A 114,179-nucleotide genomic window follows, 5' to 3' on the forward strand; every position below is an offset into this window, starting at 1 on the left:
TTATGAGAATATGAAATGGAAGTTTCCGAAGACATTAATTGTAGTGATTTCTTTCCATGTATGAGCATCAATCGGGAGTTGGGGGCTGGGGACGTGCTGTCAGCGGATCTGGCTGCTCTCACTCTCTTTCTAACATGATAATTGGACATGGCCTGGGAACGGGTAAGTCAGCTACCTTATGGCTACCAACTACCTTGGCGACATCTTTGGCAGCCCTATGTCTCCTTAATTGCCTGTCGCCTGTCCGCTGAAAGTGAAATTGATATATGATATGGGTGGGAGATATGCCAGCTTACTTACGAGTAAATATATACGTATAAACGAGCGTTCATCACGAATTCTTCGCTAATTTGCCGCTCACAATGGATAATTTCGTAATTCGGGGGCTAATCAAAAATTCGAGCAGTGTGCGAGTGCGTTGACCAAATGGAATTGGGTACCCGATTCGGTCACACCTTGTTGTAAACTTCAATCTGAAAATATCAATAAGTTGTGCAAACTTTCTTTTTGTGCGTGTCAATGTTTTCGAGGAGGGCGTTCTCTCATGTTTACTCTTTATAAGATCAGTTTGGTGACGCAGGCCCAGCCCTTACACTCAAATAGCATTAGTTTGCGAATTGTCCAAATCAATTATGGACACAACCTAAGTTAACAGATAAAAAACTTTCATTTTTCATTTGCTCGACAGGTGAAGAAACGTGTCTTTTCTCAACCAGAATTTATCAATGATGCAACTGTTTTTTAGTTTGCCTAAACTTGCTTTATTTGCTTAACCAATTGTTGATGCAATACTGCGAGGTGCTAACGAATTTCGTTAGGAAAGAGGTAAAAGCGATGAATGTGTATGTTGAAGATCTATTTATTATTTCACTTATGTGGAAGAAAATGTAGTTTCTACTGGGAGGAAAATCTTCATGGAAAAACCTTTTGACCCAATAGAGGATTTGCATCTGCCATACAAGCATTTCGCCACAGGATTAGCATTTCACGAACGACTTTCGAATGATATCCAGGAGTTCATGTGTCACACTTGGCAGTGAAAAGAGGAGTTCGACTTGCGGGTTATTCATGGCATTCATTGATGATCGATGCAGATTATTTAGTACTCTGCCAGAAAAACTTTGGTTTTTGATAGGTTAAATAAAGATTTAGCTAGCATCGGTGTAGTTTTAGTGTTTGTTTATTTTATTTAATAAATTGGGTTGGCTTCTTAAAAGTTTTTTAATTTTTTGGCGAAATAAAAAAACTTTTTTGCCTAAAAATTAATTAAAGTGATAAACGATAAAATTATTTATTTAAATTTATTTAAGTATTGAAGATCAATATAAAGTTAAACAAAAACCTTTTTAGTCAAAGCAAAGCTTAGCTCTCAAGTTAATAGGATTTAAATGGGCTAACTAGTGGATTTATTATTAAATAATACAAATACAAAGAAAGCCGAAGCTGGCTTAAATATGTCTTCTTTGTTAGGGCTAAGCAGAAAACGCCTTTTGTTTACAAAGAAATTTTGCTAACACAATACCTGCGACACCGTGAAGGTCAAGTCAAAGTTCGATGGTTCACATACGAGTATGTTTTGAACCCCATCCCCGAGAGAATTCCCGAGGTATCGCATTCAGTGTGACACTGAAAATGCGCATAGCGGACAGCTTAATTGATCCGTTTGTTCAGTGCATGCCGCACATTTGCTTAAATCCACACCGGCCAGCCACAAGTCAATAGCCAGGTGGGTAGCCAAGTTACCAATGTACCAACTACCCAGGCGGTTAGAAGAGAGCCGCTTTTGGCCACCACGGCTGCCAACTTTCCAAAGAGCCGCGCCATGAGCGCTTTCACATCGCACTCTCTTAAGTCGCGCTTTGGTATAAAACTTCTTACGTATGCGCGTCATGGCTTAATCTTACCTTGAACTTGGTCGTGAGCAGATCGCCGAGGAGCTAGTGCATCCACATAACCACATAACCATCTATCCATAACAACAAACAATATATTCGTGCGGGGTTTTCGATTCGGGTTTTTTTGGAAAATAGAATTTGAAAATGGAACAAAGCGCCGTTGTTCTTGTGCGTGCCGATAAACGTATATAAATCACGTGTGTGTGCTGCTGACTTTGGTTTCACCAGATTTCTGATTTCATCTAACGGTGCTAGTGAACATACATATATTATAAACCCACATCGAAGACCAGCGGAGAGCGGAGAGGGGGCTATACTAACTACACAAAATGGACTGGCAGCCGACAGTTATAGCAGGCCTGATCTGCCTGCTCCTGCCAACGCAGATTTCTTTGGCCAATGCCTGGAGTTTGCCAGCCCGCCAAGCAGATCGTTCAGATCTGGCTTTAACACCAGCTCGCCAGCAGGTTGGACGACGATTAAATGGTAAGACAGCGCTCCAATCAAATCTGCTGAGTGTCTCTCGCAGCTCCCAAATTTCTCTGTATTTTAATTTCGTATTTTTTCGTGGTGCAATATAACGAGTAGTAGTGAGCAGACAGACAAAGAAACAAAACATAAACAAAAGCCCTAAGTAAAATGCTTTTATTGAAGTGAAATTTTAGTTCATTAAGCTGGCTGTGAGAGTGGCGATTTTAGCGTTCGGCAATTATATAATCGGCCAGTCGCCAAACGAAAGTCGCCACTGTCACTGCCACCGAAGCCATAGAATCCAGAGATTTATGAGCCACCAGAGTGGCCACAGATCCATCAGAGCTGTCACTCTAGGCCAGGCATCAATCTTGGCCAGCACACTCTTTTCCACCTGAAGAAAAAATCGTAAAGAAGTTCATTTAAAAGTTCATACAAAAATAAATAGCACAACCCGTTTTAGTACTAAATAATTTAATTTTATGGCATTTTTAATGGCTTATTAATTGAAATACTCATTTGCCTTAAGTTTTAAAGCACATAAACTTGCGACATTTTATAGGCTGCCAATCAGGTGACTTCCATGGGCAATGCAGCATAACAAACTAGCTTGCATGCGACTAGCTTCTTACCAATTTGGTTCTGTTACGTTATGGAGCGTACGACACTTTTTTCTTGGCCGCTGCTGTGTTGCTTTTGCTTCCAAGCCGCTAAAGCGAGCTTCAAGTGCATGGCGAACAATTAGCAAAGCCAAGGCAACAAGTGCAATGAAGACACTATGAAGACCAAGCAAAAAGCATACACCTCGTTATCGTTTAGGGCACTTGGCGTCTCGATCTGCTTCTGAGCATGTAATATGGGTCATAACCAACTAAACCAGAACCAAAAGAAGGGCGGCTGGTTGGGTGTTACGATAGACATGTCGAGTCATTAAAGAACGGGCAGCAAAACACAAATTAACGTTTTGCCCGCCGATTAAACGAATATCAGATACACTTGAACCTGAGCACCTGAGATATGTAAATTTAATTAGGAAAGTCACGAAGTGGAAATAAACGAAGGGTTGGGGGAATGTGAATATGGTGTGGGTGATGTGTTTTCCCAAATATTTTTGCACATTCATTTAGAAAGTGGAATGTGTAGCATTTAATCATAATTATCTTACAATGTAAGACAAGAAAATACACGAAAATTTAAACTTTGAGTTTAATATTACTTAGTTTTGTTACATGCTAATTTAATAAATTACTTTTTTGTTAGGTAATTTTTAGAAATCTGTTAGACAAGTATATATTCAAAGACTTATCTTGTGGAACCCACAAAGTATTGGATACAAAATTAAGATGTTCTTGATTTTAAGACCTTACTTGTTCCTTACAAAACACATATAAGACCCAACCAAGCCCCCAACTTTACCAAAAACCCCAAAGCTCCCGAAGAGCAGCACCTGTAAAAGGCGCAATAACAACGGCAACGCAAACAATAAGAATGGATAAACAGCCGTGCAGTACAAACAAGTTGATTTCATAGTCGCGATACTGTCAGATTCGGATGGTGATGGTGACTACACCAACTTGGTGTTGAGCCAACCCAGACTTGAAGGGAGTTATCCCGAGGAGGAGGAGGAGGAGGGAGAAGCACTAGCGTCTCCATTCCGGGGGCTTGTACAAATTGCGCCGACACCAAAAGCCAAGCGAGGCGCACAAAAACAAGAGAAAAACTTGAAAAACACTCGTAATTGGGTTATAACCGTCATATTTGTATGTGAGAGTGTACGAGCCAAGTCACCTACTATTTAAATAAGCCCGGTCCGAACGGGTCTGGCCAAAAGGCAAACAATGCCGCACTGGAAACCATGGCTAAGCAAACTCCTAAACGGAGCAACATTGGCGACATTTATGGTCGTCGCGCACAAAAATGAAAAGTGCTGCGCTTCACCGGAATGAAATATAATTTCATTTTTTAATTGTCGCTTTTGCTGGCATCGGCATTGGCATCGGCATTGGCATCTCGCCCAGTTTGAAAAGATGGTCAAACTGGAGCCACATGAAGCTGTAACTAACTGCGTCTCCATCTGTCAAGTTTGACTCGCCACTTGGGCCACTTGCTTCTGCTTTCTGCGTGGCAGCAATTGGGATTTGGAGCAACTATTTCAGTTGCAGCCAGATGCCACACAGGAAAACGCGTGGAACTATTTCCATAATTGCTCGGCGGACACTTCTCACTTAATAAACAAAACCTGATCCTGCTGAGTATCAACACTCTTACTTGAGATGCTTGAAATAGCATTGCATTTGAACCAAAAACATGTCAATCATAAAAGCCAAACAAACTTGTTGCAAATCAAAATCTTACTAATAAGAACCACTGCTAGTTTAAAACTCCTAACTTTGTTTACTGTGTTTATGAAAGAGTTCTGTGATCATTTACATAAGAATATGGAGTGTGGATTATGGATTACACTGTATCAATATAAGATTATTGCTTTTAGAGAAGTTTCTAAGGATCTAGAGCAGATTTCCCCCAGTGCACCCATTGATTTGCCTAGTCAAAGTGGAGCTCCAATCAATATACAACATGTGCGGCGATGTTGCTCAAGTTGTAGCTGCCGGCCATGTCTTGTTTGGGTTTTGAGTTTGCATTTAACTTGCGGTTGACTTCGTCGTCGTCGGCGGTGTCTTCAATTCAAATTCTGCGCCAGATCGAAACCAGTGAAAGTTTATTAAAGTTTCAAGCTCGGCAGAGCTCTTCATGCTCACATGTCCATATGACCGACCATAGGTATGTCTATATGTCTGATGGGTCGCACGCTAACGGTTCAGAGTGCCATATTGTTCCGTCCGATTTCTATAATGGCCATAAAATTCTTTTGTAACGCAGTCTGAGATGCTTTAAATGCCGAAACCACTAGATCATTGTATTTAATTCAGCTACACAAAAAGGTTTGGCGGGGAATTATATGGAGAGTGCTTCAAGCTCAGACAGAAAGAATCAATTTAAAGACTGTTTGAAAATTAATTTAATGGTTTTGTAAAGCAATCTTGTTAATTATTTAAATTGCAAAGAGATATTTGTAGGCTTAGATTTCAAAAGTAAGCCCACTTAACCTTCACTTTTAAATAATTCACTTATTGACTATTGCATTAAGTGCCTAACAAATCTTAAAAAAATCTGCAGTAAATTTTATTATTTTAAGACTCCAGTACAACGATTCACTTTCAAATGCCGCACACGATGCTCCGCAGCCGCATTTCATGTTTACAACTTAATCTGATCTGGCCAGGAAAAATAAATCAGAATTTCCAGTGATTATGCTAATATTTTACGAGCTACTGTTATGGCCGCTCCTCAGGCAAGGTGAATTAGCCAAATGGCCGGCAACTTGGCCCACATGCCCAGCAGTCCAGCAGCAGTTTACAGTTGGCCAGCTGGAAAAGTTAGGGTCTACCACATTACCATAGCCAAATGCGTCACCCATCATCAAGCCGAGGCTTAGCAATTTCAGTGACTACCTATAGTAAATATATAACTACAAGTAAGCCACGCATAAACCTCCACTGTAGTGAAAGTTCATTTGATACTGGATATTAGCGGGCACAGGGATTATTGGCATTGCCATCGAATTACCATACGCCCTATGCTACCAGCGAAATGTTAAAGAAAAGTGAAAAGCCCAGAGGCCAAGGCGAAATCATTGGACCAAATGGCAAATGCCAAATGGCAACTTGTGTAGGATTTTTGGCCAGAATGGCTGCTAAGCAGCTGGAAATAATGTGCCACATTTGTCGGCCAAAGAGGACAGCTGCCAAATATCGAAGATGCTCGCCAGGGGAGTACACTGCAAGAAATACTGCTCGCTCAAGATTAGTCAAGCTTTTATTTCATATTTTCATTTAATAATATTTTAATATGCATTAAGTGTTGTTAGAAGTATAACAAAGTATTACAAAGTTGTTTCATTATGTTTTTAAGTATTGAATATAGTTTTTCATCATACTTGCTTAACTAAAAATCATAAATAATCACCCAAAAATATTCCTTTGAGTGCATCACGAAGTGGCTTTCTTCGACTTCCCCAGAGTCGTCGATTTCCCTTCCTGGCACTCCTTGGCTCCCTAACTCTGTGCATTCTGGCACAGGTTTTCCTTGTTGCTATTCGGTTTTCAAGCGGCGTGGGTTGAATTTAGCAGGATGTTATCTATGGGATGTCACCACGAGTTGCAGGTAAACAATTTCTCACAGCCGGGTACTTGTGGCGACTCCTCGCGGCTTTCACTCGGCATTGAATTTGGAAATATTAGCGAAGCCTTGGGTCAAAGTACGCGCTGTGTCGCTGTCGGTGCCATTGAAAGTGAAATGAGCCAAATAAATTGTGACAAACAGACAACTAACGACATGAGAAAATCCACACAAAGTAGCAATACATTTTCACTTATCACGACCTATTGCATGTACCTACCTACCAGCATGGCAATTAAATGAACAAAAGGCCTAAGCAAATGCTAATGAAGTTAAGTAGCAAACAAATTGCTCAATTTGTGCGAAAATCTGGGAATTGTGTATCATCAGAGAGAGAGGAAAATTATTAATGTCTGCAAGCTAACAAATTTTTGGCGCCAGGTGATATAGGAATATTGCTACTTACTATATTATATGTGATTGCATGTTTTGTGTAAATTAAATAAGCATTTTAATAGTGCCATTGTCGCTGCGTCAAAATAATTTATTCCCGATTAAATGGTCTCAAATTAAGATGCGATCAATCTGGACATGCAGCAATAATTTTAATTGACGGCAATCGCTGAGCTTTTCACTCCATCGCTGATTGATGGCAATCTGCGATGTTAACTAAAACATGGCTCGCGCCGCGAACATCTAAACATCGAGTCTTGTGTACTGGGATAATGGATATCCAAAGGGGGGAGTAAGATGCATCTGCACGCACCGCACATCGGTGGTCAGGAAAACCGCACAAGGTGTTGAAATGATTGCCCAGTGGTACCAGTGGTCAGTGGTCAGTGGTCACACATACTTTCACTCAAATATTTGCAGTGGCTGAAGATCGCCAAGTTAGAGCCATATAGCCATGACCATGTTGGCCAAATCAGACCACAAATCCCCACTGAGCTTGCCCAGACAGAAAGTCAGTCGAGCTGTCAATCGCCCGTTTGCCCAATTCGTTGGCAGTTTTCCATTTAATATTTGACTAGTTTTGCTATATTTATTTACGCTGATCTCTTTCTGTCTTTTTGCAGAGGTATCACCGTATCTGGACCTGGCCTTGTGTCCCATCAGAGCGGAACCCTGGACTTGTGCCCGCCAACAATCCGGTCGGATACTGGATGTTTGGGATGGAGAACTGAATGTCCAATGGCAGAAACTTAAGGGTGAGCTTATGTCAATATAACCAATTATTAAAATAAATCGTTGATTGCCAAAACATTGTTCAGTTAATAAAAGATCAGTTAATAAAAGATTGTCCAGTTCAGAAATAAAAAAAACTGCAATGTTTATGTTTCATTATTATGGTACATTCTGTAAAGTATGTCACTGGAACATTAAATTAAATATAAAGTGCCTTAAGCCAAGCACCATCTTCCTTTGTTAGTGGAAAATATTTTTCCCACACATGTGCGCATATAAAAATCTCAGCAATGAAAAGCTGGCATTTTCACCAACCTCCCAGCTAAACTCCAAGTTCAAACAACTATTTGTGGGTGAGACTCTAAGAAAAAGTCAAGGAAACCCCCAGGGTTTTGTGATCACTAAGTGTGATAATCAATGAGTTTGGAGGAGTTGGTTGCAAATTTTACACGCAACACAAAAAAAAAGCAGGAAACGTGCTAGGCATTTACATGGAAAAGCAATTAAAATCGAAAGCATTTTCTTTCTTCGCCAAATAATTTCCATTTATTTCTTATTTTTGGGACAGTCGAGGCCGATCGGCAGATGAACGCCACGATCGAGAGAAGAGGCTACAGCACCTCGGAGTTGCCCGTGAAAGAGAAGCCATCGACGATACTGAAGAAAATTGAGATCGGCACGAATTACATGAAGAAATACCTGGCCGAATCCATGGACGGGTGAGTGTGGACAAACGGGTTGAATGTAGATTTTCACCAGAGTGTTCATCTTCCTGTTTTTCTCTTTTTTTTTTTTGTATTTTACTATTTGGCCATCACCTGCAGCTTCCTAGGTCGCGAATACGAGTATCTGCAGACACCGAAAGCGGCGGAGGATGATAGTGAAACTGACCAGAGTGGCAATAGTGCCGAAGATGACGATGAGGCGGATGCGGATGATGCCAGCAATGCCGCGGAGGAGGAGGAGGAGAATGCAGATGATGAGGATGCGGAGGCGGATGCCAATAATGAGGAGGATGACGATGAGGAGGAGGATGATGATCGGGATGAGGAGGACGACGACTCGGACAGCACGGCGGAACAGGATCAGGATAAGGACAAGGACCAGGAGCCAGGGGCGGAAGCTGACAACGAAGACGAGGACGTGGATGAGGCGGTCTCAGCACCAGAGAGTGATACCGAAAAGGAGAATACCCCAAGTGTCTTCAGTGGAGCGCCAGCAGCGCAAACCCAAGGTGATGGGAAAAATCCCGTCTTAGCCGAGGACAACACTTCAACAGGTAAGGATTAGGAATATTTCTTAGGCATTTTTTCTATGCAACTAACTTGATATTCCCTTATTCAGGTGTGGAATTTATCGAGCTGCAGGATGGCGATGAAACTGCGGCGGGTGCGCTAAAAAAGCCAGGAGGCGGTAAGCGCAAGAAGAACAAAAAGGGCGACAAACGCAAGAAGAACCAGAAGAACAAGCGGAAGGGTCAAGGGTCGGACACACAGCCCTCGACCTTGGTGGTGGTGCAGGCGGCACCGGAGCACCATGAGGTGGACTCGGGACATGAGCACGGCTCCTCGGTGATTAGTCATGGGAGTGCCGATGACACCGAATCCGTGGGCAAACCGATGAGGAAACGGAAGCAGAAGCGCCGCATGAAGGGCAAGCGGAAGCGCAAGGGTCAACACGGGTCAGCCGTGGTGGAGCACGAGCAGAGCGACCTGAGCTTGGGATTGGGCCTGCTCGACGAACTGGCGGACGCGGATGATGTGCTGTCGGGAGTCGGCGGGGGAAAACGCAAGCACAGGAACCCACTTAATTATGGTAGAAGTAACGGAGGTGTGTGTTGTTTGCTGCGTGTGGTTTTACATGACTTTTGCGCACCGTTTTCTCAAGCACAACTTAGTGCCCTTCTATGTCTAAGTTTCCAGTTTTGTCTATGATATAGAGTTTTTTCGGTGCACATATGCTTAAAACGCATTTGGGAATCTTACAAAAATAACTTTTTATTTTAAGTATATAATATTTTAAGCAATTTACCGAAAATATTCTATATTGTTCCATTGGTCTGGTCTAATTTGACTGGTTTATAAATTTGTTTTTAGATCTGGTGGAGGGGTAAAGCTTGCCAGGATTATATATAATAATTACTAGTATTATTTATTATTTAAATTATGTAGGTACATTATTTGTTTACGTAAAGGCATTTATCATTCTTTTTTTTTCCAAGTCTGAAAAGCTTACTTCAAAAAAATGTTGTGGCGCCATCTACATAACATAGGCTGAAACTTAAGCTTATTCATTTAGCCGTGTAGGTGGCGCTGCTCTGTGCTTCAGTACCAAATCATTGGTATACTGAAGATTACTTACAAAAGAAACTTAAGTTATTTTAGTTATTATAAGTTTTTGGTTTAAACTAAGTTAAGTTAATTGCCTGCTTTTTGCTTGTGTTTTTGAATGCCGTTTCGTTATCGTTAACGCACCAAACGCGCACTGCAGTTCATACTAACAAACACCACCCTCCCAAGCGAAGAATTTAAATGTTATTTGCGTTTCTTGTTCCATCTAGCCAAGTAAGTGTGATCACTCCATAGCAAAACGATACTAATGCATCCTCATTCCCTCTGATTATCCTTCATCGTAATTTATACAGTGACCCGAGGCAAGAAGAAGAAGAAGAAGAAGGCCATTGCCAAGTTCATCATGATTGGCAGCTTCCTGAAGGCCAAAATCGAACTGCTGCTGAAGATCCTGGGCGCCCATCTGCAGGTCAAGTTCTTTGCCATAGCCCTGATCGGTCTGCTGATCAATATAGCCCGATTCTGGATCGATGTGAAGCGCGGCAGTCCGCCATCTAAGGTGAGTTGAGCTTGGGTCCCAGATCCTGTGAGTTTTGTTCCGGTTTTACTGTACCGACACACACGAACATCATGTTCAGGTTGATAGACCAAGGTTGATAGACCCGACTTTAATGGATTTTCTGCACTCTTTCAGTTCTGATAAGAATGTCCTTACACTAGTCATAAGTGAACAACCAATTTTGTGGGCCAAGGTTTGTTTTCGATGCTGTTTGTTGTGCAGCAAAAATTAAGGGTTCTCACCTCAAAATGTACAAAGAAAATTCAATTTGATTTAATGGTTGATCCTAAAAACATAAATTAAGAGTCTAAATATATTTTAAATAAGAGCAAAAACTGTAATCCTAATTTAAAGTTTTAGATTCATACTTTTATATTCATATTATATTCAAAATTCATAAAAATGTATTATTTATTTATTAACCTAATTTAAATTCTATTTAATCAAATACTCTTTTTGTTAAAAATTTACGTTTTTATGATCACCAGTTTTTCTGTGTACCTCTGCTAATCTTTTTCCAACTGCCCCTGCCTCTCGACTCTCTATCTCTTCAACAAATGATGTATATAAAATGTGTAAAATGCGTTGATACCTTCCAAAACACCCGAGCGCTCTAACTTCCCTAACTGTTTGGGGACTCCAGCTCCAGAACCTCTTCAAGCTTCAATCACCAGAGTTCCAACAACCTAACGACTCCAAAATGTGCCGTATGCTAACAAATTCAGACCTCTTTGGTTTCAGATATGGTAAAATTTTGGACAGCTCACAAACGTTCTCGGAACGTACAACTCTAAAAACAAAACAAAAAAATAATACAAGAAACAGAAAAAACCCAATCAATGTGTTCTCTAATAACAGTATACACTTTAAGACCCAAAAACCTCAAACAGTTCTCAGAGTTCGTTTCCAAAGTCTTTCCCTTCACACTGTGTAAGTACGAGTTTTGGGCGGATGAAGCGAAATGATTGCTCCTGTAAGACAGACAGATACATGAAACTCAGATACACCCAGATACCCAGTTACCCAGATAACCAGATAACCAGTTACAGATACAGTCACAAAACACGAATATGACAAATATGAAACAGAACCACTCACACTCTTGGGCCTCTTTGGTACTTCCTCTGGTGTTTCTCACTTCACGGAACACGTTTTGCATATTTTCTAACTAGGTTGTATACGTTGAACATGCCCACCATCAGCACCACTACGAGGATCACGGCGACGACTGGAGCGAGCCGGGTAGCTACTGGAAGCGCTCCCTGCAAACGGATCCCTCGATCGAGGACACCGACTCCTCCACGGACAGCTACCAGGTGCGACAGCCGCAGCAGCAGTCACAGATCCAGGATCCCCACTACCTGGCCTATCGCAATCAGTACGGCCAGTGGCATTAGATGAACTCTGACCTCCAATGGAGACATTATTTATACATGTATTTATTTAATTCACATTCAAGTGGTACGACGCTGATTATTAAATAATCCCTAAGGCCCTAGAGCAAAATTAATTTTAGCACAATGAACGAAATGCCAGTAAACCAATTTTAGTTGTAACCCTTAGCCCCCTTAGTGCAATGCCTTAAATGTATGACTAAATTTTACAAATTTACCTTTAATGAGAAATCGAAGAACTGTTTTGGATACATTCGCAGCGAGCAAACAAACTAGACATAAGTTATTTATGCCAATTATTTATTGTATTCGTATGTTATATGATGCTTATTAAAGAAAACTAAATTGGATGCATGCTGTTTTATGGGCTCACTTTGATATATGAATATTGAGTTATTTGATAAGTTAAAGCATTTATTCCCAACATTTTGCCATCATAAGTGCCCCATCATTTCCTGCTTCCATTTTGGGGTGTGTGAGCAGCAGACTTGGGTTCCTCCAATCAGAATGCGGTCAATAATGGCTGGAATTCCGAAAGAAGTTTCACCTGCTGATTCGAAATTCTTTGGCCCAATTCTGGGCTCTACTGCTCTTGGTAATACCAAATGGGTAAGAAGTGCGCCCAAAATAGTCGCGTCTGAGGAGCCCATTAATTTTGTTGGGTGTCGCTGTGGGCCAAAACAATTTGCGCATGCGCAGATTGTGCGCGGAATGCCAAATGATATGCCCAAAAATTTGTTTGTAATAAGCCATTAAATTTGTGTTTGACAAACGTCTGACAAGTCGAGCGGCAAATTTATGGCTAATAAATCTGAACGGATTGTCTGGCAAAACTGAAAAGGTTGCCGAGTAAAACTGTGCGCAGGAATATGGAAAATTTTGTGTGATTTCGAGTTAATTTATAAAGTTCAGAGGAAGGCGAAAAGAAAGTCAAATTACACCTAATCAGCTTTACACGCATTCTGACACGTTTGGCTTTTACATTTTGATATTGACCTTGTTTAAATTAATTGAAAGAAAACCTGGGGCCATTAAAATGCAGCGTGAGGAAAAGCAAATTGACATGCCGCAACGCGCTCGTTATCAAGCGGTAGCTTCGTGCAAAGAAATGCTTATCATTAGCAAAATTAAAATCAATGAAATTGGCCATAAAAATTCAATTGACTTGGCCCAATGCGTGGGAGCAAGTCCAAGTTCCAGCTCGACTTGGTTGGGAGCGGAATGAATTGGAACTGGAACCGAAGGTGTCTGCAAACGTGTGCCACATAATTGATCGTAAGAGAAACAGAAATAGTTTAGTTTTCAGCACTTTCTAAACAACGCCTTTGCACCGAAAGAAATGGAGCTAGTATGAATCTTGGATATGTAAAGCATTCTTGGAACTATCCATCAAATATAACATTTATTTAAGAAATAACGAAAGCCCATTTCTATTGGAACTCAATAGAAGTAAGCATTTCAAAATGGTATTTTAATGTTTGATAAATTAATAAACAACTTTTAATTCATTAGTGTTGCATTTTCAATAGTTTCAGTTGCTTGCAGTGCACTTTGGACTTTGTTTTATGTCTATGGTGGGCGGTGGTGTCGATCTGGATGTCTGGTGGGTGTGGCTCCTGGCCATCAATCATGCAGATACGATCTGTTCTCGATAAGTTGCCAAAAAAAGAGCGAAGCAAAAATCACTAAAACAATCAATTGAAATTCTCGCGGCGCGAATGTTTGCTCAATGGGGGATTGCGTTTGGGTGGAATAACGGTGACCAACGTGCAGTGTTTGCGAAAAATCATAAATAGTATCAATGGATTTTGGCCAAAAGGAAGTGTCAGTGGAAGTGTGGGCGTGGGCGTGGATATGGGCGTGGGCGTGGGTCAAATGATATGGCAAATAAGTTTTTGGATAATTTCTATGCGCGTTCCGAGGAATGCTCCACTAAGTGACAGGTGGCGACGTGCCGCTGTCAGTTGAACTGTCAACTTGGGCATTTGATGGAAACTTAATTAATTTAAGTGCCGCTAGAAAGTGGGCCTGCATCGCCCATCGCCATATCGACATATCACGTATACGCAGCGTGCACGCGACTCAGTGATCAGTGGCAGAAAATGAAGGGCCGATATCACATTTCAATTCCAACGCCCACGTGTTTAAATTCGGATGCTTCTGAAATTGAAAAGCACTCATGATTTTCCATTGCAGTGCCATTTGCATTTTAGAAAGTTACATGTGTTTTTTCGCTGCATTATAATCGAGACAGAAAACCCCAAAAGTCCGAAAAGAAAAAGTACAAGTCCAAGTCCGAGAAGCATATTCGCTGCTGCATTTTTTCCACTTGATTTTAAAATAATACCCGTTTAAGCAAACCGCCCACCTTCCACCACCACCACCTCCTTCTATTAATAATTATATTTTTCATAATTCCAGTCATGATTCTGCTTTTTGCTTGGACGTAGAATTTCAGACTCAACCTCAACACGTCGACTTGTTGTCAACTGGCTTATCTTTTCACGATTCGCTCTTGGTTTGGGCCCTTTATGCTTTTTTTACTGGCAAACATTTCATGCAAATTGCACTTCGAGTTACTTTGTTGCCAAGTGCAATAAAGTGCATGAAGGCATGTTAATGATCGTGCTAAAGGAGTTTGACTTAAAGAAGTCAGCTGTGACTTATTCGCAGAATTAGTCACTAATCGTTTATAGAGAAAATAATTGACAAAATAGATAAATAAGTACATTTCATATTCAGTAACTTTTTAATGCCTTAAAGGACAACGAACTATTCAAGAAGGTTAATTGTTTATGAATAAAAAGTAAAAAGATTAAATACCATAAGTTTAGTTTAATGGTAAATGAAACAAATGTTACTATTATATGTTTGGGAAAAAGGAAGTTTACTTTTATCTACAAGATGTGGAAAGATGAAGTAGAAGTAGTGAAACATGGTAGTTTAATCTTTCAGAACCACAATCCCTACTATGTCTCATTACTATGCCAGGAGCTCTCAGTTGGGTTACAAGATGAACAACTTGAGATAGTCATAATCAGATAGTCCAAATAAGCGGCTTTGATCAGCCGCCTTTGGATTGTGCGAGTGAGTACAGCCATGACAACTAACTAGCGCCAGTCGATAAATAATTAATAAGAAGTGCCATAAATATTGGCCGTTTAAATAGCCATTTCCGATGCCATTGGCCTCTGTAGCTTTCGCTTTTTTTCAGCTGTGGGTGTACGTGATTTTGATAGAACACAGGGGAGGGTGGAGAGGGGAAACATGAAATTAGAAATTCATAATTGTCGCGTAATACGGCACCACAAAATACGTGGACTTCGATGACGACCCCCGTTCGCATGCGAAATGGTAGCAAACCATTCTAAATTGCTAATGCGCCTTAATAGGCTTCGCTTGTTTTGGGAGTTTCGAATGGGGTTTATTTTGGTTTTTCGAACTCTATTTTTTTAGTTTTTTTTTTAGTTTTGGGTGTGTGAAAGCCACTGCATGATGATATTTCGTTTGTTGCATAATCCTTCCACGCAAATCGCCCAGGGCCAAGCCAATGAACCCTGTCGAATTTTGGTTTGCCCATCTCTAGAAGAATCATATAGCATGATACCACAGCAACACACTATAAAATTGCAATCTCACGTCGTCGCCGTGGTAATCTTTCGAGTGTAATCTGCTCTGCGGACTCGTGTCTTCGTCACCCAACTGCCATTCTGGATGCCTGCTAATGGATAAACAATTTCTCGGTAATAAAAGTTTGTCACCCAACTAACTGGCTTCTTTGGAAATACTTTGCAGCCGGAACTTCGGGATTCTCAAATGTCTATGAAGATATGGGTTTTAATAAAGGATTTCATTTTAATTAGAGGGGAACCACTTCAAAAAGTTTCCTACCTTTTGGAAGTAAACATTTCATTAGTAGTAATTTATTAAGATGTTACAAGATCATGGTCATTACCATCATATTTCGTGGCGCTCTTCAGCTGGCTCTCCGCTCAGGTTCCACACACAATTGCGTTCCACATGCGGCGGCACACTTTAAGCGCATGCGCGCCAAACTTACCGCCACGCACACCATTACAACAGCACACGGTGCGTATGCGCAATGTCACGTCTGCGGAGAAGAGCAGAGGGTTTCAGCTGTAAAGGTAATGGTGTGGTGTGCGATGGTGCTTGTAATTGAGTTGTTACTGTACCCACATAGTACGTAGTGCCCACCTTTCTTCGGGCTTCTCTGTGTGTGCGTGACTCTTTGGTTTCTCTGCCTTTTTGCATTCTTAATAAATCAACGCGAAGAATATATAAATTGGGCAGCTCGATGGTCGGTGGCAGTTAGTATTTTCCAGCCAACGGTGCCTCACAGGTGTGCAAAGAGCCCGCAGTGCGAGTGCAAGCCCTGGTCTTACCCCAATTACATAGCCTGGATATCGAATTGGATTAAACGCAGCCCACACACCTATTTAACACTACCAACAGAAGAAAAAAAGAGTCGAAAGCGCAGAAAACGGATTATCGCATGTGTTTTTAGACAAAGTGTAACGAGCTGAGTGATATACAATATAGAGTGATCAAAACTGAACAATCTGTGTGTGAAAATGTGGAAAACGTTGTGCATGCTGCTTCTTTTGACGGCCACCTGCAGCGCAGGACCGCTGTCCGTCCACCAGGTGAGTGTGTTGGAGTCCAGTGGTCGGATATCCAAACAGCAGACAGCTTGACCACCGCAGACCACTTCCGTTCGCCTTAACGGAAATGGGAAACTGTTAGTGAGTTGCTTGCGTTTGCCGGCCCGCCGAGCCATACGATGAAATCTTAATGGGACATGGCCTGGACTCACTCGCTTTTGCATACCTGTCTGACTGACGATGAATGCCTCCTCCACTTTTGCTACTTCTTTGGCCTGGCTTATTTGGTATGCCGGGCGTTTAGCCTTTTTTAACGGCCAAGACTCCAAGACAATTCGGTTCTATGGTATTTATAGGCACTGCAGGTGGCTTAATGACAGGTAGAAGCCGGCACAAAATTCACCAGAGAAATCACTGCAAAAGCTTCCAAGAATTTTCAGTACCATAATCTTTAAGTTTGCATTACTCATTGCGGGGGAAGATCCTTTTTCGGAAAAGGTCTACGTACAACTGAAAGTTAATGTTTTTTTTGGCACCAACTCATTGAAATGCAAGGCCCAAAATAATAAGTTAATAACAAATCCATATGGCTAACATATTATGTGATAATATGTGAGCGTTCCATTCGAAAGTGACTTCAATTGCAGCGCGACCCATAAAAGGGCTGCAACAGGTGCGAACTGCACAGTGGGCTGGGCTTTAACTCACCTTTTTGATTGAAAACCATTCGTTTCGTTTCGTTTCGTTTCGATTCAATTTAATTTTCACTGACCGCCTCGTAGACGAAAACTAGAACACAAGTGAAATTTTTCGGGTGCCTAGTTGATCGCAGAGTCACGTGCTCTATCACGCGATTATCCATGCTCATCACGTAGCTCGTTAGCCGAATGAATCGTACAGCTGGCTTGAAGATAGGATACGAAATCAGAATAGGATGCAAGCCAGCTTAGATTTCAGAAACTAGATCGCACTATCCTCTATAAATGGATATAATGAATATTAACATAGTGAATCTAATATTAAATGTTTATTTTTTCTTTTTTCCTAAATCGAACAGAAACGAAAAGCGCCCGTAACGCGCGAGGAACCTGTGCCAGCTGAGGTGGAAATGCCGGAACAAACCGAAACGGAGGATGAGTCGGCTCCAGCGGAAGCAGCTTCCCTGGGCACACTCACCCTGCCCAGCAACGCCACCTCCATACGGTCGGACATCACGGATAACTTCTCGTGCGCCAACAAGACCTATGGCTACTATGCCGATGTCGAGAACGACTGCCAGATCTTCCACGTGTGCCTGCCGGTTACCTATGCTGATGGCAGGGAAAATACTTTCCGCTGGAGCTTCATCTGCCCCGAGGAGACCATCTTCAGTCAGGTGGGTGTTCTCTGAAAGCATCCATTGATTTACTTAAAATATATTAAACTTTCCTTACAGGAATCGTTCACCTGCATGCGACGCGAGGACATGACCATTGATTGCGAGGATAGCTCCAGATACTACGAACTAAATGGCAACTTTGGTGGTGCTGCGGAGGAGGAAAGCAAGCCCACTCCCGTTGAGAGTGAGGAGCCGGAGAAGGAGGAATCGGAGCCCGAAGCCGAACCCGTTGAGTCAGAGCCAGAGGTGCCGGCGGAACCAGAAGTCCAGACAGCCAAGCCCATGAAGCCAGTCAAGACCCAAAAGCCCAAGCCCAACCGAAGGAAGCCCCAGCCGCAGCGAAAGGTTCCAGTGGCGGTTACTGCTGCACCGGAGGTGCAAGCTGCTCCCGAGCCAGTTGCACCCGTCGAAGTGGAGTCCAAGCCCATGAAGCCACAGAGGTTCACCAGCAGACCCAACCAGGAGAGGCCGCAGGTGAAAAGACCTGCAATTGCTGCTCCACCCATGCGAAATGAGCTCTTCAATGGCATCCGAAAGCGTCCAGCCATCTTCAATAAGCCACCAACTACTGTGAAACCAGTGGAGGAAGTGGTGGAGAATGAACCGGCGGTCACAGAGGCAGTGGTTCAACTCAGTGAGCCCCAACCCACACTGAAACTGCAGACCATGTTTGCGGAACCGGAAGTTATTCCTGTGGCAGTCCAGGAGCCAGAAGTTCAGGCTTCCGAGCCAGCTGTGACTTTCGTTCAGCCAGAGCCCGTTGCTGAAGAAGTCGTACCTTCGGAGATGGCGATTGATACCAGGATCGAGGATGTCAAGCCCATTGAAGCCATCGAGGAAATTCCGGCAGTCATAGTGGAAAGTCTAGATCAAACAATGCCCCAGGAAATTCAGAAAGCACCCGAAGCCCAGGAGGAAGCTAAGATAACTGAAGAGGCCAAGCCAGAAGAAGAACCCAAGCAGGAAGAAGCTTCCAAGGCAGAAGAAGAACCCAAGCCAGAAGAAGAGCCCAAGCCAGAAGAAGAAATTAAAGTGGAAGAAGAGCTCAAGCCAGAAGAAGCAGCTAAGCCTGAGGTTGAGCTCAAACCCCAGGATATCCAAGCCGAAGAAGAGCCGGAAGTGCCAGCCAAGGTGGAGGAGATCATTGAAGCTAAACCCGAGGTAATAAAATCGGAGCCAGCTATTATGGAGGCCAGCACCTCCAATGAGGAACCCTTGGTCAATCTGGAAGCTCTGGAGGCAGCTAAGCCAGCAGATGCACCCGAGAGCATGGCAGCCACCCCTGAAATGGAACAGCACAGTCCGCTTGTGGAAGAAATCCTGGACAACACTCACGATGGAGAGGCGCAGGAGTCCCTGGGAGGCTTCAAGCCAGTGGATCCCGTGATGGCCGCCGAAGCGGAACAGTTGATCACCGACTTTCTGAACACCCTGAAACAGAACGAAGAGAAACCAGAGACTGATTTGGCTGAGAGTATATTGCCAGCGGATAGTGCAGATATGGCTGAGAGTATATTGCCAGCGGATAATGCAGATGTGTCTATTGAGGAGGCCAAACTTCCGGAACCCGAGGTCGTGGACAAGACTGCCTCAGTTGAGGAGCAGTTGTTGGAGGAAACCGAAGACAAGAAGACCCAGAAGACCGAGATGATGCAGGACTCTGCGATCATCAACATTATGCAGGTGCAGCATATGCCCATGGACTACAGAATCCCAGTCCGGATAATTCCCGCGGAAATCCAGCCTGTTCCCGCCATCTCTGAGGCATCAGAGGTCGCTAAGGAAAGCGTTCCAGAGGTGCTATCCGAATCTGCTTTTGAGAAGGTCGAGGAAAGTGCTCCAGAAGAAGCTAAAGAAACCGTTCCCGAAGAACTTGTCGATACATCTCCTGAGGAAGTCAAACAAATTCCTAGTGCAGAAATCCAGGAATCCCCTGTAGAGGAGCCCAAAGAAACTGCTCCTGAAGAAATTAAGGAAAGCACTCCCGAGGAAATCAAAGAGACTGCTCCAGAGTCGGAGGCTGAGCTGGTGGCCACGCCCGAGCAGACTGCTTCCCACGACGATGACGCCCAGGAGAGTCTAGTCACGGCCGCCTACATGCCCTCCATTGAGGACATCGTGGAGCTGGTGAAGGAGCGTCTGGATCAGACGCCCAAGAAGGATCAGCTGGCTCCCATGGAGCTGATACTCACGCCCGGTGGTGATGAGCCCATGTCCTTGGTTCAGAGCAATCCAGATCAGTTGGAGCCGGAATCTCAGCCCACAAAGGAGGCGGCGTCCACTGCCGAGCAGAAAGAGGAGGTCATCCTGCCCATTTACAAGCGCGTCTCCGCCGCCGAACCCGCCATGTCCAAGGTGCAAACGCTGCCCGTAACGGTGAGCAAAGTGGATACGGATGCTCTGCCGGAAACTGAATCCCAGCCTGAAGTGCGGGAACCCAAGATGGACGCCCGCAAGCGACGTTTCCTGTTCCGCGCCGATGCCAGCTAAAAAGGAATATGGGGAGATATAGCGAGGAATAGATACCAATCCTGGCAAGGATTATTCTCCCACTTAGCCCGAACCGGAACCCCGTTCACCTCCTAGTTCCCAATACGCTATCCCACTCGTTTGCACCTAGGCAAGTTGTATTTAATAATTTTTTGATTTCCTAGTTTTATGGCCATTTCTCAAAGGATAATTGCGGACGAGCGTTGAAATTTAAGTTTAGAATTGTTGTTCCGATCAGTTAGAGAAACAAACTACAAAAAAAAATTGCAAAAAATCTTAAAATAAAAATATTAAAAATTAAATATTACAGTTGTTTGCTATAGGCGGGTAAAATAAGTAAAGTAAACAGCTAATCAACTCCATCGTGCAGAAGTTTGAGTGTCCTGTGTGTTGCCTAATCGCATTCAATTTCTGAACGGTAGAGATGGTACGCTTAGAAACAACCTAAAATGAGTATATATAAACTATGGTCAAATTATAGTAATTCCAAATTCCTAAATAATTTTTTGAAGCATTTTTATATATGTGCTTAAAAACAAAAGACTTAGGAAACGAACTGCGAAGGGTATTGCAACAGATTCAATAGTCAAACATACAATATTCGTAATTTATTATAGAAAATCGTTTACAAATCGCATTAACACTTAGGCTTTGGGTAATTAGCTGTATGAGGCAACTACCAGGTGAGAGAACCACAATTTACAGATACAGTGAACACTGGACGTTAAGTAACTAACACATCACAACACATTGACGGAGCCAACGCAGGATCACCAGAATAACTACGCCTCCGTTTCCTGCTCCAGTTCACCAGCCTGGATTTCCTCCGGCGTTCGCAGATCAATAGCGAACTTTTGTCGCGTGGGCGTAATAGTGTCGCTGGGCGTGGCATCGCCCTCCTCCTCGCCAGCCGCCTCCTTCACCCGTCGCGAGTAATCCTGAAAGGCGGCGGCCAGGGCAAAGGTCAACCTGCGCGCCATCGCACGACTGTCGCAAACGAAGGCGTGTACCTCAAAGGGATGCGGACTTGACTCGTCCTTCACCACGATCATGGCAAAGACCCTTGTGTAGACCAGGTCCTGAACGCCATACGAGATCGTGTCGATCGGATAGCTCCAGTGATTGATGCTCGCCTTGGGCGAAATGATCTCTAGCTGCACACCGTCGGTGGACACCTTCAATTCGCAGTTGGGCAGCACCTTGTTGGGTGGCAGGTTCTTGGCCACGCCCACCATTATGTCCACCGGACGACGCGTGTACTTAATGCCCCACAAGCCACGTGCCACTTCGGAGCCAATGTATTTCACCTGCAGAAAGAAAATGTGTGCCTCATATTAATACGAGTTAAAAATAAACCAGAAATATTGCTATAGTAGAGTATCTCGCCAGATCGACTCGGATATTGATCTCGATCAAGAACATATATACTTAATATGGTTGGAAAGGCCGATTCTAACAGTGCAACATCTAGTGTAATGACATTTATTCAAAAAATTCACCATTCACTGCATAACCAAATATTATTCCTATTTTACGTGAGTAAGATAATATGTTTTCATGGATGATGTGGGATTATTCATCGGTGGCATTGGTTTCCGCTGGGCATGCGTTGCCGTTAGAGTCGCCTCATTTGCATCCGACCTGCGACCGGATGTCCACAGCCAAGCCAGAAAGCTGTTGCTGTTGCTGTTGCTCATGTGGTGCCACTGCCACGCCCCTTTCCCCTCACCGCCCTCAACTGAAGTTCAGCAGGGCGTGACGCATGCGTGTCTGGCTCTTTTTTTGGCCATGTCTCTTGTGCGGGAGGTATTATGTTCATTTGTCTGCTTTTGTTCGCTTATGCACTCAGAAAAATAGTTAAACAAAAAATTAGGAGTCATATTTGAACTGTGAGTATAGCCAAATTAATAGGTTTTAAGTAATGAGATTTATTTAAAGTATGTATATGAGTTTTCATAATAACAATTTATGTAACCATTCGACCAAAGATATATACTGTTTAATTTAAGCACACTGGATGCATCGAGTTAAAATCATTTATATTTTATAATCGAGTTAATATCATATTTATCATATTTGTACCTAATACCACTTCATTTTTCTTCGTGTACTTTCGGTCACACACGTAAGAGGTATTTATGCGGATTGGTACCTGAACTTGCGCCACATATTTCACAGCATTTAAAATTTGAAAACGCATTTCGCAATGTGGACACTCACCTTGAACGTAATGGGCAAATCCTCCACATTGACCTGGCTGTCCAGATCGGTGGTGCTGCTGTTGTTGGAGGCCATTCTGTATTTGTATCTGTATCTGTATCCGTATACGTATCTCGTCTATCGCCAAAGGTGCAAGCGAAGATCCACCGTTGAACGCATTCACCGCATTTACAGCCAACTGAAAGGGCGCAAAAAACACGAGCTTGAGTAATGTTCCCATTAAATGTATCTGGGCGATATTTCAAGCGGTATCTTACGGAGTTCACGTCCACCGTTGCATTACCATATCTCTACCGTAATCGCTGAACTTTACATGGTGCACTTTTCTAAACCTATATATGTGAATATATGTTTATAGTCCGCTGAATATCGTTGGGTTCGAGTAATGGTTCTGTTTGGGCTTGTTGTTGCTGTCGCCGGTTACCGATTGCTACTGAACTCGCGATCGGCGGCAAAAGGTGTCGCAAGTTGTGCCCCAGGTAGCTGCACTCCCCCTCTCACTCGCTCCCAATGCCACCTGGCCGCCCCTGCCCCTGCCCCTGCCCCTCCCACTCCAGCGGAGGTAAGCGGAAAAGAGCGCAGGCAAAACAAATGGGCCAAACAAAAGCAGTGCTCACATAACTTTTTTCTCTCACGCGCTGTCGCTGCCTAAGCACACAAGCAACTGATATTAGAAGCCACAGTCGAGCACTGAGAGAAATAAGTAGTGAAAAGAAATAATTATTGCTTAAGGAGCCTTTTAAATAGTTACCTATCCTAAGCATGAGTAAGTATTAAAAGTAGTCATCTATCTTAAGGATGAGTAAGTTATATTATTATCATAAGTATGGCGACATTTTTTTCAGTGGATCGACGGAAATACCCGCCAGTGGTCAAGCTTTTAAAATCTAATCATAAAATAATTTAAGACATGTATCTTGTATGTTGCAACTGATAACCCAGTCAACGCCACTCAAGCAGGGTATTCGATCACCAGCTTGTTGAATCACTTTTTCCACACGCACTCTTTGCTGCACACTATTTATTAGAAATGCATTATTAATATTTCCCGTTGACCACTTCAAATGCCCATCGAATATAGGAGCTCTATACCGGATATATGTACTATACATATATACATATGTACATACGTATGTAATACAATGGCCATGCTGCAATAGTTGCATGTCTGCCAATTAATGACCGACGAGGGAAAACCGAATTAAAACCAAAACTGAAACGAATGGAAATAAATTCATTGCAATGCATTTCACCTGAGTGACGTCATTTGAGAGAGGGAGAGAGAGAGGCAGAGAGACAGAGGGGAACTCTTTGTGCAACAATCATTTTTAAGCCTCTGTTCTATGGTAACTACAATTTTAATGCCAATGACCCAAGCGAATAACTAGTGACAATAGCCTGTAGTAGACACAAAACCCACGACTAATTGTGCGCTCTTCTGATCTTTTGTTCTAACGCCATTTACAAGATCCCTGATCCAGATTTTCACGAAAATCACGTTCATGGCTTTGCATTTGATATATTACCACATTTGAAGCCCGCTGTTTTAGCCATTACAACGTTCGCCACGCTTTTCCAATTTATAGCAATATAAGTTTCAGCCTTACGCTCACTTTTGTAGTCTCCTTATCGATGTTTACTTTTGGGTTATGACCGAATGTTTAGTTTTAAAACTTGTTTGAAAGGGGTAGTTTATACGGCTTACTATATATGTAAATATAAATATTAGTTCTATATTTTCTCCCCATCTTCGATAGTATCATTATACAACAAGCATAACAATAACAATAACAATATCAGCGACAGGTTCAATAGCACTCGCAGTCCAATTTAGATAATTTTCCACTGGACATTTCAGTTTAAGCGGTACGAGAGCCGGAAGCTGCTCATATGAGCATATCTCCTCTGTCCATATAATAGGTTTATCTTTTTTATCATAATTTGTTTACGGGCAACGCTGATGACTGTCATTTGTCGCACATATGTATAGATTTGCGTATGTGGAGCTCGCACTAATTCCTTTCAATTCACAATGACTAATTCACCAAGTTTGGTTTCTTTTATTTACACATTATTCACTTTAATTTTATTTCAAGTTCCAATTGCCTGTTATCACACGGAGGAACATTTACCCATGTGTCTAATCTTATCACTCACTACTTCACGCACGCGGGGAATTCAGCGCAGGTAAAATAAGTAAAAGTCTTATTCGGTTTTTGGCCAAAAATGGTTATAAGGTCTCGTGTTGAACTAAATATGTAAACGGCCTCAAAATAACTCCACTGATTTCCGAATTGATTATGGGGGTAGTCGCTTTGGAATTACCTATTTTATGGTGGCTTTGTTTTCTTGTACACCTGTTTCGTCGGCCGGCAAACGCGCTACTAACGAAATACCCAACGATCGCGTTCAGTGATGCCGCTTTAGCCATTATCACAATCTCGAAAAAGTTTTTAACTTTGCAAAGCTTGTTTTAACTACTTACTCATATTTGCTTTGATAATATACTTATCAAAATATTTTATTTTTGCCTCATTCCTATTTATTTAAAACATTTGTTTTTGTTAAGTCATGACATCACTAGCAAGACCTTTATTTCTCCCATCCAATACATAAACCACATTTGAGCTTCATTGCCATCGAGCTTTTTGTTCGATATAAAAAGGGTTAAGCGCCTAAAGAGTTTAAGCTATATAATATTAAAATAGGTTTATTAAGGAGTTTAAGCTATATAATATTTAAAGAGGTTTATTATCATAAACTTAAATATTGTACTAAATAAATGGATCTATTTAAAAGTAGCGCCTCAAAAATTTCTTGTAGTAAAACTGTCAAAATCCCAAGTTGTATCAAAAAGCATGCCAGCATTTTTATTTTAACTACAATTCTGGCTTCTTATTTTTCGTCTCTTTATATTTTTAAACCGAGAAAATAATGAATTGCGATAGTATCCCGTGTTCTCCGCTGAAAACAAATTCGGTGGTCCAACGCAGCCTCGATACTCGACTTCATAGAGCACAGGCAACGAAATGCCTTCAAATATTTGGCGTTCAAGTGGTGATGATTTGGATACTCATTCTGGATATCTGGCATGGAAACCCCTGTACTCGAAAGTACTGGTATTCTCTGGTGGAACGTATTGTTTTAGCCGTGTTTGCCTTGAGTGCACTGCTGCATTTCGGAAAGTACGTATGGTTAAGTTTTAGTGAAGATCAGGTGATCGGAACAGAGAGCCAAAAGCGCCTGCTGGATGGAATAGAAGGTAGGGTTTCCTAAGGGTTAGCAGTACCATCTTATAGCTAAGATTAAATTGTTCCTTAGACACCCCTTTGGGAACAATGTACGCACATACGGATCTAAAATCAGAAATCACTTTAAAGAACGATGGCTGGCACGTATTATTCTATCATTGCGGGTATTCGGCAAAAAAGAAACCGCCAATGCTGAAACAGAAAAGGGATGAACAGTTTTGTGATTATGAATACATTACTGATGTTCGGAAGTTACCCAAAATAAATGAGTTAAAACAAAAAGAGATGTGTCGAATAATGGAAAACTATCAAAGAAAACTGATTAACGATTTTTTTCCACTTTCGGCAGAATGGTACAATCAAAATGCAAAGGTCGTTGAATCACACTGTCCGAGTCAATTATATGATTGTGTGACCAACTTAAGGTACTGGATATCCACGACCATATTGCATAGATTGGTCAAGGAGTTTAAGCATGTGGATAAGACATTTCAAGAACTGGGGTTCAGAAATCTTAAGATCGGAGAGTCAAGTCTGGAGATGCTACGATTGTTGGCCGAAGAAGAAAAGCGCTTGGTGGAGACCTGTATTCCCACGTTGTCCACGGTTTTGGCTTTTCTAAGCATCTCTGCCAACCAAAATAACCTGGTTAAGCGCATTAAGGAGCTAGCGAAGGGCGCCTACATGACTACCTACCAATGGATGTTTGTCCAAGGGCAGCACTTGCCAACAGATGCGGCCATTGTGTTCCACCTGTTTTGCGTCTACATGGATAGCCAATTGATGCCAACTCCGCTGGAAGGTGGACGAAGGCCTTTCTACTCCCGCTATGTGGTAAACAGGGATACAAACCATCCATCCATCGAGGACATCGTGTCACGTGTGAACAACAGGGCCAACTGCGCCATCCTGGCCACTGGAAATCTAGAATCCAATCCCATGTTTAACTTTATCAGCGGAAATGAGGTGCAGGATTGCCTATACGACAGAAACAATCTGTTCCACGTGATCCTCCAGTTTTTGATCTATTTGCGAGAACATCGGGGCTCCAATCTGGAAGGCGTGAGTCTGGGCAGGAATGGCATCAACATTTTGAATGTTATTGGACACAAATCAATTATTATGAAAACTTCTATGAAAACTAATATCACTTAGTATACACTGTAAATGACAATTATGTTTATATTTAATTATATTTCATGTCTTTCTCTTGTAATTTTTTTTACTAGTTTTCAAAAAGTCTCCCTATAACAGTCGATAGATAGTCTGTATTGTCAAACCGATAGAGCGACATAAACATTATCGATATGTAATTGGTATTTTCTAACTGGCCGGGTGGTATTTTCGATCGCTGCGTCTGCAGTCACACTGACTCGGGAAAATAATTATTTATTAAAAATTCGTGGACCCGCGCTGTACATCTGTGTCTGTGCTGTGCCCTCCGCTTCGAGTGCGGCAAAAAGCAACCAAGAAGGCAGCCAATCGGTAATTTACGGCGGTGTAGTGAGGATATATACGGAAATCGCGACCAGTGCACGTGCAATTGTGAATCGTTCTCGGTTTTCCCGACCCGCACCCTTTCTTCTCTCGTCCATTGTGACTGTGCACAATTAACTTGCATACATACGTATATGTATGTACACACTCTGTTCGTATGTATGCGTGCCACCCCCAATTGAGGCGGAAGCAGGGAAAAGCGAAGGAATTTCTGCAAAATCCAAGATAACTGTGCTATTTTCACTATTTTATTTTGCCAACTTTTCACTCGTCACTTTGCGCTTGCAGCAACGAAACCAACAACGGCGAAAATCGGAAGTTATTTTCTTTTCTCTCTCCACTCTTTTATCGCAAAACAACAGCAACACTGCCCGTGCACCGCCCTCCCTTCCCTTCCTCGCGTCCTTGTAAATACAGTGAATATCGGCTAGCCAGGAACAGAGAAAATACAAAGAGCCTTTGCATTTGAGTTGTTGATAAAAAGTAAAATAGTCTTATCAAAACAAAGTTTAAAATACGGCAACCGCATTAGTACACGATATGAATACACATTTTTAAGTGGTTGAGTGTCGTCTTTATTTTTATCAACGTCTAAGAACTAGGGTTATTAAGTCAAATTATTTATATTTAATTAATTTCCATAAATGTGTGTTTTAAATTTTGCCTCTTCAATAGGAGTCGCGTTTTTGCTTAGGCACATCAACAACCAAAGAACCAACTTCCAGACTTTAAGCTACGGTAAGTAAAATGCACCTCTTATCATTTATCCACCACCAATAAAATTCCAACAAATAGATTGTAAGGCAAGGAGAGTCCTATTTTACTAGTATTGTTTTAACGTAATCTTAAAACTATCTAACGTAGGGAATCTCCCTGCAGGAGACGTGTACAAGCACGTCTGTTATTGTCGCACGTGGGTCACCGAACTGGGCGGGTGGGCGTGGTCAGGTAGTGAAGCATATCTGCATTTCAACAATCGATCTTAAACTACGCTTCCCTTTGAGTTCCTTTCGTCTAGGACTTGTTATACTTGATTTATGGCCCCTTCCCGTGATTTCCCATCCTCGAAAACCGGTTGTTTCGACTTAATCATCGGTTCTCGCTGGTTATTTTATCAGAAATTCTTTCTGACTCACTGCAGTTGTTTAACTTACTGGCGTGGCAATCCCCGTTTTTTGTTTTTCTTTTTCCAGCAAAATAAATCGATTTGCTATATTTTGTTTATTTATTTTATTTATATTTCGTTTTAAAAACAAAGTAAACATACAGTATAGCTGAGGTGTTTATTTGTTGAAGCGTATTATTCTAAATTTCATTTTCCACAACTTGTATAGATTTTCACATCCCATTTAGCGATCACGCATTCATTTGCGGCCTCCTCTAGTTTTGCATATGTTTTTCAATTTTCTGTATAAATTAAAAATTTTATGCGAGATTGTGAGTTGCAGCGATTTTCACTGTTGCATAAAGCCCGTGTATTTCTGGCCCTAATTAAATCACATTAAAAGCCTGCTCGGTGTGGCTGAAATAATTTGATTTAAAGGTCAGAGCCCAGCACTCACCCAAGTGACTTTCCAACTCTTTTTGTTCTCGGTTCCCAGTTCATCAGCGAAAATTGAGTGAAATCGTGGAGGAGTGGAGTGGAGGAGGGGAAAATCAATATGTGCTAATATAATTTTGTGGCAAACAAATTAAAGCATACAAAACAGCACGTCGCTCTGCTCTGATTTATTTAGCTATATATACCCATATACCCATATTTATTCACTTGATTTGGTTCGGTTCACTTTCAGTGGCGAATATTTGAGCAGCTGCATTTAATATTTGATACTGGCCAATTTGATTTGTGGGTACTTACTACCTCCTGAACTGAAAATGGGGCCAAAAGTGGGCTATGTTTGCCCCGACCACCATATAAACCACCATATAAATAACTGGCGTTGATTTACGACTGCAACTAAAGTAGGTTACCCTAGGTCCAGATAACTGCTACGTTTTACATCTCCAGCGATAGCGAATTCTAATCCCAAAGTTGGCTGTGTAACTGGCTTTCCAAGAGAAGCATCATGCACATGCGACCTTGACATGGTTTTCACTTGTTCTGCTGGAAAAAGGGTTTCCCATTTGTACTGCCGTATCCATTGAAATTTGATTTCGCTATTTGTTTATCGACGCCACTTCATGCAAATTGCAGAAATTCAGTTGGATATATTTTTAGCTGACACATCCATGCAATGTTTGCAAATGCCTCTAGTGCATATATAGTATTCACCTCTCTGGCAGCCTGATGAAATTCTTTTGTATATTTTTCCCTCTGTTTGCCAAACACAACCAGGTTGAACCACCCACCACCCACCGCCCATTCCGGCTCTTACTTCGCCTTTCTCTGGGCCACGCCCCCTTTTTGCAGAGCACCTCCGTCCGCCTTCCGTTCCCGTAGGTCTGGAATAAGAACCGGGTTAATCGTCGCCACGTTGTCGTCGTGGAGAACAAATGACTCTTTTTCGTTAGTGGGTCAACTGCCATTTTTGCCATTAAAATAATTATTTGATTGCCATTTTGCTTTTAAATGCAGTAACTTTGAGTTAGTGGAACGCATCGAAATGAAATGTTTATTAATGTACATGGGAAATACATACATAATTAAATTGATATACTCACCTCAGAAAGCTCTCAAACACTCATAATATAATAATGCTAAAATTCTTTTCAGTGCCGCACTTCAGCACTTATGTAGTAAAAGATTTGGCCAATCTTGAAATTACTTTAATTCCTGCTTAATAAATCTTTCCACAAATTGCTGATCAATAAATCAACAGTGCGTACAATTTGCGTTATCGCAGTGACTACTATTGAGTACTTTGTACAACATTCAGTGCCTAAGCGATCGATTTCCGCTTATCTCCAGTCGAATTATTTCTTATCACTGGGCCACAATAAACTCTATGCTCCATTGTTGCAAAGTAAGCAAAGCCAAACTGGCTTAGTAACCCACATAAACACCACCGAATCCGAGTCCCAGTTGTCCGGGGGCAATTGGGCGGAGAATACCCGTTCGGTGCAACTGGAGCTGGAGAGGGCAATTAAAGCACCTGACCTAGAATATTTGTAGCCCAGTTTCGCCCGCCGAGAGTGCACATGTTTTACATGCCACCTCACACTCACATTCGGATGCTTAGATCTGGCAAACTCGTACTTTGAATCAATCGACTGTGAGCTGCATGTTAAATGGTTTGAATTAATTGCGTAGGCCACGCATGTCACGTGCACCTCACATAGGACTATATCTATATATATGTATATACTCGTATATATACATTCTCCCCTTTCCACCCACAAAGTCCTTGAGCAAAGCCAAGCCCAGCCAAGCCGGAAATTTAAAGTAAACATTCGAAATATCCCTGTTCATATACGTTTATATGTTATTGTAGAGCGCATCACGTTCGTTTGGAGCCGAGGCCAAAATGCAAGGCCTTAAAGTCAAGTTTTACTTCAACTGTCTTTAAAGGGAATTATTAAAGGTAGCTAAAAATAGTGATTAGGTGTCGTTAAATGAAATTGACGAGACAGTCTAAGTATTTGTTATAAATCAAATGATATTAATGGGATATTCCATTTGACGGTTTTTTGTAAGTAAGTTAAAGAGACGTGAGATTTCTAGGTATGGATGGATAAGAAATAAATTATAGTATTTTGAATAATAAATATTCTTCAGAAAACTCAGAAAGTAGTAGAACCTAAAGAAGGCGGAGATAAACTGCAAACTTTACAATACCCTTTAGTTTTTGACCAAGGGCTTTAAAATCAGTTACGTACAAGCCACGTTATAAACGTTTACTTGATGGCCTGTGACAACACAAGTCGCCGTAGATGGCCAAATATTTGGTCAGCCAACAGCCGCGAAAGAGACTTTGATATTTCATCAATGATTTGGCCACAGCCAGTTGGTATTTGGCTTTGGGAACCTGTCCATCCATCCGTCCGTCCGTTCGTCATAATTATGCGGAGCACGTTCGCTTATCGCGGACTGCCTGGCGGGGATTAAGAGCTCTCCGGGGCGAAGGTGGCTATCGCATCGTTTGGGTATTGGGTATCCACTCCACTATCAGCGGCAAGTGACACATTTTAAGCCAACGCCAGTTGACCACTTTGTTGGCCGGGCCAAAAACGCCTATCTGCCATTTGGTGCCAGTACCTGTGTGTTCAACAAAAGCCCGTGGAAACGGGTAAAGGCCAGGTAGGGCCATTTGGCCCAGGCATTTGAACAGTGACCATTCGTGTGTGAACGGACGAGGTTTTCCGCACGCTCCTCCGCGATATATACAACCATATATACATATATATATTAAGATTTTCTTCGGATCGCATTCGCCACATGTAAGTTGTGATTCAGCTCATTTCCTTTCATTGCTCTTTGTTGATTCTAGATTAATTCGCTTGCTGCGCACTGCACTTGTTCAATTGTAGTTTTGCTTGCAGATCTTTGTATATCAATAATACACTCGGAAATATTCGATTTCATTCGCATTATTATGTTGAAGCTAAGTTATGTTTACCATGTTAAACAATGCTTAATATATATAATTTAATTTAGTATTGAGTGAGTTCATCTATAGCACAAATGTCTAGTGTTCTCGAAAGGTGTTTTTGTGTTCCGATTGAGTTATTAGTGTATATTTTTCCAAGCAGAACCGTCTAGACCGTGAAGGATACCCGATAATATTGTGTTTCTAATTCCCATTCAATCGTGCAATTAAGCCACGAATTTCATCCAAGTATCAAGTTAAGTGCACCTGAGGGAAACCCTTTGTAATATCTGAGTATTTTCCTTTCTCGCTCGTTTAAATATTTGGCTGGCTTACTTAGTAGGCACATTGTATGCAGCGATGACTCCTGGTCTCGGCTGCTCATCCCGTCTATCCAAACCCACTCCCTCTGCCCATCCGGCTCCCAGTTCATCCGATAAGCGGCGGATTGTTTGCTTTTTGCGCACAGGCTGCCAAATAAAACCGCCCGCCGGCGGCTTATCGGCCATGTTTATCTAGTTCGGTGATATACATATGTACATATATGTAGATATGGCATTTCGCATATGGAGAAGATGTAAGAACGTGGGCCCAAAAGATCGAGTTGTGAGTACGTGAATGGGGTACCCATTTACCCATTTATTGGCATTACTGCGCACGGTACCATGCGATAGAATCGTTTGTGGCGTAGATAAAAATCAAAATGCAAAAAGCGCCTTTGTTTTTGGCGTCTCGTGTGCCGAGTATTCTAAAAGTCGGCGGATGGGGAGGGGCAGTTCGAGATAACAGCAACACGAGGAGATTGTGTAATCGCTTTGGCGATTGTTGGGATTGCTGGGGCGGGAAAATGCTGGTCGTGATGCGGTTTTCTATACAGTGGAGTCTATCCAATCGCACAGTTTAGTGCATCATAGCTTCCTGTAAGGATCACCATCGTATAAGCAATTAAGTCATTATTACAATTTATTAAGTCATAAAAAGCAAATGTTGTAAATACAAGCAGGCAATGCAAGCTTTATTCATAGCAAACTGAATGTTTATATATTTAAAATATTACTTTTAAGCAGTGAGTCAGTGAGTCTAAATAATCTGGACTGGGAAGTACTATCTACTATTTAGTATAGCATTGTTTCGAGTGGATGTCAGTTTCCTTATATATTTTGGTTGCCTGGCAATATTTGTTGGGTTCTTGGCCGAAAATGCAAATTGTTTTCTTGCACGTCCCGTCGCCACAGTAGCTGAATTAAAGAAAGCAACGTCACCCTTTTGTGTTTACCAACCTGTAAACCCAGCCATAGATACACCATATATATTCCCCGATTTCGCCTGGCAACCGGTCGACTTCTCGACCAATGCCGATACACTGTCGATTCAGTTGAAAATGTTTTCTATTTTTGATTACACAACGCGCTCGTTGGCTTGCAAGCCGTTCTCGATCTGAAATAAAGCCAGCCATAAAAGTTATTGCATCGCTGGAGGAGCCACAGTCCTCCAGAGTCTTCCAAGCCGAAATGGAGTTATTTGCGTGAGTGTCGGATATGGAAATCCCAGCTCTACTGAACCGAGACACAAATCAAACATCGACAAGCCCCTTTTTCAAAACCCTATTCTTCTTATAGCCGCTTTCAATTAAATCCCTCCCCGATGGGGCACTAAAACTTTTGCCTAAACAAAGGGCTCAATGAAACTAAATGGAAAACTGAAGCGAGCAGCACAGCAACCATAGAAAACAATTGAAAAACTCAATTTGTTGGTAATTTGTTTGGGCGTGCGTGTCTCAGTATCTTTTTTTGTGCAATAACAATTTCCGAGCTTGGCACATTGCAGGCTATTTGTTGACTGCATAAAGAGGCAGTTGAATGAACTGAGAACGAACTTTGATTGATATTTCGAAAGGCATATTGAGGGAATATTGGAATATTGGGGGAATAACAGGCAAACTTCTACAAGTCTAATAATGGTTTTCTTTGGCAAATAAATTGTTTGTATGACTCCAATTTTTCAGTGTGAGTGTTTTAACTAATCTGCGACGTTCTTATCTCTTGCAGTTTCTCCAAAATGGCCAAGTACTCGGGCAAGAAATGCCGGCTGCTATCGATGATGTGGCTTACGGCGTTCTTCTTCTTCGTGGAGATCATTGTGGGCTATGTGACCAATTCGATGGCTCTGGTGGCGGATAGTTTCCACATGCTGGGCGACATCGCGGCCCTGGTCATATCATTCCTGTCTGTGAAGGTAAAATCCCTGTCTTACCAGAAAAATACAACTTGTATCACTCACCTCATCACTTTATCTCGACAGATGTCACCGAAAAAGTGGTCAAAGAACACATTTGGCTGGGCAAGGGCAGAAGTCTTGGGAGCTTTGGTCAACGCCGTGTTCCTGGTGGCCCTCTGCTTCAGCATCACCATCGAGGCTTGCAAAAGGTGAGTGCGAGGTGGTAGTCAGTTAAAACTGTTTGACAGAATTTACAAAAGACAAGCATTACTAAGACAAGCTTCAATGGAATCAGTTTTGAATCAAGCTAAAATCTCAACTTAACTAGCTTTGTAGATAAAATACTTCAAGATTGTTCCCCATCTAGAATAATTAACATAGTTTTATTCGGCCGTTTTGCATTTTGTTCAAATGGATTTGTTGTTGGTACCAATTGCTTATTAAATATGGCTTTGAAACTAATTAACTCGGATTATAGTTCGCTCTCTTTTAACTTCGTAACTCCCCAAACGCAAATGGCTTTAATATTTCCACTCATTACGGCTCGTTGATCCGTGCTCAAAACCCACTTATTTGATGATCTGACAGCAGTAAGCCGTATTATAAGCAAAAGGCTTGCCTTGGCATCGACATGTGTTAACGTGATTTGTTTAAATTTTCTTGAATTACTCGACTCCGTCTGTGAGTTAATTTGTTGTGATACATTCACATTATATCGTCACCTTTCAGTCTGTATTTGTGCATTGGGTTATGTGAATTATACGCTTTGTTCATTTACATTCTGGTCACATTTTGTGCATATTTATCGAAAGCTTTACCAGGTGATTATTTTGCCAATAGCTATAGATTCCCTGCAGAAGCCAGCTACACTGCCAAAAATAATAAACTAACATGGAATTGTATGAGTGTTTTCGTTATGCTATTTTAATACAATTTAAATAAAATAATACATTTTCATTTATCACAGATTCATTGAGGAAGAACCGATTCACGAGCCGGAACTGCTCGTTATCGTGGGAGCCTTGGGCCTTCTGGTGAATGTGATTGGACTTTGTCTGCTTTACGGTAAGACCAACAGATACAAATGAGAGTAAGCCGTCCTAAAACTTAATTTACATTGCAGAGCACGGCGGTCATCATGGACACTCACATGGCGGCGGACTCACCCGTAACCACAGCCGCCTCACTGAGTTGGCCAACATGGACGAGGGCGAGGATGAGCAGAACGACTTTGCCTACGAGAAGCAGAAGGAAAAGCCACCTGTCAAGAAATCCAGCCATGGACACAGCCACGATCCCGGCCAGATGAACATGCGCGGCGCCTTCCTGCACGTTTTGAGCGATGCCCTCGGCAGCATTATTGTTGTAATCAGTGCTGTGGTGGTGTGGAAGACGGAGTGGAAGTACCGATTCTATATGGATCCCGCTCTGTCCATCGTTCTGGTTGTCCTAATCCTCCACTCCGTGTGGCCGCTGCTGCGCGAGTCCGCTTTGATTCTGCTGCAAACGGTACCCACCCACATCCAGGTGGACGCCATTCAGAAGAGACTTCTGGAGAAAGTTGATGGCGTGCTGGCTGTGCACGAGTTCCATGTGTGGCAACTGGCCGGCGACCGCATCATCGCCTCTGCCCACATTAGGTGAGATTTACTTATTAAAAGAGTTACTACCTGCTTAAAAAGGGAAATGAAAGCAACCATATAGAAATAATTTTGAATGCAATCTGATCCATCTTTTCTAACCATTGTAGGTGTCGCAACCTTTCAGAGTACATGAAGATTGCCGAAAAGGTTAAGGAGTTCTTCCACAACGAGGGCATCCACTCCACCACCATCCAGCCGGAGTTCAGCGAGATTGAAGGCTGCAACATGTCCGATGGAACCTCCAGCATCAACATGAGCGGCTCCGACTGCTGCGCGTTGGATTGTCCCACTACGGATGAAGGATGTGTCAAGGCCACGTGCTGCCAAAACAACAACAAATTGGTGAGTTTTCCTAGTCTATATGGAACATGTAGAATTGTGTAATGAATTTTAAATTTAAATTGCAGAATCAACTGCCCTCACCCACCAACTCGCCGTATCTGTGCCGCCAGCGAAATGCCGCCCGACAAGCCGGCGATGTGGAGGCGGGTTCCCTGCTGGAGGCCACGTCCAGTGGCAATCAGGGAACCTCAGGCGGCTCCACCGCAGGAGTGCCCGCGACTGCGATAGGGGTCACGTCAACGCCGAAGAGCGATTTGGTTTGACGACAGCCACAGCAGGCGCAACAACATGTACACTTTGCCACGACCAAAACGGAAACCGCAACCGCAACAACAAAGGCCGCCACAACAGCAGCAGCAGCAACATCAATACGTGATATAATGTACGAACCAAGCGCCAACAACCAAGTGGTCGTCAGCGCACAGGTGGACGTCAATCTCGGCCTGACGGTGACCGCCCAGCGGCGACGGGAGCTCCAGTTGCAGGCCGAGCAACAGTATCAGGAGCAGGTGTCACCACTGAGTACCAGGAATGGCGATGAGGTGGCACTCTAATTAGGAGCCTAGTTTAAAGTTAATTGTGCAAACCGCTGCAATGGAGACTGGTCTGCCATGGTGCAGCTTTCGTGTTTTTAGTGTTTGTATCATTATTTGTTCTTAGTGGAATTTAGGCGTAAATGAGAGTGGGACAAGTACGGTCGACTGACCGTTGAGCTAGTTTAATTAAAGTAAAATCAAAAATGAAAATTGAAGAACACGATTATCTATTAGTGCAGAAAACACAAAGTTTAATGAAACATGCAGTTAAGGATGTCATTCATATACTATATAGTATGTTAAACCTATTCGATTGTAGTTAATTGCATTAGTTTAGATCGATAAGTGAGCCCAACCAGCAGAGAATACATATGTACTACGTTTTTTACATTTTGAGAAAGTTTATACATACGTGAAATAAATTATTGTATTCAATAGTTAACTACGGATTAGCAAATGACTAAAGACAGTTTAAAAAATACATAGGTCCACGCACATGTGTGTTTTTGTGTATGGTTAGGCATAGTCCCTAAATCTTAGTAGTTGTAATGCTATCTGTAAATGTTTTTACCACAACCGAGAACCTAGTTTCTATTTAATTTTAATCGTATCGAACTTTATATTGACTATATACATATAATGCAAACATCATGTATTATTTTATGATCTGCATTACCTTTCACATGTATATGTTTGTAAATAAACGCCAAACATAATCAAACCAAGCGAATATAATGCAGTTTTGATCAAAATTCCCACTTGAACAGTCCTAAAACAAGCGGTGAAGTACCTTCGATTGTTTGCCTTCAAAGTTCAACAGTATCTCATTCCTTGACTCATTTTATGGATTGCTCCAACACGCAAGATTGCGAGCTCTGTCTGAATTTCCTTGGAAGCTTATCGAATTCGGCAATGCCAAGGGGTGTAGTCCTATATAAGCGTTCCCATAAGCAGTCGATACCAAAAGTTTTCAAGAACTCAAGCTAAACACCAGACTCATTGAGCACAGCAGTTGCAATGGTGCAGATCAAATTCCTTTTCGTGTTCCTGGCTGTGATGACGATTGTTGTCCTGGCGGCCAACATGGCTGATGCCGATTGCCTTTCCGGAAAATACAAGGGTCCTTGTCCCGTCTGGGAAAATCTGATGTGCCGTCGTATCTGCAAGGAGGAGGGACACATCAGTGGCCACTGCCGTCCCAGTCTGAAGTGCTGGTGCGAAGGATGCTGAATGCCCTAAAATACACAAAAGTTTATACAGTTTATATTATATCAAGCAAATATAGTTTCAGTTTATCACTCATACGTACCGTTGTCTCATTTTTTGAGTAAGTATACGAATGTATAAAAAACCAAAAAGTGCATCGCGAATAAGAAAATATAGCAATTCTAGCTCAATGACACTGATCTTCCCATAATAACGCCGATTATTAAACAGAATTAAAACCAGTAGGTGAAGTTCAATATCTTATTCAGTTTTCCTCGCGTGAAAAGCCCAAAAGTATGCCCTTAAAAAAATATTGCAGTTATTTGCATTTTCACCTTTATGATAATCGGTTGACACGCAGATTCTGGGCCTATATAAGCGCGCACTCCGGTTCAAGAAACTCAAAAGTAAAGATTGTTACCAAGACTTAATAGTAAAACATGGCTCAGATGAAAGGCTTGTTCGCTGTGCTCGCTGTGGTGGCCATTGTCCTTTTGGCCGCCGACTCGTCTTCGGCCGTGGATTGCCTATCTGGAACATTCAGTGGTCCTTGCTGGGCCTGGGATGGAGAGCAGTGCCGTCGCCTCTGCAGGGAGGAAGGACATGTCAGTGGACACTGCAGTGCCAGCCTGAAGTGCTGGTGCGAAAACTGCTGAGGTCCCTCAGCTCTCAAAGTGTTCATATTCTGGAATATCCACACATGTTTCAAGCATTTTTTATTGTTTTAAAAAAGGAAATAAAGAATATACATAACGACAAATAATGCAGATTTTTTCAACTCGTCCTAAATTACAATTTTATAATTTATCTCTTTTAACTTCTAAAAAATCAAAATTCGAAAGAATCACTATTTAATCTGGGGCTTTTGAAATAACATTTAAAAAAAGAATGAAATGAATAATTAAACAGTTAATGAGCATTTAAGAAAAGAACAGCCAAAGAATATTTCATTCATAGCACGAGAGCGAAAATCGATTTTCTTTTCTGAACTCAAAACTTTGTCACCAGCTGCAGAATATCTGAAACTGGTTGTTCAAGCTGTAGTTTACTGTATGGGAAATAAACACCATCTTAACGTGTTAATATTTCAATAATAATAATAAATCAAACATGTTACAGCGGCAAGTGCAAGTTTGGTGTTTGAATCTGGTTCTGGGTTTTCCTTGGCTTCTCGTCAGTTGTACACTGTATGCATAAATTTTACTATTCCAACTGGTTTAATTAGTTTCCTAGAAGTCTCGTGATAAATAACACATAGCATAAAATCGATGTCGGCAGATAATAAATACGTCTTTTGCCGGAATTGAATAAATAGAATAAATTAAAACAACTAAGCATTCTAACAGAAGAAACTTTTAATACACAATACTAACTTTGTGATTCAGTAGTTTCCTTAGGACCTTTTCCAAAATGATCGTTATTTCAAAACGAATACTGTTTTGAGTCAGTTTTCGTTAGTCAGTTTGATTCAGTTATCAGCCCTAAAGTATGCCCTCTGAAGAAAAACAATTCCATAATTATCTCAAATTATCTGCTAATCAATTCCATAAGTACGCCGAAGCTGGCAGAGTCCAGATCACCAGGCAGAGAGATCCCGATCCCTATATAAAGCGATCGCTGGGGGTTTGGACTCATAAATCAAGTCCGAATTGTTCCGACAGCAGTACTCTGATTCAAAACTGACAAGATGCAGATCAAGTTCCTGTACTTCTTCCTGGCTGTGATGGCCATCTTCATCCTGGGCGCCAAGGAAGCCGATGCCGACTGCCTCTCTGGCAGATACGGAGGACCCTGCGCCGTCTGGGACAACGACACCTGCCGTCGTGTGTGCAAGGAGGAAGGACGCTCCAGTGGCCACTGCAGTCCCAGTCTGAAGTGCTGGTGCGAGGGATGCTAAGCCATTCTCCAATCCATCTTCGTTGCTCTAAATTGCTAGAAAAACTACTAAATATTATAGTTCGTATATTGGTTGATAACTATAAATAAACATATTATTGCAACGTAACTGAACGCTATTATTCTGGGTATTTCTTTTTTTCCTAAATACAACATCACATTTTGTGTTTAAGTGAATCTCAATGATACAAGAGACTTGATTGATGGGACCTGGTCTGGTTTTTCCTAGTTCGATCGACTGTGTTACTTTTGTGGTCAGATAAAATCCAAGATTCTAATCTATAACTTTTTAATCTAATATGTAGTTATCATGTTTACCTTAAATTCAAAACCTTCTTTAAGATGTGTAATTAAAAAATCGTTCCCTTTTATTTAAACAAATAAAAACGGCTTAGGTCATTCTATGTATACAGCGAATAATTGCAGAAAATAGTGCGCTGCGTAAAGCGACATCTTATCAGTCATATGATATGATGTAATCAGGAAGCTTTATCTTTGAAGAATGCAAACTGAAACTGCGGAATAAGCTTAAAAGACACCACGTTTACATCAACAATTAAACGCATAATATAACAATAATTCTATTTCTGGTTAAACAAGTAGCATCTGTCACTCATCCATATTCCGTAGTCTATGATTAAAGCAATTGACTCAATTTATTTGCTTTAGATAGGGTCAAATATTTACAATGTATGTACATGCGAATGTTTAATTGTTATCTTTTAAACGAGTTTAAACCGCAAACGGTAAGCAAGCCTCGACTTAAAGCATTTTTAACCTGAGTTAACCCCTCTTAATAAATTCCTTAGAAGGAATTAACTACCGCATTTAAAATTTAATTTATTAATGGCTAAAATCTTTTTTGTTGGGGTAGGGAATGCCTTTTGCAAATGCTTAAAACCCTTTCACATGAATTACACGAGACTTACAGACTTTTGAAAAGTATAATTTATTAAAAGGCTACTTACAAACTAACAGACATAACATGATAAAAAAGATAAACATCAACAATGGTTTGGAATGAGTTTACAAAGTTATACAAATAAGCGTGCAAAGGGTTAGTGATCAGTGAAGTGCTCCCCGACGTCGCCGTCACCCAGTCGTGGCGGCAACTGTTCTGAGAAGCGGAGCTGCCGCTATAAGTTATCATCCAGATTCTCATCGGTGTTCTCCTCCACGATGGCCTCATCCCAGGGTCCGTGGATGTTGAACTTGTACTGCTGCTGCCACACGAATATGAACGGGCAGACAAAGTTGATGAAAATGGTGGTGAAGGCGTACAGATAGAGTACCGGACGCGATATACAGTACAGCGCCATACAGCATATTGCAAATATAGGCACCATGAATCCAGCATGCCAATTCGCTTCCGTCATTATGGGATACAGGACGAAGAAGACGGCGGCCTCAACGAGGAGCACAAAGGCGTGATACGAAGTTGGCAGGCGGGAGGCCAGACAAATGGCTCCAAATATGGCGGCATTCAGGGAGATGGCCTGCGCTAAACATGGAATATTAAGTATTTGTTTTATATTGGAATCTAAGGTGTTTATAGTCCCTACCTTAGAAACCATGGCCACATCCAATCCATAGTGCCCAAATATCAGGTTGCCCAAAAGGACAAAGAAGGTCATCGTGTATATGGTGTCCGTGCTGATGGCCTGCGTTAGGGTGTGCAGCATCGGAGAGAACAGGTAGCCAAAGAGGACCACCGTGACAAGGGTTTTGGAGTCCTCGCCGAGCAGGGCCCAGCTGAGACTCCTTCCTCGGTAGCACAGGTATCCGATGCCCGTGATCCCGCAACTGGGCACCAGGATCGTGGTGGGCGACACGCTGTCGCTGAGCATAAGTTGGTAGAGTATCAGGAAGCCGGTGATGCAGGATATCTGATTATTGAGTAATGTAATGCCGGCAATCGCTTCGGTGAAGGTGTATATTCTACAATGTAGATTCGTCCGCAGATCCTTCAGGAAGCTGGCATCCGTGTAGTTGTCCGGATATTCGCGGTTGGAGTAAAGGTTCTTTACCCATGGCTGCCGTTTCGTTTGACCCTTTTTTACCATTTTTAAGACATTTAAAATTTGTTTATTTACACAGTCAGTATCTTTTACGCTTAACGTAATTTGCTGTTCAGTATATACCAATAAGTTAGGACATTTGCGGTATTTTTAGATTTAAAGTTACTGCTCACACTGTGTTAGTGATGCAAGTTTCGGTATAAATATCGATGTCACATACAGGCAGTTTAATTGAAATACTAATCAAAGGTTCTCATTATTAAGTTGCTTTACCGTAAAAGCTATGCTGATACCTTAAATTAAAAACTGTACCTCATAAGTGGGACTACCAACACGTACTATCGCCATAAAAGTCCGCTGATGTCGCGCAAAAAAATTACTGGACCTATCGATACTTTCTCGAGTGGTTAAACCACCACTATCTTGAATTTGGAAATTTTTTGACGCACTTGTTTGTTTTGTTTACAATTACACCACGGAAGTGAATCCGGGAGCTGGGAAATATTAGGGATTCGTGCGACGGGACAAGGATTAGTGGACAGTGGAGCAGTCCGTCCGGGGAGAACGACCCATGAGAAGTTTTATGCACAAATCGCCGGTCGCGTGTTCCCTCGCCCGAGAAACCCCAGAATTTCTGAGAATAGCTATTTATGGCTTCGAATGCGCAACTCGGGAAAATCATTTTGATAGCCGCAATCGCCGTGTTCTTCTACTACTTCTTTTGGGTGGCCGTCCTCCCGTTTATGCTCATCGATGAAGGTGAGTTCTCCACTCTTTCCGTTTCCCCATCCCCCCTACATACATAAGTTTTATTGAATAATCTCGCGCTTTTATGCAGTAATTAAAGTGACGCCGCGACGTAAATTGGCCACGATATTCCAGTATGTATATATGTATAGCGTTTATAGTCGGCGGTGTACGAGGGTGAACCCGTGCGTTTCACAGAGGTGGTCATCCTAACACGGGGGTACCTGGAATCCGGCTGTACGATGCTCTAAGCTCGGGTCAAGGTCACCGACGACTAGTGATAATACGAGTACAGTAGTCACCTGATAAGTGCGCACTCAAACCGACTTTCTTTATTAATTAGGTTTAGATTCGGCAGTAAAAACGAAAAGGTTTTTATAATTGTTGCTAACTGTATTCATTTGAACCAAATCTGGGTGTGTATTTGGTTAATTATTTTCGGTAGTTTGTTTTTCCTAGCTAATGACTATTCACTTTACATTTAGCGATTGAACGTTTGCCATTCCGTGACAATTCCAATTTGTTCCTATTAAGCGTAATCGTAAAAAACAATCTATTAACATTTTACAAAGATAATATCTATAAAACTGACTGAGTTTATTTTACTAACTTTTACAGGCAATCCCATTCGGCAGTTCTTTCCACCGCTGAAGTACGCTTTCATAGTGCCCACCGTGTTCGGGGTGATCTTCATCGGCGGCATCGCCGCGTTCTCCTTTTACCACATCTGGAGCCTGAGAGTGAAACGCGATTAGGGGGTTATCCGGAGGTTATCTTGCGCGGTGCGAACGTACGATTCCACTGAAAAACAAGGAAGAGCGATAGTCAGTTCAGGACAAGATGCCGCAGTGGCTGGTCATTGGAATCTCGGGCGTCACCTGTGGTGGCAAGACAACGCTAGCCCACAGCCTGCACGACTATTTCAAAGGTCTGAGTGGAGCTCCGCTGTGGAACTCTCCGTACACCATTGGCGAGGTGCGTCTGATCTCGCAGGATGACTACTTTCTGCCCGTGGAGGACAAGCGTCATCAGCGGAATGAGGCGCTCAACGCCATCAACTTCGAGCTCATCACCTCGCTGGACATGGCCAAGATGCTGAACGACATAGCGCAAATTATCAAGGGGCGCCATGTGGCCCCCGAGCCACCGGAGCAGCTTGTAACCTATGCCAACTTTGAGCACTACGCCCTGCAGTTCCAGCAGCAGTACCAGTACAATGCGAACTACTACAAACAGGCCAATGGTGGTGTCTATCAATATGCACCACAGCAGCACCCGAGGCATCATCACCATCACCAGCAGCACCACCATCAACAGCAAATCCAGCAGCAGCAACAGCACATAATGCGCATCAATGCCCAGATTGCCGCCCAGCTGAGGGACAAGAAGATAAACTTCCTACTGGTCGAGGGTTTCATGATCTTCAACCAGCCGGAGCTGCTGGCCCTGTGCAACCTCAAGTACCACTTCCATCTGCCCTATGAGAAGTGCTTCGAGCGACGCAGTAAGCGCACCTACGATCCACCCGATGTCACGGGTTACTTTGAGCTCTGTGTGTGGCCGCATTACGAAAAGAACTTTAGCGAGTATCGCGACTGCAAGGACATCACATTCCTCAATGGCGAGATCGCCAAAGAGAAGATCTTCAAGTTCGTCCTCCAGCGCATTGTCCACTATTTCGAGGAGCGCTGCGAGGTCCCAGCTCCTGTTCCCGTCGTCTGTCCGCCGCAGCAGAAGCGTTTCGGCATGCTCTACATGGGTCCGAGCAATAACAACGTCATGCCGACAGCGTGTCCCATGGAGCAATAGATTCTCCGTGGATGCAGCGTACAATAAATGAAAATTGTATAGTAGTAGGATCTTAAACGGTTCTAAGTTGTTTGGATTATTACTCCGGATCGTGACTAAAATCCCCATATTACGGCGTAGTTGTAAGCTACTATTAGGGTGGTTCGATTTTAAATTGTTAAAAATTTCATCTACAACCAATTATTATTGAATTCAAATTAAAAACGTGTATTTTGGAACTCGGGCAAATTTAACCTCCGCAAAGTCCAAAGAAAAGTGCAGTATTGTTTAGAAAATATTTTGATTGTTTTTGCCCAACCTAAAACTTCCAAGGCCAATTTGCTTACAGTTTCTAGCTTCTTTTCACAAATTAAAAGAAATCGACCCGCCCTAGAATACAACTATTATTAGTTAGTCTTTATTTCGTATTAAGATAGTTATTATGGGTGACATGGTCTCTCTTGTGGAGAATGCTCTTGTAACCAGATTGTGAAATGAAGAAACTCGGTTCAGGAATTCATATTTAGCTGTGCTAACTATTATATTGTATTGTTTACTATTACGTCATGGAATTTTGCAAAACCCCAACGAGGCATTTGGTGTCGGGGCGTGTTTTAATGAAGTCGAAAAGTTATTGTACTATATAATGGATATTTATATATGCACCTTGTAAATACCGTCGTGTATATTTACCAAAATAAACCTAGCTTTAAGACTATGACCTAAATGAATTATATTTTTTTCTTGTGCGAAACAAAACACACATACGAATAAACAGACATTTAACCTCAAGCCAAGTATCGTTTTCGAACTAGCAAATTTGTTTATTCCGCTACAGAAGCCAATTGCCGCGATCCGTTTGAAGGGCTCGTGGAACAGGTAAAATAATAAATATATAAATTAAAAAATACAATCATTACATATACGCCCTTGTCATCGCTATGGGGTATTCGCGTATGCTAGTTATTTAGTTAGTGAAGAGGAGCGCAGCAGAGACGCGTGGCTTGCCAAATTATTGCCAATTCAGTGAGTAGTTGGTGTTCCAATCGTGGTCGGGCTACATGGATTATATCAATGTACTTCTTAGTGCTTACAATTACGTTAATAACTTTTCGCTTATATGACGCATATGTGGATCCTACAGGACAGCTGCAATTCAAAAAGGAGTCATGTAAATACAAGTGTGGAAAGGCAGAAGCGGAATGCAGTTGCTCACCGACAGCAGCCCTGCCCTAGAGGGCGTCCCAGTCGGTCTGGCTGTTGTAGACCTCCTCCTCCAGCCAGACCGCGTAGTTGGCCTTGAAGTAATCCGTCAGCTCGACCTTGCGATCCCACCAGCCCGAGTGTCCGAAGAAGGCAAAGTCCGAGTGGGTTAGGATCTCGTCGCTGGGGAAGCCACCCTCCACACCATAATCGTTGAGCTGCTGCTGCTGATTGTGACCGCCATTGGCTCCGCCACCGTTGTTGCCGTAGCCATTTGCGTCGCCATTATTGCCGCATCCATTGTTGCCCGCCATCATGTTGGATTGCTGGGCGTTCTCCGCATTCTGAGCTGCCGTGCCGTTGTTTCCACACTTCTGGGTGGCTTCCGGATAGCGTCGCAGATTGAATCGATCCACGCAGGCCCGCAGCGTGCACTCCTCCGCCTGGAAATCCCAGGGACGCGACTCCAGGTCGTTGCCGAAGGCCCAGTCGTCGTTAAGACGATGCCGCACCTTGGCGTAAATTGCACTCATGGTCTTCATATTGGACTTGCGCCACTGGCGACCCAAGTACTTGGTCTGCATCTTGAGCAGCTTCAGCACGTACAGCTGCATCATGGCATGGCGTACCTTAAGCGTCTTCTTTAGGATCGGTGCCGACTTGAACACCACCAGCATCATCACTCGTGAGTGCTTCCACTTGATCAGCTTGTTGAGGATGCGCAGCAGGTTAATGCAGGAGAACACGTTTCGCCAGGAGTAGGATTTATCGGACATCTCGCCGCCGTACACAAAGCTTTCGCCACTTAAATCCGGTTGCTCACCAATCACACACGACGGGAAATCAAGCAGGGGAATGGAGTTTCTGGTGTTCACGTACTCGGTGATTGTCTGATTGAAGAACTTCAAAACCAGTGGGATGCAGTTGGCAAAAACCAGATGCTGGGACATGAACTCAAACTGGTAAACATGGTTTATCTTGAAATGCTTTAAATATAGCAGGATGATGGCCGAGACAGCCTTCACAATGATCTCTTTGTGCCGACCAATGTCGACAGTTAGCTTTGTTGATTGGGTTGCTGTCAGCGGCATCTTCCTAGGCAGCACATCGGCCATTATGTTGATGCTCTCCGTCTTGGACTTGGATGTTGGCGATGCCGCCAGCAGGACCTTGAGCAGAGCGATCATATACTGCGGCAGGTTTGGCAGAATCGCTTGGTACAGCACCTCCGCCGGGGTCAGTTTAATTTCGTCCTCGTGCGTGGAAATGGGGTTTCTAGCTATGTCCTCTTCCTTCTTGATTTGCACATCGGCCAGACTCATATACATGTGCCGCTGCAGCGTCTTAAAGCCCTCGTGAATGGGTTGCGGCAGTCCAGCCAAACTCTCGTGGTCACCAATGAGCGAATAACCGATGAACTTATTCCGCGAAATGTCCAGAAACTGGTCAATGTCCTTTTGTCGCACCTTTGGCGTCCAGGGCAGGCGTGCCGTGATCTGTACAGGAGGCACAGCAACGGGTGGCTGTGTTAGGCTTGGCTGGTTGTTCGGATTTGCCGTCGAGGTGGTGGATGCTGATGAAGAGGGATCATCGTAGGGTCTGTAGTACTGAGAGAGCTCTTCCTCTCCGTTCCCGCCATTGCCGCTGCCATTGTTGGCATTAGTTTGACCCTCGTTGCCGCCCATCTCCATGTCTATCTGCTCCGGCTCGTCTAGGAAGCGCTGCTTCATCAGGGAGCGTCTGTGTGGTGAATAAAATGAATTAGTGAATCCACATAAGTGATTTAAGATCCCACTTACTTGAAATTCCTCTTGGGATACTGGTTCTCCAGTATATCAGTGGCTGTGGCCGGCGGAGAGCTCGCTCGCATGCACTTAGTTACCTCCAGCGTGTCCTCGGTGATGGGTTCCAAGCCCACCTTTAATCGATACTCGTTCTTGAGATTCTTGAGCACATCCATGCCGCCCAGTCCCAGCAGGGAGACTTTCCACAGCAGCAGGACAACCTTCTTCATGGGAAACTGCGGTGCTGCGCCACTGCAAAACCTTGTAATCATGCCCAGAAGCTTAACGGCCAAGAGTTCGCCATCTGGTAGTGGCGAGTTGATCTCCTGCACAAAGGAGTCGGCCAGCTCCCTGTAGTCCTCGCTGCCCCTTTCCCGTTCATCGCGAATTGTCTCCGTGATGATGTAGAGCACAGAGAGGATCACCCGTATGTCCGTGGAGTCTACAAGCGTGACATTGGTTATCTTTACGGCCACAATGTCTGGGGAGCAGGCGCTTTCGATCTCCATGTTGAGCAGGTCGATGAAGGAGGCGAACACACCGAGTTGGTAGAGCACTAGCACATTGTCCCTGGTGATCTGGTGCTGCTCCTCGTCCGACTGCACCTCCGCCCAGCAGCCCTGAGCCAGGTACAGGATGCATCGGGCGGCCTGCATGCGAAACGATCGATCGGAGACCTCCAGCTGGTCCACCAGCTTCATCACTATGCCGCGCTGGGAGGCGGAGTCCTGCTTCTGCCAGTTGGGCGGCAGGTCGTACAGCTCCATCTGGTCCTCGAAGGCCTTCACGTTCATCTGGAACTCGCTGAACTCCGTGTAGCTATACAGCTCGGCGATCTCGTTCTGGTAGCCATCCACGTCGGAGTACACGAAGTCCAGGTCGGGCCCATCGCAGTTGGCGTCCGCATCGTGGGTGTCCTGCTCGAAGGAGTTGTTTATGGATGTGAGCATCATTCCGGAAATCCTTTTTCGCCACCCAGGGATCTCTTTTGTGTGTGTGCGAGCGTATGTGTGTGTAGGTGCGTAAGTGTGGGCTACGCGTGTATGTGTATCCTGCGGCGGTGGGCGGTGCGCCTGGCGTGGGCGTGGCTGCTCCTGCTCGCTGGCTTTCTCTCTGCCAATGTCTTAGTAACCCATGGACATACCAAGCAATTCGCACTGCATTTCACTGGGAAATTTCGTCTACAATTTGTTTCTCGCCAATAACAAAAACGCACAATGGAAAAAGAAGAAAATTCGTACGACCGTTTGCGGTGTGGGTGGAAAATACTAAACACCAAAATGGCATTGGTCGTCTGGCAACGCTGTAGAGGCGGGTGTGGCAGCGCTGACAGGATTGCGTCAATTTTGCCGCTATTTTAAATTTGAAATAGTGGTTTTGCTTACTCTAAGCTTATGTCCAAAATGCGAGCTAAATATATTAATATATATTATAATTAATAATATCAATGATGACTAATGGCAGTAATGATTTATTATGATTTCATAACCTTGTTATGATGAATGCCCACACAAATAAAGAGTTATATCGAAACATATTATACCGCTTATAATGTTATTTTTATATATATATGAGAATGTAGGGCTTTTCCCGCCACACTTGGCTACTCTGGAAAAGTTGCATGCCTAGTGTGACCATATGCGAATAAGCTGATTATATTATCAAGTGCTTTCACCCACACATATAAATAAGGCTTTTCGCAAGTCGCCGGTTTCAGTTTTATTTACGCTTCGAAAGTAAGAAAGTGCCCAGTGCTATTAGTCATTGCAATTACGACATAAGTAAGCCCAAACAATAATACCCAGCGAGATAAAGCGCACTTTAATCAAGCGAAAAACACAGCTGGTCGATCAGACAAGAATATACATATATATACATATATGTACATAAATAAAGAAGGGAATCTGTACTTTGCTCCCGATATCCGCACAACTCAGCGTGAGCTTGCAGAATCGCAGCATTTCCATTCTATATTTGTATATCCCTGCATCCGAAACTCGGCGCAGATCGTTGTGAAATCAAACAAATCACATCACATAGTTGATATACAGTAGATCAATGGCCGGTCGTTCCATCGCGCACTTTTTTCTGGGATCCGTGGCTATCGCCCTGGGATCGTACATCTACTTCACCATGCAAGTAATTACCCACGACACTAACTATCCCTTCAAATTGCTATCCAATCAACTCAAGTCCACTCGAACCGCCTCGAATCATCGTATCGATTCGCATCGAAACTCGGATAATCGCTTGCATGTGCAATGAGCGGTGGCACACCCGATAACGTGGCCCAATCCTGGCCAGATTGAAGGTCATAGTGCGTGGCCAGTGGATGGCGTGACTCATGGCGATTAATGTACACATAGTTCTTGACTTTGACCCCGTTGAATTATGCAGTGTCACTGTGACCAGAAGTCACAAGTTGTAAACTGTGATGTAGTATTGGGCGCTGATAGCAGCCACATATCTAGGGAATAACAATCCATTATCACAATGCGAAATATTCTGGAATGCTTATCGTTGGCTCGTCGAATGCCATCTATACACCCACCACATAGTCCACAGACTTTGGAGCACCTTCTTAATCGGCTTTGAATTACTAAAGATTAACTTCAACCTACTATAATCATTATCACTTTGTTAACTATCCGTAAATGAGTAGCAATGTTTTGATTTTTATGGATTTTTATGTCTGCCTATTGAATTGTTTTAAATCGAATGTTGTTGAATCTCTTGTTCCACTTTATAAGTACACTTCCACACCAGTAATTTCCTTGCCTAATTTGTCACTTAATTTGTTAATTCTGCCGGTTATTTGCAGCGTTTAAAGAATGAGTCTCAGGCAGTTTCAGAACATTTCCCGCCAGGCCCTCAGGTGCTACTCGATGAGGCGGACCATGGGCCACGTCCTCGAGCTGAGCCGGGGTCAGAGGCAGTGCCTCCGCCTCTGCACCGTTCTGCTTCCCGTGAGCTGTGCGGCCACGCCCTCCGCCGCCGCCTCCTCAGCCGCCCGGCACTCCACAGCAGCTGCCGTGAGTAGTGCTGATTGCTAGTTTCCCTAGTTGACTAGATCCCAACCCGTTGACTAACTCAGTTGCTTGTCTCTGCGCCAAACTAAACTATGTTGCCTTTGCCTTTATCTTTGCCACTGCCTGTGTTCTCTGTTCTCTGTTTCCTGTTCACTGTTCACCAATGAACCATGGGGAATGGTTCACACCCATTAATAAGAATCCAGTGCTAACTGCCACTCTCCATTGCTTCCAGATCGACATGTCTGCTAACGGAGATTACAAGAACGCCGCCTCGATCTACGAGTTCACCGTGAAGGACACCCATGGCAACGATATTTCGCTGGAAAAGTACAAGGGCAAGGTCGTCCTGGTGGTGAACATCGCCTCCAAGTGCGGCCTGACCAAGAACAACTACCAGAAGCTGACGGATCTGAAGGAGAAGTACGGCGAGCGCGGCCTGGTGATCCTCAACTTCCCGTGCAATCAGTTCGGTTCCCAGATGCCGGAGGCCGATGGCGAGGCCATGGTGTGCCATCTGCGCGACTCCAAGGCCGACATCGGCGAGGTGTTCGCCAAGGTAAGGCTATTCAAGCTGATGGTTAATTGCTCGAGAGCGATGTAATAACTTGCCCTGCCTGCAGGTGGATGTGAATGGAGACGATGCTGCGCCGCTGTACAAGTACCTGAAGGCCAAGCAGACCGGCACTTTGGGCAGCGGAATCAAGTGGAACTTCACCAAGTTCCTGGTGAACAAGGAGGGCATTCCCATCAACCGATATGCGCCCACCACCGATCCCATGGACATCGCCAAGGACATTGAGAAGCTGCTGTAGATGTGCCCTAGTCGTTAGCTGCCCCTTTGGACTGTGTTTTCGCGTAGCTTTAGCTTGTTAACCGCCTGGCCACAGATAGTCTTGTGGCTGGCCGCATGCACCGCATGGTATATATATTGTCTACTCCCTAATGGGTTTTTGATTCCCACCCGCAAACCTAATAAACGCCATTCGTGGTTACCACACTATCACCTGGTTGTTTGGCGACGCTGGGCACGTACTTGGCTCGAGATTTGGAATGGTATCAGTGCGCACTTACCGTGTCAAGAGAAGCGCGCTCAAGTCGCCTACTCGAAGCAGCAATGCTGTTGAGCACATTGATCCCCGATTGGATGGACTGGATCTTCGAGGATCTGGCGGTGTTCTTGCGGTCGAAGTTTTCTTGCATAGCGCCACAGCTTTCACGGGTCCTTACAAATGTCGCAGAGGGATTAGCTTTTCTGTTTCCAAGGTAGATATATGTTTTTTAGGTGACTGTAAAATTTGGAGATGTCATATTGAGGCGAGAAATGAAGTTGACAAAACTAAGGCGCTTACCTTATAACATAAATGTAATGATGTTTTCAATGGTAAAGTTTAAAGCAATTTATAAATTCAACTTTATGACCAAGTTGACAGTGTTTTTGAACTAATTAAACATTGAAAGGACCTCGATCAATTAGTGTGAGTTTCAGATTTTTAAGCCCATATTTGACTTTGCCCATACTCATATTATGATGTGCAAAACAAGGTAGCTATAAAGAATATTCCTTAAAATCTTGCTTTTTTAATAAGTAGTAGTAAGGAGATCTTTGATTTACAGTACTCCCTCTCTTTTCTGATTTGTCCTTACTGGTAAATTGGAGTGCTGAAAAAACAAGAGTACTTCACATTAACCTTTACCTTCTTTCCGAATTCGAGTGCCTCGAGTATTCGCCAAATGCTCAACAAACTTCGATTGCGCAACTTTGCCTGACCAGCACCCCCAAAACCGAAACTGCGAATCCATCAACCCATTGGGGCGCCAAACTCGAGCTGCTCCTCCTCCAGTGGAGCAGTTCAGCGTCTCGGCCGGATTTCAAGTTCAAACCAGTTGCCAACGGAGCGGCGATTCCGACCTTCCGACAATTACATGAAAATGCAGCACTCACCATCTACGGATGCCATCGAAATTCGCTGTCGAGATCAGGCGGAGAAAAACCATGTTTGAAATCAAATGATATATATGAGCTATAAGTGCTTCCATCAACTGTTTCGCCCAGTTTCTCTCAGTGTTGGTGCGTGCCACACAAGTGTGAAGCGATGACAGCAATTTGTTGAATGCATCATCGATCAAATGCGATCGCTCGAATGCCTTTAATTGTAGAACTGGGTTAAGCATCTGAGACTCATCCCTAAACAGTTTGGCCCAGGTCAGTATCGAAGCTATTGGAGCTGGTGGAGCTATCATAGCCATAGCCTTTGCATTGCTATTCCCAGTGCTGCAGTTGACTTTGACACTGATCGCGATCGCGATTGCGAATGCGATCGCTCCCCCAATTTCGAATCCGAATCCACCCGAAATCCGTATAAATATGCGGAGCACACTCCACGATCGATCAGACAGCGGTCAGCGGTCAGCTTTGGTGGTGGTCAGCAGTGATTGGACTGGCAATTAGGTTTTGTGGAGCTAGGTGCTTGGACTTTGGTGCAGGAAACAGGATCAGAACAGGATGTTTCGAGGAGTGCTGGTGCTCCTGCTGCTGCTGGTGGTGGTGGTGGCCTGGTGCCAGGTGGATGCGGCCACCCATGTCAACATCTCGATTGCCCAGCAACCGGCCACGAATCCGGCGGATGTGAAGTACGTGGATGGCATGGCGCCGGCGGAACTGAGGGCGGGTCCACAGCGGGATGAGGATCAGCAGTTCCAGCGCATCCAGGAGCGACAGCAGCAGGTGCTAGCCCAGTCTCAATCTCAGGCGCAACAGCAGCAGCAGCAACAGGTGTCTCAAACCCAGCAGCAGCAACAGCAGCCCCAGCAGCTGTCTCCTCGCCAAGGATTGGGACTGCAGCCGCCGGCTCAGGGTCAGCCACCCATGTCCAAGAACGGACGATTGCCCCGTCGCCGCAATCACAGCAGACGTCCCGCCATCCACCAGCAGCCACCGCTTAGTGCTCATAGCGGCCAGTTCCGACAGCGCAACCAGCAGCTGCGCCAGAACCAGGAGTTCGAGCGCTACATCCAGTCCTACCACAGCCATGGACCCACCGTGGAGACGGTAAGTGGTACCGAGGTAACACTGTAAACTGTAACTCACCTAACCGGCTTTCCAGGTCTACGAGTCATCGAATCCGTCCCCGCAGCGCTATACACAAACCAGCTCCGGAGTAAGTTCGTCCGCATCAGTGGAGGATGCGGCTCCCCAGAAACTGGTCACGATTGGAGGACATCGGTCGCAGCAGCTGCGCATGTTCGAGCGCCAGGTGGCTGCACCCGTCTCCACCCAGGGACAGAGCGCCAATGTGGAGGCGGCCCAGGACAGCAAGCCCATCTACGAGCCCCAGCAGGCGCCCATTCAAACGGCCAACATCGCGCCGCCGGTGAGCTCCAGTTCGTCCTCCGCCTCCAGCTCCTCCTCGTCCGCCCCAGCATCAAGTCAACCTGCTCCCGCTGCGCCCGCCCTGCCATCTGATTCGTCATCCGGCTACGACTCCGCTACCAGCTACAATCGCCCCAGCTACGATCCCAATGGCTTCAGCTACGAGGATGGCCAGGACGTGGAGTACCAGGATCAGTATCCGCCGGAGGTGGATGATGGCCAGGGATACGAGGACTATGCCGATCAGTCGGGCTACCAAGGCGGCTCGGGCTACCTGCCACCAGCTCCACCCAGGAGCTACGCACCGCCACAGCGTCCCCTGGTCACCAAAACCATTCAGATCGTGCAGCCAGCACTGAAGGCCAAGAAGTACGAGGTGCGTCATCCGGCCATCCAAAAGGAGTTCTACGACATCGAGGAGCGCGTGGTGATCAAGCCGGCGGGAACACTGGTCGTCGAGCTGGAGCATCCGGTTGCTAAGATACCCAAGGGCGAAACCCTGCTGCCCCTGGGACATCCTCATCCCGCAGTGGCGTCCGCCTACAGCAACAGCAACACTGGTCAAATCCAATCCCAGACATATAACAGCAATGTGCCCGAGTACAGGCCATCCTATGATGCAGCTCCAGCTGCCAAGGATCAGCAGACTACCACCATCGGTTCCAGTGTGACCACGATGCCCTCCTACGATCAGCAGCCCAAGGATGACTTCGTAGAGTCTCGCCTGCAACAGCAGCAGCCTCTGGGCGATGTCACCGATGGTGGCAAGAGCTCACCTTCCTTCATTTCCGGTGTGGATGCCAGTGGAAACGGGGTGAAGATCAACGCCAAGCATCTCTCACCCAAGATGATCCAGCGCGCGGAACCGGAGCAGGATTACGCCCGATCCGGCCAGCGGGTCTATCAGCAGAGGAATAACTTCAACCGCCAGCCATACAACCAGGACGACGACTACTTCTCGGGGGAATATCTGCCCAATGTGAGTGCCGGCAGTGTGGACGCCAAGCCAGCGCGCCTGGAACTGGCGGAGGAGAAGGAGGACGAGCGACCCACGCAGATCATCAAGCACGAGCACAAGATTCATCTGCCGCCCTCGCAGCACAACATTTATCTGGGACGCACTAGCCAGACTCCTCTCAAGGAGCGAAGGATTCAGGAGGTGCCCGCCCAGGTGACCGAGATAAAGCCCTACCTCCGCAACCACGTGGGACCCACCGTGCTGTATGCCAAGTCTCAAACTCCGAGGACCTACTACAACCAGCCATCCCGGCAGCGCGTTGCCGAGGAGCTGGACTACAGTGCGCCCTACTCCCAGATGCGATTCAGCCCGGATAACCACTCCGCCAGACTCGTTCAGTCTTCCCGGCTGGAGGAGGCACCCAAACGAGAGAGAGAGCAGGAGCCCAAGAAGGAGCAGCAAAACACCCACATCCAAATCCAGATAGCCAGTGACCAGGAGAAATCCGCAGTGGTGGCCACCACAATTGCGCCCGACTGCGACAGGGGACAGCAGAGAGCCGAGCTGAGGCAGCAGAAGTCCCAACGCTTGATGGAAGCACCCAGTGCCGAGGTGTCCGCCACCCAGGCTACTCCGTCTCAATCGAAGCCGCAGCCCGATGTGGATGTGTCGCTCAATGGAGCCGCTGGCCATCTGAAGCCCAACGAGCGGGTGATCGCAGCCACTGCGGCGCCAACCGATGCCTCGGCCACCAGCGAGACCTTCCACAAGCGTCGCATCGTTGTCAACCATCCGTTCCAGACGGTGCGCGAAGTGGTCGAGCACGAACCCTTCACCAACTACCATCAGATTCAGGTGAACGAGCCGGCTCCGCCCTCGCACTACCACCAGGCCTACTACCAACCGCCGCTGCAGACCCACGGGAGTTTGGTCCACTACCAGACCTCGTCCGCACATGGCAATCTATATGGATAAATTAGGATTAGGAAAGAATCCGAAGGCGACCAACGAACGTACACGGCCAATGCACTTCCTTTGTTAATCGTTATCTTAGTGTTAGGTTAGTTCCTTAAGCTAGTACGCAAATCCGGTGGAAGGGCCCTTTCCATGATGACATGACCCTGATCTTCTTTCGCCTTAATTCGATTTAAACGCCTAGGCTTACGTGCAGTTTTACTTGCCAACAATAAAGCGCATACAAAATGCTAAAAATAAACTTTTCGACTTTCCACTTTCTAATGCATCTAGTGTTCATTTGAACATTTTGCTTGAACAGCAATGACTTTAATAAAAATATGATATCACAATGCATATGGCTATACATTTGCTTTATAAAAGTGTATTATATTTGGTTAGGCACAAGGCGGAGATAATTTTCCGAAATATATGGTAATAGAGGGCATATCAGAAGCACAAAAGCTATTCGCACAATTATTAGGTAATATAATAAAAAATGCAATAAATGCTTACAGCTTTGCTGCCCTAGGATCCTCTAATTTATAAATATCCTTACGCTGATATCGGAGGTTCCCTTATGGACACTCTACCTGGTTTTGTTACGCTCGTTTGGTCTTCGCAAGCGGCTCATCGTCACTGGAGTAGTCGGATTCGTTACTCCTAGGAACTTTTTTTCTAAGAGGCGGTTCTTCATCACTCGATTCGTCCAGCAGGTGAGTACCCGCTCCACTCAATACATTGGCGATTTTTTCCGTTCGGGCGGAGATGACAGCAGGATCTTCTACTGGAGTGGACAGCACGGCAGCCGTGATTAGTGTCGACGTGGAGGGCGCGTCCAGTTCAGGTTCTAAAATGCCTATAATAAGTTAATGAATTCTAAGCAATGATGATGTTTCGTACCCTGCTCATTAAGCAAACCATGATTGGCTTCCCGTCGCTTGGTCACTACGATTGCCGTGATATAGAAGGTTAGTATGGGGAGCAGGACAACTACGCCCACGGCGATGAGGAAGTTGGTCAGCTTTACCTCGCGTTGACAACATTTCAGCGTTTTCGACCAGTTGAGACGAGTGCGGTTCATCTGAATAGGAAAAGATGATAATATTCAATTATGCATACAGCTGTGCAATATGAATAACTAAAGTATAACAATTAAGTCTCTACAAGTGGAGCCCAAAAGTGAAATAACAGGCACATGCAATGATAAGGCCTGACTTACATTGTCCTGCAGATCAAAGCACACCTTTCCGCCGACTTTCGTTTCCATGCTGAGGTAGAAATCATTCAGACCCACGTAATCGCTTTTGCAGTTGTAGCAAACCAGCTCCGGCCTAGTAGAGTCCAAGCATTCCTGCAACTTTGTTGCGTTGTCATCGTATATATTCCAAAAATTATCCCTGAAGCAATCTGAAAGGTTGAAATAGATGAGTGACTGCCAAAAGTGTTAAGTACTGATGCACACTTTCGCAGTTGGCCTTCTGCCACAGGCTGGTGAGGATTCCTTGGGTGGTGGCCACTATATTGATCCTGTCCGAGTTCAGATACCGCTTGGAACAGTTGGCGTCCTCAATTAGGTTTCCGTAATCGTGGCTAAGAGCCCGGTAGAGATCAACGCATCCCTCACACAGATTCACGGGCACCGACTTTGTGGTGGCGCAGTAGATGAACTTGCTCTGCGCATCGGCAAGTTCGCGAAGCAGAATCTCGCAGGTTTTGTTCTTCACGGCCAGCACCGCGTTAAACTGTCCACTCAGGGTTAGGATAAGGCCCAAGATTGCAATATATCTCCGCATCTTTGGCTGTGCTTTGTTGGAGACCAAGTGGAAAACCGGAAGAATTGAAAGCCGGGGAATCCCCTGGTGCTTCGGTTTGTTGATTCGGGTGCTCCCTACTCGTCCAAGCCAGTTCTTCCGTGTAATGATACGCCTACCTGGAGGGGATTGTCGGGTGATTAGCTATTGGCATTACTAGCAAAACTCACATTCTTACCTTCTGCACACTAAAAAAGTTTGTTAAGAATGCAACAAACTTATCTGTCAACTTAAAAAATGCGTTGTTTGTGTTGCACTTGGCTTTCGAGTGGAGGCAGCAAAGTATAAACGTTTTCTGCTGATATGCAGTTACTTGCAAACTAAATAATTGACTTCTTGCAATGGTAATAATTATTTTGTGTAATTTATAAACAAAACAATAGCAATAGGTTGCACTCCTTCAAAACTATCGGGCCTTTGGTACTTCGATTCTTTTCTAGTGAGGAACCGCCATGAAGGCTTGGAACATCTGGCAACGCTAGAAATATGGCGCGACTTTTAAATTTCTTTGCAGTCTATTGGGCAGTTTTCTATCCTAAATTGTAAATTTATATTAAAACTGCGCTCGTTTTTTTTAATTCCCTAATCATATTCCCATTTCCCTCCTAGTGATTGTAAATTGCTTAGTAGGTCATTACAAAAATAGATCGCAATGTTTACTTTTAGGCAACTGCTGATCGATCTTAACTGCTGATCAAACTCTGAGCATTGTTCATCGTTTATTTGTGCAAAATCTGTATGCAGCCTTGCACAATGAGATTATTTCAATGAAGGAAAGCTAAGTGTAACACATAAGTAGATGCATAAATGCGGGGAAGTTGTAATGCTTAAATACATATTTTTAGATATAAATGACCCAAAACAACAGAGTTAATCGATTACCGTAGAGTAAGTAAAACTTGGGGTTTTTCCGCTACTAATCCAGTTCCCATGATGAAAATAACATTTAAAAATAGGTCAGGAAAGTTCAAGTATTTATTAGTCAATGCACATTGGTATACTTGTCCAACTTTATTGCGTTTATATGAACATCTTCTTCAGCATCCTTCGCACCAACATTTGAGACTGGGGCTGCAGTGACCACCGGTTCGTCCTTCCCTCTGGCAAATCTCCCTACACTTCTTCTTGTGCCACACGTAACAGGAACCCCGAAATTTTCCGGAAAGGCAGTCGGCAAAGGATTCATCCGCTCCCAGGACAACCAGCATCAAGACAGCACACAGTGCAAATAGGAACTTGATTTGCATCATTTTGGTAGCAGTTCTGGTGACTTTTGGCAATTAACGAATTGAAACCCACAAGAAACTGATAGCTCTTCACTTTGATTAAGAGCTTATATACCCTTCAATCTAAAAGTTTAACGACGCTGTGGTGAAATAAATCTCGGGGAGATAAATATATATTCACCCAGACTTTAGGGCTGAATTTACAATGCCAACACGAGGCGAATATAACAATACATTCAGCGGAACAATAAGTATTGGATCTTGACTTGATTTTATTTTAAACAGTTGCGATTATTAAGGGAATTGGATTATGTGATTGATACTTGATACGTATTCATGCAGAGAAGCGCTCATAGAAGTTGTCCAGTTTCGGGGAAATAATATCGGATCTTGCATTCAACATCCTTCGCACCAGCATTGCAGCCTGGAGCTGCAGTGTCCACTGACGCGTCCTCTTCCCTCCTCGCGGCAAACCCTCCTGCAGGTCTCATTGTCCCAGACGGCACACGGTCCTCGGTATCTGCCGGAAAGGCAGTCGGCATCGGCTTCCTTGGCTCCCAGGACGACCAGCATCAGCAGGGCGAAGAAGGTGAACAGGAACCTGATCTGCATCATTTTTGAGTACTTTTGAGGCTGTTATAATCAATTGAAATTCGAATCAATTTGGTTTTCAAGTGCCTTTCGATGAGCTTTTATAGGGCTAAACTAGTCGATATCGCTGCCAGCGTCGTTCGATTTCTATTGTATTATTATTTCATTTATTTATTGAGTCTGGATCAATTATACAATAAAAACAGAATCCACAATAAACGTGTCAATACGTGTCCCATTTCAGATGACTTGAATGGTTCAAGGAAAGACAAATAGTAAATGGTTTAATGGATATAATAAACACGACCAAAATATTCGCCATCAGAGATCTTTGCAATTCAAATTTTAACGGCAGGCGCCAAATTCGATATAAACATCGATAACTTTACGATGTCGTGATGGTGTGCCCATGTTGGCATTAGCCCGAAATACCATGAATTCAAAGTTCGAATTCAACTGAGAACCGGATCGGCTATTTGCAATAGCCAGTTTTTCTCTGATCGGCGATTTGACAAGACGTGCGCGCGGACTAAAAAGTTGGATGCCAAAACCGCTAACTCAAAAATAAATAAAGCCGTGCAAAAAAAAAGTAAAGAAACAACAAGCGGGCCAATAAGTAAAACGTAATCAGCGTTTCAATTCTCTCTTTCATTTGCGCTCTCGCTCTCTTAAGCCGCTCACACTGCTTTTGTTGTTCTTTTCGTTGTAGTTTTTGTGCTAATTAGAAAATTCCATAGTTGTTGCTGTTGCACCGGTGTTTAAAACGCGGCTATTTCTAATTACTGCCCCAAAATAGAAAAGAAAACGAAAAAGAAAAAACAATAGAAAAAACCCACTAATCTGGTTTTTGCGTGTGAAAGCAACTGGTGTGCATTGGAATTTGTTATTAAGGTCGAAAAGCAGCAACAAGTGACAAAAATTCTATGGCATAAATTAAAAAAAAGAGAATCCCCAAAAAGCGCTGAAAAACGTTAAGATTTCTTTGGTTTTAACACTTTTTCGGCTTGTTTTTGTAACCGAAAACCAAAGAACGCCGCTTATGGTCGAACAACAAAAACAACTTTCCGGTTTTTCTCCCACTTCTGCTCCCCATCCTCCTTCATTCCGTTTCCTCCTCCTGTTCGCGTTCTCTGGTTTTTTTTTATAACCATCTTCGTCTGCATCTTTCGATTTTTCACTGTGTGCGTGCGTGTGTGTGTGCGTGAATAAGAAAAGTGGGAAGAGTGGCGAAAGGAGGAGAAAGATCGTAGTGAAAACAGTCGGCGAAAAACAAATAAATACGGGAATTTATGTTAATTGCAGCGGCTAAGAACGAGAACGGGAACGCAAAGAAGAAGCTGAGAAGCAGGAGGCATCGAGAAATCCAGAAATCCAGAAATCTGGCGAATAAATATAATTTCTTGTGCGCCAGGATACTAACGTAAATCATTCACGCTGGATTTGGGATACTACGAGGCTGTCAAAGGTAAGCACAGTACTAAAACCGGAATGGCAAAGAGAAGATCGTTAAAAACAATATGGGATGTTTTACGGTCCGATGCTCCACTTTATAAGCCAATAAACCCGACGCAAGGTGTTGCATAACAACGCTGCGGCTCCCAAACTGTAAACGGTAAAGGGCATTCCCGATCCCGATCCCGCCCGATCTTCCATCTGCTGCCACCAATCCACCATCCAATCCACTGTGGTCAAGTTGCGTGCGAACTGGTCGTAAAAACTGCCTGGCTGTCATATACAGACATACAGTCTAGCCTGGCTGGGAGGACCTCATTTAGAACGTGGGAATTACTAAGCACTTCCAATCTATAAATATCTTACGTTATAAAACCTAGTAACTTCTATAAGCACAACTTTAAATTGTTGCCACTTTAGAAGAGACTTCCGAAAGAGTCTTAGTTGTGGAGGCTTGCCTGTAGTTCTGCTGTGAATTAGCATAACGAGGGTGTGGGGTTATGGGGATTCCCTTCCCCCTTTTCCACCCAGCCAAGCACAGGTGTCGCTCAAGCAGGCTCTCTTTCTTTCTGGGCTGTGCTGGCTTGGCCAGTCGTAAACTGGGCTAAATAGGGTCTAAGACGAAGCACGTTTTGGCCCCCCCGCCTGCTCGCTGGCCCCCGTCTCCCGCTTGGGCCGTCTCGCTTTGGGCTTGGTTTATTTTTAAACCGCATTCCTCCCATTCAGAGGTGGTCTCGCTCTGACTTGCAGCCTTCTCGCTCGTTCATTAGCCATGCTGCAGCACCGTTAGGCGTGAACGTTTGAGAGCCACTGGCTCGGCAGCGTGATTTGCAAAGTGCATTCGCAAGACAATTGCCGCTTAAATTCAATTATACTCAACGGGTCAGCCAAGAGGCCAACGACTATCAACAAGGCCAAGGCATCGCGTCGCGGGAGGGGGAAGGGGATGGTGTGGGCATCACAGAAGGGGGGAAAAGCCAACGCCCCCAATGCAGCAGCCCATTTGCATACAGTTGCGGCCAACTCGATAGGCACACTATTAGCCGCATTAAATGTGGTCTGTTAGATGGTATTGATTTTGTAATGATTTAATTGCTTAAATGGGTTGTTGATTAAGTGGTGTTATAATAATACCACAGCGTTTCACCTCTTTACGAAGGCAACTTGCATTACAACAAAGAGTTTAATTATTAAAGTGGGTTTAGTTTAATTGGTGATATGCTATAACTATTTTTCAAACCATTGACTCCATTGGAACCAAAGTAGTGTATAAAGTAAATAAAATGGGCAACTGAGGATCCTATAATTAGCACCCCGAGTGTTGCTGTTTGTAAACAGACGCCGATCTCTGCAGGAAAAGTGCAAGACCAGCAATAGGCAGCAGTAGTCCAGTGGCTGCCAAACTGCGAGCGATACAAGTAGAATTCCTATTGGAGACCCAGTTGGTCCATTTTTCAATTCTTTTTACATTCCCCTCGAAAAAAGACACCAACACAAACAAATAACTGCACATGGACTTGTTTATATCTTTGCTCTTTGTTGTTGCTTTTTCCAATTAGATGTCTGCACTGCAGCTGGGCGGTGTTGTTCTCGTTGCTGTGGCCATAATCTTATTGGAGTTTTTAATGCGGCATTCTTTGGCATTTTGCGCAATTTGCGCGCTGTACTTTTCGTTTCGATCGATTCCCTTTCAAGTGACTCCTTTCCCCTTTTTTGACCAGTGTAAAGTATGCATAATCCCATTCAAAATCAGCCAAAGAGTCAATCAATCAATCACCGCTTTATTTCGGACCAACGCCGCCCACCCATCAATCAAAGGCCATAAAGCGAATTTAGAACGAACTTTTGTGATTTTACGAAATGGGTCTTATCGCTATGTCAGCATTTATGAGGCGTGTACAGTCAAAACTGGTAAAAGGAAACTCTGTTTTAGCTGTAAGCTGTATTGTTGCATTTTGAAATATGTTTCTTTGTATTCAACTATGCAATCAAATGCTTCAGAATTCGAAAAATAAAATATTTCTAACGTCATGCATTAGGCAATACCATCTGTAGTTTGGAACTGCGGTCAGTTTTGAGTGGTTATAAAATCAAAGGGACTGAATCATGGAGATAAAACAATTGCTCAAGTGCAAGTGATTGGGGGAGTTGTAATTGTAATTACCCCTAAATTAAATGAAAGGCCGCCGGAGTTAATGGCAATTGACTTGTTGAACTCGTTTCTCGATGCAGGAGCACTGCCTTCTCCGATTTGATTCAGTTGACAATGTCACTCACATGCATTCAATATTATTTAACCTATTTGCGCTTATCTCTGGGTGCAAGTCCAACATCATCGATTGTCAGTAATCTATTCGGAAAACATTAAAAATAACTAATGTCACTTGCCAAATTGATAAGGCAAGGAGAGCCCCTTTGGCAACAGATCCTATCTGGCACGATCGGTGTGAATGATGTTATTATGATGTATGATTCGAAAAGTTGTTCTAGAGAGCAAAGTACCCGGAAAGGCTTTCCCTATGAATCGGTTCAGTTTCTAAGAACTGACTAATTGCTTTAATTATTGGTGATATCTTACACTGTGAATAATGAATACGTCTGAAATTCTGAAACTTAAAGTATTGTACTGTTCTATAAGAACTAAATCCACTAGGTACATAATAGGTATCTGTACGATTTGAAGCCAATTTCTTGGAAGTAACAAATAGCTTCATTTTGAAATCTTCGTCTTTTTTCTGTTTATGCAAATTACTTGGGAAGTAATTAGAAAATAACCGTAAGTCGTGTGCAAAAATTAACCGCTACAGACTGGAGAAGTTCTCGCTCTCTTTGGCTGCTCATTTCACTTGTCTATCAATTGTGCGGTTTTCTTAGTTTTGGAGGCTTGGGAAAACTTGGCCAACTCCGACTTCAACCAGTTTTTTATGTTTTCCTGAGCGCGCGCCAAAAACCAAAAACTGAAAACCGAAAACCAGCAACAACGTGAAATGCACATTCAAGGCTATAAGCCAGTAACAACAACTAAAAGTAAACTTGCTCCGGAACTGGTTTTCTTCTTGGCTTGTATTTTATATTTTGTATTTTGTACTCGCACTCGCGACTTGCTTTCTTTTTCTCATTTTGGGTCTTGTAAGTCGAAGACTCAGTCAGTCGACTGAGTTGGCCAAAAAAAAAATCTGCTTATCACCAGGGTCCCTCGCACAACAATAAATAACGCAGGAAATGTGCCCACACAAAACGCTTCAGAGGGAAATTATTTATTTTCTTGGGAACGTCGAGGCTTGGCGGAATTTTAGTCGTTACTCTGTGGCTAGGCGATTACTGAGATCGGTTCCCATTCAAAGTTCAAAGTGCAAGATCGTTAATTCTGGCCTCATATGTGTAAAAATGCATTGTAGATTATCTAGTAAATTATTTAAACTATATTGTACTTGTTCACATTAAACCGATTTTATGATTAGATAAATGGTTATAGCCAGGATTTTCTGTACTCGTGCCAAATTATAAAGTTGTGTTGTGAACTTACTGACATTTTGAAGTGTGCTTTGGTATTCCAAGAATTCAATTTCAAGGTGGCAGCTTTTTGGAGCTCTTTCGCTTCAGATAAATATCAATTAAATTGGCAGATCAGCAAGGTTTCTGCTCGCTACATTTACCTTAAAACTTCAAATCATTTATTCGCAAAGTTATGATTGTTGGGTTCCATTGTGCTTGATGCCGATGCCAAAGCGAATTGCTCCCACCTGGATGCCATTAATTCGCTTCGTGGAGGCGACAGGAGGGGATCGCTGGCAACCTTGAAACCTGCTCTTGCCTTCTTTTCTGCCAGGTGAAATTTCGCGGCCAAAGAGGTGGCTCTCTTTCACTCCACTGCCAGCAAAAGAGGCCCCAAAGATTTGGTCTTTGTTTTGGCCTGGCTTTCGAGTTTTCGGACCTGGGCCATAAACAATTGCCAGCCAGCAGGTTGTTCGCATTTAAGCTTATTTATTATGAAGCTGTCTAGTTTTTTTTTTGCCTGCTTTATTGGAGTTTTTTGGCGTGTCTTTGGAATTTGGCTAATCGAGTCAAGTGTTTGGCGCAGAGAGTGGCTTCGCTTTCGGTGCTCGAAGTCAATGGAACTCGACTTATCCAGCGGAAGTGGTCGAAATTCCGGTTAGCCAATAGCGTAGTTTTTCGCTTTTTGCTTGGCACCACCAGTAGCGTAGGAATAGAAATCTTATCAGCAGAAAACAAAATTAGAAAGACATATTAAATATAGCCTTGACTGGGGTCTTAAATTTCAGCAATTTGCCAATCATTCGAGAGAGTCCGAAATCAGGGAAACTTCTCCTTACCCCTCGAAAACGGAAAGACAATGCCATTTTAATCATGTCTCTGCCAGCGAGTGAGATTCGCGATTCTCTTTGCATTGAATTCTCCGTGTTTTTACGACCACGAGCCCAATCAAAATATTTAGCTTATTAGTTGCGAAAAAGATCAACAAACAGCCGAGTCAAAGTCAAACAAACAAGAGTTTCATTCATCAAAGGAGCTGCGTGAGAGCTGCAGAGACCCTTGGAGTCTTTAGATCTTTTTATGTATTTGTGGAGACAGTGCTTCAAGTGAACATATAGCTGGGTTACAGATCGTCTGTATAATTCACTAATAATCTATTAAGTTTTGTATCACCTCAAAGACTTGCCAAAGGTGCTTTCCCAGCATGCTTGTATGTGTAAATCTTCGAAGTTGAAGCTATTGTGACTTCTGCTTACAAATGACTTCATCCTGTGTTCTTTTTTCTGTGATCTCATCAGCAACAGAAGATCCCCAGATAGTTTTACAGTTGCGAACCGCACTGTGGCTGCATATGAGTTCGCTTCTTGGGCCGAGGGCCTGTGGCAATTAATTACATTTTGCGCACTTTGTTTCCGCTGACTGGAAGCGGTAGAATTTTGTACTCTGTGCTGTAATTATTTCTTCTCCTTTGTCTGGGTTTCATTACGTTTTTTTTGTTTTTTTTTTTCGGTATAAGCACCTCGTAAGTCTAGGGTATATAAGGTTAAGAACCAATGTGTTTGGGAAAATTCTTAAGGGATGTCATCGCTTCGTTACCAACGTTAAAGAGATGAAGCCATAAAAGTGCCGCTGGTTCTTGGCCTGTTGGCCTTTTGTGTTTGTGGTGCAACGGTTGTCGATGTTTTCGGCCAGGTCTTGAAGCCCAGAAGAAGGTGTTGATGACTGCTTTCCAATGGTTGATGGTTGATGGTTGATGGTTGATGGTCATTTCCCGAGTATTCCCCACATTACCATACACTCGGTGTGGGGCATTGATTTCGCATTTTAGTGCCCATGCAGCTGGCATCCCGAAGAACAATGCGCATGTGTGCTACTCGTAAATTGTTTCTGGGCTTGGGTCCCCCTGTTCCCTTGTCTTTCCACCGAAAACATCGTTACTCTGGTTTGCATACCTGGCTGCGTACAATCGATCGGAATCAAAAAGCGTAACAGAGCCGAAGCAGAAATGCCAAATATTTAAGCGGCCCAAAAGCACAGCTGTGAAGGCTTGAAGGCTGTCAGAAGACCAAGCGGTCTTACACTAGCCAAAATATTGTGTTAAACATGATGTAACATATACTAAAATTCAAAGTGATATTTAGAAAACTAATAAAGCTATTAAAGATGAAAGTTATTAAATGAAAGAGTCAATCTCAAAGTAATACGATATTAACGTTATACTTAAACAAATCCCATAACTTGATCATAGTAATGTGTTCTTAGACATATAAGTGGCAATGATTGTATTATCTTCTTAGACATATCCCCATTTCTTGCACTGTACGTCCTGAGCCCTCCTCTTCTGGGCTTTTGAGCCCGGTTCGAGGCGGCACTCGCGTCTTACCTTGCCAGGGGCTTTGGGTTTTGGCTTTGACTTGGCTTGGCTTGGCTTGGCTTGGCTTGGCTTGGCCCGGCTGTTCTTCTTTCACTTTGGCATTCCTTGGCGTACTTTGTAAATGGTTCTTTCTCCTCGGATTTTCGTGAGTGCGTGAGTTGTGCTGTTATTTATGTTATGAGCGTTATGCGTTCCAGTTCTTTCACATGGATTTGCTAAGCGGCTATGCGATCAGTTAAAGCCAGCCAGTTTAGCCATTTTGAACTCGAGATTCCCCATGATGATGATGACACAAATGAAATGCCTTGAGTAAATTACTGAAGTGGCTAACTGAATTGCCAACTTCTAATGGGGCCTCAAAGGCGAACGGAAAGAGGTGACTTGTCTAAATATAATTTGTCCCTGCAATTTATGACTTTCTTTAGCGATTCACAAAGTTTATGGCCCACAAGGTGGACTGTGAAGATAGAAGCTATCTATAAGGTGCAGATAGTGTCCCACGGTAGTTATCAACTGTCGAACGGCGATAAAAACTGATTAAATGCACTTTGGCTATATGCAGGAATCGATGGAAACAGCTCCATGATGTCAGAGCCCGGAATGAGTCAGACTTTTAAGTCGGTTTTGCTGATCAGTTACAGGTTGGCTTGGGAAACAGTAAAGTTGAGCTGTAAAGAACAAAGTTGTAAAGCTAATATCACTGATTTATTAAATATATATGAGAAAACAAGTTGAGAGTAGATGTATTATGTTGGCTCAATCGAATTTTACAAGAGTTTTCTATCACAAAGACAAATGTCTATCCAACTATCGACGCCTTACTTTAACTAAAAAATTCCGAGAATAGTGACTGTGTCTTGTCATATTAATTAGCTGGGAACGTAGATCAGCTCTCGGAGTCAATGATCAAGCGGTTTTACAGTCGTGACTGGTGGGTTACAGAATGTTTTACATTTGCATGCAGCAAAAAGCAGGCCGAGTAACCTTGAGCTCGCTTATATAACACTATATTTAAAACCAAGTCGACATAAAATTGATTAAAGGTTATGTTCCCGCGACGACTGAAAATAAAATTACACGCATAAATGAGAAAATATTTACTTTAACGCTGACATCAGACAATCAACAAGTTATGAACGGAAAGCGGCGATATAAAAAAAAAATAAGGGGAAGTTGAACAGCTACGTGGAGCTTTCCAAACAAGATATTCCCCAGAATTCTGCTCTTCTTTTGGGGTTCTGTTTGTTGTAATTTTTACCGGTTTCCGACCGAAAAAAAATATGTGTCTGCTGCGACTGTTTAGCATTGTAGCGTGAAGTCTTATGATCTTTATTTCCCATATTTTTCTTATTTATTTTTTCATATTTGCGATTTTGATTATGACGCGCCGAGCAACAAGCGCAAAGTCTTCATCAGCGATCTGCGATCTGCGAATGTGAATTTGCATATGCCGCAAGGCAGAAACGAGTTTCGCATTCCTTCACTTGGCCACCCGGCAGATTCGCATCCAAAGAGTGTTCCCCAGGGCACTGGATTTAATTAGAAGAATGTGCAAAGTAGATTTGTGTCTGGGGTTTACCATGAAATATGGTAGCCAAATTGTTATGATAAGCAATCTACAGTCCACAAGTTTGGGGAATGATGGTTGGGAGAGAGCTTTTTCAATGGCCGCAAGTAGCATTCAGATACATCTGGAGATTACTAGAAAATCCTATTATCCATACAGGGAATTTAATTTAAATTTTACTCTCATGTCTGCATACAAACAACGACGCAAACAGGCTTAGCGATTTCTTTTTACCTATCTCAATATTTTAGGGATTACACTAAAATCTTATTTGCAAGAAAATTATAAGCGGACTTCGTTTTTCTGCTCAATAAGCTTTGTGATTTAAATAAACTCTTTTCGAAGCAAAGAAATGCAAACATATTTTGTAGGCTAAGATGGAAAAGAGAAGCTTTGGGACCTTTTAAAGAAAAAAAAACTTCACTTAATAATAAGCCATCCCAAGCTATTTTTATGCGAAGAGCTCTCTTTTCGAGGGCTCTTCAAAAACCACTCGAGAGTAAAATTATGCATGAAACGTTTGCACACACAAAACCGCAAAAAAAGTGTTCTCCAATGTGCTTATAACGTCATCGAATCTGAATTTTTGTCGTGTAATTGTAAACTTGACTTTTTGCTGCCCGATTTCGGTCTGTGGTTTGCGCAACGTGCTTTTTGAAGTCGGAATGCAGTTTCGCTTTTGGGCTGTCTGAAATAACAAACCCATATCAGAGTTCGTGGCTCGTAAAAAACACATCAAAATCGTTTGATACTCATTTAAAATCCATACATTATAAGCAATCATATACGAGTACTACTATCAGCGATGTTAAACAACTCTGATGGGCCACAAGGCCCAGAACTTTCAAATGTATATCCCCTTCCTTCCCTTCGAAGTAACAAATTTATATTTCTTTTTCGATGACGATTTTATTTTTATGGCCCGACACTTGAGTAAACATTTGTTGTCTCTCGGTTCTCAGGCTTAGCCAATTAATAATTCAATGGGTAAACTCTCCATCAAGGGCTACTCGGCCTCTCACATGATTTCAATTTCAATTAGGGTCTTTGAAATCGATGTTTAAGATATGAGTTATGACTAGATGAAACATTTCTATCGCCATTGTCTTTGTGACATTTTCGGGTCTCCGGCTGTCAGAAATGAAATTGAATTGTTCTCCCTCTTGTCAGGCGATCATTTGATTGCCGATGCCATTTGGTACACTTTAATTAAAAGTAAAGCGTTGCGAGGGTTGCTGCCGATAGCACCGACCTTTACCCACTGAACTCTACGGGAAAATGAACCAACCGAAACTGAGACGATAAGGGAAAATACTTTTGGAGGCTTCCTGCGAAACGCGGCGGAAATAAGTCAAAGCCCCTGCTAAAGTGTTAGATTGTTGTGCAAATATTGGACTTAGTCGTGAGTGGTACGTGTTTGTCATCAGTGCTGGCTTATATACTACATTTATATACTACGCATCCAGATAGCTCATCGATGACTCAAACTGAGTTGAGCTGAAAATTTTGGGTTCACACGTGTGTCGGCTTTTATTGAGTCTCCCCCATATGCAAATCATGTGCGATTAAGTCATATTTTTGGCGCTATTCGAATAGGAAGTGGGTAGATGAAACTAATTAATCAGAAACCAGCTTTTTGTTTTTTTTTTGGAAAGAAAACAAACTGAAATACAATTGGTAGAACAGCGTCGCTTCGACTTTTGAATAGTTTGAAAGTTTCTGCTAGCTTTCGACAATTTTCTTTGTGTCATTCAAGTGAAAGTTTCAAGTTTTCCCATAAGAGATTAACGAACTTCAGCTTGATGGTTCAGTGTAATTATCGAGTTACATGGTCTGTTTCCGTTTATATGTTTCTGTTTTATCTCTAAAAATCTAAGAATACTGCTTTAGATAATCAATCAAAACGATTTAGTCACACTTAATGCTCCTGGATCTGCGAAATCTATAATTGCCTGGCACTTCCCCAACAATCAAAGGAAATCAATCAGAGTGCTTGGAAACCTGTTCGTTAACCGATCTCAACTGATACGGTAACCATCTGGTTTAATGGGCCTATATCCGCCATATCGAATCTTAATTACACCACAATTAAAAGAAGACGCGTGCCTAGTTTCCCCTTGGTCGCAAAATTAATGGATCTTTCGTTGATTCGCATCTCCAATCGATTAAAATTTATTTGGAATTAGGTACCGCCCTGCGAATATCACATTTAATTGATTTTTATTGTGCTCAAAAGATGAATTTAGAGAAATTTGTTTGAGGAATTTGTGCCATATCTATAAAATCTACAAATCCCACCCGTTGTCATCTTCATCTGCTTCTTTTGTCCCCAGAGATTTCTATTCATTAAAACGTGATGTCATCGCTTGACTATTTAATTTTTGGCTTCTAATCTAGCTCAATGCTGAACTCAATTTTCCCAGCCTGGAGAAAAGCGCCAAACCGTTGAAAAACGTCAATTGAAAACGGTTTTCATTGCCAAAGTCTCACGTAAAAATCAGTTAAAACCGCTGAAGCGGCGCCCCAAATAATTGAATCCCAGCATTTGCATAATCCACAAAAAAATCTAAAAAAACAGAACGCGAAAGCTGGGAGAAAACCGATTCGAATTCGGTAGCCGGTGGCGCATGCGCAGAACCCCAAAGAACATAACGAATTTTTTGGGCTTTGAATCAAACTCAGATTCGAGGTACGATGATGTCATCAAAACAACATCGGTTGCGGGTGTATATTGTGTATTTTGTGTGTCTTTCGTATGTGGTACAGCCCCTCTGGGGGGGCGTGACCAAATGCCAAAAAGCCATAATAATAAAGGCAATGGGCACGAGGAGCTAGGGGCTTTTGAATGGGGCTCAGCATTGACTAATTTTCGCAAATAACTTTTGGGGCACATCGCATAGACATACATAGTACAGTAGATATGGACGGCAACACACGTACGAACTTACCAAGCCAGTTGAAAACGAGCTGAAACGGACTGAAGCTCTCTATAAACAATTTCGATTTCAACAAAAGCTAAAGAAAAAGGCAACCAAGAGCCATGAAAGCAAACTACGAGGTATGTAATATTTCTTTGGCATTTGTATCGTCATGAGACAGTAATCAGCCAAAATGTTTGGTAATCATTTTAAAACAGCAAGCCATATTGAAGCTCCACCTAATGATTTGGATTTGAATGGAGTTGGGGAAATATTTCAATTTATTGATGAGAAAAGGGTGCAGATAGATACATTTCTGTTCATCTAGAGCTTGAGAATGCTTAAGTGATCATAAATCTCTGTTTAACTTAAGAAGAAGCAGCAATAAACCCTATAGATCATTTCCAGTTGAGATCTATTGTTTAAATTAAATCCAAGTCTGTAGCTCATTCCTACCCAGTTTTGCTGTTTTCTCTTTAAAATTGTTTGTTATTTTCTCTCGTTGATTTTGAAAATTGTTTAGCATGCCAGGCACAAACAAAAGAATTTATAACACTGTGGGTTTCTACTTGTTTTGTCAATCTGCATTCTTCTTTTCGACAGAGGCGAAAACTGAATTTTAATTCCCAGCCACTGATGAGGTAATTTTATGCATAGAAATTTTGTGACAACAAAGCCCACCAATTCCCTAATTTGCAGAGCTATAGGTCTCATTATTTTCCGTTCAACGCGGAGATGACAGAAAAATTGGGCTTTTATCAGACATATTCCATCGCTCACGCAAAACTAATTAAAACGGGTAACTACTTCGGATGTTATCTGAGTAGAAAAAGGTTACGAAAAAAAAAGATACTTAACTTCTTGTTGATATACTTCAAAGTATCATTTAATTCTGAAACTGCTAAATGATATGTGTGACTTAGCATATGGGCCATAAAAATTAAGCATACAAAATGCTAAATGTTTATTGATTTATGCAAATTTTTACACGATTCCGAGGTTGTTGCACGCCTTGTTCATTAGCTAACCGTGTTTGTGGAACTGTGCGAGATTTTAATCTGCTACAGAGCCGCCAAGAAGTCAGAAAACTATAAAAATCGTGTTTAAAGTGTTTGCGATGAGTGAAGTGTGGTGTTTTAAAAATAGAAAGAGGCGCGGAATCCGAGTGCTCCTGCTCCCAGCTGCTGCGCATGTGCTCTGCTAGCATTTCATATCCCTATTGAAGTAAACAGGATGCCCGGAATTCGACCCTCCGCTCGCATTTGCCCCTAACTTTGCCTCCCTTCTCCAGTTGTTTGAGTATAAATAGTTTATGGCCCAAGACAGCTGTGTGTGAGTTGGGTGGGGGGTATGTTGTATTTTGGGGATAAAGGAGTCACAGTTTTAATTGCATTTCCTGCTAAGCCTAAAGTTATGCCGCACTCCGCATTTGTCAGGTTTTGTTTGCCACTCGATAGTGATAAGCGACGTACGTTACGTTATCGCGGTATGGTAAAGTTTATTGTCACACCGGTCGTGTTGTTGGTTTTTTATTGTTTAGTTTTCACCTCTTTTTAATTGATTTTCCTATTTGCCAAAGCGAAGTGTTCTGTTTGCCAATTAGCCGCGAATGCCTTCCAGGTGACCTCAGCGCCATTGCCGGCACATAAATGATCTATTAGCGGAGTTATGACACCCGAGTAGGCAGCAGATTATAACTCTTTCGCACTGATGTCATATGCGGAATGATCGAATTTGGCAGCTATTAAATGGCACATTCATTAGTCTGCGGAATGTGACAGAACGCCATAAATAACTTGATATTGGAAGTGCACTCCTCACTCTATATATACATATATTCGACAACATATGTCCGAGGTATGCGGGATTTATGGAGCTATAGATTAGATAAGCTGCAGGGCCTATTGGCTATTTGTGAAGGCAAAGATTTTCCAGATACCTTAACCGTTTTCTCACACTGCTATCAGTTCGCGCGATAAAGGGAATTCACCATAGGCCAGTTAAAGCATTTTTGCTGCCACTCTTGGCTCTGGCTTTTAATTCATCTGATAAACACAGCCAAAAGGGGGTGGAAGCTTTCCCCCACGTTAAATTGTTGCGGCCAGCAAAATTTTGGGCAGACATTTTTTTTTAGTGACCAAACGGCGCGGGCTCTGCGAACATCTCACTGCTGAAACGAAATTTAGTGCCCATCAAAAAATCGAAATAAAAAACGAAAGATTAAGTTTAAGAAACAGCACTTGGTGCTGAAAGCCCGGATATCTTGAGAAACCCCCTCGAAATCAGCGATCAAAGGCCATGGAGTACAATAGTGTGTTGCGCTCGAATTTCTCGCGCAACGAGTATCGCCGATATATATCCTACGAACGTCAGTCGTTGGGTAGGTTTCATGTACTTGAACTTTTCCCCTGAAAACTCGCCATCATTATATTATACAATCCCGCAACGAAAGTGACTTGTTCTTATCTACCAATTGGGTGGAACTTCATTTTTGCCTGATAAGAGCGCGAATATTTGGCAAATGAGTCAGCCACCTAGAAGAATGGGTTCGTTTTCTACAGTTTCCGCTCCATTTCCGTCCAGTTTTTTAACATATACTCTTGGCCATCATTACGTAAAGCGAAACGTTGATAAAAAAAAAAAAGTAACAAAGTTGCGAAGCATTTTCCATGCGTATGAAGTAACATTGGCAGTCGACAGATAAGCCCAAAGAATCACTATCGCTGGGCAGCGACTGTTTTGGTTTCGATACGCTTGCTGGGGGTATATCTACTGTGTCGCAAAGTTGGTCACAGCTGGGTTTGTTTATAGCTCGATCAACTATAAACAAAGCAAGAAACTACTAACTACTAGTTAGTTAAGAAATATGTAGTTTACCTTTCCCTTTCTTAAGGTAAAGTTACTAAAAAACGCTTACTCTTCCAATTCTTGCACGATCTTACAAAAATTGTAATCAAGCTTACTCAAAAGGTGTTTGCAATTCTGTTCAATTAAGATCTAAAAGTTAAAAGCCAATCGGCATGGCTTATCTGTACGGTTGTAGAAAACACAGCTACGTGATGAGGTGTTCGAATAAGAAGTGATTGTCGGCATTACTAGAACCCGCTGATAGAATGATTTAAAATTAGGAATTACGTTTGACAGAACCCCGAAACGCTACAAATAAACTGCCTTGGAATGTTGTTCTAACTTTAGCCAGGGATTTTTTTAAAGCGGCAATTATGTTGGCGATAACTCGTTATCTCTAAATCAATAGGTGCGTACGTCATGGTTGTGCTTTCCCTATCTCTACCACATACTTTTCGTACTTTCGTATTTTTCCTCTATTTTCCCTATGCCCATTATTGATTTTGAACTGTTGTCAGGTGGTTTAGCCATTTCTCTTTCCTAGGAAAAATATATAAAAAAAAAAAAATCAAAACAAACACTAAAGCTAAACGTTTCGTGTTGCATTTGTATGACTTCGAACTAATCCGAGATTTATTTTCTTCCCCTCCCTCCACTTAGCATCACAATATGAGCCGGGAGGCTACTCCGCCCTGCAGACGCAAACGCCATCCAATCGCAACTCCGCCAACATGACCCAGCGGGACGGCATCATCAAGTTCGAGAACGAGCGGATCAAGACGCTGCAGGAGGAGCGGTTGCACATTCAGAAGAAGACATTCACAAAATGGATGAACTCCTTTCTGATCAAGGTGGGTCAATTAGCTAGGTCACTCATTCTATTACTTATATTTTTATTAACTATTAATGAAAGAAATGCTTTGTTTGCGATAAGAAACTAAAGATTTTATTGTTTAAAGTCATAATTTATTGATCAAACTAAAGTATTCAAATGAAAGCGACACCTGTGACATTTGAAATTATACATTCACATAAAATTTTGATTGGAAGAAAGCTTTATGGCCCCACCAATTTATGAATGCAACTCACATTTGGGCTTATCGTCTTCTTTGCAGGCCAAAATGGAGGTCGAAGACCTATTCACAGACCTGGCCGATGGCATCAAGCTGCTGAAGCTGCTGGAGATCATATCGTCGGAGAAACTGGGCAAGCCGAACAGCGGACGCATGCGCGTCCATAAAATCGAAAATGTCAACAAGAGTCTGGCATTCTTGCACACCAAGGTGAGATATACCGCGTAAATGGTTGGGAGTGAAGGGAGTGAATGCAGTTGCTGGAAGACCAAAGACTGAAGACTGAAGACTGAAGACTAAAGACTGAAGACCAAAGAGAGTGGGGAGCTCTCTACGCATTTGTAGAAAGTGCAAGTCGCGCCTGCGCAGCTGCGCGTGGCCATTGCGTGCTATGTTTGCCGTATGAGGTGCACGGATCTATGTGGCTCTTGGAGTCGGGATCTTGGATCTCGGGGAAGTGGAAAGGCGGGAGACATGGCGAAAAAGTATATATTTAATTACCTTGCCTGGGCACCGCGTTTTCTTGGCAATTTCTGAAATATTTGCATACTTTCTAATGCATTTTTTCCTTGACTTCACTTCACTTTGTTGCGCTTGGCACATTTTCCAGCACCACCATCAACACCACCGCCACGTACATACTCGTATATGTTACATGTGTACTTTCTTTGCAGCTCTCGTGTGCATTTGATTTGAATTGGGCAAAGTGGGGAGCTTAGCGTGCGACATAGTTTCGAATCTTCTGGTTAGTCAGGTGGCTCTGGACTAATCTAATTAGAAGCAATTAAAACGCAGCCATTTGTCCCACTGTCCCACAACTAATTCACTTTGTTTCTTAAGCGCTGAAGCAGTGAAAGTTCGGTTTCGGTTTCGGTTTTACTTTTCACCATTTCATTTCATTTTGTATTTTATTTGCTTTTCGGGCTTGTCGTTTGTGTGTGACACGGGTATTGAGTGCATTTTAATTGGTTTTTAGGCTTGAAAGAAGCCCAAGCGAAAGATTTACGCACAAGCGAGCATTCCATGAATCCTCCACGACTCTCTGGGGACTCATTGAAGCGTTCAGCGGAGCACGAGTCTCGGAATTGCCAGTCGCCATTAGAAGAACCAAAAGGCGTAGCTTCGTACTAAACACTAATGTACCACAATAATTCCGAACGAGTCTATTAAAGCGAACGGTCTTTTGGTGTGGGAATAAATTAGCTGCCTTACTATGAACTTTTAAAAACGATCATCTGACATTCATAAATTTAAAATAATAGTTTACATGAATTATATGAATTCAAGAAAGGCCTCTGCTTTTAATATCTTGTTGAAATCCTATAATTATGTACGAAATCGATCATAAGTCTAGCATTAACCCTCTTCAATTATATATAAGCTGCCCCATATTCTTCTCTATTTCCATAATTTATTTATTTTCCATAATTCACTTTTAAAATTCTAATTCATAAACTAGTTTGGAGTAAATGAGAGCTCTCCATCTCAATTTTCCACTCGGGCATAAATCAGCCCAGTCACTTTGTAGCTATGATAATGCGATTTAGATCGGTATCAGCTAGTAACTTATGCTTTCCTCGCTGGGATTATCGTGCGTGTTACCTGTCCGCGCCCTGACCCACTATAAATGCAAATGGCAGGCGGGCGACCCACATGAACCCGCCGGAGGTCAAGCACCTCCACCTGATAAAGCGTGACTGGCTGGCTGGACAGGCACAGACCCAGTTCGGATGTATCGGTATCTGTGGGATGTGGAGCTCTTGGTAACCCAATATGCAGCTTACCCACTCCATTCACCAAACGGGGACCTGAAAGAAATGCAGAAGAGATAGTGTAGAGTGGTGAATGGAAATAATGCATGATGGTTTCTTTCATTTTAGGTCCGTCTGGAGTCCATTGGTGCTGAGGACATTGTCGATGGCAACCCCCGTCTCATTCTCGGTCTGATCTGGACCATCATTCTGCGGTTTCAGATTCAGGAAATTGAAATCGATGTGGTAAGTTGTCGCCTAGCAAAGTCACATAACCAAAGTGATTCATTTGTAATGCAACTACGTTTCATCACTTAGGATGAGGAGAACGAGTCCAGCGAGAAGCGTTCCGCCAAAGATGCGCTGCTTTTGTGGTGCCAGCGCAAGACGCATGGCTATCCGGGCGTCAACATCACGGACTTTACCAACTCCTGGCGCTCCGGCTTGGGCTTCAATGCGCTCATCCACTCGCACCGTCCCGATCTGTTTGAGTACAGTACGATTGTCAATTCGAAGAACTCCAACCTGGACAACCTTAACCATGCCTTTGACACGGCCGCCAACGAATTGGGCATTCCCAGGTGAGGATCCTGTAAATAAAGAATGGAGTGTCAATAATAATTAATTGTAATTTTTTCCCTTCCTTAGCCTGCTCGATGCGGAGGACATTGACTCGGCCCGTCCCGATGAGAAGTCGATCTTGACCTATGTGGCCTCCTACTATCACACCTTTGCACGCATGAAGAACGAGCAGAAGAGCGGCAAGCGCATAGCAAATGTAAGTAGACCTGGGTCGCACCCGGGACTTAGCAATGAACCTGCCTATGAAGGCAGATGTAGATGCCATTGGCAGAGTCCCATCGTCTGTAGAAGTCGCTGCAGCGTAACGATGTCCCACAGTTAACGCTCTACTTCACAATGGATTGGACCCCGATCGGATTTGGATTCGGGTGGGGTCCAGACCTAAACCCAGAAAGTTGCTCAACCAGCTCTCTTTTTCGTTTCCCCCGCAGATTGTTGGGCAGCTAATGGACGCCGATCGCAAGAAGATGCAGTACGAGGGTCTGACCACAAACCTGCTGAGCTGGATCCGCCAGAAGACGCTGGAGCTGGAGCAACGCGACCTGCCCAACTCGCTGGAGGGCATCCAGCGAGAACTGCTGGCCTTCAAGGAGTACCGCACCATTGAGAAGCCACCCAAGTGAGTAGAGGTTCATGACCAGCCGGAAATGATGCAAACTATTTTAGTTAGACTGATTACTGATCAGATACCCAGAGATCTATGTGACCCCTAGTGCACCTATTAATGATGCTCTTTGCCTCCACAGATACAAGGAGCGCAGTGAGATCGAGGCCCTGTACTTCACCATCAACACTCTGCTGAAGGCTTTGAATCAGCCGCCGTATAATCCCCAGGACGGTCAGCTGGTGAATGACATCGAGAAAGCTTGGCAGATCCTGGAGTATGCCGAGCATCATCGCGAGGTGGCCTTGCGCGATGAACTGCTTCGCCAGGAGAAACTGGAGCAGCTGAACTACAAGTTCGAGAAGAAGTCGGTGCTGCGTGAGGGCTATCTGAAGGAGATGATCCAAGTGCTGTCCGATCCACGATATCTGCGCCAGGTGGATGCCACGCTTAAGAAGCATGAGGCTATCTCTGCTGATATTCTAGCGCGTGTGGAACGATTCAATGACTTGACCGCCATGGCCGAGGAGTTGGACAGGGAAAACTACCATGGCAAGGAGCGAGTCCGTCGCCGAGAGCAGGAGGTGATGGCAAAGTGGCGCCAATTGCTGGAACTGCTGGAGAACCAACGCCTCAATCTCTCCCAGATGAGCAACCTAATGAACTTGCTCCGCGAAATTGCCAGCACTACAGAAGCAGTGCGAGAACTGCAGCAACAGTTCGCCTCCGAGGATGTGGGTCCCCATCTCTTGGGAGTGGAAGAACTACTGCAGGCGCACTCGCTGCAAGAGCTCCAGGTTAACACCTATGGAGAAACTCTCAAGCGCTTCAATCGCCAAGCACTGCCCTACAAGAGCTCCGAGCACAAGGACGCCGCTTTGCTGGCCCAACGCCTTGCTGACTTGGAAGAGGCCTACTCGGAACTGTTGCGACGCTCGGCGGCGAGAAGAGCGCGTCTGGAGGAGGCCCGAAACTTCTACCACTTCATGGAGGACTACGACAACGAGGAGTCCTGGCTGGTGGACAAGCAGCGTATCTGCAAAACTGGCATCACCGCCAAGGATCTACGAGCAGTCCTCTCCCTACAGCAAAAACACAAGGCTTTGGAGGATGAAATCAAGTCAAGGAAACCGAAATCAGGTCAGATGTCGACCGCAGGCAAGAGGCTGATTGGCGAACAGCACCCACGGTCCTCGGAGATCCAGAGCAGAATTGATTCCCTGGCGGAACACTGGCAAGCCCTAGAGGCACTAGTGGAGCTGCGACGTCGCCAGTTGGAAGATGCTGCCGAGGCCTACCAATTTTACACGGATGCCAATGAAGCCGAGTCCTGGCTGAACGAGAAGATGGCCTTGGTCAACTCCCGGGACTATGGCAACGATGAGCCTTCTGCTCAGGCTTTGCTGCAGCGTCACCGCGATCTGCAGGGTGAACTCAATGCCTATTCCGGAGATATCCTTAATCTGAACCAGCAGGCGGATAAGCTGATTAAGGCGGGCATTTGCACACTGGAACTTTCCGCCGCAGAGCCAGAACTGCCCGAAGTGGAACAGGAGGAGTGGGTGAACGAGACTCGCCTGGTGCCCAAGGAAGTGTGGGAGGACGAGTGGGTAGAGAAGCTGGAGCACAAGAAGGTGACGGAGACGAAGATGTTGCCACATGTCAAATCTCTGTTTCCCTTCGAAGGACAAGGCATGAAAATGGACAAGGGCGAGGTGATGCTGCTGAAGTCCAAGACCAACGACGACTGGTGGTGTGTGCGCAAGGATAATGGCGTGGAGGGATTCGTGCCCGCCAACTATGTTCGTGAGGTTGAACCGCGACCAGTGGCCTGCATTGTACCGAAAGCTGAGAAGGTCAAGTCCCTGCAGAAGGTGAAGAAGACCATACTGGTCCGACAGGTGGTACCCGTCAAGAGGATTAAACCTGTGAGCGTAGCACCCAAGCCTTTGGTCCAGAGGAGAACCTCCACCCAAAGCATCAATGAGAATGCAGACAGCGTGGAGAAACGGCAGCAAAGAATAAACCAGACATACGACGAGCTGCAGGAAATGGCCCAGAAACGCCATGCCCTCCTGGAGGACTCCATTCACCTGTTTGGCTTCTATCGGGAGTGCGACGACTTTGAAAAGTGGATGAAGGAGAAGGAGCGCATGATCAAGTCGGATGACGGCGAGGGTGTGGACAACGCCAAGCGTAAGTTCGAAAAGTTCATCACAGATCTCTCGGCAGCCTCGAAAAGGGTTGAGGAGATCGATGGCGCTGTGGACACCTTCCGCCGGCAGGGTCACTCGCAGCTGGACAAGATCATCGCCCGCCAGCGCCAGATCCACCAGATTTGGCAGCGTCTCAATAATGCCAAGGCGCAGCGGGAGAAGAGCTTAGAAGGAGCATCCAGTGTGGAACTATTTAACCGAACCTGCGACGAAGCCAAGGTTTGGATGAGCGAGAAGATGTTGCAGCTGGACACCGCGGTCATCACTCCTGATCTCCGCACCGTTCAAGCCTTGCAGAGGCGCCATCAGAACCTGGAAAGGGAATTGGCTCCCGTGGAGGACAAGGTTAATCGGGTGACCTACTTGGGCAACTCGGTGAAGAACGCCTATCCTGCTGAGAAAGACAATGTCAACGTGCGGCAACAGGAGGTTCAGGATATGTGGCAGCAGGTGCAACAGCGTGGTAGTGACCTTCGCAACCGCATCGAAAGCGAGGTGGGACAGCAGGTCTTTAACAACAGTGCCAAGGTGCTGTTAGCCTGGATCGACTCCGTGAAGGATCAACTGAATGCCGATGAGTCCGCTCGTGATGTGGAAACTGCTAACAACCTGCTGAAGAAGCACAACGATCTGGGCGATGATATCCGTGCCCATGACACCGAATTCGTGGAGGTCATTCAATTGGGCAAACAGTTGTCCGATGGCAAACCCAACATGGCAGAAACGGTGGCGGTGATCGAACGCCTGAAGGCCGAACAAGATGCCATCCATCGCGGCTGGGCCGAGAAACAGAAGTGGTTGCTGCAGTGCGTCGATCTGCAAATGTTCAACCGGGAGGCTGATAAGATCGATGCCACCACCAAGAGCCACGAGGCCTTCCTGGAGTACAACAACTTGGGGGTAAGATATGCTGGGTTTTGGCTTACTTTTTCTGGTAGCTAATTCGTTTTCCCATTTAGTCTTCTTTGGATGAAGTGGAGGCCATTCTTAAGCGTCACCTGGACTTTGAGAAGAGCCTAATGGCTCAGGATAAGATCCTTAAAGGCTTTTCAGATAATGCAGACAAGCTGATTTCTAACGATCACTACGATTCCAAATAGTAAGTTATAGAAACCAAGATATATGATCAAACCCTAACCAATCCATAAACTTACAGTATCGGAGATCGCCGAAATCAGGTGCTGGGCAAGCGCAAGGCCGTTAAAGATCGTGCCTTCGAACGCAAACGCCTTCTACAAGCTTCCAAAGACTTCCACAAGTTTGCCGCCGAGGCTGATGACCTCAAAGTGTGGCTCCAGGATAAGACGAGGATTGCAGGCGATGAGAACTACCGCGACCTGAGCAATCTCCCTCGCAAGCTGCAAAAGCATCAGGCTTTCGAGCGTGAACTCCGCGCCAACGAAGGTCAGCTGAGGAATGTAACCAAGGACGGACAGGCTCTGGTCCAAGCTGGAAATCGAGTGCCCGAGGTGGAATCCCGGGTGGCCGATCTGAACAAGCGGTGGAAGGATCTGCTCACCCTGTCCGAGGACAAGGGTCGCAAGTTAGAGCAGGCCGCATCTCAGCGAGAGCACAACCGCTCCCTCGAGGATGCGAAGAAGAAGGTTGATGAACTGGACGCTGCTCTGCGAAGCGGAGATGTGGGCAATGATCTGCGCAGCTGCAAGGACCTAATCAACAAGCAGCAAATCCTCGAGTCGGAAATCACCATCTGGGATCAGAAGGTAGCCGAACTTGTTTCAACTGGCGACGATATGGCCCACGGAGGTCACTTTAATGCCCAGAACATCGAGGCCGGAACCAAGGAACTGCAACAGCGATTCAAGGATCTGCGCGATCCTACCCAGCGTAGGAGAGCAAAGTTGGAAGAGAGCCTGAATTACCACAAGTTTGTTTTCGAACTGGATTCGGAGTTCCAGTGGATCAACGAACACCTGCCGGCAGCTAAGTCCAATGAACTGGGTCAGAATCTGCATCAAGCCCAATCCCTGCACAAGAAGCACAAGAAGTTGGAGGCGGAGATCAAGGGCCATCAGCCAATGATCAATAAGGCTTTGGCTGCGGGTCAATCATTGATCTCACAACAGCATCCGGAGCGGGAGCAAGTGGAGAGCCTGTGCCAGCAATTGGAGCAGGCATGGCAGGATCTGGAGCGCCATTGTGGCGAACGGTCCCGCAAACTCGACATGTCCCTCAAGGCTCAACAGTATCTGTTCGACGCTGGCGAGATCGAGTCCTGGCTAGGTGAGCGGAACAACGTCTTGCGGTCCACGGAATATGGCCGTGATCGCGATTCCGCCGCCAAGTTGCTCACCAAGCACAAGACCATCGAGCTGGAGCTGGACACCTACTCAGGCATTGTAACCGAAATGGGACACAGCTGCGCTGCAATGGTGGCCGCCAATCATCCGGACAGCAAGGTCCTGGCCGCCAAGCAGCAGCTCATCGAGAAGATGTTGAAATCCCTGCACAAACTGGCCTCCCAGCGACAGGGTCGCCTGATGGAGAGCCTCTACAAGCACGAATACTTCCTGGAATCGGACGAAGTAGAGCAATGGATCCGGGAGCAAGAGCAGGCCGCCTCCTCGGAGGACTACGGTCAGGACTTCGAGCACTTGCAGCTGCTGCAGAACAAATTCGATGACCTTAAACACCGCGTGGAAGTCGGAGCAGATCGAGTGGATCAGTGTGAGCTGTTGGCCAAGAAGTTGATCGATTCAGAGAGCCCCTATGCCAATGAGGTTGAGAAGCGACAGGAACAACTCAGGTGAGTAGTGTGGCATTATTTCTACGATAAGGATTATAGTAACATTGCCTGTTCTCTTGCACATAGAACTTCCTGGGAGAACCTTCTCCAGCTCCTCAACCAGCGTGAGCAGAAGCTTCATGCCGCTGGCGAAATCCATCGCTTCCATCGCGACGTGGCAGAGGCACTGTTCCGCATCCAAGACAAGAATGCTGCGCTTTCCCAAGAACTAGGCAGAGATTTGAACTCCGCTCTAGCACTGCTGCGCAAGCATGAGGGCTTTGAAAACGACTTGGTGGCCCTGGAGGCACAGCTTCAAGTCCTAGTGGAGGATTCTGTTCGCCTGCAAGCCAAGTATCCCTCTAATGCCGCTGCAATTGCCCAACAGCAAGATAAGGTGGTGGCCGCCTGGAATGACCTTAAGGAGCGATCGACCGCTCGCGGAGATCGACTGGCTGCCAGCTCAGACCTACAGACCTTCCTTACAGATGTTAGGGATATAGTTTCTTGGTCATCAAACCTGAGAGCTGCCCTTCAAGCTGAGGAACATGTGAGCGATGCTGCCGGAGCAACTGCTCTGAAGATTCAACACGATGCCATATACGGAGAGATTGAGGCCAGAGAGGATAAGTTCCGGTACTTGAACGAATTGAGCGACTCCATGGTTCAAACAGGACACTATGCCGCCGCCGATGTAGAGGAGAAGTGTGCCGCCATGTTGGATGAGCGCCAGAAACTCCATGCTGCTTGGAACAAAAAGAAGATCATGCTGGAGCAAAAGATCGATCTGTTCTGCTTCCTGCGCGATGCCAAGCAAATTGACAACCTTTCTAGCTCCCAACAGGCGGCTCTGAGTAGCTCAGACTTTGGCCAGACGGTAGAGGATGTGCAGAACCAGATCAGGAAGCACGACGAGTTTGAAAGATTGATTCAAACACAGGAGGAGAAGGTGTCTCTACTTCAGGAGCACGGTCGCAAGCTGATTGAGCAGCGTCACTACGACAGCGCCAATATACAGACGATCCTTCAGGGAGTGCTTGCCCGCCGCCAGAAGGTCAAGGATCTGTGTGCCGTGCGCCGCTACAAACTGGAAGATGCTTTGCTCTATGCCAAATTCGTAAGAGATTGCGCCGAAGCTAAGTACTGGATCAATGAGAAACAAAAGAAACTGGAAGCCGATGCTGCCAGCTATGCGGAGGTAACCAATCTGGACGAGAAAATCAAGAAGCTACAGAAGCACCAGGCCTTCCAGGCCGAGGTGGCTGCCAACCAGGGTCGCATCCAGGAAATTCAAGATACTGGAGTGATACTCTTAAGCAAACAGCACGAATCCTCGCCGGAAATCAAGCGGGCCATCGAAATAGTCCTTGAAGCCTGGCAGGGATTGCTAGCGGAGCTGGAGCAGCGTGGTCGAGGTCTGGAAGAGGCCCAGGATAGCCTTGAGTTTAACAGCCAGCTGGACAAGATCGAAGCCTGGATTCGCGACAAGGAGATGATGGTGCAGGCAAGTGACACAGGACGGGACTTGGAGCACTGCAATGCCCTGATGAGGAAACTAGATGACGTTGACTCTGACATGAGGGTGGACGATCAGCGCGTGAAGCACATCAATCAGCTGGCCGACAAACTTATCAACCAGGCCCAAGTGCCAGCGGATACACAAAGTGTGGATAAGAGGCGAAAGGACTTTAACTACAACTGGCGTCAGCTGCAAGGAGCACTCAATGCATACCGCGCATTGCTGGGCGGTGCCAACGAGATCCATGTTTTCAATCGCGATGTGGATGACACTGCAGACAGAATAGCTGAGAAATCTCTGGCTATGAGTTCCACCGATACAGGTAGAGATCTGGCTGCCGTGGAAGCACTGATCCGCAGGGAAGAGGCTCTGGAAAGAGACATGTCTGCCGTTAAGCAAAAGATTGATCAGCACGAAACCGCTGCCGAGTTCCTGATTAAGAAGTATCCTGAACGCGGAGCACAACATATCGAGAGGAAATTGGAGGAGCTGCACAAATCCTGGGGCAATCTGCAGGCCTTGTCCGTTAAGAGGCAGAGTATCCTAAACGAAGCCTACCTGGCTCACAAGTTTGTGTCGGACGTTAAGGAACTGGAACTCTGGGTTAACGATATGATCAAAAAGATGAACAACACACAGTCGCCATCCACTATCAATGATTGCGAGACCCAGTTGGAGCTGCACCAGGAACGCAAGGTAGAAATCGAGGGCAGGGAGGAGGCCTTCGCTGGACTGAAACAACAGGGCGAGCAGCTATCCACAAGACCCCAGCAGCAGCAGCCGGAGAATGTCCGCAAGTATCTTCTTGTCCTGGAAGAACTCCATCAAACTTTGAACGAAGCCTGGAGCGAAAGGGCTAGGGATCTAACTGAGGCCCATCAGCTGCAGTTGTTCAAGGCCCAAGTGGAGCAGGTCGAGATATGGCTCGCCAATAAGGAGGCCTTCCTCAACAACGACGATTTGGGTGATTCCTACACGGCTGTGGAAAGGCTGCTGAAGAAGCACGATGAATTTGAGAAGCTGCTCCATGCTGATCACGTGGACACCCTGCAGAAGTTTGCCAAGAGCATTCTAGAGGGTGAGCCCAAGGATGCGGATCTAATCCGTGAGAAACTGGCATACATCCTGCGAAGGAAGCAGAAATTGCTGGAGCTGTCAGAGGAGCGAAAGCAAAGGCTGACACAGTCGCTCCAATTGCAGGAGTTCCTGCGCAGTCTTTACGAGATTGACCGTTGGCTGGTGCAGAAGCTGCAGGTGGCCCTGGATGAGAACTACCGGGAACCGAGTAATCTGCAGAGTAAGATCCAGAAACACGCTGCCTTCGATGCCGAGTTGTTGGGCAACTCTCCACGCGTTCAGTCGGTAATCCACGAAGGTGAGCGCCTCATCCGAGGCGAGCACTTTGCCAAGGATGAGATTGCTCAACAGGTACAACTTCTCGAGGGAGATTGGCTCAAACTGAAGGCCGCTTCCCAAACTAAAAAGGATAAGCTCCAGCAGGCTTACGATGCATTGGCCTTTAATCGCAGTGTGGATGAGTTCAACAACTGGATGGACGAGGTGGAGCTGCAGTTGAGCAGCGAAGATTACGGCAAGGATTTGGCTGCTGTCAGCAATTTACTAAAGAAACACGAACGCTTGGAAGCGGATGTAGCCCATCATGGCGAACTGGCTGAACAGCTGAAGCAGAAGGATGAACAGTTCTTCCAGGCGGAACACTTCCTGCGTCACGAAATCCACGAAAGAGCCACCGTTAGTATCCGTCGGTACAACACTTTGCACGAGCCCTTGGGCATTCGTAGAGAGAACCTGGAGGACTCCCTGAGTCTGCAGCAGTTCTTGCGGGACGCCGAGGATGAACTTCAGTGGTTGGCGGAGAAGCAGTTGGTGGCTGGTTCCCAGGATCTGGGCACCAGTCTGTTGTCCGTTCAAGGCCTCCAAAAGAAGCACAACTCTCTTGAGGCAGAACTAACATCGCAGGAACCTTTGATTCAGGCGCTCCTCCAAAGAGGTCAACAAATGATCCGTGACAATCACTTTGCCAGCGAGCAATTGCAATACAAATCGGAGTTGCTACAGAAACAGCTTGTCCAGTTGAGGGATCTGGCTGCCATCAGACGTCTGCGTCTTCTGGACGCTGTAGAGAGCCAGCTGTTCTACGTTGAGGCCAATGAGGCGGATGCTTGGATGCGAGAGAAACGCCCGGTTTTGTCGAGCAGTGATTACGGTCGCGATGAGGTTTCAGTGCAGGGCCACCAAAAGAAGTTGGAAGTCCTTCAAAGGGAACTAACTGCCTTCAAGCCTTCGATAGAGAAGGTGGCCAAACTGGCCACTGGTTTGATTGAGAGAAATCACTTCGATAGCTCCAACATTTCGGAAAAGAACGCCCAGGTGAGTCAGCAGTACGAGGATCTTCTTCGTTTGGCTAAGGAGCGAGAGTTGAGACTTGGTGAATGCAAAAAACTCTTTGAGTACCTGCGGGAAACAGAGGAACTGCACGAGTGGGTGGGTGACCAGATGGCGGTCACCGCTAGCGAGGATTACGGTGAGGATGTGGAGCACGTCGAACAGCTCATTCTGGCCTTCGAATCCTTCGTTTCCAACTTGAATGCCAACGAGGCAAGGGTTGAGGCCTGCTTGGAGCGAGGCGACCGCCTCATCCAGGAGAACAATCCCTACAGGAGTTCCATTAAATCGAAGCGTGATGAGACAAAACAGTTGTGGGAGGAGCTCAAGGATCTGGTTCACGCTCGCCAAGATGCCTTGGCTGGAGCCAAGCAAGTCCACGTCTACGATCGCGTAGCAGACGAAACCATTCAGCTAATCAACGAAAAGGACGCTTCGCTCATCTCTGAGGATTACGGTCAGGACTTGGAAAGCATTCAGGCGTTGGGCCGAAAGCACCAAGTGTTTGAGTCTGAGCTGGTTGGCATCCATGGACAGGTTGATTCCGTTTTGGCCGAGGCAGCAAAACTGGGCGAGATCTACCCAGATGCCAAGGAACACATAGAAGTCAAACGTGATGAGACAGTGGAGGCCTGGACGGATCTGAAGGAGAAAACCGCCGCCAGGAAGAACAAGCTCAGCCAAGCAGAGCAGCTGCAGTCGTACTTCGACGAGTACCGCGATCTGATTGCCTGGATCAACGAGATGTTGGCCAAGATCACTGCCCCTGAACTAGCCAACAGTGTGGCGGGTGCAGAGCTCCTACTGGCCAGCACCAAGGACCACGACACGGAGATTCGCAGCAGGGACGAAACCTTTGCCAAGTTCGCCGCCAATGGTCAGCAATTGATCAAGGAGAAGCACTTCCTTGCCCACGAAGTGGAGGACAAGATCAAGGTTCTGCAAGCGCGTCACGAACTTCTTAAGCATACACTCAGCAAGCGTCGTGAGATTTACGAACTCAATCTGGACACCCAATTGTTCTTGAAGGATGCCGAAATCCTGGAGCAATGGATCAGCAGTCGCGAACCCCAACTCAAGGATACCAAACTGGGAGACTCCATTCCACAGGTGGAGGATCTGCTTCGCCGGCACGAGGACTTCGAGAAGACAGTGGCTGCCCAGGAGGAGAAATTCCAGGCCATTAAGAGAATAACCCTGCTTGAGCAGCTGTTCCGTCACCAGCTGGAGCAGGAGAAAATCAGCAAGTTGCAGGAGAAGGAGCGCTTGGAGAAGGAACGCCTGGAGCAGCTAAAGCAGCGTGAGCTGCAGCGTCTGGCCGATGAGAGGAGGCGAGCGGAGAAGCAGCACGAGCACCGCCAGAATGCGGCGTCGCAGGAGAAGACTCCAATCTTCTCCTCGCCGATGGTCACTCCAGCCCAAACCAGTGGCCCCCAGTCCCCGGCTTTGGGTCAAGCCCAGTTGAGGCCTCCATTCGGAGATGACAACGAGCACCTGGCTCTGCAGAAGAGCAGCTCCAGCGGAATGTTCGGTGACCGACTGCGTCGCGGATCCGCAGATGCCAATGTAAAGCGAGCGGAAAGCATGAAGGTACAGCCTAAGCAGGCCAAGCGTACACCCTCTTTCACCACCAGGAGACGTGCTCAGTCCTTCAGGAAGAACCAGAAGGGTGAAGGATTCGACCTGCCGCCCGTTGAGATTCAGGGCAGTCTGGAGCGTAAGCATGGCTTGCAATCTGGCGGCAAGAAGGCTCCTGTCCGATCCTGGAAGCAATTTCACACTGTCCTTTGTGGCCAGTTGGTGTGCTTCTTCAAGGACGAAAACGATTTCCTGCAACAGAAGACGGCCACAGCGCCTGTCAATATCCTCGGTGCCAAGTGTGAACGTGCGGATGACTACACAAAGAAGAAGTACGTCTTCCGGCTAAAACTACCCGACGGTTCGGAATTCCTGTTTGAGGCTCCCTCCCTGGACATCCTAAATGATTGGGTGCGCAAGATATCATTCCACGCTAGTCTGCCGCCGAACATGCAACTGCTTAGCTACGACGAGTCCATGAAGGTAAGATTGTATATTCAAACAAGAAATGAAAATTAATACATAATATTCCAACAGCAACAGTCAAGCAGTTCCCCAGACATCAAGGTCACCAGCAGTGTAGAATCGCCAGTTAGTTCCCGTAACTCATCTCCCGACTCCCAGCGTCGAGCTAGCGGGAGCCAGGTTCTTGACGGAACTGCCACACCCCAAATGGCATTCCTGCAACGACAGATGCAACAACAACAGCAGCAGCAGTCCCAGCCCAGTTCCCCCACCGCCGGGTTCGACCAAAAGCCACCAATCCCGCCCAGAGGAGCTCCTCCAGTGGCCAGCCATCGCCAAAGCCAGGAGAATCTAGTTGTGATGCGCAATCGCCAAAGTTCCAATGGTATGACAACTTTTAGACAATAGCTAATTCAATCAATAAAAATGTAATCCATTAAAGACCTGCAACAATCCGCCACTTTGCCCGCCGGTTTGACTGGAGTCCAGCAAAATGGAAGCAGCAAGGATGATAACGCGTTGTTGGCGCGCAACAGCGAGGCCAGACAATCGGGTAAGTTCTCCAAACTGGGTGAAATTCCCATTTGCTAGCCATTTGTGTCTCTGTCCATACACCCTCTCCTTCACATTGTTTCACACTCACATTGTAAAATTGTCCTCCAACAACGCAATGCCGTATGTATTAGATAATCCGCCGCCATTGCCAACAACGATGCCACCGGTGGGTGGCCAGCATCCCCAGCACTCCCATTCCCATCAGACTCAGCATCAGGCGCAGGTTCAGCAAAGGATTAATGCCTTCAATGCGGCGGCGAGTCAGCAGCAACAGCCAGATTACTATAACAACAACACAGCGAGGCAGCAGCCGCAAAGGATCCCATCCGGCAGGATCGACTCCACGAGGAAGTTCATCGAGATGGAGGCGCATAACAATAACGGAGGCACTGGCAGCAGTCCCAAGAGAAGCACCATCAACTATTCCAGCAGTGGGGCCAGCAGCAATGGCAACGGTAATGTGAAGATAGGCGGTGGAAATTCGTCAACGACTACGATCACCACCTCCACCACCACACACCAAGTGACCTCGAGCAGTCGCACGGTGTGGCATCTAACCTCATCGCCCACCTCATCGACCAAATCATCATCAACCGGCGGCTCCGGGGAGCCAAGCCATGCCATCAGTAATCCAAGCTACATGGGTCTGCATCTGAATAACAATAACGATTCAATTGGAATTGGACTCGGTGGTTAGACGAACCTCATTAATCCTAACAATCTGTATATATACATTATTAGTCTTAAGCGCATGCCATAGAATGATCCTTGGTTACGGCTGATCTGAACTCTGTGAATTCTCAAATTTTTCTTTATATCTTTAATGCATGCATATTTGTGGAAAAGGCTCTTCAGCTTTTAAGCCAGTGAAGATAACCCGGCGATCCTATCTGCGAACGAGTTTGCAAAGTATTTCAATGGGTCTTTTTCTTATTATTTACATATTTATCCTATCCTTAATCGAAACAAAAGAACTGATCGTTTTCTCTATGTAATCAAAAAAACGAAACCCCTTTTTAATTTTAACAAAAACGTAAACACGAAGCTCATTTTAAATTTACTCATTTTTTAATTTTAAGCGAAGATTGATATTCCGCACCTTAATTAATGTTATGCTACACTATGAACACTATCATTTGCATGCTGTCTTCGTATTTTAAAGATTTCCAACCACTCATAATTGATATTTTGCACAGGTTGGGGAAACACCCGCTTCGAGAGCAACCGACCGGTATCCCTGCAGCCCGACTCCATCAGCTTCTCCCGTGTCTCGGCAGAGAGTTCCAGCGAAAGTGAGGCCCAGTCGATATCATCCGTGTCCGGAGTGAAGGGCAGCAAGGGAACCAAGGAGGAGCGCCGCAGCGGCATGTTCCGCATCTTCGGACGCAAGGGCGACAAGGAGAAGGAAAAGGACAAGGACAAGCGCCGGTCGAGTCAAGTCCCGCCACAGTGAGAACCTATTCCTGTTCTGGACAATAAGAAGGAGCGCCACCGTTACAACAGATGAGCCAGGCCGAATTGTTTTTTGTATATTTTATAAACACCATGATTATTTCATTTGTATTCGCCAAGGGCAAACCAATTTCAAAACAAAACCAACTACTAAACGAGACAAGATATGAAAAAGTTGAACATTAACGTGTCGATTTAAAACTAAAGCGATAAATGAGAGTTTAAACGAAATATTATATATATATATATAAAGTCAATGTGTTAATTGCATTATAAAATGTATCTGTAAGTTTGTTCGTTGTATGATTAAATTTAATATTCGTAAAACAAAAAACTTAAACAATAAATACTATACATTGTGAAATCAAACTCTTACTGTTCTTTCTTTAGTATATTTAAAGCGTAGCATGAAAACATCTTGTATTTGTACAGTTGCTTTAAATAATCATCAATGTCTATCTAAAATTTTGCAAAACTAAATTTTGTTGTTTTGTTTCGTTTCATAGAAATAATATAGTATTTGACCTATCTTTAACTTCTTGGAGTAAATATTATTCAATTTTTGTTTACATTTTTCTTAATCTACCATTGACTTTGAGTTGTTTTCATTTTTTGGCTGTTTTGCCTGAATTGACAGTGTAGCTGCGTTGTGTCTATAGGGTGAATGTTTTGCCTACCATTTTCTATTATAAATGTATTTTCTTGTTTACTTTTGCTTTTACTTGGGTTTTTCATTCAATTAAAGATTAACCTGGGTTTTTTGCAATCTATAGCAATTATGTTTTTTACTTATTCCACTCCTATACTATATGTATATATTCCTGGGGCCTATCAGTCTAAACTGCTGTGAACTCAAAGTCAAGCCACAGATATAAAATAAGCACACAATGCTAATTTTTTTTGTTCATTAGTAAGTAGAGTACTTTTAAACGCCCAAAAGTATGTCTTACCTGCAATATTGTTATTTTACTTCATTTTTTCTTTACTTTATCTGGAATCGCTACATCCCGACCTATCTAATCTAGTCCCAGGCAAATTAAAATTATTTTTATTCAGTTCCTAATCTCTGTGACTCGTTGTAATTTCTCGGGGACTTTTTGAGATTAATTGAATTAATTTATTTGGGTTTAACCAAAACCTCCGAACGTACTATTTTTGTTGCACAGTACAGTTGAATTCGATCTCAGACACTTTCTGAAATACAAATGAGCTTTAAGCAATACTTTTTGTTTACGTTTATGTTTGATAGTGCTATCTCTATACGAAACGTACCAGGAGTTCCCCTAAAGAACGCTTTTAAATGTGACTGCACATCTATCACCATTATTTATTGATCTACTTCGTGTAAACCCGACTACGCATCGGCTAAAGCTGAGAGATCGGTGCACTATATAAGCTCCTCCCCGATGTTTTCGTGCCATAAGCCGCTGATAATTCAAGCAGTAATCGTACACCAAGCTCTGTGAGAACTTTTTCTAATATGATGCAAATCAAGTACTTGTTCGCCCTCTTCGCTGTCCTGATGCTGGTGGTCTTGGGAGCAAACGAGGCCGATGCCGACTGTCTGTCCGGAAGATACAAGGGTCCCTGTGCCGTCTGGGACAACGAAACCTGCCGCCGTGTGTGCAAGGAGGAGGGACGCTCCAGTGGCCATTGCAGCCCCAGTCTCAAGTGCTGGTGCGAAGGATGCTAAGCGTTCTATAATGTCCGTTTTGCATTTCCCTACATACAAATATTATATGCTGCAATATTGAACACCTAATAAACACAAAATAATGTACATTAATTCTTCAGTTTTGAACTAATAGTACTGACTTTCTTATTAAGAATTTATATACACTTTTACAGTTTAAGTGCCTGCAAAAAGTTGCAACTTAATTTATTAATGAGTTCTGCGATAGCAATGTATAATTAGGAACTTATAGTCCAGAACTTCCATAGCGAAAAATTCGCTAAGGTATCTAATTATCTCAATATATGTATATCCAGGATTAGATAGTCGTTAGAAGAACCTAAGTCAATTGCAAATCCATTTTACCTGTCAAGAGCGAAACCTTGAAACAAATAGATAATTAGTTTGGTGTGAAGTCATTGTCGAATTTCACAAATAAATAACTCGAAATATTACTGCGTAATAGGAAGTAATACTTAAAGTTGCTTCCATAATCCCTACTTAACACCTTGTTTTTACGATGACACCCCAATAAGGTACAACTTCTTATGGTTTTTGCAATCAGCTTGAGTTTTTATTAGTCATCAGTCTTTCTCTCTAACATTCTTCATGCAATATATGGGGCTCCAAACGCTGTCCAGTTTCCATCCTTGTTGAATCGAGATCCTGCAAAGAAAAAAGAGCAAACCCCTAGGTCTGTCCGGGAATGTATTTTGAGTGTTTGTCGACGGTCTGAGCTCTGGTGAAGCGTGAAAATGTGGCAGTCATTGAGTGAAATCGATGGGGGGGATTGGTGCCCAGCTAGTGGGCCAAACAGTTCGCATTGCTACGGTTCGTATTCGTATTGCTATTGGGCCAAAAGGGACCCGGAGCGCATCACTCCGGGCCAAAATGTAGGCGGATGTGTGTCTGTTTCGGGGATAAATGGTCTTCTGTCGGCAAGACATGTGGTTGTTAAATATGATTGCATTAGTTTTATACTACGTATAAGGAAGCTTTGATCGGATCGACCCTCGTCCTTGAAGTTAGGTAGCAGTGATTATAACTTATAGCCCCCATTTGGAGCTAGGCTCCGCTCAGGTCTTTGAAAGTCTTTGGGGGGGGCAAAGTGACCCTTTTGATTTTCGGTTTGCTTTTGCTTTGTCCAACTCTCGTTTTTGGAACTTTTGGGGGTGGGGGGTTGGAGAATGGGGCTTTGTGGGGTTTGGCACACACGATACACACATCACTGATTGATCACTGCTCTCATGTTAACTTAAGTTCGTTCATGGTGTTGTTGTTGGTTGTGGTTGTTGTTGTTGGGCGTCTCTTTAAAGTCTCTTTCTCTCGCTTTCTCTCGCTACTTTTCGTTTTGGGGTAAATAAAGTTCACATTTTCTCTCTTTCATTTTGTATTTTTTTTTTTTTTTGTGGTTTAAAATATTTAATTAGCATTAAGATCTCTGCTGTATTGAAATTTGCTTAAGTCGTAAGTTTGTATTTTAATCATAGTGTGGGTGGTGGGGGTGTTTGGTGAGCGGGACAGAGAGAAAGGGGAAAGAGAGTTGTATCGACTTCAGACGATAGCCGTTTTTATCATATTAACTTTTCGCTTATACCGTAACGCATTCAATATTTCTCTTTAAATTTTCACACGCGAGAGGATTAGGATTACACTTTCCGATTCTAGCGAGGCCAGGAGCACGATCTCGTTTAAAACCTCGATGCGGCCTAGCGCCTGTTGTCCCGATAGCTTCGCTGGCCGCCGCCGCCGCCACGCTCGCGATACGGTCGCGAATCCCGCGAAGATCCGCCGCCACCGCTGCGATTTCCGTACTCCCGTCGACGACCGCCCGCGGAGCCGTTGTTGCCGTCACGATTCCGATAGCCGCCGGGTCCACCCATACCGCCACCGGATCCTCCACCTCCACCGCCGCCCATGCCTCCGCCTGCAGCCGCTGCCTGGGCAGCAGCTACACCGCCAGCTCCATTGCTACCACCATTGGCTGCTCCGCCGTAGACAGGGAAGCCCGGTGGTGGCACTGTGGGCAGGCCGGCGTTCTTCCAGGCAGCAAACTCCTCGTAGCTTGGCGCCTTGTCGAAGCCCGGTGGCGGTGGTCGCTGGGGAGGCGGATAATCCGGCAGAGGCGGTGCACCCGGTCCATCGTAGTACCGCACCGGTGGCGGCAGCTGCTCGTACATGGCAGCCGCTGCTCCCGGTGGCAGGGCTCCAGCTGCTCCCGCACCACCACCTGGCATCGGCAGCTGGGCGAACGGAGGAACGAAGGGTAACGGCGGTAGTTGGCCGTGCATGTTGCGCATATAATCCGCCACGTATGCTTCAGCAGCTGCAGCCGAGGACATGTAGCGTTCCCATGATGGTATGGCCATGTCGCCCGGTCCGCCGGGTGGTGCTCCTGCTGCACCTCCCATCTGGCGGTAGGGAGAACCGCTTCTCTTAAAGCCACCGCCCGGCGGAAGGCCCATGCCATGATGGTGACGATACGGGCGATGGTGTGGTGGTCCGTGGTAGCTCCTCTTATGCCGCATCGGGCCGAGGTGGTCGTGACTCGCTCCTCTGCCTCCGCCACGACCGCCTCCTCCATGGCCTCGCGAGGATAGACTCCTAGGCGGCTTGTAGATCACGTGGATGCCTTTTTCTCGCATAACTCGAGCTGTCTCCTTGGATTTCTTGAGTATGGGGGTGAGTTCGATTTGCTCATCCTCGGGGAAGAGACGACACAGCTCGCCGCCAATCTTGGGCTCAATCTCTTGGCCATCGCGACCTATCTTCACCGGCTTGCCCTCGTTCCAGGTGTTGTGCAGGTGTAGGGTGGCATTGAAAGACAATTCCTTGCGGCAGATCCAGTCAAGCTCGATGACGCCGCCGAGTGCCTTGGGCGAAATACTAGGCGGCAATACCCAGGCCACCTGAGGAATGTCCCGCCGTGAGGGGGCCGCCATCCGAGCAAAGCCTGCGAATTTACCTGGAAGCAGAATCCGATTACAATTAAGGATTTATTGGCACTGAGTGTGTGTCTTATTTTTAAGCAAGTGAGAAACATTGTTTACTCCTTTGACATACCACTCTCGTTGACCGAGAAGATGAGCAGGACGTTTCTGGCCTCCTTGAATGCCTGGTTAAGATTGGCGTCGTTCTGCGGCAACGTGGCCCATACACTCTTGTTCTTAGACAGCTGGACGTTGTCGCTATTGTTGGACTTGATAAGGAAGAACCGTGTGTCTCGGAATAGGTAGTTCAGCTTGGTCATATAGTCGTAGCCCTTCTGTGAATGTGAATGCGTACCGCCGCCAACAGAATCCTTTTCCGGCGTGGAGCTTTTGGAGCTGGCTTTACCCCGGCCGTTGCCGCCTCCATTTCCTCCGTTTCTCTTGTGCTGCGTGCCAGAATCCGAGTCAGAGGACTCGCTGTCGGACTCCAGAGTTGGAAGACTTGGTTTCTCGTCCTCAGCCTCGCTGAGATCACTTTTGTGGCCAGCAGAATCGTTAGCATTGGATGGTTTCTTGGTGCGCGACTTCTTGACGGGCGGTTGTCGGTCCTCGGTATCCGGAGATTTGGCCTTGACCTTATCGGAAGGCTCAGATGAGGATGTTTTTTTCGACTCGCTGCCTGTGCGTTTCTTTTTCTTGCCACCATTTAGCTCTTCGGGAGTGGGTTCCCGTTTGGCTTTGTTTTTTGCGGAAGACTTTGAGGATTTGGTCTCGACAGCGGGTTGAGGGCTTTCCTTGGCCGGCTTCTTGGTCTTCCGCTTACCACTGCCCACCAGGGAGGATGTGGCAGTGCTCACCGAACTGATACTGGGCTCCGAGTCGGATGAGTCCCCACCATTCGATTCGGAAGCCTCACTCCTTGTATTGAACTCAAAGTCTTGCAGCTCCTCGGCAATGTCCGCCTCGTTCTCGTCCAGGCCCAGGTGCACCGCATCCAAGTCCGCCATCTCGCGCATCGGCAGCGTTTGTTTACCTGCTCCGAAATCGGAAATCGGAGAACCAGATGAATGGAGCACCCACGCACACGCACACACACGCAAGCCAAGAAAAATATAGAGAAAAAAGCCGATCGATTAGCAAGGTAAGAAAAGGTCTGTAAAATACGGTTATTTCAACACTCACTGGCTGCTCTTGGCATTAACTGTGTGGACACCGGTTTAGCGCCACTTTTTGTCCACTTTTACCGCAACAATACCTTTTTATATCGCAAAATTACACCAATTTTACAAGGCTTACACACAAATTCTGCGTCACAGCGGCGACGAATTGGCGATGGCGTCAGAAGAGTGCGGCTATATGTCTGCAGGCCGCGACTATCGGACCACTATCGATAAGCGGATGCAGCTAAAGAAAATAGCTAGAAATAGCTAAAATACACCGCAATCGGTTATGTTATCGGTCTAGTCGAAACGAGGTAAACAAAATGCACCACAACCAGTTGGATTTCCCGGCTTTTCCGCTTTCCCTGCTGGACGACAGCGATCTACAGCCGCAAAGGTGTTATATTCCCCTGGAGCAGGACTCTACTGGAACAGGATGGTATCGTTGCCACCTTTCCGATGGCAGCTACGCAGTTTGCTGGGTAACTCCGCGTGCCGGCAGTGAAACTTGTTGCTTCCTGGATGGAATCGTAACCTCCTTGACGCCGTTCTGCCCCACCAATCAGCGGTTGGTGCTTGTGGAGCCACTTAAGTTAGTTTCCAGCCTGCAGAGAATTTCATGCGTGGTCACAGTCACCCCGGAGCTGCTGCAGCGACCTCTGGTTTCCCTGGAGGATCTGGAGGACGATGTGCGGGTGTTTCTTCGCCACCTGAAGCTTACCAAAGGATGCTCCGTGCAGCACAGACGCCTTGAGCAGTTGGGCATTGCCAGTGTGCAGATTTCCGATGCTCCAGGAGTTGCCGATGACGAATGCTTTGAAATAGCACAAGATGTTAAACTACTCCTGGTGGACATACGACTGGGAACGCCCTTTCCTTTGGACTTGACCTCAAAGTATCTGCCCCAGAGCTTCGAGCAACCCATGCAGCATTTGAAGCAACTCCTGGAAACCTCTAAGAGCAGCTTTTCGCACAGATTTCCAACTACAGCATTAGTTGCGGGTCCGGTGGGTTGTGGAAAAAGTCGTCTGCTCAGTGAGTTCCTGCGTCGTCATAGCTGCAACTGCTTTTGCATTACAGCTAGCCAGGTGCTGCGCTCATATCCCGGCGAAACCGAAGAGGAGTTGAGGAGGATCTTTCAAGCTGCTGAAACTTTCAAGGAGCAACTGCGTCCATTATGTAAGTTTAACAGCGTTGCTTAAACTTCATGAAAATATTAATACTTTTATATTCTTTTCAGTGCCAATTGTGATACTTATTGAGGATCTGGAGCTGCTCTGTCCCCTTACGGGTGTCGCGGACACAAAAAACTCTAGCAATTCTCTGCGGATATCAGCTCAGCTCTACAAACTGCTAGACGCACTTCCGCAAGGCATTATATGTCTGGCAACTTCTGGATTACCGGACTCCTTGCATGAACACGCGCGCAGACGGTTTGTTAGAGAGGTGGCCATCGATATGCCCAGCGAAGAGCAGCGCAGACAACTTGTAGAGCATCTTTGCCAAGACAACGGGCTAAAAATCTCAGAGACTTCTCTCGATCACATAGCGAGAAACACTCAGGGATATGTGATAGCGGATCTAACACTTCTTTTACGCCGCGTTCAACAGCAACTACTAGCTAAAGATAACTTCAATTTGGAGCAAATATTCCACCAAACGCTGCTACAAACTCAGCCGAGTGCCTCTCGATCAACAGATGTGCGGGTCTCGAAGATGATGGCTGGTTTTGAGGTCATCGGAGGAATGGAAGCGCTGAAACGCACCTTACAAGTCTCGGTCTTAGCGGGTCTAAGACAAAGTGCCGCTTTTGCTCGGTTCGGACTAAGTTTGCCAAAAGGAGTGCTGCTCTATGGACCTCCGGGATGTGCCAAGACCACTGTGGCCAAGTGCCTGGCCAAGGAGGCTGACATGACCTTCATTGCCACGTCGGCGGCGGAGGTGTACTCCCCCTACGTCGGTTGCGCAGAAAGATTTATTTCGCGGATCTTTGACACAGCGCGAAAGAATGCACCCTGTCTAATATTTTTGGATGAGATAGGTAAGTCGCATAAGGTTTATGGCCATTAAAAATCATTGATTCACTCAATCTTATAGATTCCCTTGTTGGCAGAAGGACGGTCTCAAGTGGCGGAGGTGGTGGCCAGGTACAGCTGAGAATTCTTTCCACGCTGCTGACTGAAATGGATGGTATTGTGGGCGGTGGTAGTCAGCAGCATATACTTGTGGTTGCAGCCACCAATCGTCCTGATATGATCGATGATGCCCTAATGCGACCAGGACGCTTTGATAAGCTTATCCATGTACCAGCGCCTGATGAGGAATCCCGCCTGGCTCTGCTGAAACTGCACTCCCAACGCATGCCTTTCCATAACAATGTGGTTCTCGAGGAGATCGCTGCGCGTACCGAGCGGTATTCCGGAGCGGATATGTGTAATCTCTGCAATGAGGCGGCCATTGAGGCTTTTCAGCGTGATTTTGAGGCCACTGAAATTGAGCTGAAGGACTTTGAAAAAGTTCTGGCCAAGCAGAAATCCTCACTCACTCAAAGCCAAATAGATGGCTACTATAAGTTTGCTCATAGATTTTTATAGAAAAATATTTATGTGCAATTGCATTTCTTACTTTTGCATTATTAAATATATTTTAAGCTGTTAAAAAATAGAATTCTTGACTCAAATTCAAATAACCGATTTACGATATGTATTTTCGCGCAGACGATAACCAATCGATAAGAATAGTGGCGCTCAGCTGATGCAACGATAACTGACTGCGGCAAAACAAAGAAAACACGGAGAAAAAGTTAACGCAATTAGGCGTAGTAAAAAAAGTCTAGATTTTTTAAACAACACGGAGGTAGTGAGTCACGGAAATAAGCTTTCCGGCCACAATGGCAGATACCCACAAAGATGCCGCGCCGCCAAGCTACGACGAAGTCATGAACAGTCCCTCGCAGGGTAAGTAGTAATGAGCTAACTAAAGGCCTCCCATTAAATCCAGATCTATTTCAGATTCCCGGACAAACGTGGGCGTGCATCAGGGAGCACCCAGTGCACCGCCACCGAACATGCACATGCCCAGCTACGGAGCTTTCGAGACGACGCCGGTGAGCGTGGTGATTCAGCCGGCTCCGGTCGCTTTGCCCACGGAGATCATCGTTGTTGGCGGATGCCCTTCTTGTAGGATTGGTTATCTGGAGGACACCTATTCCGCCTGCGGACTGTGCTGCGCCATCTTCTTCTTCCCGCTGGGAATCCTCTGTTGCTTGGCCATGCGCGAGAAACGCTGCTACAACTGCGGAACTGTTTTCTAGAGTGGATTACCTGGGAATTATCCATAAAAACCCCAAATTTTGATCCCCATTTCGGCTTTCGTTGTTGGCACACAGTGATTATATCACAAAGCTTCCATTCTTTGGTTATTTTTAATCGTTAGCTTAGAAATCATTATATATTATGTGTAAATATTATTCATGCCAGTCTGCGGAATGCACCCGATTCCATTCCAGTCCGGATAATGGTCATGTACAGTAAAATATGCCTATCTCGAAATCAAGACATTAATCCTAGTTATGAAAAAAATGTTTAAAAAAATCTGTTATGAAATGTTTTCCATTGGAAGAGTGTTTTGTCTTTTTAAAAGGTTTTTAAGTGACATAAGTTTTAAACTCCAAACAAATTAGGTAATATAAATGTATTTAAATAAAAGCTATGCAACATTTTTCAATATATTTTATGTTATAAGCTTATAATTACGGATTACACATACATAAGAGATATGATATGAATTCGTTTGTATATAACTTGTTTAATTATTAATTTTTGAATATGTGTAGGTGCTGATGCGATTATCTGGTTATAGAACCTTTACTGTACTTGTGAAAAGTGCACTGTAAGCGTCGACAAGGCGCGCTTCCGTTAAATTCAATTGAAATATAATGGAGGGCGGTTTTGAATTGCGCCGCCCGTCGGATTTCTCTTATCCATGCTCTTTGGACTTTACCGCGCGAAACAGCAAGCAAGTGGAGATGGAAATGGCACAATTATACCCTTCAAGTGTAGCAGAACATCTAAAACAAAACTCTTCATATCTCGAAAGTGTTTTAGATTTTTAAAATTATTTTATATTTTTTGTAGATTTTACTTTTTAATAAATTTGCAATCAAAATGTATACGCTGCTGATATAACCCCTTATCAGATTTCATGGGCACAGGGTAGCACAACAAACTCGCCGGCATCCACATCCGCCGTGTCGGCATCTTCGAGTAAACAGTTGTGAGCTTCCTTTGCCGTAGACATGATCACTGCTCGTCTCCTGTTCTCGCTGCTTATGATGCCAGTGCTGCTGGACGCAGCTGCTCCGCCACGACGACCGAACGTGGTGATGGTGATCTTCGATGATCTGCGTCCAGTGATTGGCGCTTATGGCGATCCGCTGGCTAGCACTCCACATCTGGATAACTTTGCCAGGGGAAGTCACATCTTTACAAGAGCTTACAGTCAGGTGGGCAGCATGTGGACATTGATATGTGAAATAATAAACTATAAAATGAATCTGCAGCAATCCCTGTGCGCACCCAGCCGGAATTCGCTGCTCACAGGTCGAAGACCGGATACTCTGCATCTGTACGATTTCTACAGCTACTGGCGCACTTTCACCGGAAATTTCACCACTTTGCCGCAGTACTTCAAGGAGCACGGATATTACACCTATAGCTGCGGAAAGGTCTTCCATCCTGGCCTCTCCTCCAACAACACGGATGACTATCCCCTAAGTTGGTCGGCTCCAGCATTTCGTCCCCGTACCGAGCAGTTTATGAACTCGCCCGTATGTCCCGATAAGGAGGGCATTCTCCGCAAGAATCTCATCTGTCCCGTGGAGCTGCAAACCCAGCCGTACAAAACACTGCCGGACATCGAGTCCGTGGCGGAGGCACTGCGCTTTGTGGAGTCACGGAGCACGCGGAAGCAGGAACCCTTTTTCCTGGCCATGGGTTTTCACAAGCCTCACATTAATTTCCGGTTTCCACGGCAATTTCTGTCAAGATTCCACCTCTCCCAGTTTTACAACTACACGGAGGACAGCCTGAAGCCGCCGGATATGCCGGCAGTGGCCTGGAATCCCTACACGGATGTGCGGGCCAGGGATGACTTCAAGCACACCAATATATCGTTTCCCTACGGCCCGATATCGCCACTCCAGGCTGCTCAGATACGACAGAGCTACTACGCCTCGGTGTCCTATGTGGATGATCTGTTTGGCAAGCTGATTGGAGGATTGGATCTGGATGAGACGGTGGTGTTGGTGCTGGGAGATCATGGCTGGTCCCTGGGCGAGCACGCCGAGTGGGCCAAGTACAGCAACTTCGAGGTGGCTCTCAGGGTTCCATTGATTATAAGAACTCCGCAGTTTCCTCTCGCCCAAGCAAGGTACTATCACGGGATCACAGAACTTCTGGATGTTTTTCCCACCTTGGTGGATCTGGCGGGATTACCCAAATTGCCCAACTGCCAGAGCTCCCAGGAGTTGACCTGTGGCGAGGGAAAAAGTCTTTATCCTCAACTAATGGGACTGGGAAGTGGTAAGTTACATATATTATCAACTACGTACTTATTTCGGTCTCTTCTAGCGGATGAGCATGTGGCCCTCAGTCAGTATCCAAGGCCCGGAATGCTGCCCACAAAGCATCCAAACAGCGACAAGCCCAAGCTGCGGAATATCAAAATCATGGGCTATAGTCTCAGAACCGATATATATAGGTATACCATGTGGGTGAGGTTCCACGCGCAAAACTTCAGCAGAGGTAGGAGGATACATATTTAATAATATTAATAAATCGTTAAATAATTAACCATATCATAATATATGTATAAAATATTACCCTTTCCAGACTGGCACGATGTGTATGGCGAGGAGTTGTACGACCATCGCCTGGATTCTGGCGAGGAATTGAATCTGGTGCCCCTGCCGCACTACGATGATGTGCGTCAGCGCCTCCGCTTGCGATTGATGAAGGTGGTGGGCAGCTAGTGGAGATCGGTGATCCTGGTTTCCTTCCCCTTTGGAAATCCCCTCTGATATTTGAATAAATTCATAAGCAATAAAGGCAGCGCGACAAACGATCTCGAGACGGCGAAATATCTTGTCGCCATAATTGGAATTTAATACTTCCGGTTGGGCAACAACGTTTGCGAGACGCCCAGACATGCTGCATATTTTTCGCTGTAATTTCTGCGATGCCCCACCATCCCCATTCCCCCGGAGCTCCCCATTCAATCTATATATGCACCATATATATGTACAATCCGATCCACTGCGAACCGCGCATGCGTGACTGGTGTCCATTGCCTTTTTGGCTTCGTTTTGGTGGATTTTTGTGAATGAAATGAATGAAATTTCATTCAACGTTGGCGGCGCGCGTCTTGCTGCGTTGGCGTCGGCAGCGCCGTCGACGCCCAAATCGGGAGCGGATGGGGAGAGGAGTGTGGGGGCTACGTTGGCGACACTTTTTCGAGCTTTCATTTTCGCTTCGGCTTGTTGCCATGCCAGTGAAAAGAAAAGCACTTAAAGAAGTTTCGTTGCAAACTAAATTAAAATTTAACAGCATTTACAGATATGTACATCTATAGATACAAATAGAGATACAAATAGAGATACAAATAGAGATACAGATGGATGGAAGGAAATAGATACTTCTTGTAGTATGACATTTTTTAAAAGCGCCTAGAAGCAGGCAACAAAATATTACATTTGTTACTTGCATGGCCTTTCATGGTTTAAGCTGAAGTTGTTATAACATTTATAAGGATTTTACCAAAGTATTTTATTTCAAGCAAAATAATTTATTAAAAATACAGTAATATAAGTAGTTACTCATTCTAAGATCTAGCCAGCCCATAGTAACCACATATTTTTTGCTGTGCATTTCCCAGTCTGGTAATTAAATCTGCAGCCCGCTGCTTGATCGATGTGATCCCCCTGCCCCCTGCCCCCCGCACCCGCCTTTAACCCACTCTTTCTCTACGTGCTCTCTAATGTGCATATTTGGTGTGGGCTGCGTTTTGGGTTCGCCATGTGGGCTGTCTCCTCCGGAGGTGATTAAACTGCATTTTGGCAGCACTTTCAACCACACACTACACCACACCACACACATTTCGAAAAATATGTGCCTCCAAGAAGGCGTGGCCATTTCAACTTTATGATTTTTGTCATATTTCTCGAGACTTTGTGGCTTTTACAATTCCATTCACTAATTTCCGCTGATAGTCGTTAATTTTTTTTGCGAGCACAGCTATAGTTTATTGGCTTTAAATTTGCTTTTAACAGACTTTCGATTAATACAATAAACTATAAAAGAATGAATTGGCTAATGACTCATTTGATATTTGTATCAAATATAATACTCTACAATATTGTTTATCTAAAAACATGTGAACTAGCATGCAGATGAATGAGCAAAGTTGGTAATATAACTATTTAAGGTGTGTTTACCCCCCATGCCCCATGTTAAAATTATTTGCCACATCCACCAAGCATAACTTATTTTTACATTGCCATTTCCGTTGTGGGCTTTCCTCTCATTCATTTTCTTTACCGTTGCTTTGTTGACAGCCTTTTTCTTTAATTCGCGCTAGTGTTCCTCCTACCAATGGGTGGGTCCACCCACCCCCTTCGACCCCACCCCCCTTCCCTTTTCCCCAATTTGGGCATGCATAATGCAGTCGAATGCAGTTGCATAGAGCCATAGAGCCATGCTATATAGCTCGTGTGGGGCCTTTGGCTTGGAGTGTCTGTTTCGGCTTTGAGTTTTGCGGCTAACCGCAGCACAGTCGCATAGCGCGTGTGTTATAATAATCTATGGCACTTTAGAGGTTTAACCGATGGCCGCATAGATACAGATACAGATATATCTACAGATATATCTACAGATACAGATAGAGATACAGATAGAGATACAGATACAGTTGGAGCTGGAAACAGAGCTACAGCTACAGTTCCAGATAGGCAGGCTGAGATGGATACCATGGCCAGATACCCAGATACTTGGATACTTCGATACCGGCTGGGAGCTGTGGTAAATGTGGCAGACACTCGGGCGGGCTGGCTCTAAACTGTATTATATATCTGTGGCCATAAAGCCCACGAGAGCAGATTTCGACTGGCCTATACACAGGAAAAAACAAACTAACAAAAAAACAAGCTATAGTTGCCAATGTTCCATCGTTTCTGATGTTTGTCAAGAGATTTCGATATATCACTTAAAATTATGACGCGCCAATTCTTATATGAATATGATATAATTTCCCCCAGAAGATGTCACATTATTTTGTTCTGTGCAGTGACAAAATATAGCGAATAATGCGAATACAACTTTAATTTGAATTTGTAGGCTGCTTTGCCGTTTATTTCTAAGCAAACTCAAATGCGTGGGCGGCTCAAACGAAATTGCAAAAGATGCGTAGGCAGCGGCAGCGGCAGCGGCAGAGGCGTCGGCAGAGACGCCAGCAGCACCGTCGACAGCAACAGCGACAGCAACACAAACAACATCAACAACAACTATAAAATGTGTATAAAGTGGATATAGTTCATCAAGCGGACCGAAGTCGGCCTTTTACCTACGCATCGGACGAGGCTCGACAGTTCACAGCGCACAGTGTTTAGATCCAAGTGTAAATCGGGTTCTCCAGACCCCCTGCATATATCTCGTACACTGAGGAAAATTCTTTCATCTAAGACTTACAAAATACATAATAGATTACATGTTCTATCTTCTTTATATTATGTTTCTAAATATGTATCTATCACGAATCAGAGCTAATGTATAGGACATTCAAATAATTAAGTCATTAAAATAACAAAATACTTCGTTGTATTGAGGCAAGTTTATAAACTTAGTGGAATATACTTTTTTCCAAGTGTAGCTGTACTCGTAGACATAGTTGTGGCTGCCGGCCTCCCGCTGTAAAAAATGCTAATTTTCGTTGACATGCCATAGTTTGGCTAATGACGAAGGTTGTTTGTTAGCTTTGTCAGTTGACTTGACGCCGTTGCCAAAAAGCAAGAAAAAAAAAAATAGAAAAATTAAAATGAAATACACAAAATAGAAGAAGAAACTTAAAACTGGTTACCATGTGTGTGCGAGAGAGTAATGTGGATGGCTTTGGTGGACTAACTGAATGGAGGGGGCTAAAATTTCTTTTGACGGAATTTCCATGAATTAATGCCGCTGCCGGATTATGCCGCTCCTCAGGTGTCCGGCACTTGTGTGCCTTATATATGGTCATATACCGATATAAAGTCGTAGGCCTAAGCAGATCTCAAGCTGTGGCAATCAGGAATCCTATGAATTACTGCACGGTTCGGGGGATTTCTTATCGCTAAGTGATCTTTAGCTGATTGAGTATCATCAGCTTGATCAGGTATGAAATCCAATTCAGTAGCTTTAGCTGATCAGTCGATCAGCTCGGTCAGACTCATTCATTAGCCCTTATTAATTTGATTATTCGGTTTTGTAATTATTCATGAAGCTAACGAACCTCTAACAAATGTATAACTTAAGAGCTTAAAATGAGGTAGATGACTACTGCCAGATTTCAGATAGTGATCAATTAGTATTAAGGGTATTAAAGGAAAACAATATAATTGGCTTGAACTTTGCAGAGAAAAATGTGCAGGAAAGCTGCAAGGTTAATATCAATTTATACAATATTTTATTAGTAATATATGTTATATAAAGAAGATTGTCTTGCCCATATTCTGAACAAATCCCCTGTTTTCTTCGTCACACTTCCTCCAAAAAAATCTCAATTTGGTGATCCCTGTTTCTGCCATTTCCTAAATACCTCTTCATGTTTAAAACTTGACAAGTCGAAATGTGTGTTTCCTACGCCCACAGCAACCGTGTGCTCTTGGCATTTGATCAATGTCAAGGCCTGATCACTTCATCGCACCATAACTACGATGAATCTTGGATCTCAGATTTTGGTATGTTCGAGTACATGTGTACCTGTGTAAGCCCTCTGCTCTCCGCCATCAATCTCGAACAGCCTTGGCCAAAAAGCGATCAATAAAAAGTTAAATAAATAAGAAATGAAACGAAGACGACAATGCCAAAGCCAAAGCCAAAAAGAAATTGCCAAGCAGAGAAGTTTTGTTGAATGAAATTCACGCAAGATCGGACTTTTGACCATTCAGAAGGGAACGACGCACAATGAAGTGGAAAAGAGGGTCGTCTTTTGCTGGCTGTCGTGTAGCAACGAAATAATTTATTGAAATTCAAATTTATTATCTCCTTCTCCCACTTTGAACCGTCCAAAATCGGGCCTGTCCAGGTCGAAAGAGATTTTTTCGGTCCCGGGCCCAAAACCAATTCAGCTGGAATGCAGGCCCAAAAGACAACACATTTGGCCCAGAGCGTAAAACGAAACGAAACAATCAAGAATGAGTGTAGAAATTCCACAATGAGCCCACGCAGGGACGCCTTTTTGGGGGGCAGCAAGATGGCATGGCGGCGGAGGGGATTGGGATTGGGATTCCGGATCGGAGTAATCAACGTTTAGCCAAACGGATTAAGCCGAGAGCCCTCTGTGTGCTGCTATAAGCAAATATATGTAAAACCGTATGCCCAAAACCCCTGCACTACACTCGATATGGGAGCTAAGTGGGCGGGGTTCGTCTTTGGGGGGTATACAGAGGAGGGGGGCGGTGTGGTGTGGAGCTGGGTTTCAGGGGGTACGAGTGGGTTTCTGAAGAGTGACCGACCGCAAACAGTTTGAAAGCCCCCGCTCTGAAAAACAGGCAGCCGCTGTAACGCGTGCTAAACAAGTTTCTCGATCGGTTCCAAGAGCGCGTCTTTGTCTTTTGTCTTGCCCGAATACCCTGTAAAAGAAATCACGGAAAAGGTATATGGGTACTTGGGTGGGCAAGCTTCTAATTGTAGGCTTAAGCCCGCTTCTCATTATATTAGTGAGCTATAATTCGTGGCATACTTTTGGGAGTTCAGTTGAATTCTATATTTAATGGTTATTTTATTACAAAGATTTTGATAAAAACAAAGTGTGTTCATTAAATGAAATTAGTAGTATTTTTCTTAACTATTTGGAATGTAAGTTTAAGATACAGGGTAAGCTTAGTCTTGGCCAGATTTCAGTGCTTGGCAAGCTGATCTTTTCTTTATGTTGGCTGTGGCACAAAAGGTTGAGAACCGGCAATGGAAACTGAGACTGAAACACAGCTCTCTGAACTGGCTGCGATATAAAAGACATTGAGAAATCGTTTTCCTTTTCAGTGATGCTGCTGCTGATGCTGCTGCCGTTGCTGGGATGTTGTGTGTTGGATATGGGATCTGGGATCTCGGATTTGGGATGAGGGGCTGCTGCTTCTTATGATAATAAATATTTATGCTTTTTCTGGGCTCTGTCAGTTGGGGAGACCAATTCAAAGACGGACAGCGAAATAAAAATCCCATTTCCCGCTCCCATTGTGCTTTATTTACGGCCAAATAATTCAAATTAAGCCTGCGATCGGTGCGCATGTATGGAGTATCTGGTATACATATATACTATATATATTCATATCGCTGATGTATCTGTATCCGCGAGTATCGGTATCTGCGGCTGGATATCTCAGCACCAGAACAATGCCACCGCAAGGGGCCGCGTGCCAAAAAATTTTGATGAACTACACACATTATAAATGAGAACGAGGTACCCCCCCTTTTGGATGCCCCTCTTCGTTCGCGGGTTTTTCGGATTTTCCTGGAATCCCCAATCGCCGCTTTTACTCATTCTGTCCTCAGCAATTTGTTGGCACTTTTGTTTACACTTTTGGACAACAGAAAACAAAACAAATTAAGACGGGGAGCGCGGAGCTAACAATGAAATGATTTAAACAATGTTTTGCTATTTTACGGTTTACACCTGTTTGAGTTCAAACTATAAATATCGAATGCCGTAAATATATCCTCATGGCCATGGTTTCCAATTCGAATTTATTTTCGCCCCACTCGCCATTTTCACCCTCCCCCCAAAATTTTCCGCACACCGCGCGATCGACTAAGATTGTTGCTTGAATTTTCCCCCGAAAATTTTTACGCCACGATTTAATGAGCACTTCGGGTTAGTTGAAGGCAATTTGCAAAGGCGCCAGTTTTGCGCTAAATGTTATTTCAAATATTTTCCCAGCCACGTTTGGCAAATTTCTAATTATATCAAGAGCAGGAGAAAATGTGTTTAACTTAATTCGAAGATCAAGAATGTCATATAAAACTGAATAGAAATTAAATATTTAGTGTAGAAACGTATAATACTTTGATAAGCATATTTACAAGAAATTGTTTTCCGCATGGGCCATAAATGATTTACCGAAAAAGATCTAACCAGCTCCGGCGAAACATGAATATATTCATTTCGCATAAATCTCGTTTTATATCTGGATGTGCTTCAATAAAAATCACACACATGGCATTGCATTTCCAATGAGCGGACAACGGAACCGCCGGACAAGCGGACATACGGACAAGCGGACATACGGACAAGTGGTTAAGCGGACATATGGAGAGTCGAGCGGTTTGCTAGTCCAACAAACCTAAACACATTGGATCTGATGGCTGTGGATTGGATGACTGTGGAGGTGGATATGTCGGTGGCCCCCAGTCAAAGTTGCATATTCAAACCGTGTCGGGCCAGGCCATACATTCAGTACTTAGTATTTAGCATACGACAGCAACATCAACATCAACATCAACAGCAACATGGGGCAGTGCGTTGTCGTCGCTTTGGTTTCCACTATACGAGTATCTTGGTGCGGGTGCCGCGATTGATGATGGTACAGCTAGCACATCAGGGAGGAAGTGCTCTTCCGGTCTTGTAAATGAAAATATGTATTTTTCAGCCGCCGTTGCCGCCTCTGTCGCTGTTGTTTTTCCCTCTTTATTTTTTTTTTTTTGTTATTTTATTTAATTTTATTTTATGAATAGATTGCGTTACGCATACAGAAATAGGCGAGCGACGACGCCGAGTGCCTGTGAATGAGCCCAGCAGCGGATGGGACGCAATGGTATGGTATGGTATAGTATAGTATGCTTTGGTATAGTATGGTATGGTGTGGTATGGTATGGTTTGAGATTGGATGGGATATGGCATGGATCGCTGGATGAATGACTGACTGACTAACTGGATGGATATGGATGTTGGCTTGTGTGTGGCCCTCGCATGGATCGCTCATGCTTAATGCTCTTTGGGGGTTTTATGTTTATCCAAATAGGCAGCGGCATTGTATAAAGTAATAGCCGGCGACTATAGCCCGATGTTGTGGGGTGCTAATAAATAAATCGCATTTGATGTGCATGTGCTTATGCGATGCGATAACTACTGTGCAAGGCAACCACTCTGCGGTTTTACACTCGACTTTGGCTGGTAGGTGTTGTTCGAGGAGCTCTATTCAAATATCACCAGCTTGACTTGAGCGTGCTAATGATTAATGGTTATTTAAATTAATCCATGCAGCTTCAGAAACTCACGGCATCTAAAGATTTCAATTGAGTTAATAACTATGAGTGGTGCACGGGAAAATTAGACATGCATCTAAATCCGTATGTATACAATTATATAACCCATAAATATATGACCCATAAACTAAACCATATCTAATGCTCTCTAACTACTTGTTTGGTTAATTATTTTGTTGCTTTTGCTACCTTTAAGAAATTTTTAAACTAGGTAGCTGCACATCTACTCCCCTTTCAAGTGTTCAAGTGCACACTGTGGTGCACTCAAAGAGTTCCTCTTCACAAAATCCGAGCCCAGTAACTTGATATTCAGTGAGCAACTGCGCCACAACAACAACAGCAACAATAACAACAGCAACAATAACAACAACAATGATAATAACAACAATTACAGCAACAACTATTGTGAATGGGCTGCGTACAATTTTTATTCAACATTTACATTCCCATTTGCATTGATTGTGCATGACTCTATGTAATTTTAATCACAACACTCGTACTCGCACTCGCACTGTAAGAGGGATTTCCTGTTATGAATATTCCATCAACATAATTATTACTTACGACTTGGAATTAACTTTGGGCATGGGCTTTTCGAGCCGTATACGCAATCATTTCCGCCCGTCCGCATTTTTTTTTTGGATTTTTTATACGGCTTTACTGTTAACAGTTAATTAAGTTGATATTCGTGGAGAGGAATGAAAATGGAAAAAAAATTCGGAGAAGTGAGTGTACCCAAAGTTGACTTACAAATTGACCCCTTGACCATTAAAAAAGGCAAAAGTGGATGGGGTGGTGGTGTAATCTTCTTGTTCCACATTCACAAGATCGTGAGTCAGTGAGATCAGTAAGGAATTTTTACTGTCGATTTGATTAATTAATTAAAGCGCAACCCTTTTCCAAGTGTCGGCATTGGCACATTTCAAAAACGATGTCATTCAGTTTTTACAAACTTCCGCGACCTTTGACGCCGAACTTGAGCGATGATTAAGCCAATCATCAGCTTGGCAAAAAAAAAATAAGGAAATACGTTATATGACTCAGTTTCGCTGCCTAACAAGCCAAGCTCGTTTAATGACCTTAAAGGACGTATCGTATGTACAAGGAAAACTTCTGGCCAGATTTCTCTGGAAAACGCAAAGCAGACGCAGACGGCAAAAAACCAAAAAAAAAATGCAAAAAAATAAGGCAGCGAAAAAACGCAAGAAACACAAACATAAACAGAACCCAGCGCATAATAATAAGTGCAGCCCCGCCCACTTTTGTGGGCTAAAAGGCGAAGGGAGGGAGGCGGTCGTGTGTAGGGGATCGGGGCAACTATTAGCCATAATGTTTGGGGGCCGTGAAGGCCTCGCGCAGGAGGCTGCAATCGCTGACGAGCCGCGGACTCGGAGTCACAATCTGCAGAGGAGAATTGGAGACGGAGCTGCAAAGAGCACTGGGAGAAAAAGTGATCTAGCTTGGAAAGAAAAGCTTTGAAACTGAAAAGTTACTCAGGGAATACTTAAATAAGATGAAAAATACAAAAATAAGCGTTGAAACAAGAAGGTTATCAGGTAAGACTTTAATACTTTTAAAACTAGAATTAGCTAGAATATTTAAATATATTTTTATCTGCTAGAACTGCTTGCATTTTCGCTGAGTGCATGATCGTGCTGTGGATGAAGACTGCGGCTGGCGGAGCGGCGAGAGAACTTTGGCCAGCGTGCGGCTACTGTGCAGCACCACTCTGCTGGCTGGGATTGGGATCTTGGGTTTTTTGGGGGGCACGTTGGAGGGGATTGGGGGGCAGCTGGGCACAGCCACTCGGCGGACCAGTTTGCCACGCTGCAGTTAAGCCGCACGCACTAAAACCGAGCCAAAGACCAAGACGACGGACTGCGAGGAGAAGGCCTTTGTATTTGGTTTATTTGTCTGGTTTTTTGTGTACAGGTTTTCTTTTATTCATTATTTTTTTTTACCAGCGTCATCGTCCACACACAAGTACACACACACAGCCGCACTCGAACCTGTAGCTCGGCTACCGTGCTACGCTTTATGTGGAATACACTGGGCGAAAATGCGCAGAGGGTTTTTCTTAGTGCTTGTGCTTGGCTGCTGCGCACGCGCTCTTAAAATGGACAGACAGCGCCGAAATTCGTTTGAATTATTTTCGAATCAAATCGCATAATAAAGAAATCCGACGGCGTATCTGTGTGCGCGAAAATAAATAAATAAGAAAAGCTTTGAGTGCTTTGGGGCATTTATTATGGAGCTGTCCCAGTCGAATCGCTGCCTCTGTCGATTTATTATTTTTGTTTTTCTTTCTTTTTTTTTGTTTTTTATCTCCGAAAATAAACAAAACTTCAGGGCACATTCAACGCCGGCTGTGTCGCACTTTTTGGCTGCTGCCGTTTCGAAAATACCCTAAACGAGGGTATTCAAATTTGTTCTTACCTTTGGTCACTAGGTCCTTGATTTTCTATATAAGTATGTGCTAAAGATCATACTACTTTAGTTCAGTCTTCAATGGCTTGGTCAGTTAGGAATTTTAATGACAGAACATTTTTTAGCCAGGAGAAGTTATTTAATATTTTTTGATGAGTAGAATTCTTGCAGTGATTATAGTGTTTATAACGTTTTTTTTCGTGGTTGTAGAAAGTGAGCTAACAGATTCGGTGCTAAACCTTTTTCGATTTTCTTTGGTTTATTTATTTTTATATGCTGCATTTTCAAACGCGCCTCGTTAGCGAGATCTCGCGCCGGCCACGGGCCAAAGTCTCAACTGGGTCTGGTCTCCACTCTTTGGGATTGGGACTGGGACTCGGATCGGGATTGGGATTGAGCATGGGTCTGGATCTGGGCTTGGGCTTGGGTTTGGGTTTGGGTTTTGTGATGGGTGCGCGGCCACATGCATATTTGATATCTTATTAACACCCCACAGCTGAAAAGGTGAAGCGCACCAAAATAAAGAAAAACATTTTGTTGTCATCTCGGGGTGTCATACTCGGAATAGTTGGAAGGTGATGGGTTTCGCTGGGTTTTCAAGTAGGTAGGAGCTTTACCTGGAGCTACAGCTGCTTGGGAGCGGTTTCAAGCTTTGTTTTTGGCAATACTTTAACCTTTAATATTTGGCAGTGATATAAGGTACTCTATGAGATGGCAAACAATTCCTAGAACTTTAGCCTGCTGAAATGGAGCACAATCCGCTTGGTCAACCAAGATTACCAACGACTAATCTTGTCAGCATTTTCTGCACTTAAACCCAGCATTAAACACAATGTTTTTACATTTTTCCTTTTTTTTTTTTGATTTGTTGGCAGTGGACGGTTTTCCTTAAATTTTTTTGTACACAGCCGCGGGGCAGAGCGCACAAAAGCGAGCCAAACAACAAGAACAACCAAAACAAACCGTATCTCTGCGGCAGTCGCTAACAATTTGTGCAAACATCGGGCAACATTTCAGTGCGAGAGTATTCAGTATTTCTGTGTTTCAGTGTTTTTAGGGGACTGATGACAACGGATCTCTGTGCCAGGGGGAAATGGAGATGGAGATGGAAATGCCAACAGAAACCGCATACCGTCAACAATTATTTGTCCAGAGATTACTTTGCTTAAATACGATTTTATATATGTGTGTGCTCAATGCTCAGATGCTCATATGCCTCGTATGCTGGGCCGTATCTATGCTGGATGTTGAGTACCTTGCGTGGATGTGGAGACTGTTCCCCATCATGTTTGGCATGACCTTGTGAAGGATGTGACCAAGAATGCGAGCCACGACCAAAAACGAGAAGACTAACGCGAAGAAACCGGGCAGAAGAAACCTCGCGTCAGCCAAATAAAGCAAACACAACTGGAGAGTAAGTCAAGAAAGTGGAGGATGGAGCATGGAGCTTGGAGCTTGGAGCATGGAGTATGGAGTGGGTTTTCTAGAGGAGATCTGGCGGGGCGAAGACAGCAGAGAAGCTCTTAAGAATGGGCGAAACAGCATTAAAAAAGAAAGCCAGCGAAACGGCTTAAAAGCCAACTCAAGAGTCATTCGCAG

The 114,179-nt window shown here is 44.5% G+C and overlaps 23 protein-coding genes and 1 long non-coding RNA gene across 36 annotated transcripts; 16 read left to right on the top strand and 8 right to left on the bottom strand.

The window, feature by feature from the left end:
• The first annotated feature begins 1,912 nt into the window (after positions 1-1,912).
• On the top strand, positions 1,913-12,090 carry LOC6532799 (protein starmaker). The gene is made up of 7 exons (XM_002093500.4): positions 1,913-2,381; positions 7,622-7,753; positions 8,299-8,449; positions 8,555-9,009; positions 9,075-9,560; positions 10,375-10,580; positions 11,753-12,090. The coding sequence occupies exons 1-7, from the start codon at positions 2,225-2,227 to the stop codon at positions 11,975-11,977; spliced, it is 1,812 nt and encodes a 603-aa protein (XP_002093536.1). The 5' UTR covers positions 1,913-2,224; the 3' UTR covers positions 11,978-12,090.
• A 4,228-nt stretch (positions 12,091-16,318) lies between these two features.
• LOC6532801 (titin) lies at positions 16,319-20,755 on the top strand. Its single transcript, XM_002093502.3, has 3 exons — positions 16,319-16,638; positions 17,654-17,971; positions 18,032-20,755. Exons 1-3 carry the CDS (start codon positions 16,567-16,569, stop codon positions 20,462-20,464), a joined length of 2,823 nt encoding a protein of 940 aa, XP_002093538.1. The 5' UTR covers positions 16,319-16,566; the 3' UTR covers positions 20,465-20,755.
• Positions 20,756-21,057: 302 nt separating this feature from the next.
• LOC6532802 lies at positions 21,058-25,087 on the bottom strand. Of its 2 annotated transcripts, none has more exons than XM_015194128.3 (3): positions 25,010-25,087; positions 22,685-22,862; positions 21,058-21,771 (listed from the first exon to the last, which is right to left on the bottom strand). In XM_015194128.3, the coding sequence occupies exons 2-3, from the start codon at positions 22,757-22,759 to the stop codon at positions 21,247-21,249; spliced, it is 600 nt and encodes a 199-aa protein (XP_015049614.1). In that variant the 5' UTR covers positions 22,760-22,862; positions 25,010-25,087; the 3' UTR covers positions 21,058-21,246. The 2 variants fall into 2 exon arrangements, with proteins under 2 accessions (XP_015049614.1, XP_002093539.1); XM_002093503.4 differs by lacking the exon at positions 25,010-25,087 and adding an exon at positions 22,942-23,174.
• A 438-nt stretch (positions 25,088-25,525) lies between these two features.
• On the top strand, positions 25,526-27,151 carry LOC6532803. Its single transcript, XM_002093504.4, has 2 exons — positions 25,526-25,946; positions 26,006-27,151. Exons 1-2 carry the CDS (start codon positions 25,619-25,621, stop codon positions 27,088-27,090), a joined length of 1,413 nt encoding a protein of 470 aa, XP_002093540.2. The 5' UTR covers positions 25,526-25,618; the 3' UTR covers positions 27,091-27,151.
• Positions 27,152-34,006: 6,855 nt separating this feature from the next.
• Positions 34,007-37,426, top strand: LOC6532804 (zinc transporter 1). The gene is made up of 6 exons (XM_002093505.3): positions 34,007-34,193; positions 34,260-34,384; positions 35,143-35,240; positions 35,299-35,815; positions 35,926-36,160; positions 36,226-37,426. The coding sequence occupies exons 1-6, from the start codon at positions 34,017-34,019 to the stop codon at positions 36,421-36,423; spliced, it is 1,350 nt and encodes a 449-aa protein (XP_002093541.3). The 5' UTR covers positions 34,007-34,016; the 3' UTR covers positions 36,424-37,426.
• A 211-nt stretch (positions 37,427-37,637) lies between these two features.
• Positions 37,638-38,000, top strand: LOC6532806 (drosomycin). Its single transcript, XM_002093507.3, has one exon. The coding sequence runs from the start codon at positions 37,714-37,716 to the stop codon at positions 37,924-37,926; it is 213 nt and encodes a 70-aa protein (XP_002093543.1). The 5' UTR covers positions 37,638-37,713; the 3' UTR covers positions 37,927-38,000.
• A 296-nt stretch (positions 38,001-38,296) lies between these two features.
• On the top strand, positions 38,297-38,665 carry LOC6532807 (drosomycin). Its single transcript, XM_002093508.3, has one exon. It carries the CDS (start codon positions 38,343-38,345, stop codon positions 38,556-38,558), a length of 216 nt encoding a protein of 71 aa, XP_002093544.1. The 5' UTR covers positions 38,297-38,342; the 3' UTR covers positions 38,559-38,665.
• An 854-nt stretch (positions 38,666-39,519) lies between these two features.
• On the top strand, positions 39,520-39,917 carry LOC6532808 (drosomycin). The gene has a single exon (XM_002093509.3). It carries the CDS (start codon positions 39,590-39,592, stop codon positions 39,797-39,799), a length of 210 nt encoding a protein of 69 aa, XP_002093545.1. The 5' UTR covers positions 39,520-39,589; the 3' UTR covers positions 39,800-39,917.
• Positions 39,918-40,728: 811 nt separating this feature from the next.
• LOC6532809 (phosphatidylinositol N-acetylglucosaminyltransferase subunit C) lies at positions 40,729-41,947 on the bottom strand. Of its 2 annotated transcripts, none has more exons than XM_002093510.3 (2): positions 41,361-41,944; positions 40,729-41,294 (listed from the first exon to the last, which is right to left on the bottom strand). In XM_002093510.3, exons 1-2 carry the CDS (start codon positions 41,859-41,861, stop codon positions 40,935-40,937), a joined length of 861 nt encoding a protein of 286 aa, XP_002093546.1. In that variant the 5' UTR covers positions 41,862-41,944; the 3' UTR covers positions 40,729-40,934. The 2 variants fall into 2 exon arrangements, with proteins under 2 accessions (XP_002093546.1, XP_015049615.1); XM_015194129.3 differs by having other exon boundaries at positions 41,144-41,299; positions 41,361-41,947.
• Positions 41,948-42,232: 285 nt separating this feature from the next.
• On the top strand, positions 42,233-43,356 carry LOC6532810 (dolichol-phosphate mannose synthase subunit 2). The gene is made up of 2 exons (XM_002093511.3): positions 42,233-42,575; positions 43,182-43,356. Exons 1-2 carry the CDS (start codon positions 42,467-42,469, stop codon positions 43,316-43,318), a joined length of 246 nt encoding a protein of 81 aa, XP_002093547.1. The 5' UTR covers positions 42,233-42,466; the 3' UTR covers positions 43,319-43,356.
• Positions 43,357-43,403: 47 nt separating this feature from the next.
• On the top strand, positions 43,404-45,143 carry LOC6532811. Its single transcript, XM_039374839.2, has one exon. The coding sequence runs from the start codon at positions 43,404-43,406 to the stop codon at positions 44,370-44,372; it is 969 nt and encodes a 322-aa protein (XP_039230773.1). The 3' UTR covers positions 44,373-45,143.
• Positions 45,144-45,149: 6 nt separating this feature from the next.
• LOC6532812 (striatin-interacting protein 1 homolog) lies at positions 45,150-51,687 on the bottom strand. Of its 2 annotated transcripts, XM_039374837.1 has the most exons (4): positions 51,442-51,687; positions 47,354-48,255; positions 45,568-47,294; positions 45,150-45,500 (listed from the first exon to the last, which is right to left on the bottom strand). In XM_039374837.1, the coding sequence occupies exons 1-3, from the start codon at positions 51,568-51,570 to the stop codon at positions 45,584-45,586; spliced, it is 2,742 nt and encodes a 913-aa protein (XP_039230771.1). In that variant the 5' UTR covers positions 51,571-51,687; the 3' UTR covers positions 45,150-45,500; positions 45,568-45,583. The 2 variants fall into 2 exon arrangements, with proteins under 2 accessions (XP_039230771.1, XP_002093549.2); XM_002093513.3 differs by lacking the exon at positions 51,442-51,687 and having other exon boundaries at positions 47,354-48,608.
• Positions 48,977-51,373, top strand: LOC6532813 (probable phospholipid hydroperoxide glutathione peroxidase). 3 transcript variants are annotated; one of them, XM_002093514.3, is made up of 4 exons: positions 48,985-49,119; positions 50,160-50,370; positions 50,603-50,926; positions 50,991-51,373. In XM_002093514.3, exons 2-4 carry the CDS (start codon positions 50,170-50,172, stop codon positions 51,180-51,182), a joined length of 717 nt encoding a protein of 238 aa, XP_002093550.2. In that variant the 5' UTR covers positions 48,985-49,119; positions 50,160-50,169; the 3' UTR covers positions 51,183-51,373. The 3 variants fall into 3 exon arrangements, with proteins under 3 accessions (XP_015049616.1, XP_002093550.2, XP_015049617.1); XM_015194130.2 differs by lacking the exon at positions 50,160-50,370 and having other exon boundaries at positions 48,977-49,119; XM_015194131.2 differs by lacking the exons at positions 48,985-49,119; positions 50,160-50,370 and adding an exon at positions 49,186-49,477.
• Positions 51,688-51,791: 104 nt separating the features above from the next.
• On the top strand, positions 51,792-55,914 carry LOC6532814 (mediator of RNA polymerase II transcription subunit 15). Its single transcript, XM_002093515.4, has 2 exons — positions 51,792-53,419; positions 53,475-55,914. Exons 1-2 carry the CDS (start codon positions 52,874-52,876, stop codon positions 55,671-55,673), a joined length of 2,745 nt encoding a protein of 914 aa, XP_002093551.1. The 5' UTR covers positions 51,792-52,873; the 3' UTR covers positions 55,674-55,914.
• A 34-nt stretch (positions 55,915-55,948) lies between these two features.
• Positions 55,949-57,876, bottom strand: LOC6532815 (osteopetrosis-associated transmembrane protein 1). 2 transcript variants are annotated; one of them, XM_039374840.1, is made up of 5 exons: positions 57,645-57,876; positions 57,118-57,581; positions 56,875-57,062; positions 56,556-56,736; positions 55,949-56,502 (listed from the first exon to the last, which is right to left on the bottom strand). In XM_039374840.1, exons 2-5 carry the CDS (start codon positions 57,446-57,448, stop codon positions 56,255-56,257), a joined length of 948 nt encoding a protein of 315 aa, XP_039230774.1. In that variant the 5' UTR covers positions 57,449-57,581; positions 57,645-57,876; the 3' UTR covers positions 55,949-56,254. The 2 variants fall into 2 exon arrangements, with proteins under 2 accessions (XP_039230774.1, XP_002093552.1); XM_002093516.3 differs by having other exon boundaries at positions 57,118-57,585.
• A 627-nt stretch (positions 57,877-58,503) lies between these two features.
• LOC6532816 (drosomycin) lies at positions 58,504-58,802 on the bottom strand. Its single transcript, XM_002093517.3, has one exon. The coding sequence runs from the start codon at positions 58,714-58,716 to the stop codon at positions 58,504-58,506; it is 213 nt and encodes a 70-aa protein (XP_002093553.2). The 5' UTR covers positions 58,717-58,802.
• Positions 58,803-58,976: 174 nt separating this feature from the next.
• LOC6532817 (drosomycin) lies at positions 58,977-59,381 on the bottom strand. Its single transcript, XM_002093518.3, has one exon. It carries the CDS (start codon positions 59,305-59,307, stop codon positions 59,089-59,091), a length of 219 nt encoding a protein of 72 aa, XP_002093554.1. The 5' UTR covers positions 59,308-59,381; the 3' UTR covers positions 58,977-59,088.
• Positions 59,382-59,768: 387 nt separating this feature from the next.
• LOC6532818 (spectrin beta chain, non-erythrocytic 5) lies at positions 59,769-91,251 on the top strand. 6 transcript variants are annotated; one of them, XM_015194133.3, is made up of 16 exons: positions 59,769-59,906; positions 60,586-60,748; positions 74,597-74,787; positions 75,052-75,219; positions 76,890-77,006; positions 77,079-77,341; positions 77,409-77,538; positions 77,774-77,961; positions 78,089-81,062; positions 81,122-81,261; positions 81,319-82,929; positions 82,996-88,894; positions 88,949-89,261; positions 89,319-89,429; positions 89,563-90,123; positions 90,628-91,251. In XM_015194133.3, exons 3-16 carry the CDS (start codon positions 74,668-74,670, stop codon positions 90,882-90,884), a joined length of 12,852 nt encoding a protein of 4,283 aa, XP_015049619.1. In that variant the 5' UTR covers positions 59,769-59,906; positions 60,586-60,748; positions 74,597-74,667; the 3' UTR covers positions 90,885-91,251. The 6 variants fall into 6 exon arrangements, with proteins under 6 accessions (XP_015049619.1, XP_015049624.1, XP_002093555.2 ...); XM_015194138.3 differs by having other exon boundaries at positions 59,775-59,872; XM_002093519.4 differs by lacking the exons at positions 59,769-59,906; positions 60,586-60,748 and adding an exon at positions 73,235-73,469.
• A 1,041-nt stretch (positions 91,252-92,292) lies between these two features.
• Positions 92,293-92,669, top strand: LOC6532819 (drosomycin). Its single transcript, XM_002093520.4, has one exon. It carries the CDS (start codon positions 92,364-92,366, stop codon positions 92,574-92,576), a length of 213 nt encoding a protein of 70 aa, XP_002093556.1. The 5' UTR covers positions 92,293-92,363; the 3' UTR covers positions 92,577-92,669.
• A 432-nt stretch (positions 92,670-93,101) lies between these two features.
• On the bottom strand, positions 93,102-96,828 carry LOC6532820 (YTH domain-containing protein 1). The gene is made up of 3 exons (XM_002093521.3): positions 96,668-96,828; positions 95,619-96,518; positions 93,102-95,520 (listed from the first exon to the last, which is right to left on the bottom strand). Exons 1-3 carry the CDS (start codon positions 96,681-96,683, stop codon positions 94,265-94,267), a joined length of 2,172 nt encoding a protein of 723 aa, XP_002093557.1. The 5' UTR covers positions 96,684-96,828; the 3' UTR covers positions 93,102-94,264.
• Positions 96,829-96,931: 103 nt separating this feature from the next.
• Positions 96,932-99,249, top strand: LOC6532821 (spermatogenesis-associated protein 5-like protein 1). The gene is made up of 3 exons (XM_002093522.4): positions 96,932-97,824; positions 97,886-98,686; positions 98,743-99,249. Exons 1-3 carry the CDS (start codon positions 96,969-96,971, stop codon positions 99,237-99,239), a joined length of 2,154 nt encoding a protein of 717 aa, XP_002093558.1. The 5' UTR covers positions 96,932-96,968; the 3' UTR covers positions 99,240-99,249.
• Positions 99,250-99,395: 146 nt separating this feature from the next.
• On the top strand, positions 99,396-100,265 carry LOC6532822 (brain protein I3). The gene is made up of 2 exons (XM_002093523.3): positions 99,396-99,602; positions 99,657-100,265. The coding sequence occupies exons 1-2, from the start codon at positions 99,536-99,538 to the stop codon at positions 99,956-99,958; spliced, it is 369 nt and encodes a 122-aa protein (XP_002093559.1). The 5' UTR covers positions 99,396-99,535; the 3' UTR covers positions 99,959-100,265.
• LOC120321631 lies at positions 99,894-102,395 on the bottom strand. The gene is made up of 2 exons (XR_005561355.1): positions 102,257-102,395; positions 99,894-102,177 (listed from the first exon to the last, which is right to left on the bottom strand). It is a non-coding gene; the product is annotated as an uncharacterized LOC120321631 (long non-coding RNA).
• Positions 100,943-102,768, top strand: LOC6532823 (iduronate 2-sulfatase). Of its 2 annotated transcripts, none has more exons than XM_002093524.4 (4): positions 100,943-101,149; positions 101,207-102,227; positions 102,276-102,449; positions 102,537-102,768. In XM_002093524.4, the coding sequence occupies exons 1-4, from the start codon at positions 100,943-100,945 to the stop codon at positions 102,674-102,676; spliced, it is 1,542 nt and encodes a 513-aa protein (XP_002093560.1). In that variant the 3' UTR covers positions 102,677-102,768. The 2 variants fall into 2 exon arrangements, with proteins under 2 accessions (XP_002093560.1, XP_039230901.1); XM_039374967.2 differs by having other exon boundaries at positions 101,207-102,224.
• The last annotated feature ends 11,411 nt before the right edge of the window (positions 102,769-114,179 follow it).

Source organism: Drosophila yakuba, chromosome 3L, assembly GCF_016746365.2.
Source record: "Drosophila yakuba strain Tai18E2 chromosome 3L, Prin_Dyak_Tai18E2_2.1, whole genome shotgun sequence".
NCBI lineage: Eukaryota > Metazoa > Arthropoda > Insecta > Diptera > Drosophilidae > Drosophila > Drosophila yakuba.

Coding starts and splice junctions, on each gene's coding strand:
- LOC6532802 (XM_015194128.3), bottom strand. CDS start 22,759: ATGGCCTCCAACAACAGCAGCACCACCGATCTGGACAGCCAGGTCAAT. Junction 21,772..22,684: donor ATTTGCCCATTACGTTCAAG/GTGAGTGTCCAC, acceptor TTCTTTCTGCAG/GTGAAATACATTGGCTCCGA.
- LOC6532819 (XM_002093520.4), top strand. CDS start 92,364: ATGATGCAAATCAAGTACTTGTTCGCCCTCTTCGCTGTCCTGATGCTG.
- LOC6532808 (XM_002093509.3), top strand. CDS start 39,590: ATGCAGATCAAGTTCCTGTACTTCTTCCTGGCTGTGATGGCCATCTTC.
- LOC6532806 (XM_002093507.3), top strand. CDS start 37,714: ATGGTGCAGATCAAATTCCTTTTCGTGTTCCTGGCTGTGATGACGATT.
- LOC6532804 (XM_002093505.3), top strand. CDS start 34,017: ATGGCCAAGTACTCGGGCAAGAAATGCCGGCTGCTATCGATGATGTGG. Junction 34,385..35,142: donor ACCATCGAGGCTTGCAAAAG/GTGAGTGCGAGG, acceptor CATTTATCACAG/ATTCATTGAGGAAGAACCGA. Junction 35,241..35,298: donor TGGACTTTGTCTGCTTTACG/GTAAGACCAACA, acceptor TTTACATTGCAG/AGCACGGCGGTCATCATGGA.
- LOC6532822 (XM_002093523.3), top strand. CDS start 99,536: ATGGCAGATACCCACAAAGATGCCGCGCCGCCAAGCTACGACGAAGTC. Junction 99,603..99,656: donor CATGAACAGTCCCTCGCAGG/GTAAGTAGTAAT, acceptor GATCTATTTCAG/ATTCCCGGACAAACGTGGGC.
- LOC6532821 (XM_002093522.4), top strand. CDS start 96,969: ATGCACCACAACCAGTTGGATTTCCCGGCTTTTCCGCTTTCCCTGCTG. Junction 97,825..97,885: donor GGAGCAACTGCGTCCATTAT/GTAAGTTTAACA, acceptor TATTCTTTTCAG/TGCCAATTGTGATACTTATT. Junction 98,687..98,742: donor AATATTTTTGGATGAGATAG/GTAAGTCGCATA, acceptor TCAATCTTATAG/ATTCCCTTGTTGGCAGAAGG.
- LOC6532801 (XM_002093502.3), top strand. CDS start 16,567: ATGTGGAAAACGTTGTGCATGCTGCTTCTTTTGACGGCCACCTGCAGC. Junction 16,639..17,653: donor GACCGCTGTCCGTCCACCAG/GTGAGTGTGTTG, acceptor TAAATCGAACAG/AAACGAAAAGCGCCCGTAAC. Junction 17,972..18,031: donor AGGAGACCATCTTCAGTCAG/GTGGGTGTTCTC, acceptor CTTTCCTTACAG/GAATCGTTCACCTGCATGCG.
- LOC6532811 (XM_039374839.2), top strand. CDS start 43,404: ATGCCGCAGTGGCTGGTCATTGGAATCTCGGGCGTCACCTGTGGTGGC.
- LOC6532815 (XM_039374840.1), bottom strand. CDS start 57,448: ATGCGGAGATATATTGCAATCTTGGGCCTTATCCTAACCCTGAGTGGA. Junction 56,737..56,874: donor GCTTTGATCTGCAGGACAAT/GTAAGTCAGGCC, acceptor TTTCCTATTCAG/ATGAACCGCACTCGTCTCAA. Junction 56,503..56,555: donor TGGTTTGCTTAATGAGCAGG/GTACGAAACATC, acceptor TAGGCATTTTAG/AACCTGAACTGGACGCGCCC.
- LOC6532817 (XM_002093518.3), bottom strand. CDS start 59,307: ATGATGCAGATCAGGTTCCTGTTCACCTTCTTCGCCCTGCTGATGCTG.
- LOC6532812 (XM_039374837.1), bottom strand. CDS start 51,570: ATGCAAGAAAACTTCGACCGCAAGAACACCGCCAGATCCTCGAAGATC. Junction 48,256..51,441: donor AGCGCGCTTCTCTTGACACG/GTAAGTGCGCAC, acceptor TCCTTCGAGCAG/GACACCCACGATGCGGACGC. Junction 47,295..47,353: donor TATCCCAAGAGGAATTTCAA/GTAAGTGGGATC, acceptor TTCACCACACAG/ACGCTCCCTGATGAAGCAGC.
- LOC6532823 (XM_002093524.4), top strand. CDS start 100,943: ATGATCACTGCTCGTCTCCTGTTCTCGCTGCTTATGATGCCAGTGCTG. Junction 101,150..101,206: donor TTACAAGAGCTTACAGTCAG/GTGGGCAGCATG, acceptor ATGAATCTGCAG/CAATCCCTGTGCGCACCCAG. Junction 102,228..102,275: donor ACTAATGGGACTGGGAAGTG/GTAAGTTACATA, acceptor GGTCTCTTCTAG/CGGATGAGCATGTGGCCCTC.
- LOC6532803 (XM_002093504.4), top strand. CDS start 25,619: ATGAATTGCGATAGTATCCCGTGTTCTCCGCTGAAAACAAATTCGGTG. Junction 25,947..26,005: donor CCTGCTGGATGGAATAGAAG/GTAGGGTTTCCT, acceptor ATTGTTCCTTAG/ACACCCCTTTGGGAACAATG.
- LOC6532810 (XM_002093511.3), top strand. CDS start 42,467: ATGGCTTCGAATGCGCAACTCGGGAAAATCATTTTGATAGCCGCAATC. Junction 42,576..43,181: donor GTTTATGCTCATCGATGAAG/GTGAGTTCTCCA, acceptor TAACTTTTACAG/GCAATCCCATTCGGCAGTTC.
- LOC6532809 (XM_002093510.3), bottom strand. CDS start 41,861: ATGGTAAAAAAGGGTCAAACGAAACGGCAGCCATGGGTAAAGAACCTT. Junction 41,295..41,360: donor ATGTGGCCATGGTTTCTAAG/GTAGGGACTATA, acceptor TGTTTAGCGCAG/GCCATCTCCCTGAATGCCGC.
- LOC6532807 (XM_002093508.3), top strand. CDS start 38,343: ATGGCTCAGATGAAAGGCTTGTTCGCTGTGCTCGCTGTGGTGGCCATT.
- LOC6532818 (XM_002093519.4), top strand. CDS start 73,388: ATGGAGTACAATAGTGTGTTGCGCTCGAATTTCTCGCGCAACGAGTAT. Junction 77,007..77,078: donor AGGAAATTGAAATCGATGTG/GTAAGTTGTCGC, acceptor TTCATCACTTAG/GATGAGGAGAACGAGTCCAG. Junction 82,930..82,995: donor AAGCGACAGGAACAACTCAG/GTGAGTAGTGTG, acceptor TCTTGCACATAG/AACTTCCTGGGAGAACCTTC.
- LOC6532820 (XM_002093521.3), bottom strand. Junction 95,521..95,618: donor CTTCTCGGTCAACGAGAGTG/GTATGTCAAAGG, acceptor TTCTGCTTCCAG/GTAAATTCGCAGGCTTTGCT.
- LOC6532799 (XM_002093500.4), top strand. CDS start 2,225: ATGGACTGGCAGCCGACAGTTATAGCAGGCCTGATCTGCCTGCTCCTG. Junction 2,382..7,621: donor GGTTGGACGACGATTAAATG/GTAAGACAGCGC, acceptor GTCTTTTTGCAG/AGGTATCACCGTATCTGGAC. Junction 7,754..8,298: donor CCAATGGCAGAAACTTAAGG/GTGAGCTTATGT, acceptor TTTTTGGGACAG/TCGAGGCCGATCGGCAGATG.
- LOC6532814 (XM_002093515.4), top strand. CDS start 52,874: ATGTTTCGAGGAGTGCTGGTGCTCCTGCTGCTGCTGGTGGTGGTGGTG. Junction 53,420..53,474: donor ATGGACCCACCGTGGAGACG/GTAAGTGGTACC, acceptor CCGGCTTTCCAG/GTCTACGAGTCATCGAATCC.
- LOC6532813 (XM_002093514.3), top strand. CDS start 50,170: ATGAGTCTCAGGCAGTTTCAGAACATTTCCCGCCAGGCCCTCAGGTGC. Junction 50,371..50,602: donor GGCACTCCACAGCAGCTGCC/GTGAGTAGTGCT, acceptor CATTGCTTCCAG/ATCGACATGTCTGCTAACGG. Junction 50,927..50,990: donor TCGGCGAGGTGTTCGCCAAG/GTAAGGCTATTC, acceptor CCCTGCCTGCAG/GTGGATGTGAATGGAGACGA.
- LOC6532816 (XM_002093517.3), bottom strand. CDS start 58,716: ATGATGCAAATCAAGTTCCTATTTGCACTGTGTGCTGTCTTGATGCTG.